Genomic DNA, 110,165 nt, shown 5'->3' with positions numbered 1-110,165 from the left:
TGTTTGATTTGGTAAAACAGGATACTATTTTTTTAATTAAAGAATAGTGCTGTATTTTCAGTCTGGAATCAAGCTGTCTCAGTATATACATAATAGCGTAAACATTTGATAGTTAGCATATGTGCTTACTATCGAGCACTTTCGATAACATGCAAACATGAAGAGCGCTATCCACAAAAGTGTAAAGGGTTTTGAGCAAATCATCGATGCACATACAAACAATGTAGTTATATGTGACACGATCTGGTCCATGGGGGCTAAAGGCGGCAAATTTGAAACTGAGATAAAGGTTAAAATATGGAGTAAAAAACAATAAAATACATAAAAAAATAGACATCTAAAAACTTCATAACTTTAGAACCAAGCATGCTAGACCCTTGGTGTTTTCAGCAAATGATAGCCTATTGTCCCAGGGGGGCCACTTATATGCTTTTATGTGTTGTCATCATCAAGCAGGCCCTCAAATTTCACACCCTAAACACGGATCTCGAGCATGAGAAAATACCTACCCTAATCACTGACCTTCTTGTAAAAAAGGGCGGCTTTTCACTGACCACTAATATTTAGGCACTTTTTTCACCAACCACCATAAAAAGGTACCCTTTTCACTGACCAGAAGCCAAAAAGGTGGTCAATAAACCGGCCCTTCATGTCCTCCAAATCCATACCTTCAACCGCCGACCTCGTGTATGTAAAATCCATACCATAAACGCTGACCTGTGTTGAAATGTATACCCTTTTCCCCAAAATAGCATGAAATAGCTACCCTATTCGCGGTCCGCGCGGACCGCGACTATGCGTGAAAAAAGTACCCTTTCCCGTGGATTTCTGCTCGGTGATGACAACACATATGTATTGAGTGGCCCCCCCCCGGGCCTATTGTATGTGTAATGTAATAATTACAGTAACTCAATTTTCAAAAATGCCTCATTTGGCCCTCATGGACCAGATCGTGTCACATATACGAACAAGTAAACCTGCAAATCGATGATTTGCTCAAAACCCTTTTGTGGATAGCGCTCTTCATGTTTGCATGATTTCAAAAGTGTTCAATAGTAAGCACATATGCTAACTATCGAATGTTTACGGTAGAGAGTCCCCGCCATGTCATGTGGACATATATTCTTGACAGAGAACCACAGTACTTTGAAAGAGGAGACATCTAGGATATCTACAATTGGACCAACCTACCATCTCTGAATCAGGTATACATACGTGTACTGTACAATCAAATTCTGATGTCACAGGTCAAAAAAGTCATATCAACAAACTTGAGTATTCTGCTAACGAAGGGTCAGGTTGTAGCTTCAAGAGCCGGAAATTCAGGTGAGCATTTTTTTTTAATGTGTGAGCAAATTTATCAAGTTGCAACTTTATGTGTTCCTTCATATACCGGTAATAATATATGAATTTATTATAAATTAATTTGTTTTGAGCTGCATAAAATAATGCTGTACACTAACTTGCCAGTCAGGCCAGTAATTCTAAACCCAGTTACAAAATTATCTGCCCGGACATGTTTGGATTACTGATACTTCCAGACCCACCATAGATGGCATCCCAAATATTTGGCTGACAAACTATAGCAAAAAGTTTGCCCCCAAATAATAAAATTGAGTTGAATCCCAACTACATGCATGCATTCCTACCCATTTCAAAATGAAGTACCTCCCGCTATTGTTAGGCTTTGATTAGGCAGAAATTATTTGGCTTTTGTTACTGCGCTTGTCAATAAAGTCCCAACTCACGCTCGCATAAATTCACATAAGCGTGCGCAGGTCACACATTACGCAACACACAACTAGCGTTAGCATTACGACCAACCGCATGCATGCCATTTTTGTCTCGCCTGATAAGGCAGGAGACTATATAATCACTTTTCCGTATGTATGTGTGTGCGTGTGTGGGGGGGTGCGTGTGTGTGTGTGTGTGTGACAAATTTGATTAAAGTTTTGGTTTTCGCCTATTTTCTCGGAGACTAGGAGTCGCACGTTTCTCAAACTTGGTGGGTGGGTGCATCTTGACCCGAGACAAAACCGGTTTGTATTGGTTAGTGGATCAAGGTCACTGAGGACCTCTAGAGGTCATCTGAGGTCAAATTAGTAAAAACTGTCGTATGGGCATGAAACGTGGTAGGTACAGTCAACATTTCAAGCCAAATTTTTTGAAGGTCATTTCAAGGTCACCAGGGGTCATCTGAGGTCAAATTAGTAAAAACTGTCGGATGGGCATGAAACTTGGTGGGTACAGTCAACATTTAAAGCCAAATTTTTGGAAGGTCATTTCGGGGTCACCAGGGGTCATCTGAGGTCAAATTAGTAAAAACTATCGGATGTGCATGAAACTTGGTGGGTACAGTCAACATTTAAAGCCAAATTTTTGGAAGGTCATTTCGAGGTCGCCAGGGGTCATCTGAGGTCAAATTAGTAAAAACTGTCGATGGACATGAAACTTGGTGGGTACAGTCAACATTTAAAGCCAAATTTGTGGAAGATCATTTCGAGGCCACCAGGGGTCATCTGAGGTCAAATTAGTAAAAACTGTCGTGTGGGTATGAAACTTAGTGGATACAGTCAACATTTAGAGCCAAAGTTTTGGAAGGTCATTTCAGGGTCACCAGGGGTCAAATTAGTAAAAACTGTTGCATGGGCATGAAACTTGGTGGGCACAGTCACCATCAGCCACATAATCGTGCCTAGCCGATAACCGCCAAATTCATTTACCTCTACCAAAAGTAATCACAAAAGCAGGCGGTTGCGAAAGCAGGCGAGACTCGTGGTTCGAGAACCGCCTTGTATATCAATTAAAGGGGCATTTCGTGATCCACAGCCTCATCCCCCACTTTTCCCAAAAAAAGTTGAGATTTTACACCACTGGATACCTCTGGCTACATAATGTTTATGTACCAAATATTTCTTGCAGATTAATTCGTTTAGCAAAAATATCGCAAATTTGAATTTCGTTCTGGTGCACCAGAGCGAAATTACAACACATTGTCTGGAGCAGTGTAATGCACATAATCATGCATAACTCGCAAAATCGGAATCAACTGAAATTTCGGAAATAAGCTTTTTCGTGGATATCTACTGAAAAATGTCATAAAAAGAGGATGCTAGGATCACGAAATCCTCCTTTTATACACAGTGTTACGAGTCTTATTTTTTCTGCCTTATATAAACAGAACAAACTTTAGGCTTAAATGTGAATCTCGGTTCCTTACACTGAATATATTGCTCAAATTGGATATTATTATGATATTATATTATGCACAGAAGAAATCTCAAATTTGACTGAAAAAGAACACACCAAAAAACCCAAATAATATATGTTATAAATTAAGTTGAGAAAATGATTGTCTAAATTCATCTGCAAACTTTTTATATCACAGGGATGAGATTCTTCCTTGGATTAGGGGAATTCCTTCTTTCTTTTCTGTACAAAAGTATAGGATATTCATTAATTTTCCTTCTGTTTGGTGCTTTTCCTCTTTTTTGATTGAACCTCCATCTCATTCCTGTGTCAGAAATGTTGTTTATATTTTCATTTATTTTAATTTGATAAATGTGTTTTTTGTTTACGCAGTATAAAAACTGAACTTTGGATATTATTGTTATTATCTGTATAATGTTTTTCATATTTCAAGTAAGATAAATTGTTCAGACGACCTTGAGTAAACAATTAGCAATATATGTGTTGGTTGAACAACAATAATATTGTACATGTACATTGTATAGTAATATATGTGTACATGTAAGTCAGGTGCAACATGTGCAAAGGTCACACATCGGTGAATTTACAACTTAATCGGGATAAAAATATTACAAGGTCAATGGCATGGCATCTAGAATACCATGTATCTGAATTATCTATTTGTAATTGAATGAATGAATATTTGAATAGAACTGAAGATTATTATTAGGGTTTAACTATGCAAGGGATAGAAAATCAAAGTTTACAAAAGCACACAAATATATATGTCTTTTTAATTTAAAACTTGATTTTTAATAATAGAAACACTCATTGCTAAAAATAAACTATAATGCAATAGCTTTGCAGAGATTGGACCAATTCCAGAAATTTATATGGTACCCTCAAATTGTAATAAGGAATATCAGTTTGGTTAACCTGAATGATTTATTTCTTTGTTACAATATATATCTTGGTATTTTTGTATAACCTGTGACTTTTGTACAAAGAAGTTGGTAGATTTTGTCTGTTGCTGGGCAGATTCCCAGGGCAGAATTGGTATTATCAGGAAGTTATTATACATGTATGTTTCCTGAAATCTGCATGGACTACGACATATTATGTTTTTGTATCATAGCTGGCACATATCATACATGTATTATGAATCGGGTGTAAGTAGCTGAAAGAGCTAACCATTTCCTGGTAGCTGACAAGTTGGTTATTTATACAAGTCAGTCTGCTGTCAAGTTCCATCCATGCTTACCAACCTAAGGAGAACACTTGACGAGAGGAGAAAAATTGCTCACCTGACTGTCTACCAAAAGGCCTATGAGGATTACTTATCCATACCAGTTCGAACGCTGCTGCACCCGGTCAAGCACTCCACCAGGAGATCACACACCAAATCCTTCATAGAGCTACACTCATCAAAAGACTTTTTCAAGTACTCTTTTATACCCAAACTCTGACAGATTCAGCATAGTAGATCCCCAAGCATTTAAGCATCAACTACAGAACCACTTCCAGTAAAAAAAGCATCAAAGCACAAGCGCACACACAATTTCCGACTTGCCTTTATCCACCTGGAGTGTTGAGCCGTAATTTAAAGAAGAAGAAGCAGCGAGGACATGACAGCGAAACAATTGGTTGTTTGACAACAATGTAAGACACAAGTTGTTTGTGAGACTGCATGATGGCATCAGCCCCAAGACTTGACAGACAATTATCTCACATTCTACCAGCATCATCCATTGAACTCCACAATGTCATTGGTAAAGGAGGTCAGTCACAAGTGTGGCGTGCAACCTATACAGGCCAGCTTGGGCAGAAGATTCCAGTTGCTGCAAAGAAAGTCCCATCTCGATCAATAGATGATTCGGAAATCAAAATCATGCAAAAGACGGAGCACAAACACATTATCAAATTCTATGGAGTTTGGAAACAAAATGAGCATGATGTGTTTATCATTATGGAGTATGCTGAGAGAGGAGACTTGCGGAACTTCTTGGACGATTGTAGAAAAAACAACCAAAGACTAACCAAAGAATGTGTGTGGAAGTGGATCTATGAAGCGGCTTGCGCTCTCCAGTACTTCAAAACTTTAAAGCTGAGTCACCGCGATGTGAAATCGTTAAATTTTTTGATCATGGATGATTACACCCTAAAGTTAGGAGATTTAGGGTTAGCAACTCATCTGGAAACAACCCAAAAGACACAAGGAAAGGGCACTTGTAACTGGATGGCCCCAGAAGTAGCACAACATCAGCAAAGATCACCCAAATCTGATATTTTTTCATTCGGTATCGTAGCGTGGGAAATAGTTACTATGGGTATACCATATGCGGAACATAAGGGTAATTATCAAGTTATGAAGGCAGTGGGTGAAGGAGAAAGACCAATAGTACCTTTAGATTGTCCAGATGTGTTACGATCTCTTATGACAAGTTGCTGGGATGCGGATAGAAATGAAAGACCTGATATCAGCGAGGTTTGTCTGCGTCTTTTGCCGTGTAAGTTTTTTTTTTTGCTTTATTATATTAGGTGATGAAAAACAACACAACTGTGTTCTAGGAGTAGACGGACCTTTCAAGTAGGGTTGGTTTGTTGTCGTCTTTTTTTTTAAGCAAATGAATCTAAAAATCACCAAAATCTGTAAATAAGTTGCAATTGCTGAATTGACCAGCAATTTCTCTTAAACTTGATCCGGCCACTTATGGCCAAAAAAACCCCGGCTGATTGTACATGCATACCACAAATTTAGTCATTTTTTAATTTGGTCAGGCCTGTAGAACAGGGTTTCTTTTTTTGTCACTTATGTATAATTTACACTAAAGTATAGATTATATTTCTAACAAATATATTGGTCTATGAAAATTTATAGTGCTTCATATGTTATGTTGTGCACTGCTATCTGTTTTCCCACAATCTTTCTCTCACATCTCTTGCTTATGATGACACTGTAATAAGTATATGGACATCGATTCTTGGTTTGTAACTATCAAAATGTTAAAATTATTTTAGCATTTCCAGATTTAAATAATATTCACATTCAAGCCAACTATATAGTATGTATACAATGTATCTACCTTGAGTCAAGTTCAGCATGTTCTGTGTTAGCTCAGCATTACTTGGTGCGTATACATACTTTTACGTGCGCGATCAACATGCTGCATATATATACACGCAAGAAACAACGCTAAGCCAAGGCAGCACATGCTGAACTTCAAAGCTAGTGCCGGTGATCGAGGTAGATATACAGACTATAATATACTATACCTAGTTGATGTTGTCATTATAATTTCTTTTCTAATGTACCAAATGATGTTTTCTCCTTGTAGATCAGTGTAAAGTGAAAGAGGTTGTCGAACCAGACATAGGAGGATCAAGAAGGTATGAAACAGTGTGTGACTCTGAACAGACAGTAGCCCATGGTGCTACATCAGGTAGGAACATTCAACATTGTATATAACAAGAACGTAATTGACAAGTTATCGTGAGTCCACCAGAAGTGGACTAGATAGTATTCACTTTCTAACACATTGGAGTGTCATTTTCTCAAAATATTTTTTTTCTATTCGTTTTGGCCCATTCATGGTGGATGGTCACTAAAAGTTGTAACTTCGATTTGGACAGAATTAAGATTTTGCTGATCAGCAGTCCTATAACAACAACAAGCTAGGATATCACACTAATTTTGCTGCATGGCCCCAGATTATGATTTGGTTTGATTTTAGGCTGAGGTCAATGTCGCACAGGTATTTTCTCGACGCAACAGATGCAGCGGCAAATTTTTCACAGGTGGTAAAATGTTCTGCAATGTTTTCCACAGATAAATACTTTTCCACAGAGACAAATACTTTTCCACAGCATGTTCCTGCTGTTCTGCAGAGACAAATGCCAAGAAAAACAGCCCAAAACAAAACCTATAATTTGAGTGGAAGAGTTTCTCAGGGATGCAAGTTTTCCTGCTTTTGCAGGAATTCCTGCTTTTTGTTACTCCAAATTTATGCACTTTTATTTATTTTCAGCCCGTTTTGTGGCTTTATAGCCTTAATTTATGCGCTTTTCAGGCTTTTCCTGCAAAATCACGTCGGGCCACTTGCATCCCTGGTTTCTGAATTCAACCATATATTTGTGGACATAAATTGCTATCAAAAGCTTCAGTTGAATTGTGTTTATTATTTCCATTATTTATTTTATTTATTGTAATTACTCTTTTAAAAAAAATATGATATCATAAGTTTACAAATAGTACTTTTTAAAATATAGAGGTTGTGCGTGAAATTATTGATTGACTCCAAACAAAGGAATTGAACCGGTGTCCTTCACCGTAATCATGGCGCAGTGCAGTCCATTCAATCAAATGTTGTCATCAACCTATTTGATTGTAGTGCATTTGTTATGTATGTGAGACGAACTGTCACGGTAGATTGCAATCATGCTTTTGTTGAATGCATTTGAGTAGTCCGCCATATTTACGGTATGATACATCATAAACGGTTCCAAAAAAATAAGTCCCCCCTAAGAATTTTTGGTATAATCCAAAAACGGCCGCTTGCTCAATTCTCTTGTTTTAAAGTTTGGAACATAGGCTGATTAGTAATGCATCAAGTGAACGGGGTTTTGTTGTTATCTTTTATCATCTTCACTGAGAAATACAGCCATTTATAAAATTTTCGGCCAAATAAAAGTTGCACTTTTCTACATAGGCTTTTTATGCATGACCTTTGGTTTCATACATCTTTCATTTGAAGAAAATTAATAAAAAAGGAACGTTTCTATATATTTTTTTTTGTTTTTTATTAAAATAACTTAAGTTAAGATGTTCATGAATTAATTTTTATGCCTCCACCGCGAGGCATACTGTTTTTGCAATGTCCGAGCTTCCGAGCTTCCGTCCTTCCGTGCTTCCGTCCGTCCGGATGCTGTATCTCGGGCATGGATGGGAGGATTGACTTCAGATTTTCAGGATAGGTTGGTCATGGTCAGAAACCCTGGATACTTTTTTTTGGGTGGGGTTCAAGGTCATATACTGAGGTCAAAGGTCATTTGAGGTCAACTTGTAAATTTGGTCTCATATGGACAGTTCAAATCCTATGGGCATGAAACTTGGTGGGTATAGTCAACATTTAGAGCCAAATTTTTGGAAGGTCATTTTGGGGTCATCCGGGGTCACCAAGGGGTCATCTGAGGTCAAATTACTAAAAATTGTCATATGGGCTTGAAACTTGGTGGGTACAGTCAACATTTAGAACCAAATTTCTGGAAGGTCATGATGGGGTCATCCGGGGTCACCAAGGGGTCATCTGAGGTCAAATTAATAAAATTGGTCGTATGGGCTTGAAACTTGGTGGGTACAGACAACATTTAGAGCCAAATTTTTGGAAGGTCATTTCGGGGTCACCAAGGGGTCATCTGAGGTCAAATTAATAAAATTTGTCATATGGGCATGAAACTTGATGGGTACACTCAACATTTAGAGCCAAATTTTTGGAAGATCATTTGAGGGTCACCAAGGGGTCATTGCAAGGTCATTTTGGGGTCATCAGGGTGGAGGCATCCCATTCGACGCAAACTGTGACATTTCTAGTTACATTTCAAACATGTTTATGGTTCAGTGAGTAATCATATAGCCCTTCATGAAATTGTATTCATCAATAAAGGTTGCACTTTTCTAAATTGGCTTTTTTTATGCATTAAAATGCGTAAATTTAACAAGCATTTCATTCTAATTAAATTTATTAGGAAGGAACAACTAACTTCAATGATAAATCTTGTGTTCATTGATTAATTTAACCAATGGATCAACAGATTTAGATCTTTTATGCTGGATCCCTATACACTTGTTTCATTGTGGTCATTCTTTGAATGGTCAAAAAAACATTTATATGGGTGGCCGTTATTAAGACTTAACTTGTTACAAGCGGACAAGTGAGGGACAACACCACCTTAAAGAACTTTGCAGCAAATCCTGCAGCATGCGGGAAACCAGCTTGACCAACAGCAGAGAAGAACGATGCTTGAAAGCCATCTCACATGAAGGAAGGCCTATTCATTTTTTGAAAGACATTAATAAGCTGCAGCAGCATTCATTTTAATTTATTCACTGAACCATAAAAACTGTTTTTGAATGTGTGACACCTAAATCAGGAAAAGCTTAAATTTAGTTAAATTAAATTATGCTTCTTTTTGATTAAATTACTCACTTAAAGGGAAATAATTGTCAAACACAAATTGAAGCATAAAAGGCCTATGTAGAAAAATGCAACTTTTTTGGCCTAAAATTTCATAAATGGCTGCAGTTTGCAATGAAGATGCTAAAAAGTAGCAACAAAAACCCACGCACTTGATGCATGACTAATCAGTCTACCTTCCTAACTTTAAAACAAGAGAATTGATCAAGCCGTTTTTGGATTATACTAAAATGTCTGGGGGGCTTACTTTTTTGGAACCGTTTATGCACAACCTCTATAGTATTTGTCTCATCTTTCTGTTGCAGATGTAGAAATGTCATCTGTCAGTCCACTTTCATCCTCAGGAGCAAAACCTTTTCTAGCTTCATCTCATCTTCAACAAGGTAAGAGAGAAATTTGATTCTACAAATTATCCCAAAAATAATCATGATATTACAGTTTGGACAAAACAGTTTTCATTATCAATTGGACCAATCAGCAACATTGTTAGAATAATTTCACCACACAAAAAAGTTGGGGTGAATTATTTGCAAAGCTCCATTCTGATTGGTGATTAAAGTGAAGATATCATGTAATTGACCAATCAGAGGCAATTTTAGATCGGCAGGTAGTGATCAGGGGGTTAATTTGGTTCTTTATATTTTAACAGTTTAAAAACAACAAGGTATGTATACACAAACAATTTAGACCAGGTCTAAAGTTAGGCCTGGTCTAACTATAGAGGTTAGACTTAGGCAGGGATCCCTTTAATCTTTTCTTTTCCTCAAGTTTACTCATAGCAAAGTCCAAAAGTTCAACTTACATAATATATTAAGCTGTTCATGTATTTAATGTAACAGGATCTGCAATAATAGAGAAGGTATTAAATGCAAAAAGGCTGTAATACTATAAACTACATAGGCCAGGTCTAAAGACCTGGTGAACTTGTTTTGTGCATACAGACCAAATGCCAACATAATAAATATGGTAATTATCATTATCATATAAACTAATGTATCAGGTGGCGGTGCATGTCTTTCACTCATGCATGTTGCACAATAAATAAATCAAATTATTACATGTCGATAGTTTTAGAAACTTTGATCAAGTTTGTATTAATTTACTGCAATGTTTTATAGCAAGCAGATCAATGCATAAGACCAGAAGATGAAATCATTTTTTACAACAGAGGGCATCAAGCCTGAACCCCTTTTGAGACTGACCCCTTTAATGTCATTTACGGTCATGCAGTTTACCACTGTATATACTGCGCATTTTGTCTTTCAGCAATATTATAACAGTAAAGTCGTTCAAGTGTCTTACATGAAAGTAATCATTGAAACTTTTATATTTTTTTACTACAGATGCAGGTCATGAGTTATCAGGTAAGCCTAAAACCTCCCTATTATCACCAAGGTTGCCGAGAACTAACTGCGTACAGGGGTAGATGAAAATTGGGGCCTTATTAAAAAAAGGCAAATGGAGAAACCTTTGGCCTTGTGTCACTGGGCCAAGTCATACCCGGTTGTAATATCTTTCCTGCACTGCCCCCCTCCTGTGTCATTGGTGCTACACTTTGATTACGCTGAAGGGACATACAGTGTTCCCTCAACATGTGAACCGCTTTGTCCACAGCCGGCCACACACTTGGTTTTTTTAGAGTGCATGCTTACAATAATTGTAGTAATTAACCATTAAAAATGGATGGTGTAATTCCACAATATAGTCTTCCCCCTATCCTTACTATTACTCCTATGTGGGGAGAAAAGACTAGATTCTGCAATATTATTATGCCCAATTAATGAGTTGAAAATAGCACAGACTGCATATGGAGTTATAACTTTTAAACCCAGTTAGATTGAACTAAGGGATATAATTAAGCTATGTGATGCATGCAGTATATGCTAAAACTGTGAAATTAATTATTTTACCTCTTCAGGTGAAGATGCAGATATGGCGACCATGTCAACAGGATCGGGAGGAGGGCAAGGTAAGTTGGTGGAAATGCCTGTGCCCAGTGTTCGAAATATGCCTCAAAAAGTTACAGGCCAGCCGGGCTTGACCTTAAAAAGTTCCCGGCCAGCCGGGCCGGCAACTAGATGCCAGTCAGAAAAGTTACCGGCCAGACCAAAAAGTTACAGGCCAATGGCCGGATGACCGGCCCTATTTCGAACGCTGGTGCCATGAAATGAGGAAATCTTTGTGGAGTGATTCCAATGCCAGGATTCCTCACAGGTACCAATGAATTTGGGGTCAGAGGTCATCTAGTTGTCATTTTGGGGTTATTTTTAAAATTTTGGTTAAGGTTTCTAAAATTGGTCCCAATTCCAAAGTTTGAGGCCTGGACAGATGTGTTCATGAGTAGTGAGGTTTATTTAACTGATTTGGAATGAAATAATGAAAAGGTTGGGCACGGTGGCGCAGCAGTACAGGCTCTACCTCGCAATCGGAGGGTTGCGAGTTCGAGCCCTGGCGGTGCCATCGTGTTGTGCACTTGGGCAAGGCACTTTACCTCACTTGCCTCTCTCTACCCAGGGGTGAAATGGGGAGCTGTTATGGATATTGTCCATTGAGCACCGCCTAAAGGTATGAGCATGCCTTGGGCATTGTATGGCAGCTGACATATTCTAACGACGGCGGAATAAATGTAAAGCGCTTTGATACATGTGAAAGGCGCTATATAAATGTCAACATTTATTTAAAGGAGGCTTAGAGAACAGGGAAATTAGTATAATAATATTGTGTTTCAGGCAAATTGAATGTAGCGGAATTAAATTAGCTTTGGATTTAAAAAACCTAAGAAAACAAATTCTATTAGGAGGAAATTGATAGAACAGAAATGTGAGTGTGGAAGAACAGAATCATGCATACATGTATGCTGGCACAGGGGCAAGAAAGGCAAAAGAATCATAACATTGGGAGTTTGACGTCATCTGCACATATTAGTGAGTGCATGACCCCAATGTGTAGTAATAATCTTACATTCAACAATGGTGATGCAGAGTGTAGCTGACAGTTTTCTTTTATATTTATTGTAGATGTTCCTATGGAAACTGGTGAAGTAATTTCTGGAGAACTTCATGCCGAGACCCATGAATTGCAAGGTATGTATATAAAAGCCGCATATTTCCAAAATGTTACAATGTATGTGAATTATGCCCTTTAAAGTGCAACACTAGGGGTTCATATCAGAGGAAAAATGGGAAAGATATTAATCGTTCCCACAAAAGTGCTACAATAGGGCCCTATGACAGGAGAAGATATGCTATAGTTTTCGGGTAAAACCAGTGAAACCAACCCACAAAGGGCACTTCCATACATATTGGAGTAATGCATATATTGGGCTGTTAGAACCCTGTTTTCAGCATTGCTGACACCGATAATTGTTCACACGTACAGTCTAAATAGCATATTTGCTTTAGAACTGACACTTTATCAGTGGTAAATTCTTAACATTAAGGTTGGTGTTAGTTAACACTGATCTTGTTCACACACACACTTACACTAACTTAACCTAACGCTGGTTTCATACTTTCTTGCCGCTTTGCTGCTCTGACATTGCTTCACTGCCCAGTCACACCAAAAACACTAGCGGTGGCCAGTGACAAGCCAATATATTGATCACTCCACAGCTTTGCGCAAGCGGCAGGTTCGTTAGGAGTTCAATTCAAGTCAACTCGGATGTATGAGCAGCCCTCGAATTAACCCACGGCACCCATGACATTTTGCCGTGGCTGCCCATCCCCACTGCCGTAATGCCCTCAAAATATGTTCTTTACCCAAGGCAGTCACTTGCCGTGCCCTCTAATGAAGTTGCTGTCTGTGCCCCAGCCCTGCCCCTTCATTATAAAATCATCTATCTAAGTTTGTGTGTGTTTTCTTCACTTTTGAAAAATTGTCTTGTGCCCTTCTCAAATTTTCAACAGTTGCCATGATGCCCTCTTGAAATATTACAAACTGCCATGCTGCCTTGCCTTTTCAGTGAAAATCCAAGGCAATTTTCAACTTGCCCTAAAAAAGTTGCCGTGCCCTTTCAGATCCTTAATTCGAGGGCTGTGTATGAGAATATATAAATAAGTTTTTTGGCAATGCTGAGTGGCAACATTGGCTTTAGTGCTGCTCCGCTTACAGACACTGCAAGTGGCATGATGAAGTGTCACACTGCTCAGCGGCAAGTGGCAGAAAGTATGAAACCAGTATAAGGCACCAAAATAAGGAACCAAATGTGTTTGATCTTATGATCGACCATCAATTAGAGAATAAAAGATAGAATTTTGTCTTTTGCCTATCCAATATTGTGTCATAATGGATGGGCTGGCCAATGCCGGTGCAGCCGGTATCCACTACGATAAAAATATTGGCCAGCCCATCCATTATGACACGATATTGGAAAAGACAAAAGGCAAAAGACAAAATCCTATCTTTTATTCTCATTCTTTTTTTTTATAAGTAAAAGTGCTTTTTTTCCAGAAAAAATCAAGTTACTTTTGGAAGTACATCCCCGTTGTTTTAAATGAACGAAACTGTTGCGAACATCTAAGCCGCCGAATCGCGTTCTTATTTCGCGCACATGTATTAGGCGAACACAGTATCGCGCGATCAGTGAGAATCTACATGCATGCCGCCACGGTTACGTGTCGCAACGTAGGCGCGCTCACTGTCTTATATGACTATCCACTATCGTGACATCTTGTATAGGTGAAAACCAATCAAATTGCATGTATTCTTGACAAGACACACCAACTGAATTAGAATGCTGCTTGAATGCTTATTTAAATCAATTAACAACTAATTAATCAGAATTTTCTAACGTTTTGAAACAACCTAACATTTACACCTTGTACTAACGCTGAGATTCTTACTATACTTTTATGTATGCATTGTTATTGTCATAATATCAATTGTTTGTTATGGGCATGGGCTGATTATAGCCCCTGGAATACACCATATTAAAAATGTAACCCTAAGCTTTTACCCTAACCCTTTATTCATATCAGGAACATCCACAAGATCAGGAACAGTGGGATCCATGCCAAAATCTTCATCTGCAGCCACTCTTGGGGCATCATATCAGGTTCGGCATTATCACATGAGGAACAAACCCCATGGTATATGTGTTATCATCAATAATGTAGATTTCGGGAAAGCAAGGAGACTAAAGGATCCTGAATTCAAGGATAGACATGGATCTGATCGGGATGCAGGTGAGCGTAAATGGATGTGTTCGTACATTCATCACAGTTAACTTCATCAGTGAACATAAACTCTAAGACCAAGTTGTTCCAAATGACAGCCATACACTTGTCAATTTCTAGCTGAGCTTGGATGTAAACCTTCTGGAATGCCTACCATAAGAGACATTTGATATACTGTTGAAGCATCAGATTTGTAAATAGTGCAGATATGATTACCAAATACCAGGTTATGGTATTGCAAAGTAAAATTACAGAATAAACGATAGATGGGTCTAATATTTTGAGAAGTGGATATGCGGTGCAACAGCTGATATCCATTATGATAAAATATTTTATCATACCACTAAGGGAAACATCAAAGAACACCGCTAACCTGATATATTTTCGTATCTAGTCAGTGAGTGCGTATTTTACGCTTTATATCTAGTCAGTGAGAGCGTATTTTGCAAGCCCGATATGCGTGTACGGCGAGGTACGCGTATAAAGGCGATATGCGTAAACCGGGCGCGTAAAATGCACGCAATCTGTAATACGCGGAACAGTTATCTATTTTTCTGTAATATTTTTTTTTCTATTTAGCAGCAATTAAAATGTTTAAAAACGTAATTATTTCAATATTTAGAATGACTTAGTGGTATGATAAATTAGTTATTAGGTTCAGCGGAGGTATGGTACGGGAAATGATCGTGCGCGAAGTGTTCGGCTTCACCCAGTATGACACTTCAGCGCACGATAATTTCCCTGCACTATACCTCCGCTTCACCTAATAACTAATAGTACCTGCCCTATAACATGATAGAGGATAGTAAAAACAAAAATTCTTTAAAATTATCAGTCGGAGATAGAGGGGTCATAATCAAATTTCAGCCTGCTATGGGGAGGGGGAGTCACAAAAAATGACTCTGGTCACCTACATATTCATGACCCCCCTTCCAAAGAAAATGACAGCCCCCTAAGAGTAGACAGGAGGTGGGAGTCATTTAAAGTAATCAACTTAAATGAAATCTACCTTTATAATTTCAGAAAATCTGAAGCAGCTATTTGAAGGTCTCAATTACAAGGTTGAAGTACGCACCAACCTGAAGCAATCTGCTATGTATGACATCCTGGATTCAAAACGGCGAACAGACCACTCCAAGTTTGACTGTTTTGTATGCTGCGTATTAACACATGGAGCTAACAGTAAACTTTACGGCTGCGATGGCACGTCCATTCCCATCTTGAAACTGACGCAACTCTTCACAGCCGACATCTGTAGGACGTTATCAGGGAAGCCAAAGCTGTTCATCTTCGAGTCATGTCTAGGCATCAAGAGACAAGGCTCTTCACTAGAGCATGATGGTCTTACAGAGAAAGAAACAATACCAAATGAATCGGATTTTATCCTTGGTTATGCTACTGTACCAGGTCATGTAGCATACCGTCATACTACAGAAGGATCATGGTACATTGGGTCACTCGTTGAGACCATCCGGAAGGCAGGTACAAAGTATGACATACTGACTTTGCTGACTATGGTTAATAAGAACATGAGTACTTTTGTAGATGAAGAAGGGAACAAGCAAACAGCATCGGTGTTTAACACGCTGAGGAAGAAGATGTATCTGTGTGAGAGCCCTGAAGACACAAGATTACAGACAGTTTAAGGAACTATAGCGTTTTTTGCCTCAAGTTGAGAGTAACGCCATGTTGGACTTCGCAGTGGCAGATTTGAATTGGTGCATTTACGCGGTGCGTCTCCAGTGTACAGACAATGCGCCTTTCTACATGTGTACACACCCTTCAAAATATGGTTGGTTATATGTGTGTAATTCGAGTTTGCCACTGCGAAATCCAAGATGGCGTAACTCTCAACTACAGATGAGACACATTACAATCAGTTGTTGTCCTTGTCTGTTGGTGCTCGGTCACCAGCAAGAGACTGGGAGACTATATTCGCCAGCGAAGTGGTTGCATAACTTTCTGGTAACTGGATCACACACCTTTTGGATTTGGCAGTACAAATCATAGACTTTTGTGTTGCGATCATTTCGATCGTGGTGAAGAACTCAAAAGCGTGATCCAATTGACATGTGATAAACGGATTACACGTAACACTTCGCTGGCGAATAGCCAGTATGTAGCAGGAAATTAATTGTATACATGTGAAGGGTTCAGATGCAAGCCGATAAATGCCATTTTCAAACTTCTTGAGTTAATAAGTCCACCAACATCTACCAAATAATGCTAGCTTTAAATTGACACCCTACTTCAAAAAATCCAAGGTATATTTTTGAAACTATCATTAAAAGTAGCACATACAATCATACATTGTTATTTTTTTTTTTATGTTTGAAATTGCCAATTAAAATAAATAAATAAAAAATATTATAAATATCAGTTTTTGCATCTGAAATTTTCATTATGTCCCCAGTGAGGTTGGGTTAGAGTTGGTGGTATTAGTTTGAATTGATCTTCCTTGATGCCTTTATGGTTACCTCAAGTTGTGACCCATTCAGGAATAGGTTCTCCATTGTCGCACAAAGTGAACCAAAATGACATGTGCCTTAATATTTCAATTCAAAATGTACTCAGTTAGTTTAAAGTGTCTGTGCCGGGGGTGCTCCCCAATTAACCCTAAACAGTGCATTAATAGGGGGTTAAGTCCAATTTATGCACTTTCAGAAAGTACCTCCTTTCAAAATCATCTTTCTGGGTGATGTATGATGTGAAATTGTAAGCACTGGTATATAGGACTAATTGGACTTAAGCCTGATGGCTTAGGAAGCCTGACCACTAGCCATTCTGTGAGAAACTGGCCCGTAGTGTTTTTATATAACCAGCCCATTAATTTCTTATCATTATATAAGTTTGATTGACATTCTCATACAATTGAATAATGATAAGAAATTAATGAGCTGTCAGTATACAAAAAACACTCTATGTGACATTGAAGACATGCTCTATTATCTATATCACCTCATCATGATGAGAATTTGATGAGGAACTGTCAACATTTTCACATTTTTGTCCATTTCTCATACATTCTGCCCAATTCCTCATAAAACCTCATTTACCTACAGTAAAAATTTCATTAGAATGAACACAGCTACAAAATTGTACTATCAGCTGTACAATCAACACATGACTTTGCATACCTAATGAAAATATTAATTGATCTTTCAAGTGAGTTGGATCAGGGACCGTGTATGAACAGTCACTGGTTGGATTCAATTTTGTGTTACTTTTGAAACCTACAACCCTGTGTGGAAAATTATGGGCATGTCTTCTATACGCCGTAGAAGTGACGTGGTTAATCAGATAAACTACCATAGCAATAGATGAATCCAATTTTGACTATACCGCCCTGAACTACAACGTTCACGCGGTACCAATGCATTGAATTATAGATGTCAAAGAAAGGCTGATCACTCGCACCTGTAAGATAAGTATCTTTGAAAAGAGCAGTATTGTATTCAATCTATGTTTGCTGACATACACAGGTGATTAGTGCAATCTGCTTGTTGTGCAGGGCGGTCTATTCAAAAATTGTATTCATCTATTGCTGTGGTAGTTAATTTGATTATGATGTCACTTCTACGGCATATAGGGAGTGAATGGATTTCAATTGGAAATTGGAACAGATCATTATTGTTTGTTATCATGCTAAATATATTGTTATGTTGATTTGTGTCTTTGTTATATTCATGGTACACATGAATATTATTATTATCTTCATGGTACACATGAATTATCTTGAATTAGTGAACAGGGCATCTACCATGCAGCACTACTTACAATAACTTATAATGTCTTGTTGGGTTTTTTGTGTGTATAAGCAATAAAGAAATATATGATATAAATCAAGTATCCCAGTTGTGTCTTTCCAGGACTTTATGAGGGGGTGGGTGTGTGTGTGTGTGGAGGGGGGGGGGAGGAGTGATCTTGGTCCGACTTACAAGCTTATACAAACAGTGTCTTATCTTTTTGTCAATTTAGTTAATTGTGTCTCTTTCCAGGACACACATTTATTTTCTGCAACCATAATAATGGGCCGCACTATGATAACCCTAATCCTAAACTCTAACCGCTAACGGTTAGGGGTATTATAATTGCAGCCCATTATGGTTGCAGCAGCCCATTATGGTTGCAGAAAGAAATTGAACTTCCAGGATGGTGGGGGTGTATGGTTTGGGTATGTATTGTGGTGATATTGGTCCTACTCGCATGCTGTATAATGCTGCTGCTGTATGTTGTCATTGAAGTGAGGTGCCGAGTCATGCAGTATGGTACCAGCCATGTACCACCTAAAATAGTTCCTATTCCAGCTGTCACTGTCACTAAAAGACCCAAATGTTTTTACAACTTGTCACTAAAAGACCCCATGTTTTTAAAACATTTGTCACCTAATGACCCCATCACCTAAATGACCCTACTATGTTTCTGTTATACCTTTACAAGATTAATATTTTGTAGGATTTCTCTGAAATAGGACAAATTTCTCACCAATAAATCCCATTTTTTCACTGAAAGACGTGAATGACCCTTGAAAGCTTCTGTCATCTGAAGTCCTATTTTGGCAACTAAATATGTCACAAAAAGACCCCTAGTTTGGAAGTGCTCAAATCACTCGTACACGGAGTGCACCTCCCACCCAAATCCCCTCAAAAATTGGAAGATTTTGATCCTAAATTTTCATCTACGTCATGCATGTTGATAGCTAATATCATGTTTGAATTCATTGTATCACATTGTAGATAGCTGTCGACTGTTATCTTTCAGCTATAAGTGTATATTCTTCCAGAAAATTAAAAAATATTCCCTCAAACTATTGCCCTGTGGCCGCATACTTCCTCAGTCATCTATCTGCTATCTAGGCCTACTATTTAATTAAAGCAGGTAGATGACATCAGCTATCTTCAGTAGATAGCAGGTAGATGACATCAGCTATCTACAGTAGGTAGCAGGTAGATGAAATCAGCTATCTTCAGTAGATAGCAGGTAGATGACATCAGCTATTTACAGTAGATAACGGGTAAATGACATCAGCTATCTGCAGTAGATAGCAGGTAGATGACATCAGCTGTCTTCAGTAGATAGCAGGTAGATGACATCAGCTGTCTTCAGTAGATAGCAGATAGATGACATCAGCTGTCTTCAGTAGATAGCAGATAGATGACATCAGCTGTCTTCAGTAGATAGCAGGTAGATGACATCAGCTGTCTGCAGTAGATAGCAGGTAGATGACATCAGCTATCTTCAGTAGATAGCAGGTAGATGACATCAGCTATTTACAGTAGATAGCAGGTAGATGACATCAGCTATCTGCAGTAGATAGCAGGTAGATGACATCAGCTGTCTTCAGTAGATAGCAGGTAGATGACATCAGCTGTCTTCAGTAGATAGCAGATAGATGACATCAGCTGTCTTCAGTAGATAGCAGGTAGATGACATCAGCTATCTTCAGTAGATAGCAGGTAGATGATATCATCTATCTTAGCAGGTAGATGACATCAGCTATTTACAGTAGATAACAGGTAGATGACATCAGCTATCTGCAGTAGATAGCAGGTAGATGACATCAGCTGTCTTCAGTAGATAGCAGGTAGATGACATCAGCTGTCTTCAGTAGATAGCAGATAGAGGACATCAGCTGTCTTCAGTAGATAGCAGATAGATGACATCAGCTGTCTTCAGTAGATAGCAGGTAGATGACATCAGCTGTTTGCAGTAGATAGCAGGTAGATGACATCAGCTATCTTCAGTAGATAGCAGGTAGATGACATCAGCTATTTACAGTAGATAACAGGTAGATGACATCAGCTATCTGCAGTAGATAGCAGGTAGATGACATCAGCTGTCTGCAGTAGATAGCAGGTAGATGACATCAGCTGTCTTCAGTAGATAGCAGGTAGATGACATCAGCTGTCTTCAGTAGATAGCAGATAGATGACATCAGCTGTCTTCAGTAGATAGCAGGTAGATGACATCAGCTATCTTCAGTAGATAGCAGGTAGATGATATCATCTATCTTAGCAGGTAGATGACATCAGCTATTTACAGTAGATAACAGGTAGATGACATCAGCTATCTGCAGTAGATAGCAGGTAGATGACATCAGCTATCTTCAGTAGATAGCAGGTAGATGACATCAGCTATTTACAGTAGATAACGGGTAAATGACATCAGCTATCTGCAGTAGATAGCAGGTAGATGACATCAGCTGTCTTCAGTAGATAGCAGGTAGATGACATCAGCTGTCTTCAGTAGATAGCAGGTAGATGATATCATCTATCTTAGCAGGTAGATGACATCGGCTATTTACAGTAGATAACAGGTAGATGACATCAGCTATCTGCAGTAGATAGCAGGTAGATGACATCAGCTATCTTCAGTAGATAGCAGGTAGATGACATCAGCTATTTACAGTAGATAACGGGTAAATGACATCAGCTATCTGCAGTAGATAGCAGGTAGATGACATCAGCTGTCTTCAGTAGATAGCAGGTAGATGACATCAGCTATCTACAGTAGATAGCAGGTAGATGACATCAGCTGTCTTCAGTAGATAGCAGGTAGATGATATCATCTATCTTAGCAGGTAGATGACATCAGCTATTTACAGTAGATAACAGGTAAATGACATCAGCTATCTGCAGTAGATAGCAGGTAGATGACATCAGCTATCTTCTGTAGATAGCAGGTAGATGACATCAGCTATTTACAGTAGATAACGGGTAAATGACATCAGCTATCTGCAGTAGATAGCAGGTAGATGACATCAGCTGTCTTCAGTAGATAGCAGGAAGATGACATCAGCTGTCTTCAGTAGATAGCAGATAGATGATATCAGCTATCTTCAGTAGATAGCAGGTAGATGACATCAGCTATCTTCAGTAGATAGCAGGTAGATGACATCAGCTGTCTTCAGTAGATAGCAGGTAGATGACATCAGCTGTCTCCAGTAGATAGCAGGTAGATGACATCAGCTATCTTCAGTAGATAGCAGGTAGATGACATCAGCTGTCTTCAGTAGATAGCAGGTAGATGACATCAGCTGTCTTCAGTAGATAGCAGGTAGATGACATCAGCTGTCTTCAGTAGATAGCAGGTAGATGATATCATCTATCTTAGCAGGTAGATGACATCAGCTGTCTTCAGTAGATAACAGGTAGATGACATTAGCTCTCTACAGTAGATAGCAGGTAGATGACATCAGCTATCTGCAGTAGATAGCAGGTAGATGACATCAGCTGTCTTCAGTAGATAGCAGGTAGATGACATCAGCTGTCTTCAGTAGATAGCAGGCAGATGACATCAGCTGTCTTCAGTAGATAGTAGGTAGATGACATCAGCTGTCTTCAGTTCAGGTAGATGATCTTAGCAGGTAGATGACATCAGCTGTCTTCAGTAGATAACAGGTAGATGACATTAGCTCTCTACAGTAGATAGCAGGTAGATGACATCAGCTATCTGCAGTAGATAGCAGGTAGATGACATCAGCTGTCTTCAGTAGATATCAGGTAGATGACATCAGCTGTCTTCAGTAGATAGCAGGTAGATGACATCAGCTGTCTTCAGTAGATAGTAGGTAGATGACATCAGCTGTCTTCAGTAGATAGCAGGTAGATGACATCAGCTATTTACAGTAGATAACAGGTAGATGACATCAGCTATCTGCAGTAGATAGCAGGTAGATGACATCAGCTATCTTCAGTAGATAGCAGGTAGATGACATCAGCTGTCTTCAGTAGATAGCAGGTAGATGACATCAGCTATCTTCAGTAGATAGCAGGTAGATGACATCAGCTATTTACAGTAGATAACAGGCAGATGACATCAGCTATCTGCAGTAGATAGTAGGTAGATGACATCAGCTATCTTCAGTAGATAGCAGGTAGATGACATCAGCTATTTACAGTAGATAACAGGTAGATGACATCAGCTATCTGCAGTAGATAGCAGGTAGATGACATCAGCTATCTTCAGTAGATAGCAGGTAGACGACATCAGCTGTCTTCAGTAGATAGCAGGTAGATGACATCAGCTGTCTTCAGTAGATAGCAGGCAGATGACATCAGCTGTCTTCAGTAGATAGTAGGTAGATGACATCAGCTGTCTTCAGTAGATAGCAGGTAGATGACATCAGCTATCTGCAGTAGATAGCAGGTAGATGACATCAGCTATCTTCAGTAGATAGCAGGTAGATGACATCAGCTATTTACAGTAGATAACAGGTAGATGACATCAGCTATCTGCAGTAGATAGCAGGTAGATGACATCAGCTATCTTCAGTAGATAGCAGGTAGATGACATCAGCTATTTACAGTAGATAATGGTTAGATGATTTCAGCTATCTGCAGTAGATAAAGTTGACATCAGCTATCTTCAGTAGATAGCAGGTAGAATACATCAGCTATCTAATGTCTAATGAGTAGATAGTAGAAAGTTGACATCAGCTATCTACTGTATATAGCAGGCAGCTGAAATCAGCTATCTTCAGTAGATAACAGGTAGATGACATCAGCTATCTAGTGTCTACAGTAGATAGCAATAGATAACAGTAGATAGTAGAAAGTTGACATTAGTTATCTACTGTATATAGCAGGCAGATGAAATCAGCTATCTTCAGTAGATAGCAGGTAGATGACATCAGCTATCTAGTGTCTACAGTAGATAGTAAAAAGTTGACATCGGCTATCTACTGTATATAGCAGGTAGATGACTGAAGCTATCTTCAGTAGATAGCAGGTAGATGACATCAGCTGTCTAATGTCTACAGTAGATAGCAATAGATAACAGTAGATAGTAGAAAGTTGACATTAGTTATCTACTGTATATAGCAGGCAGATGACATCAGCTATCTTCAGTAGATAGCAGGTAGATGACATCAGTTATCTACATTAGATAGCAAAAAGATGACAGCTATCTTCAGTAAATAGCAGGTAGATGAAATCAGCTATCTAAAATGGATAGCAGGTAGGCCTAGATGGCATTAACATTTTAATTATTCCCTCAAACTACTGCCCTGTGACTGCATAATTCCTCAGTCATCTGTCTGCTATCTAGGCCTACTATTTATAGCAGGTAGATGACATCAGCTATCTTCAGTAGATAGCAGGTAGATGACATCAGTTATCTCCAGCAGATAGTAGATAGGTGACATCAGCTGTCTTCAGTAGATAGCAGGTAGAAAACATCAGTTATCTTAAGTAGATAGCAGGTAGATGACATCAGCTATCTCCAGTAGATATCAGGTAACTGACATCAGCTATCTACAGTAGGTAGCAGGTAGATAACATCAGCTATCTCAGTAGCAGGTAGATGACATCAGCTATCTGCAGTAGATAGCAGGTAGATGACATCAGCTATTTACAGTAGATAACGGGTAAATGACATCAGCTATCTGCAGTAGATATAGCAGGTAGATGACATCAGCTGTCTTCAGTAGATAGCAGGTAGATGATATACAAATATATACTGCCATGAGAGGTTCTGGTTAAAAATATGGGCCCGAGGTGAGATCAATAGTACTATTTTCCTGAGGGGCGCAGCCCCGAAGGAAAATAGTATTATTTGATCTCAACGAGGGACCATAGTTTTAACCAGAACTTCGAATAAAGGCAGTTTGTTTTATATACTTCATTAATATGTTCTTTGTTCATTGATTGGTTAAAAGAAAATTATTTGACCGTTTGACTCTCCATGCAATCCAGCTTCTATCCTGAGTGAACAGCACAACCAATTTAAGCACAACCTATATTTTGCCCTTCAAAAAAATCGAATAGGCTAAAATCGGGCTAACCAATTACAGCAGCGCGAAATCACGCTATGGCAGTTTCGCGTGCGTGAACTGTTCCGTCGCATCGAATGCGCTGACGCGGAAGGCATGGTCAAAAGTACTATTTACGGCTTGGAGGTACTATTTACGGCTCATCCGGGACATTGAAAATACTATTTACGGCTTACGGATAGGAGTACTGGCGGGTAGAACTATTTTTGGTCATGTGATCCACTTTTAACCAATCAATGAACAAGAATATATTAATGAAGTATATTATATCAGCTATCTACAGTAGATAACAGGTAGATGACATCAGCTATCTACAGTAGATAGCAGGTATATAGATGACATCAGCTATCTTCAGTAGATAGCAGGTAGATGACAGCTATCTTCAGTAAATAGCAGGTAGATGATATCGGCTATCTACAATGGATAGCAGGTAGGCCTAGATGGCATCAGCTATATTCAGTAGATAGCAGGTAGGTGACATCAACTATTTTCAGTAAATAGCAGGTATATAGATGACATCAGCTCTCTTCAGTAGATAGCAGATAGATGACATCAGCTATCTTCAGTAGATAGCTGGTAGATGACATCAGCTGTCTTCAGTAGATAGCAGGTAGATGACATCAGCTATCTTCAGTAGATAGCTGGTAGATGCATCAGTTATCTTCAGTAGATAGCAGGTAGATGACATCAGCTATCTTCAGTGGATAGCAGGTAGATGACATCACTTCAGCTAATCATAAAATTTTTGTTGCCGAAATAGGGGGTCACAATTTTATTGACACCGACTTTTTGTTGCAAATTTGGGATCATTTCCGAAGAAAATGCCAGCCCCCTAAGTAGATAATATATAGATGGCAGTGGCAGCATTTTCAGTAGATATCACCGGGATGACATCAGCTATCTCCAGTAGATAATGGATATATGACACCAGCCATTTTCATGCTTGTTCGAGATATATCGATATTGAGGCCACTCTGAGATTAAATCACACTGAAAGCTACGGTACTGAAAGGGAGGTCTAGGGGACTAACATTTAAAAAAAAAAAAGAGGGGCCCAAAGTGCGGTGGGGGAGAATGTGTGTGTGGGGGCCTAGAAAGAGGGGGGGTCATAAAAATATCAAAGACTTGTGCTTTAATGTTATGCCACACCGTCAATTACAAATCAAGTTACTCACTACGCACCCATTCTTTGCAAATTATTAAACATGGTAAAGCGCGCGTAGACGGTAGGTTAAAATAACTTGATTTGTGAGATACCCGTGCAGAATATATCAGTTCCGCTTTTGACCGGCGCGGATAGGCCTACCTGGCAGCCCTTGCCATAACCCGGGGGGCCTTTTTTAATAGCCTAGGGAGCAATAGGCAACCAACTTTTGAACACATAGCAGTTAATATCATGTAAAAATTCGGGATAGAAAATATGTTTGAAAACTGAGCATTGACAGACCCGGGTGACAGACATGACATTCAGACCGGGCATTCAGAGTCCACCTTATCAGCCTCTCATCATGGGATATTCCTTTTTGAGGACTCTTCTTGTTTAATTTTTATTTTTATGTTCTAGCGCCCCCTAGTGTCGCAAAGATCAGCAGCGCAGTCATTTTGATTGACGTCACGTCTATTTTGGGATTCCCCGTGACAAATCCATCCGCTTTGTTTATTTCTGGAGGCACATTTATATTTACATTATTTTACTGCAAAAACAACACGATATTGTAGTAAACTATATTATACGACACGTGGTTGACATTGGAGCAAATATTTTATCAATTTATTAGGTTTTAGAACAAGAAAATTGTTGATTACTTTCGTCGCGTATTGAGAAAATCAGAGTAAACAGGCTCAGTATCAACATCAACAACTTGATTACGTGAAGTGTAATCGGGCGAAAATCAGGCCGAAATTCGTCATCAGAATTGAACCAGTTTTAGGCGACGATGGTGCAGCAATTATAGTTTATCGTACCTGTTGATATCTGTAGCAGATCACCATGAGTGAAAATTTTGCGCTAGAAGTGGATTATGCGGATAAGCATGAGATATTCACACTGGCCTACGACATAACTTGGACAGATTTGGAAGCACTGGTAATTAAATACTGTCTGAACATGTGAAAATCTGATAGGCCTAAATCATTATGAAAACAATTGTTGTAAAGTATCTTCTGCTATGTCATGTATGTTGTTATTGTTCTTAAATATTCCCCCTTTCAATTGCACGCATTGTCCTACTAGTTATTTTCATCATGACCATATAAAACTTGATTGTTTCCAAATTCACCACATTTTGTTATTTTGCATTTTTGTTGACCCTAAGTTTTGCACAGTCATCTCAAAGTGAGGCGGTTCTACCCACAAAATGCGGGTTGTGTGTGGATACACCTGTCAAACGCATGCTTTAAGTACCGGTACGCTTTGCAATTTAGCTCTGGCGCATTGCTAGTCTAAGTAGAAAAAGGCAAGAAATAAAAATGCACTATTCTATTTGCGCATTGCGTTTGCTGGGCTGGGAGAACCTCGTTTTGGTACAAATGTACATCGCTGTACCATCGAGCTACTAATGGAAGGAGATTCCACAGAAAAATCCTAATCCACTCAATAGGGTTAAGCCGATTACGCTATTCAACGCGAGTCATCACTTGAATGGATTTAATCAGTGCAGTCCCTCAAACACGGCCTTTGATGTTTATGATCGTTAGGCGACAATATCGCTCACCTATTTTAAAATGTAATTTAAACCGACCCCCTAGGTGACCCATCGAAATGGATGGTATTAGTGCCCTTTTGCATCGGGTCACATGATCTTCGATTGCGTCATTGTGTTTCCGAGTTCAAGTTGATTTACTAGCGAAAGCGTGATCGAATTCTCTCATTTCCTTCCAAAGTTACGGTGAATTTATGTATTTTTTCTGATCGTGATTAGTAATACTGGCGGGTGTCTGCGGGACTTTTAAACCAGTGGAAATGATTTGGAAAGGTTTTCCAAGACTGGCAATGTTGTTTTTACGATCCGCCAAGCTTGGCCATAATTGGCGTTATAAAATTACCGGAAGTAAATTGTTTTCCTTTGTTTATGGTCACGGCCACAATGCTTTGTGGGTAAAAATGACGTCATTCTGCTTAGAAGTCGCGATAACGGTGGTTCATAACCGCCAAGCTCAATAGATAAGAAGCTTAGCAAATCGATAGTGCACCATTCATACCTGATTGCTCAGTATCGACTCATAACGATCATAGTACAAAGGGAACTGGGTTCGTGCATTCTCCTTCTATTAATATCTCGATGGCTGTACATTGTAGGTATGACAGGTGAATTCAAATTTGCCATCAAACTGCATCATTTTATATATCAAATTAAAGTCCTTGAGTAAAGAAAGCCAAAACTGAAAAACTTTTTGTCATAGCACGTCTTTCCGTAGCAAAGTTACATCTTGTCAAAGATTGACTTTCATCAAAAAGATTCGGCTAACAAAACAGCATTCCGGTGGTGTTTCTAGATCTTAGTCTCATGATGATAGCAGCTTTTCTATGTGGAACTGCTATCAAAATCCCTCTAAAATTCCACGTGCGAGTGTCCATATCACCATAAAAAATCATATATTTGGGTCAAGTGAAGTATAGACAACATATGGGTTTCCTTGACCAGGCTGTCCAATCTGTTCTTTAATTTTCTATGTAAATATATATATTGTGTTTGGGCCCCGGTCTAGGAAAATTTGGCTGACTATAGAAAAATTATTTAATTCGTGTACATCGTGGAACATTCAACTACGCTTGTTACTTCGCGACTAATCCATGAATCACACTAATACATGAGCGTGCAGCGCTACTCGCTGCGCATCAATATTAGCGAGGTTATCAGCGTACAACAGCTTACTACGCACAGCCGCGCAAAGAGTAGGCCTATGTTCCACGATGTACACGAATTAAATAATTTTTCTATAGCAAATGTGTTAACTAAGGTTTGCCTCTTATATCTATACATTGTATTGTAGCAAGTCAGTAAGATCTGTTCAAAGCGCGAAAATGATATACGGTGATAATGTACTCAACTTTCACAATTACAAAAATACATAAATGACAGTGTCAGTGACTAATATCCTTCACTTTTAGCAATTTACTGTTATGTTGATTTTTTTACACTTTCGCTGGGATCACTGAATGGGCCTTTAAATTCAATTGCCACTTTGCACTATAGGGAGATCAAAAGTACAGGGTGGAAATGAAAATTAACTGGAAATTTACGTAATTCATTGCATATAATGTATGTATAAAAGTGATCTTTCATAATTTCTTCAGTAGATAGGTAAATGCCCTGTTCATTATCACTTGCAGCTGTTACAGCTGTTCATGTGTAGTTAGAACAGATTGTATGTGATCCATTAACAAAATAAACATTTTAAGGGGTACTACACCCCTGCCCAATTTTGTGCCTATTTTTGCATTTTTCTGAAAAATTATAGCGCATTGGGGACAAGTAAGATATGTATATTATAGGGGCAAGGACTGCAACTACTGCACTGGAAATTTTATTTCAGCACAGACAACAATTGTGGAGTTACAGTCAAAAATGAGGGAACACCAATATTTGATCAATAAATCAATAACTACTTGCTTTGAGTTGCTGAATTTTCAGTAGAGTAGTTGTAGTCCTTGCCCCTATAATATACATATCTTACTTGTCACCAATGTGCTATAATTTTTTAGAAAAATGCAAAAATAGGCACAACATTTGTCAGGGGTGTAGTACCCCCTTAAAACATACTGTGCAAATATTTGACACATGTACAATGTATAAATCTATTGTGATCTTTATAAAAGTCCATGGGGGGCTAGGGTTGGGGGGGGTCACACCATGGGGTCTACATGTCTGGACGGAAAATACACTCAAAGTAGGGAAACAGGTAGCGGAAGCAACCAAGAAGGCTAACAGAACACTAGGGGTGGTAAAAAGAACATTCAAGTACAGGAGGTGAAGTTTCCCATGCCAGTTTTTCAATTTTACACTATTTTGGCCCAAAATAAAAATAACATTTTGTATTTACTGGGCCAAATTTCAAGGGGTTGAAATTTTCTTTTTGGGAGGGGGGTTTGACTAATTGCTAGACAATACAGTTTTTTTTGTGCCATAATACAAAAATTGCATGCATGTACTCAGGGCTGGAAAAAATTAAAATTTCCCTGGAAGATGATCAAAATTTCCCTTCAAAAAGATAAATTCCACCAAATTCTTATGTATTTTTTTGTTTAAGGACCTTAATTTCCCTCCAAACTTCCAAATTTCCCGGGAAGGAGCTTCCTACTTTCCACATTTTTTCCAAGCATGCATGTACTGGTACATTTTATGTGATCTACACATTGTTACACCAATTAATGCTCCAAATTCCACTTCCTGTCTTTCTGGTACCGATACAGTACTGGTAATGTATGTAATGTAAGCAGGGGATATCTAGGGGGGGCATGTGCACCATGGGGTCTACATGTCTGGACGGAAAATACACTCAAAGTAGGGAAACAGGTAGAAACACGGTTGCTGCTGCGGAGCCCAAGGTCTAGGGACGTCACTGGAATTTGTATGCAATACGAACATTTAATTTTATGTGTGATTGACATTTCTTGTGCAGTTAGTAAAGGAATGCATGATAGACTGATAGTTCATGAAGTTATCCCCTGGACAGGACACTATTGGTTATCTAACAGCATTTCTGATTGGTTGATAACTTGAAATGCTCATTTCAATTGCCAATTATGTCTAGGCTTTAAAATATTCATGAATCAAACTTGCATTTTCAGATGATATTATTAATACCCTCTTTGATTGGTTCAAAATTGGACACAATATTCATTTTGGCCAATCGCCAGGTAGTTCTCATGGGTTTAATAATTAGCCAATGAGAACTCCACTTCATAGGTGGTACATAAGTATGACATCATTCATTAATGGTGCTGGTAGACACATACTTGACTTAATTAATTACCAGTTAATTAGCTCTCACCCCTTCCTATATATATAATTAGTGTCATTGTGAAATTTGGCAAAGATCTTTGTAAACTGTACCATACAGTACATCATGTTTAGAAGCAGCTTTCAAATTAAGGTTTCAGTTTATTTATTCTTTTGGTGGTTGGTTTTAAGGGGGTTTAATCTTTTCTTTTGGGGATTGAGGGTTAGCCAATACAGTGGGACTGGTCGCTGGCTAAAAATAAGCTTGTGTGTTTGTTATTTATGTTCATGTAAACATGCATTATGGCTATTCATTATTTTAAATCTGAAATTAACTATAGAAATACTTATCTTATTTTACAGCTCAAGTGTTCATTTGATGACGACAGATTAGGAGCGAAATATCTTGATGATGAGGATGAAGAGGTGAGTACTTCATGTATTTCATGTAGAGCTATTGTCGACAAGGCTATTGTCGACAAGGCTGTTGTCAACAATATTGTCGACAAAGCAGTTACCTGATTATCGACAAGCATGGACCAATTGTCAACAAAAACCAATCATTCAAAATATTAGATATTGTTAACATTGCCATTATTTAAAATGAAATAACTGCTTTAGTCTTCTATTACACTAGTAAGTTGTGCAGATTATCTTTCCATTGTAATCCCAATATTCTGATGATGCATATGGGGGTATATAATATGGCAATATTTGGATGTAAATAAACAACGCATAACATGGTCTCTGAAATTAATATTTCGACCTCTGTTGCACATGCAGGTACTTCTTTTGAAAGTCCTAAACAAGGTATACATTGTACATGTAGCAGTCGCTGATAGGATATGCACCTTATAGAGCACGGATAACCTCTATTGTTAAAATTATGGCTATGGGTTATGGGTATTTATGTGTATACAATTTTAAGAGGTATATATTTAAAACCTGACACGGATTTTGAATTTGGCATGAGGCCATGTACATTTATTTTCTGAAGTTTTGAAGATAAGAAGTGATGTACTGATTGTATACATGTGTATAATTCAAGCATTGGGGCTATTATACATGTATATTATACAAATAATTTGAAATCATGGTTTTATCTATGTGGAGGATGGGGCCAGTGATGCCAACGCCACGCCTTAGGCGCACAATTGGGCTACTTCGCGATCACTTGCCGCTACTCAAAAAAGCATGCCGATACTTATCTAAAATTGGGCTACTTTTGCCAGTCTCAGGCAGCGGCAGTAATTTGATGTATTTTCCTTTCAATTTAGCCGATTTATAAAGGTTTGGAGTCTTTGAAGCTCCAAATCGAAATTACAATGGGTTTTGTGACCATTTATTGATCGGTCAGTAACTTCCCAGTAAGTACCGGAACTTTAACAGTCAAGTGCTTTTCCGCCCAATTGGGTGTTTTGTGTTCTAAATTCGGGTAAATTCGCCCATATATCCGGTATTGGGCTCTTTTTTGGAAGCTTAAAAAATTGGGCTATTTGAGAATCCTTTACCGCGGCCTGGCGAGTCAATGCGCCGCGCCTTGAAGCTGACAAGTTTTGGCAACACTGGATGGGGCCCTGGCATAATCTTCTCCATTTTTGCCCCTGAATATTTGTAGAGTAATTAAATGGAGATTTGTAATATAAATATCATATCATATTTTGAATGTAACAATATTTTCTCTGGTTTCATTTCAGATTTGTGTGAATAGTGAAGGTAAGTTCAATGCACTTCTTATCCCCTTCAGCCTTAAATACTGACTATAACCTTATCTCTGATTTGCTCAATACAAGAATAGTTCTGCTGGTAGTGCCCTTGGGTTTTACTCGGAACACAGAAATTAGTGAGAATCGCTTTTGCATGTCAGATTTAGATTACATCACAGTCTGAAATAAACAGTTTTTTTTTATCAAATAGATATAGATATCTTCAATGGTATGGACATGAGTAAGAATTGATGATAAGTGATAATAATTATTACATAAGGCCCAAAAATAATTTGTTTGCTTGCCCTTCACTGACCGACCCAAAATCAGGGCTGACCCTTAAAAAAATTTTTTTTTAGTTTTTAGTTTATAAATTATATAATTTTAATGTTTTTTATTACTTTTTCTGTGTCTAAATTTCATTTTAAAACTAAATTTGGCCAACAACATTTTTCTTAAAAAGAAAACCATGGCTATAAACTCATATAACATTTATAAATTCCTGCATCAATGTTCCAATAAACTTAGCGTCTTATGCCTGTCGTATGCAGTCATTCTAATTGAATCCATTTCTATGATGTATCTTGCGTATTGAAGTACCGTATTGTATCTTTCCACATGGCCAATGTTCATTGCCTACAGGCCTATATACAGTAGTGAGTCATTAAAAAAAATAAAAATAAATTTATTTTTCTGACCAACCCACGGGCCACCCACCCCAAAATCCCACTGGAGGGCAAGCAATTTTTTTGCCTAATAAATAACTGATTATCTGTTACTACTGCGTATCATTTCAAGTGTGATCAAGCTAGTAAATGATACCTTTAATATAGTTTTAAAGTCATGTACAGCAGATATTTCACCTGTCATGAGCTGGGTTTATCCCCTTGTCTTACAAATAACACTTCCTATGGGAAACAGCTGATCCTGTTGACATTGCGGATATTTCCTCCCTGGCACGCACGGACAGCTCCCAATAATTGACTGATCAGTTTTTGAACTTTTTTCTACATTGCAATTTGTGTTGTACACAAAACCTTGACACAGTTTATAGTGATCTAATAAGAGAAAGACACAGAAATAAATAAAAACACAACAAAATGAATTGAAGAAAAGGGAACAATACGCAAAATAGCAGGGCAGGTGTTTATTGTGGATGGTTTTCTTGTCATCACTCCTTCCAACACTTATGTACATGTACATATCCTAAATAAAATTGGAGCAAACACTGTTTACTTCTTGGAAGTAGACAATGTACATAAAATATAATTCTTCTGTCACCTGTAATTGTGTATACATGTATATTGCTCTAGATACAAATGTATATAAATATGGTCTTGAGCACTTAAAAAGCTGATTGTGATAATTGGCTAAATATGTTTGTAGAATATAATTCATGGATGTACTAGGCTACTAATTTTTGTCCAATTTTGTGAAAAGAAAATAATCGGTTCAGGGGCGTATCCAGTTTTTTTGGTCAGGGTGGCAAAATTTCAAGGGCACAGACGAAAAAAATTACAGTTGCATCATACAGTACATCTCTAGAGAGATGTTCAAAAAAGGCTTTATTGGGATGATGTGCGCAAAAATGTACTAGTTTACACTATTTTCGCCCATTATCAGGATGGATGGCTTTATCTAAACAATGTGAACACATAGCGCGCAAATATGTTGTATTTTACTCTATTTTGGTAGAAAAGGGGCTCCTTGCCCATTTCTTGTCAGAGCACTTTTTCTCTCAATTTTTGCCAGGTGGGCATTCTGTCCCCGCTGGCTACGCTACTACTGTATTATTTGTATGCCTGCATAGTTGCCAATCACATGTGATAATATACAGTCACTCACTCCATGTATTATGTGATCGGAATATTCTAGATGCTTAAATTAAAACTAAAGCCACATCATCTCAGATCATGTCTTGCATGATTCAAGTTGCCATCAAATTGTGCAATTTCCAAGATGGATACCCAGCATCAAATCAGCAAGTCACAGTGTTGCCAGTTTAAAAACCCAGTTACTGTATCACATGAAATTCCTTTTTTTCCTTCAAATTTTGAACCTGAAGTAAAATGTTTTATTATTGTGTTGATGAATGAGTAATATCCGATTTCTAGTTTTCAACTCTGCAAATAGAAAATTCTAGTGAGGTGTTCCATAAAATGACAGATTAGCTACTCTTTTACTGTAGCATGTACTGGTTTCAGATAGCATTGAACACTTTTAATACTTGAACAATCACTCATTATATTCACTAGATTTCATCATCATTACTATTTTGGGCTACAAAATGAGTAACTTAGCAACTCGTGACAAATCTAGGCGGTTACGAGCATGATTCACAAATAACAACATTGCACGTTGTACCTTGTTAGCCAAGACCACTTTGATTTGACTGATAGATCATGCCTATTTTAGGTGACTTGCCATGGCCTTCATTTTAGGTATGTGTGGCCACGCATACATGTGTACCTGCATCAATTAACAACAATAACAAAGATCTGTGCGTGTTCAATGAACTTTGTTCTTCTATTTATATCGCTGTACATTATTGTTCACTCACACAAAACAAGATAGTCACAAACAGTTGCACTGTTTGTTTACTTCAAATTAAGTATGTCTTCCTTCCTATCAATGTAGGTGTGAAAGGTAGTACTTGGATTTAATTTTAAAAACATGATTAAGGTTTAATTTAATTGAACATTTAGTGTCAGAATCATTGCGAGGTAATTTTTGCGAGGGTTATTTTTTCGCAAATTTCGTGATTAGCGCTCCAACCATGAAAATAACACCTCACGAATCGATAAGCAAGTGAAGGACTGGACAATCACAAAAATAACATTTGCGAAAAGTGTCTCTCACTCCAAATTGTGAAAATAACTTACACGCAAAAATTACCACTTATACAGTAGTATACTGGTTATGAAATCTTGTCAGCTGTTTTCTCAGAACTGTCTCCTGTGACATTAGCAGCAATTTGTTATTATTGACAATTTTAGAATTTTAAATGAAATACTTTAATTTGCACATATGGTACATTACATGTATATAAACCCACATGTGTAGTGTATGTCATCATCATGTCACACATGTAGGCAAAAGCATGCGCATATTTTTTTTGGGGGGGCTTTGGGGGCGCCAGCCCCCCGGGGTAAAAGCTGGGGCGGCCAAAACGAAGGGGCGGCGGAAGAAGAAGGGGCGGCAAACGAAGGGGTGGCGGAAGAAGAAGGGGCAGCAAAAGAATTAGTAAAGAAAAAAGGGTGGAAAAAATTTGAAAAGTATAAACAATTTTGAAAAAATTGTACTATACATCAAAATGTGTTGCTTTTAGGGCGCTAGCGCTTATTATAATCCTTGTTTTTTACTTGGGAGCAAAATTTGGGCTCCTAAATTTATAAAGTTTGGAGATATTGGCTCCTCAATCAGTTTTTGGACTGTACAGTACAGCACTGACCTAATGGGGAGGAGGTAATAAGGTATCCAAGGTATCCAAGTTTGAAAATTGGTCATGCACTGATTAAGGGGAGGGTTGGCGAGGCTTGGGGTTCAAGTCCCCGCACAGGTAGGAATGTTCGGAGATTTTTCCATGTCTAATATCTGTCAATGCATGTTGTTATCATGGTATTGTATTGTGCGATGTGTGATTCTTATGGTTGTACGGTTGTGCCCATGTAGACGGATCATTCATGATTTACTGATTTCAAGGGGTGTCAGGCGGGGTGTCAGGGTCACACCTTCTGAGATGTACGCTATTAACTAAACTTTTATTTCAAGAAAAAGAATTCATCAATGTAATTTAAGAAGAAGATATATATTTTAACTTAAAGTATGTGTTGTGGAGGCTTGAATGTATTCCTACATGTATACATAGACATGGTCGATTGGCTCTTAAATGTCTATAGGCAGGCATGCATCCTCCATGATCCAGTGTGTTAATTATTAATTGTCTGATAATAGATCGCATCCAGCTGCAGGCTCTCTAAACACACAGTATCATAACAGTATCGCTAACTGTGTAGTTTCTGTGTGTGTTGATATTTAGATTAGAAAGATGGCATTGTTGGACCATTGTCATTGCCAAGTACATACATGTACATGTACATAATATTGTGTTTATAGAATACATGTACTGTACATAAGGCATCGGATGACTCTTACATTATGAGATAACTTTTCGTTATTCATTATTTGTTATTTGAGTATTTCATTATTGCTAAGATATTGTTGATGTATTTTATCAAAGCAGGGATTAATTTACTTTTAAAGGAAGGTGACCTGATATATTTGGAAAATGGAATTCTTTAAAATTGACGTATAACAAAAAATGTTGTCCCTTTCAAAAATGCCCTCAGTAAGAACTCTTCCCCCCCCCCCAGTTTCCTCCAATAAAAAAACATTTTTTGAAAAATTTGTTAATTTTGGCCCTCCCCTAAAATTCACTTTCCCTCCACCCCCCAAAAAAAGATTGCTTGCGCTGCCCTTGCATTTATAACTGCTTGTGTTGATTTTCGGTTTTATTTTGCCATTATCATTTAATTCATGCAGCAAATATTATGAAACATATATCCCACCATGCATGACTGATAATAGTGAGAGTATCTAGTGCCGCATGCTGGTATTATAATTCAATGCAGCAGACATAAATACCAGGAAAAACAATATGGAGCGAGATGAGCAGAAATCTGGCTACCTGAAATGGGCTAGTATGCACAGCTTTCCTGTCGTGAATTTTAAGGTCAAGTTTAGAATTAATTTAGGGTTAGGTATGGGCAGTTGGGGTAACTGAAAGTGATGACTTCAGGCACATCAAAAGGGTGGACTTTGCAGGAAAAATCAAATTTGTGATAAGCAGCTTTATTATTAATAATGCATCAGACATCACTTGTCAAAATTGATCAAGGCATTCAGATTTTTTAAGTACATGTATACAGTGTACATGCAAAATAAGTTATTTTCCTTACTTTCTCATTATTTCGTCCCATAACTCGTAAAGCAGTTTGCTACAAAGTCCACCATTTTAATTTGACCGATGCGATGAGTTATATAGTCGGTATAACTTCCTTTATTTAGAGTCAGTCAAATCAAATCAAATTTAGTGATTTTGTCAATAAATGCTCATTTTCGAAGGAATCATTGTTTGTCCGACACGCTTTCTACACCGTGGGGTTTGGAATTCTGAAAATCAGTAAAAGGGTGGGGGATTAAAATTTTGCTGTATAAATGGTGGGTTTCTAAAAAGCGTGTGAGTAAACTCCATGGGTCATTTTCATTTTGGAAATGTATACTTTTACATACTTATCATCATTACTTTTTGAGATACAATAAAAAACAATATCTAAATTACTGACTCGAGGAAGGTATAGAGTTGTCTGGTCAATTTTTCATCAAGTAACATTATTTGCAATTATTGTAAATCTGAAACATCTCCAACCCATGTCAGAGGGGATGCGTCATGATAAAATGTAGTCTTAGGGTGTTTTTTTAGTATTTTGTAATTTTAATTATTAATATTGTGTGTTTACAGAGGAGCTGACAGAAGCGAAGAATCTTGCCCGTGAGCAGAGAGATGTGGTGCGCATGAAGCTAATCCCTCAAGGAGAGATCGTCGCTACTAGTAACCAAGATCAAGAACCGCAAGACACTTCATCTTACCCACAAGATATTGAGGTATTTATAACGCTTCAAACTTCCTGTGAAATCATTCAATAAGTCGAGAGAATATCAGTCAAAACTGTATAGCTCATCTCCTTCTACCTTAGGGATGAACTTATCAATCACCCCTCGTCGTGGGTTATGGTGTATCATTTTGCCTTAGTAATTATAAGCCTGCTACATACATATACCTGTCGCAAACCAAACAACAGTACTGAACAGCACCATTTTTTGTGGACATCAATATCTTATTAGAAATGTGTGTATTCATGTTGCCACTGACATCTATAGGGTACATTTTCGTTGCAACACGTCATAAACGCAACGTGAGATCCACTTATAATGGGTTATACTAATTGAAATCCATACACAAGTCTAGGAAGACATACATTCGTAACCTTAATCTCCCACTCAGGGAGTGTGAATTTCAAATGGGGTTGCCTGAATGGGTGACTCTATTTGAAATCTACACCCCCTGTATGAAGATGAAGGTCATGTCTTCCATAGGGGGTGCATGGATTTCAAATGGAATATTTATCCCAATGATATGACCTGAACCTTTTTGTAAATGATATAAGTCTGCAAAGTGTGGTCATTTCATCATGCAGTTCCAGGTTTAACTTTCGGAAGAGGTAGGTACAATGTATTTAGAACATCAAAGCCAGAGTAAAAAGCAGTAGTTGCCCTGGGTTAGATCCCTGGCTGTGATGACCTGCTGGAGTATTTGCTTGCAAAAGAAAGTCTGAATTCAATAGTAACATCTGGAGATTAAATTTGGGCTCCCTCTCCCCATGGCAATTAGGTAAATGAACATGTGAATACTCAGTCTTTTGGAGGGGATGCTAAGCCATCAGTCCTATGGACACGGGGTTATCTGATTGACTGACAATATATGTTGCTCACAGTCAGTTTCAAAAAGAGTAGGGTGTTAACTCCTGATTGTCCCAATCCGACATGCTGTGCATCATTATGTTGTCATCCTGGATAAGGGAAGTGATCTGATTCTGTTATCTGACTGTTAATATTGAACCCCAAATGGAAATTAGCTGCCCTTAAAATACTTTTTTGGGTTATCTATGGTTGTACAATCCAAACAAACAAAAAGTTCAAAAAGAGATGGGTACATGTATTGATCATTTTGAAGTGTTGTGCATGTTGCATGAATGTGTGCAATTTATGTTTGTAGGGATAAGAGAAAATATCCTGGGTTGGTGTATAACCTAAAGTGGCAATTTCTTTTTTCTTCTTTTTTTTCGCGGAAAATGGGAAAAAGATCACGGAATCGGAGTAGAAAAAGGAAAACACAGAAAATTGGGATATCAGATATAATTCTAAAATTAAACTTATTTCCAACTAAATTATTGGCAAAAGGCCCAAGCAAGCCCCATCTGTTACTGATATTTTCTTTAATTCCTTATTTACTTGCCTTTAGGGCCAATTAGTGGTATACTTTTGCCTTTTTCATTCCATTTTTGGTACCATGATAAGTTAAATGATGGTCGCCATATTGGATATTTACTTAGTGTTTCTAGAACCTAAATTTTTATTAACTTAATGGCCAGATTTCCATAGAATCTGCACGTTTTAGAGAACAGAAATGAACACAGAATTGACTTTCAGAAAACGGAAAACTTGCCACTTTAGTGTGACCTAACCCAACCCTGTTCTTATTTTTCTTCCCAAAGATGATGCCAGAAGACAGACCACTCCCATCCAGCCCACCCCCACGACCCCCACCCCCTGAGTGTGGGTTCAAGCGGCGCAAAGTCAAGCCAAAACGTCACAGCGATTCAAGCGGAGACTACTACGCAAACTTGGCCGCCATGGCGGGACAGGCCCGAAAAATGCAGCGCTCCCTGAGCGGTAAAGTTGTAGCTACGGGCAGTGATGATGACATGGAGAAGTGCAAGGAGAAGTTGACTCGCAAGATGGATAAGCAAAAGCGTCTCGCTCGCAGGAGCTCTTCGGAAAGAGTGAGGAGCGGTGTGAATAAAGAGGTATTGTTTGTGTTAAGTGTTTGGAGTTAGGTAGCATTGACAACATGGAAACATAATGACATATGACACATTTGGTTCTAAAGTGGAAGTATGTTTATGATTTGCTCAAAAATATTTTGCTCGAAAATCTGGTATTCATTGAATTACTTTTATTTTTTCAGTTGTTTAACTTTTCTCTCATTCCCAAAAGTTTTCACAATTCCAAATGATTCCCTTATCTAACATCCAAATATGGGGATATTTATTCCATTTGAAAACTCACATCCCCTTTGGTGAAGATTTTGGAATTCAAACCAAATTCCACCATTTTCCCATTTCCAGATCCAACAATTTTCATCATGAAACAGTAGAAAAGATGTGGTAGATTTTGGAATTCCATACAAAATTCCTCAAATTGGGGCCAAATTATATAAAATCCAACTTGGGGATTTTTAAACAGGTTTCAGCTGGATTTGAGCAGAAAATGCATAATACATTCCGCCTGGTTAAATCATATAGTTCAACTGGAATTGGGATAGCAAATTTTTTGTCTTCTCCATGCACAGACCCAGAGGGTATGCATTTCAAGGAAAAATAAGAATAATTGAAGTAGAGACTGACCGATCAGATCGGTAGCTTCCGTATCGGGCCGATTATTAGCTTATCGGTAGTGATCTGCATTGTGCAAAACTCACACTGACTTGAACGTAAACACAATATTAAAATGGGGCGATCAAATGATTCGACGGACTCGGACATCAGGGGAAAAGGTCAATTGAACTGATAATAATCATGGTCAAATTAAGTATTTTAAATGAATACGGGAGTGTGTTTTTTGTGCTCAGCATACATAATTATGGTAATACTTTGCTTATCGTACATGTACAAGTACCCTTTCAACATACGGATGAAATTTACTCACGGCGATGGCAGCCATTGTTTACAATTGGGGAATTGGTAATCGGTGATCGGTGATCGAATCGGCAGATCAAAGAGGGAATTGATCGGTCAATCGGCCGATTCAGATAAGGACCTGATCGGTCAGACACTAAATTGAAGTGAAAATACACAATTCACAAAAAGGATATCTATGATTTATTTCACAAGTCATCAAGTTTTTGCATAAAAGTCCATGTTGATATGGTTGTGTAAGACTTATGACTTGCCAAATGTTACACAGATAGTGCGCAAAAACAACTGATTTAAATTACCAGATTTTGATTTTCAGAATTTTAGAAAATATTTGTATCACCATATGATTTGCATGGATGTAGTATACATTATGCAATGCATGGCAGTGCACAGTGGTTAATAGCTTTAAATTACCACCCATTTTCACTGGATGGGGGAGAGTGAGTTTTGCTCTGCCTGTAAGGTGAATGAAATAAGCAGTAGAAATATATATTGAGCAGTATCACAGTAGCTGTAACGTTATGTTGTTGTTAATTGGTCTGTGATGTTGTCTGGTGCAGTATCCCAGGGTAGTACTACTCCTTGTTCCAGAAAAATACAGCACTAATATTTTTGGATTGAAAAAATATTTCTGTTTGAGGACAAGCAAAGTTTAGATTTATTTATGAGCAACCTTTTTGAAAGTGCTTCACTTACATTTGTATATTTCAGTACAAATTTGTTTTCATTTATAGTGGTCTGTTGTCTGGAATTAAATCATCATAGCAAGAGGGAATTTAGTAAATTTTCATACAATGGGGTTATTCTTAAAACACAGGAAGTCTTGAGTTTTGCTTGACAGAAAAGAACAAGTTGTGCTTTTTTCTGTACATGTATGGCTATAATTATCTGCATTTATTGTTCATCCTACAACGTACAACAGGGACTGCCTTTTGAGCAGAATGAGATCACTCTACTGCTCTCCTTAAATCTGATATAGGAGAGTGATTTTTAGCTCAATTAGTTGGCCATTCTCTCCTTACATTCTATTGTTAATGTGTTAAACAGCTCTTCTTGAAGACTCCAGCAGAGCTATTTAATGCTCTCCTGCAAATTCCAAAAGACAGTCCCTGCGTACAATAACCGGGGCTCAGTGAGTTGTTAGTCAGTGGCACAAATGAGCTCATTGTATACAATATGTACAATGTATGATACATGCATGTATGATTCAATGTTTAAAGTAGGGTGTACAGTACACTGCATGATACAACATTGTTCTTTATATAATAGGATGTACATGTACCATGATACATGTATGTTATTTGAATAGAATAGACTAGAATAGTGTAGTAGCTCTACTCATACAGTCTAGTTAAGCAACACCTCTAAGGACATGACCAGGTGGTGAGTCAATTGACTGCTTTGTCAAAGCACACAGCTTGTGGTGCAGACTGCAGAGAGATGAGTTCATAAATATTCAGACTCGCTAAATTTGACATAAAATGCTTCACTATGCTATGAATATTTTACACTTTAATACATGGATGTCTAGCAGTATACAATGGGTTGGCTATGAGTGGTGTATGACACACAGTTGGTAACTTTCAGTGGAAATATTGCCCCCTTTTCACAGATCTTCAATATACTGATTTGCTAAGAAAAGAAAATTGCAGAAGTTTAATTAGCTAATTTTGAGAACTATGAATATATTCAAGCGTAGCACACAGTAAGAGAGAAAGCTTGGTGCAGTTGGGGGTTATAGGGTACGTGTCAGCTCTGGGGTACAAGCCTGTGAGCATGAAATCCTGTTTATTCCCCAGTGGAACAACTTTTAAGGGTATTTGTCAAGGGAAATCTTGAGTTTTAATTGTTAATCCCCACATTACCTTGGGTGTCGTGGAGTATTTCTTCCTAAGTGCCAAGAGTTCAATTTTAGTTTGATTGTTCATTTTCCCACAAATTAATGCTTTTTAAATTAAATAATGAAATTGGTGCAATATTATATTTTCATGTCATAGTTGGTTGATGAGATCATCAGTGGAGTGTTGCAAGGATTGGATCTAGCCGTTGTGGAGACCATTCGTAAACGTAGCCGCGTGCAGTCATCATGCTGTGCTGAGAAAGAAGACCAAGCAACAGAGAAACAGTCTGCAGCTCCAGAAACAGGTACATAATCAGATGTCTGTAACAGAGGGAGTATGTTTTTCAAATGGAATTGGCTAGGGTTACTTATTTTGAAATGCATACTCCCCAATAATAAGTATTTGGCTGTTCTATTTGAAATCTGGCATACCCCTGTGGAAGATTTAAGATAAGTCTTCTACAGAGGGAGTATGTTTTTCAAATAGAATTGGCTCAGCTTATAAATGTAGAAATGTATACTCCCCTGGTATGTGAATTTACTTATATCCTCCGCAACTGGATTGAGTATTTCAAATGGAAGTTATCCAATCGTCTATTCAATTTGAAACCTGTACTCCCTCTGTGGAAGACTCTGGATATGTTTTCCACAAGGGGAGTGTGGTTTCAAATGGATAACCCAATGCAATAAGGTTGTAAGTGAATTAAAGGCCCATTCAGTGATTTGCTCATCTGGATGATCGTAAAAATAATCAAAATTCAGATTTTGGTACCTTGGTCATTATCATAGATGTGAGCCTGCGAGTGGTTCAGCTAAAAACTGTTTAAGACAAAAATAAGGCACAGATTACAGATTTACATGAATCTGACAGTATATAAATTAGCTACATGTATTTGAATGGAGCCTCAACTTTGTCAATACTGCTGTTTTCCTCTTTTTTTTCGCCAAATTTTTTCATATCAAAATACCTAATGACAATTTTAATGACTTGGTCTTCACTTTTAGGCAATTTATAAACAATTTAATTTTTTTTTGCACTTTCACTGAGATCACTGAAAGGGCCTTTAACAAAGCACTTATGACTTTATTGCATTTACACATGGCAATTATTAAGCTCTCATTAGGCAAAAATTAAAATAGATTTGGCGCATGTTCCCCACGTGCATTTGATTTATGCTGCGTGTTTGCTCAAGCAAAATGGCAGAAGTTGAATTTTATTTTATTTTTTTTAAACAATTTAACCAAATTTGGTTGAAAAATCGGCTGTAAAATCAATGTTCAATTTCAATTTTGTTTCTGATCGCCAAAATTGGCATTGTTCAATTTATAAAAAATGAAATAAAAAACTGCATACCACATTAGATTTCAAGCTCCAATGGGACATGAGACAAATCTATTTTTTTTGCCTTAGTGACAATTTGTGACTGATCGTAAAACATACACACGTGACTGTTAACCAGATTGGAATTGAAAAGTTGACACAGGCTAATTCAATGGAGGTGCAACTGTAATTTAGTCTCCCATAAAAACAATGTAATTTTGCCTGCTTTCCGTGTCATTTCTGACTTCCCTGCAGTTCATCAAATAATGAATTTGGATCTTGTCAAATTTCTGGAGATTTCAAATAGTACACCCACTGACTTTTTCGCTATTTTGCGATGCAATAAACATACATGTGGAAAAATTAACAGAACTCGCCACTCAGATTTGAGAACCGAAAATTGTACACGTAAAATTGTTTTCTTGGCACTTGAAGTCTGATGCATGATCACCAATGAAATAAGAGAGAAGAGGAAATTAATTGTATCTTCACTTTCATTTTCCACTCAGCTATTTACTGCCATCTTGGAATCATCTGCGATAACTGTAACAGGGACGGTAGTTGGTGTTAGGTATAAGTGTGGGTAAGTATTTGTTATAACAAATTAACTTGGAAAAAATTGAACCACTGCATCACAATTGTATGAGTTCTATTATATGAATTCCATCTCAGATTTACAAAGCAGTTGCATAGTTATGATCATTGTGCTTTGCAAGAATTTGCTGATCACATTTGACCTCGGACACTAATTTTGTATATTGAAGCATATACCATCATTTGGGGATGTAGTCTTGTAAAGGAACAGCACTCTCCTTTTTATACATGCAGAATTACTTTGTCCAATGCCATACTGAAGAGCTACTTGAAGCTAAAAGAAGTTTGAACTATTTTAAACAGTCATATTATTGGCATACAAAGACAGCACAATAGATAACATTTAGACAACTTCAGTGAGAATTTCATATGAATGAACACACCGTTACAAATGCCCACGTTCCCACCACTCAACCATGACAACACTCCCACAGGGAGGCTACCAGACAGGTACTGAACACACAAAAAAGCACACCTAAAATGGCACACTGTGTTCATGACTTTGAAACTATCGCTGTAGCTACATTTTGTACTTGTTTGTATCAGTTTTGAAAATCAGATAAAGAACTGTACGTTGACGTTGGCAATATCACAACCATCTGGGATTGGGCTATTCCATTTAAAATCCACACTACCCCTGTGGAAGATTGTGAAAATATCTTCCACAGGGGGAGTATGAATTTCAAATGGAATTAATACATTGGCAGCTATATTTGAAACTTACCTTCCATCAGTGGAAGATTCAGGTTGAATCTTTCTCAGAGGGTGTATGAGATTGAGATTCAAATGGAGCTGCTTAATGTGTTCATTCCTTTTGAAATTCATACTCCCTCTGTGGAAGATATTTCCAAAATCTTTCACAGGGGTAGTGTGGATTTTAAATGGAATAGCCCATTGTATCATTGTAAGTAAAGAATATGCAATGAATACACACATTCTTTCATCTCTCATTTCAGCCACTGCCCAGACTATGACTTATGTGAGCAATGTGAGTCCATTGAAGGAGTCCATGACACAGGTCATGTATTCCTCAAGCTCAAACGTCCAGCCACCGCTGTGGGTGCATAAACAGGACTGGCAAGATGGAACCACTTCTTACACATCCATTATATTCTGATGATATGGCCATCCCTCAAAGCTCCAGGTAGGTGGTTGTATTGTGTGTGGAAGAGATTGTTTTGTTACAAATCTATTGATTTGATTTGAATTTGTTGGTTTGTCAACCCTGGATAACCCTAGAAAACTCCTCATCTCCATGGCCCCTCAGAAGGACGGGATTCTCTCATGGTTTATACTTAACTCTACATGTACCACGTTATGAAGCAACAAGTTATGAAAATTACAGGTGTGCTCTCCTGATTCATAATAAGGAGAGCTTGTCAGAAGGAGATTGTGCAATACTCATACAAGCCGAAAATAAGGAGAGCTGTGTATTCCTCTCCTAAGGAGCTTGAGGTGAATTTTAAAAAGAGCACTGGCAACATTTTGTAAGCAGGTGGACCCCCCTCAGAAAGGCCCTTAGCCAAGGTGTGTGTGTTGCGATGTATCCCCCATCCCCCTGAAGGCCCTAATAGACAAAAAGATACTCTTTTCTTGGGGAAAATATGGAAAAAATGAATAATTAATTAAGTGACCACCTTTTCACGTTGAACCGTACAAAATAGTCTGAAAAAGTTCATTTTAAGCAGGGATAATGTTTTTTACATGTTAGCACATTTATTTTGGAAACAGGTCAACATTTGGGGAATTCTGCACCTCAAACAATTCTTGTTACGGGCTTGCTACCAGGAGTGTAGGTTATGTAAATCATGCTTGTTTTGCACTAATTTGCATAATCTGGAGAAGCAGAAAAGGATGTTACATGTGATATGTCTAATTTTTGTTTTATTATGTGTGCAGAACCAAACGCTTGGAGGAGAAAATGGCACGCAAAATGGCCAAATCCGACCTGAAGCGCAAACTGAAAAAACTGGAAGCTCTGGCTGTCATCTCCCCGACCAAACGTGAAAAGATTGAGAAAATGGCTGAGAGGCAAGTGGAGGAAATATTGCAAGCAGCTCATGTTATACCACAACCACCAAAGGATAAAGAAGAAGAGGAGAAAGATCAGGCCCAGATCCTCTCGTAAGTTTGCTGATATGTAATTGTGTTAAAAAATGAAGGTCAGGTTGCTAGGATTCTGCGGGAATGTTCCTGAATTAAGCTACTCTCTCCTGTACTTCAATCAGTATGTACACCGTTGATGAAAATCTCCCACAATTTCTCATCGTGGCTGTATAAATTACAAAAACTTGGGTACTTATTATGTTTACATTGTTCAAACCTGTGAAATCTTGTAAATCATATAAGTTCTACGTACTGGGTTCTGTTTTTACTAATTTTACTATCAAATTAGAGTGCTGGCTTGGGGCACAATCTTTTTAGTGAACATGAGGGATCGGGGAATAGGATAAGGGGTATACCCCAATTTTTTTTTGTTTTTTACTCTTTTTATGATGAATAAATCAAAAAAAAAAAAAAAAATTATTATTATTTTTTTTTAGTGCCGGTCGGCCCCGGCGTGGCTACAACCCTGCCTGCCTGGAAATTTCAACGCAACACATATTTTTGCGCTTTTCACGTTCCTAGCTGCTACTGCGAAAATAACGTGTGAATATTTTCCTTTTGTGTATAAGTCAATGTAAGGAAACTTAGAATCGCAAAGTTTAAAAACAAGGGAAACGGGTCAAAATTGGCAAAGTGCAAAAAATTAGTCTCGTGAAAATGTCCACTTTTACAGTACACAAATCAAGGAATTTGATGTTACATACTTTCTGATATTGAATGATCATTGACCAATCCTGCCCTTCATCAGTTGATTCCTGTTGGAGCTTGATGTTGAAGGGGCTGTTTTGTTGGTACGGTGCTAGTCATACATGCATTGTTCATTAATTTGATTTGAATTTTTTTTTACAGCAAAATGGATGCCATATTCTTGCGGGATGGCAACTTGCCTGATGAGACACACATGCAACCAGGAACTAAGTTTACCAAGACCTGGGTGATGAGTAATAATGGTACACGACAATGGGACACAAACACTAAGGTATGCTGAGGCCTCATGACACAACTTCTCTTGAAGTGTTGTCAGAGTTGTTTAATGACCGTTTGCATGTCATTTCAAATTGATGTTTTACCCCAAAGTGCATGTTGCGTGGATGTACGCCTCTCAAAAACATACTTTAATTACTGCACATGCTTTGCAGAAGCCTGCAAAAGTGTGAAGTAAAAAATGCACCTCTTGCGCATTTGTTTGCAGGGAGGTTTCATTATCATTGAGGTATAGGACTTATTTATTTGGAGAAGAGCAGGTAGGGCAACTACTTGATTATATTTCTACATGTTCATACTACATACTCTGAAAATTTTAGAAAATTTGCACGGGCAGTTTTTTTAAATCACATTTTTGTTCCTAAAATGGAGGTTATAGCGCCCTCAACGGGCACTCTCTCCATAGGTCTACATGTAAAGACCAGTTATAGGCAAATGGCCCTAAAATAAAACGGCCTCGTTCAATTTTCGTCAAATTTTGCATATGATGTAGATTTAACATCTGGAATGTAATGCAGGTGGTGTCGAAGCTGCTCTTCTAAATTCATTTTTAAAATGTCCGCCCCAGACCAAGGTGAGAGCCTTGTTTTGATAGCAACATGGCGGATCCATGCAAAGGGTCAATAGGTCGAGGGCTGAGTGGGTGTGATGAGCTGATGAGCTGCTAATGCTATTGAGCTATTCCATTTAAAATCCACACTACCCCTGTGGAAGATTTAGCTGAAGTCTTCCACAGAGGGAGTATAAGTTTTGAATAGAATGGACAATTGGGTAACTTCCATTTGAAATACTTACTCCAGTTGTGGAAGATATAGGTAAAGCTATAATACAGGGGGAGTATGGGTTTCAAAATGACTAACTCTGACCAATTACATTTGAAAAACATGCTCCCTCTATGGAAGATATTTCCAAAATCTTCCACAGGAGTAGTGTGGATTTTAAATGGAATAGCCTTTCCAACATTTTGGTTATGTCAATGAGGTGTTAAACTTGATTGTGAAACATGTACAACAATATAGAGCAGGCTTCCTCAAATAGATTTGTTGCAGCGCCACATGAAATAAAAGAAAACTGAAAAGCGCCACTCAATACCGGTAGCTATCGATTGTTTGAAATTTGAGGTGCAAATGACGCCATTTGGTGCAACATTTTGTACTATTTTAGCCTGTCTTTACAAGGATAACATGGGAATCGCATTGTTTATTTATTTTTTTAAAGTCTAAACGGCGCCGCGCGCCACTCGGGAAGCCACGGCGCGCCACATGTGGCGCGCGCGCCGCTATTTGCGGACCCCTGATATAGAGGGTTCCTTAGGTGGTTGGTTTATAAAATTATGTAAAGTGAACTATTTTTCATGAAATCAATTATTAGTGGGGTTACTTATGGTTATGGCTTGTTATTTGTGGGAGGTAATGGAACATTTTGAGATTTTGGTCTTAAATGATAGGTAAGGGTTCCAGGAACTCAAATCAAATTGTTACCATTTTTTTCTCCCAGCTCTTTGGCAGCCATCTTGAATTTCAAAATGGCCGCCATTTCCTACATATTTTGGACAATAACTCGGCTTCTGAGCTCCACATCAAGCTGAAAATGGTGGCAATACCCATGTTTATGGTGTCAAGGATTACAATGAAGGCATATACAGGGTTATACGTCATTTCGTTTGGCGGCCATCTTGGATTTCAAAATGGCTGCCATCATGAACATGTTTTTGGCTCTATCTGAAGTTGTGAGCCACACAACAAGCTTAAAATGGTGGCAATATCCATGTTTATGATGCAAACGATTGCAAATAAAGCATATACATGTACAAAGGTGCAGGGCATTTTGTTTGGTAGCTCTCTCAGATTTCAAAATGGCCGCCACTGTCAACATGTTTCGGACTACAATGTTTATCTTAAATTTAGAGTTACTTAAAGCGGTAGCAATAGTAATACACATGTTTATAATGCTAAGGATAACAAAAAGAATTCCAAGAAAGTTACATATTTGATGGCCACCTTAGATTTCAAAATGACCACCATTATTAACATATTTGGGGTTATACTTCTTGACATTTGTAAGGTATTGCATAATTGCAGGCTCTGCATAATTGTTTCTAGACTGAGACATGAATTTTAAGTAAACCATTAAGAGCTGAAACTTACTAGCTTGACTGTAACACACCATTATAGTTACTCTCTCCATCTTAATGCTTGTTTCTGGCTCAGCCAGTGTGCTACAAGAGTCCTTCCTATCATTGTACTTACACAGTTCAGTACATTCTAAGTTATTACTCTTGCAGGTACAGCGTATTGTAGAACACATAGTTCTTACACAGTTACATCTAATAAGTTCTGCGACTGATTCCGGATTCCGGTGTACATACTCCACAGCCTAATTTAGATCCATCTTTCCAGGGCCATCTTTGCACCATCCAAGTGTACATGTAATAACTGGGTGCAAAACATCATCCTGTGCCCATATGCTGGCTTGAAGATGAGCACAGTGAATATGCTGTAAAAATAGTACCAAGCGTTTGGAGGAAGCGTGTCAATACCCTGCGTAGGTTTAAGCTTTTGAACCTTTTCCACATGAGGGAAGTATCATTAGTGGCTGCTACATATTTGGTACTGAGCAGCATGCACATGAATCCCTCGCAGCCACATAACTTCAGGTGATGATACGTTTCCTTTGCCAAGATCTTGGATATTTACAACATTGTCTGGTGCTTTTTGAGAAGGCAGATTTCTTCGCCATTCCACTTATTCGTCCGGTGGTATCACGGCCAGCCAGTGCATGGAAACCAGGTATAGGGCCATAGCTCTTCACGCATCAAGTTCATTATAAAAAGGTTTCAAAGCTATATGGCCCTCTGATGTTCCTGTGATTCTATGAGCGTCAAGCCCTACTTCAGGGAATCTTCTCAATAGAAGAACCTACCAGTCTGTATCTTGGGTGAAGAAACCGACCTTTAATAATCATGATAATACCAGACCTCGCAAGTTCAAGACCATGGAGGATCATCAAGATGTCTGCCTCCTCCTGCGTGCTATGGCCAATACTGTACTTCAGGTCTGGTTTACAGTAACTACAGGTTTTCTGTTGTTGGAAATGACCTTATCAGCCAGGAAGAGAGTCAGGCTATCCTTGGACTTCCTTGGATTGGACATCACCTTCTCTATGTCTTTAACAGGAGTGCTGTCTGATATAAGGAGGTCTTCACCCTCTGTCTCATAATTTATGTCATCTTTGAGGGTCAACTTCATGTTGTAGGTATCAAAGATGACACAACCTGCTGTATAATTCTTGAGGAGTGATTTAATATTGGTAACGAATGCTTTTGCAATATCATCAAAAGCTATCAAAGGACAACTGCCCTTGCATCTATTATCAAATGTTTGTTAAAGAGACTGAGAATGGATTACCACGTTCTTGTAGTTACTGCTGATCTCTGTTCCAGTTGACTTTCTCAAGGACTATTTCAAATGAATTGTCATCATTGTTCTTCATTTGCTGAAGCTGCAGATTCATCAGTTTGCTCCTCCTCTGAAAGAGCTGACTCTTGTTTTTCATTGGAAGAACGTGTCCAGTAGTGTTCATCAAAGTAGAGTTTATGGCAATGAGATCATACTGAGATATCACCTCTTCAAGTTCCGTCTGTCTCTGTGATTTTGCTACAACCTGTACCCTTGACAACATTGTACTTGCTGATTTGAGGTGCAAGACTTCACCACTGGCTTTCAGTTTGACCGTTTTGCCGAGTTTATCCCAATTTGGTACTTAACATGTCATTTGTTTCCAGAGGCTTTTATCTCCATTGATTCGAGCATTAACAAAGTCAAATTTTGCTCTCTCACCTCTGCTTTCAAAACCTAAAATCGACTGTTGTGTATGATCTTCGACAACCTGGTTAGTCATGACGTTATACAGATTTTCCTAAAAATGTGTCTTGGCCCAATGCCTTTTAGTGCATGAATTTCTCTTTCCTGCTGTTGTGTCTTTGCCTGGGAAAGGATGTGGTGCTGATCTGCGGAGCTGGACGAAAGTCTAAAAATAGCCTAACGCTCTTCCTGGCTGATAAGGCCATTTCCAGCTACACAAAGCCTGCAGTAACTGTCACCAGAAGAGATGTATTAACAAACACATCAGACCTGAAGTGCAGTACTGGCCATGGTACACAGGAGGAATTCATGTGAGGGATTCATGTGCATGCTGCTCAGTACCAAAGATGTAGCAGCTACTATTGCTGCTTCCCTGTGGTGGAAAAGGTTCCAAAAACTTAAACCCTCGCGGGGGTATTGACAAGCTTCCTCCAACGCCCGGTGCTATTTTACAGCATATCTACCGTGCGCATCTTCAAGCCAGCATATGGACACAGGATGACGTTTTGCACCCAGTTATTTATGATCCTTGTACACATGGATGGTGCAAAGATGGATCTAAAATTAATGCCGGTGTTAACGTCTGTGGAGTGTGCACCGGAAACAGTTGCAGAACTTAGAACCTATTAGATGTAACTGTGCAAAGACTATGTACTCCACAATGCGCTGTACCTGCAAAAGTAATAACTTAATGTACTGAACTGTGTATTAGTGCAATTCTAGTGAGGACTGTTACAACATACTGACTGAGCCAGAAACAAGCGAGGAGATTGAGAGAGTAATAATATTATAATGGTGTATTACAGTCAAGCTAGTAAGTTTCAGTTCTTAATGGTTTACCTAAAATTCATGCAATCAAAATTGGAAACAATTATGTAGAACCTGCAATTATGCAGTACCTTACAAAATGTTAAGAAGTGCAAGTCAAAATATGATAATAATGGCGGCCATTTTGAAATCTAAGGTGGCCATCAGATAATGTAACTTTCTTGGAACTTTTTTTGTAATCCTTGGCAGTATAAACATGTGTATTACTATTACTATTGCTACCGGTTTAAGTAACTCTGAATTTAAGATAAATATTGTGGTCGAAATATGTTGTTTGTATGCCATTTTGAAATCTAAGAGAGCTGTCAAATGAAATGCCCTGTACCTTTGTGTATATATGCTTTGTTTGCAAATCTTTTGCATCATAAACATGGATATTGCCACCATGGATATTGGCGCACAACTTCAGATATAGCCAAAAATGTGTTCATGATGGCAGCCATTTTGAAATCCAAGATGGCCGCCAAACGAAATGACGTATAACCCTGTATATGCCTTCATTGTAATCCTTGACATCATAAACATGGGTATTGCCACCATTTTCAGCTTGATGTGGAGCTCAGAAGCAAAGTTATAATCCAAAATATGTAAAAAGTGGCGGCCATTTTGAAATTCAAGATGGCCACCAAGGGCTGGGAGGAAAAAAATGGTAACAATTTGATTTGAGTTCCTGGAACCCTTATCTATCATTTAAGGCCAAAATCTCAAAATGTTCCATTACCTCCCACAAAAAACATAGGGTACTACACTATATTAGGTATCACTGAAAAAGTTTCTTCCGTGGACTCTGCAGGAAAAGTTCAATGTCAATGGGATGTTCAGCATATTGGAATTTTTTTTTTTTCTTTACAGCTGAAGTTCTTGTGGGGCAATATACCCACCATGTGCCAAGACCCTATCAATGTACCCGCATTGAACCCAGGGGAAGAAGGATCTGTGTGTGTAGAGTATACTGCCCCGACCAATCCTGGCCAGTATCAGAGCCATTGGCGTCTGGCGCAGAGTGGGCAACAGTTTGGTCATCGTGTGTGGTGTAATATTATCGTAGATCCAGCCGAGATTCTGGAACCTAAAATAGAGTCAACAGAGATGAGGCAACCACAGATTATAATACCAGCTATGGTAAGTAGACGGGTGGGGGGGGGGTGTGTGTGGAGTGTTTGTGCATGAGAAGGGGTGCGTACGCATTTGCCATGTTCGAGGACGTTCGTATGAAAACGCACCTCCAAACGCAGATGCACATGGAACCAGGGATGGTCCGTATTGCCAATTGATATAATAGATGAGAAACAACATTGCATTTGATGATAAGTCCACTATATTGGTTAGCTCTGAAGTTTGTTCGGTTTATTATAAGGTGAAAAAAACAAGACTCGTAACACCGTGTATTGATATAGAATGGCATGCACACGGTTCGGCGCAATGCTTGCGCTATGCTTGCGCTAGTTGTGCGTTGCATAATGCGTGACCTGCGCTTGCGCTTATGTGAATTCTGTGAGCGTGAGTTGGGACTTTATTGGCGCACAGTAACAAAAAGCCAAATAATTTCCACCTAAAAAACTAAAAGCTGAACAAACTTTAGACACATCCACAGTTATCCTGGACTATTATTTATAATTTTGCATTCATGTACAAAATCAGAGAAAAAATAATGTAAACAAAAAAATTGCTGAAAAATTATTATGTCAATAGTGTGTATTTGTTATGTTTTCAAAGAACAACATGAAAATTGATCTGGGACAGTATATGCCTATCTTTGTGTAGTGTATTTTTCAGTATCTTTTCATTATATATTGTGTTCAAAACTAATTTTGAATTTTGGAGAAGAACATAATGAAGTATGTGGCTCTTTACAGAAGTTTCAAGATCTCAATATACTGTGACATCTATTATAAGAAGATCTGAACATTCAAAATACCATGATTCAATATATTTTTATTCTTATCAATTTTCTACAGGAGCTAGTTGATTCCACCCCCTTTGAGCCATCAGTGAGCACTGCCTCTGATGCTGTCTACCAATTACAGACCAGTAATGTGGACTCTTCCACTACGGTTAAGGTAGTCTCTTCATCAGATGTACTCACAGCTCAAGATGTGCTGTCATTTGAGATGTTAAAGATCAGCGATACCAGTGAAGCTGAGGTAGAGGCTGAGGTTGCCGCGGTGAACTCCCCACAAGCCACAGCTACGCCAAATAATACCCCTATAGGTAGGTGTCAAACCCAGGATTGCCAAACCTGCGATTTGGTAGCCCAATTGGGCGACTTTTGAACATTTTTCCTGCAACTTTTACAACCTGTCCCATAGAAACCAGTGGTTAAGATAAAAATTGACAGACTTTTTTCAACATTGGCTCCCGCGACTGATGATAGTTTCCTGCCTTGTAGAAACCAGTGGTTACCACTACTTAAAACTACAAATTTGTCAAAAAAAGAAACAGAAATAATGGAGTCACCTATTGCGCCAGACAGCAGCGCCCACACAGAAAAAAAATAAGAGTGCACCACAGAATGGCAGGAACCAATTTATGATTTGATAACAAATTTGGCCCAAAATACAGTTTCTCATAAAATTATATTGTACTCAATTTGGAGAGGGCCACTACTGCCATTTCTTGTGTTGTCCGCTAGATTTCTTTATTTAGTTAAGTGGACTCTGAAACAATTGTAAAATACTAATTCCACTGTTTAAGTTCACATATGTTTCAAAACACAGTTTTGGTACACAATTGTATCTCTGTAGTTGGTTTGACACCATGCATGTCACCAGTACTCCAACTTGATGGCAACTTGTTGAGTAGCCGCATATCCGAGCACAGTCTGGACCTGATGGTGGAGTTGGAGAATGAAGACCAATATGAGAAAGCAGATGATGAAGAGAAAGAGAAACCACATGAAGAATATGATGATGGTAAGACGCATGCATGGCTGGTATCTAAAGATGTATGCAGCGTTACCAGTATGCAATTGTGTGCAGTGATGTATACACTTGGCTGACAGATGTTTTAAATATGAATTGCAGTGGTTAGGTTATTTCAAAATACATTTGATTTTATGGGCTACTTTAAACTTTGTGGGACTAAATACCCATATTCCTAATTAATTTTGAGCCACAAGCCTCAAAATACGTTTTCATTCAGGGTGCTACTTTGTATTAAAAATACTCACTCCCTTAATTTAATTTCTGAGGGCCATATTGGGATTTGGGAGAGGGGGGTCACCCTAAGGACCTGACTCTTTTGAACCATACTTTGGTGTATGATGTCTCAGGTTCAATACCCAACAATCTGGTGGGGTATTGGCTTGGAAAGAGCGTCTGAATTGAATTGACAACAACTGAAGATTAAATTCAGACTTTAAAAAAAACCCAGCAGTGACTTATAGTGCGCTACGCACAGGCACAACGCCTAGACGTTGATCCACAAGCCTCAGCACACTTTACAGGTTGTCGCTGACCACTACGGCCCCACATCAATCCATAAAACATTTACAACAAATCAGGGACTTTGCTGCTACAGAGCGCACACCCTAGACTTTCCACAAATAACCATCGCAACCAGGATCAGCTTCCCGAGTTTCGTACGGGTTATAACGAGACAATTAGCAGTAAGTTCCTTGTCCAGGGGAATTTCAAGCTAAATCAATTTTCCACAAGAGCATACTAGGCACCGGCAGGGTTCGAACTCGCAACCTCTCGCACCATAGTCGAACGCCTTAACGATTGAGCTAACTTGACTATTGCTGTTCCCAAGGGGAGAATTGAGTAAATGTACCATGGGAGTACTCCTTCACATTTGCTATTAGATTTTTGTTATGATTAAATAACAAAATTTGATCTGGCCAAAATTTTTACCACTCAAAACTAAGAGTGGAAATGGTAAGAGGGCATTCATACAGGATTCAAACTATGGTGGCACTAGCAGTTCATATGCTCTTTTCGCAGAAGAGTGACTGGATGTGTATCAAAAATGCAAAAAAAAAATCAAATTTCATTTTACTTTACGGAAATTCAAGCAAACATTTTCGAGTGAAAAATTTTCAAAAATCAACCTAAAGAGTCCACTTTTGGGGGAACCCACATTTTGGAAGTCCTTGCACCTCCCCCTTGGACCTGAAGAGATATAATCTGTAGAATTACAAATTGTATTTTGTCCACTTCTCAGGATAAATAATATGTATTAATGATGGCAAATTAATTATGAAATGTTTATTGAAGTTGACCTTAATTGACCTTGCAAACTTTTTTCTTTTTCTAATTTCAGATATCTTTGTTTTTTCAGATGACATTGAGACGTTGAGTTATGAGAGTGGCAATTCAGATAATCTGTTAGATGATTTCTATGTCGTACCATTACCTGACTGTTTTGATCCTAAGAAACCTATAGATGCATCCATGACAAGGTCAACACAGGTAGGTTGTTGAATACCAACAGGTCCCTGCGTCATTTGGGAATGGAGATTTTGATAACTTTTGACGGATCAGATGGTTACACTCAAAGAAATTAAACTGAGAGAACATGTTAATCGTAAATGTCAGATTTGTGACCTGCTACCATGAAATGAGCGTAAAGTCGCAAGTTTGTAGTTTCCAAAAACACACAATTATATTTAAGAAAACTCATGATCACAGTTAAACAAGCAATGAAGTTAAAAATAGGCAAAGCGCAGAAATTTACACGAGCGGAAATTACCACTTTTACATCACCATTTTCATATTCTTCTGATAATTTCCATGTTTTTTGTGGGTTGTAATACTTGGATAAATGATATGCTACAGAGTTTCTCATGTCTTGTATTGCAGACTCCAATCCTGGATGCTCTCAAAGATGTCACACCACCTATGTGTCAAGATGCTTCAGTAGAAGCCTTCCCATCCTCATCATCAGTAGCTACAGAAGCTGCTCCAACCTCCCTTTCCAAAAGCATTGGGGCTTCACCAGACTTGGCATCAGTCGCCTCGGAGGCTTCACCAGAATACGCATCGGTTGCAACGGAAGCTGTAACCAACACGACATCTGTAGGTACTGATGTAGATGCACTGTTGAATACTTCACATACTGAAGTCCAGACCAAACCGCTGGTTCCCTTGATGGCTGCAGCTCCAGTGACGACGACAACAGCAATGGTCACCACAGTACCATTGGTGGTGGATCTGGTGGCCGTGACACCGGCGTTGGATTCAAACGCAGGAATAGTGATCAGTCCAGATGGACCTGCTGTGGATACCGTGAGGGACGATGCTGATTGCGTGGAAGTTGTGCAGGAGGGCGCTTCTGGAGGGCTTGATTCGGGGACAGATATTGACCATGTGATGTCATCTCAGCCCCAGGTTCCTGCTACCGTTGTGACCATTAGTCAGGTCAGTGATGGCACTGCAATTAATTTTATGTAGCGCATTTTTTTTATCAGTTTCTTGATACAAAATGATCCTAAACCAAGTACAGTCCAACCTCTTTTATCTGGCCATGATGGGACCAAGCTTAGGCTATTCCAGTTGAAATCCATACACCCCCTATGGAAGGCATGACCTTAATCTCCCACACAGGGGGTGTAGATTTCAAATGGAGTCACCCATTCAGGTAACCCCATTTGAAATCTACACTCCCTGTGTGGTAGATTAAGGTCATGTGTTCCACAGGGGTGTATGGATTTCAACTAGAATAGTCCATTGGCCGGATTAGTGAAAACCTGGATAAGTGAATTATGTGTAATTCTGCATTGAATAGCAAAATCGTTGATATTAATATTAGGACAGTAATAAATGCATTGAAAAACAGGTTTTTTTTCAAAGGTTACAAATTGCGCTATAACAGAGACCCATATATACAAAGGTAATTTTCGATCAACTTACACCTTTTCATGTACTGTTAAATTTTTTCCAAACAGGCGCCATCAGATACAATACATCACCTGACAGCCACAGAGCGCGATGAGGAGTTCCATGATGCACCGGAACCAGACCAAGGTAACGGTGCAGAAGCATCTGGACAGGATCCCAACCTAGAGGCGAGTCAGTACAGACCATCAGAGGATTCAGAAGATCCAATGGAAGTACTGGGGTAAGTTGAACTATATACTGGGTATCATCTTTAACAGCTTCGAGTTGGTGTATACATTACTGTTAATGTCCCCAGGCATTTGGAATGCTCTACGAGTAGCAGCACATGTAGCTTCAAAGCAGGCCTTGCAGAGCTTCAAGCGGAGGTGATTGCCAGAGCTAAACTGGCAATGTTGCACCTCAGGGCAGAGGAGCGCCGTGATCGGTTGCTGATCTGCACAGTATAGTTTTGTCTGATTGACAAAGATATCAGACGGAACATTCCGACTATAGTTTAATATCTATGCACCAACCCGTCAGCGTTACATAAATAGATAACTGCTGTTTATGTTAATGCTTAGATTAGCCTTTGCATTAAAAAGTCCCATAGTATGGAAATGAGTCTAAGCGGACACATGCCACAAATAAGCCAAACTAAAATTGAAAACATCAAAACAGAGGAAGCAGATAGAATAATTAATAGAAGCAAAAAAGACCACATGTAATAAAAAGATTCTTGCAATTGATTTTCTGGTCTTTCTGCATAGTGTAGCAGTTAGTGATGCTCTAATATTTGAAAATATGGAATACTTCTAACAACATTAAATTTGACTCTTTCAGATACACTACAGCCAAAGCTGTTGAATATGCTGGTGGCATTGTAAAGAAGGCATGGGATGCAGCTACACATGTTAGTTCTTTACTTCAACCACAGGTAAGAATTGGATGGAGATTTAACCCCTGGACACTACTGGTCATCTAACAGAATTTCTGATTGGTTGATAACTTGAAATACTCATTTCAATTGCCAATTATGATTAGGCTTTAAACTATTTATGGTCAAACTTGCATTTGCGGATGATCTTATTAATACCTTCCTTGATTGGTTCAAAATTGGACACAATATTCATTTTGGCCAATCAGCAGGTAGTTCTCATAGATGCAGGATCTCCTGGGGATGAATATACCATAGAGGTATATACAAAGCTCCCTGCTCAGTGTGTGTTTATGTATGTCCATGTCATAGTCACTGCTCAAACTAAGTTTTACAAAGCAAGCTAGCAATGGTGTATACCTACTAAGGTGAGTATAGTCCCACCAATTTTTGACCGAAATTTTTTTTTAGGAATTAGGGGGTGGGACTTAACACGAAGGAACAGCTGAAATGGGAAAGAAGAATACAATTTTTCATGTTCTATTGTCTATTTTAAGGTTCTTGCTTGATACACTAGATGTATGCTCCATAAGTCTATTTAAAATGTTCATTTTCATTATCATGATGCATGAAAATATTAACCATGATAATATCCAATCCAATTTGCCCAGATTTGCGTTGCTTAGAGTTCAAAGCACTACCAGGATATCATATAATGGAGTCTTAGGTCAGGACAATCATAGGTACTCAGTGCCCAGTGCAAAAATAGCCCATATGCTTTTAACAATTTACCTGCTGCAAGTGAAAAGGAATATTTTAGTATAAATCATAAATACACTATCATTAGAGACAATTTAGATAGGTAGGGGAAGAAAATTCCTGTCATAAAGGCTTGGACAAATTAATGTTCAGTCCTTTCCAGACAGTTGAATAAATTTATGTTTAAAAATCTTGACTTTTTCAGCAAAAACAAAAGTCAATATTTTAGCATGGAACTATACTTGGGGGAATTAAAATTTTCTGAACTTTGCCTTGAACTTAGGGGTGGGACATAACTCAAAAGTGGGACTATACTCGTGTCATTACGGTAGGTGTATATTTATTGCTCGATATGTTTGAGTCTTAACAAATTTATTGTTTATAATTTGATGCAAAAGTTTAGAAATTAAAATGCTAGGTGACATTCCAAAATTTTGCAGAAGGTTGCATAATTTGGTAACATGTACAGAAACCTTTGTCCTCAACTATAGTAAGAATTTCAATTGAATGAACACAGCTTTCAACAGCTGTACTCAATCCAACCGCGATAGTGTATTCCGCACTGCGTCTACGCATACAACGCGATACATACCTCTATGGGCGTGTTAAGCGTTATCAACACTCATGATGATGTGGGGTTGTCTACAGCCTGATAGATGACACCCAAAATCATGCGATTGTCCAATCAGATTATGTGTCTACTAATAGACCACTCCCACTGACTAAGAATGTCACATCATGCTATGTCAGGCTGTGTTCATTCAATTGAAATTTCCACTATAGTCCCACAAATGGATGACAGCACTCAACCAGTGAGTTTTTCATTTTCTTTTGACATATTCCCTGTGCAATGTCGGCATAGAATTTGTGATTTTAAATTAAGTTTGCATGAAATATAGTAGTCTTTATCTTGTTAAAATGAAGCCGCTGCACAGTTGACCTTCAAAATAGTGTATGCCTATTCTGTGGGCTGGTGGCACGTCACTTCCGGTTGATGGGTGACTCACGGTTGTGTGAAAATAAGTCATTGATTCTAAATTATGTTTGAGGTTACAACATCGCTATGTAGCCTCCTTCACAGCCTGTTTCTGTCATTCATAACAAACCTTGAGCCACGTGCGGTTTGGGTCTGAGACTAGAAATAGCCCGGATGTCGGACTGACAGAATGGTATAAATTTGTCCCAGGTATCTCTAAGTTCACTCTTTAACATTTTACTTCCAGGAAAAAACAAAGTATCTACTCATAATTATCAAAGTAAATACTATATTTAGGGTGGCACAAAGTAAACACTTCAAAAATTCAAAATACTATTTCATCTTCTCTATACAGCCATTGCCAGAGAGATCCCAGTACCAACCACCAGCTTCATCTCAAGCATCCCCTATGGATCAGCTCATCGAGATGGGATTCGGTAACCGACAACAGAACCAATCACTACTTGAGAAACATAACGATGACGTCTCAAGGTGCGTGCAGGAACTCCTACACGAAGGCGATAACGACTGGCATTCGGTCGGCACTGAAAGGGATTGTGCATTGAACTTAAGTAACCAATATGTTTCGAGATATCTATAAATGTTTAAAAAAATAGATAATGTATAAAATTTCATATATTAAAAAAAATGTAAAATATGTAACCATATACCAAAATGTGAGATTGTTTTAGTGTTCTTATTTTAGTTATATGATACAAAACAGTTGGGGATTAAGAATATATAATCGTTATTAATAAGAGAAAAATATGCACACCATAAAATTGAAAAGCCAATCTGTGAGTGTGTAAAAGTGCATGTAATCTATGTATTGCTTCTCTCCCTCTGAAAAACCCTGCCTGAAAAAATAAAGTGACTAAAATGACTGACAATCAAAACTTTATATAGCTGTAAATATCAAGTTTCTATACTAAATAAAGAAAGAAAACATATTTATCCCCTTTTTCAAACTTGTACTTTTAACTATCCTATTATTATGTAACATAATTCAAATTAAGATGTATGATGTATTTCGATTACCATATAATCAAAACAAAATTGTTTTGGACCTTATAAAAGATACCCTAATTTGGTTATGATTATTGTATCATATAATATGTAGATTAAAGAATGGAGCAAAGAAAATAGGGCTGAAGTGGGATTCGAACCTGTGTAATAAATCATAATAACTATATATTGTGTCAATTTGTGTTTGGTAGTGATATTACTATCCAGGTAAAATCCACACAACCCTGTGGAAGGCATAGCCTTAATCTACCACACAGGGAGTGTGAATTTTAAATGAAGGTTGCCTGAATGGGTGACTCCATTTGAAATGTACACCCCGTGTGGGAGATTATAAGGTCATGTCTTCGATAGGGGTGTATGGATTTCAACTGGAATAGCCCAAGAAGTTTGTCTATGTGAGAGTATTCCGAATATACTGCCTTTACACATGATTGTATTATTCAAAGATGTGCATCCTAAAAAACGTAGTAACATCACTACCAAACTTGAAATGCCACAATCAAGAGGAGTTAGTTTAATGTTGACACTTTTCAATTTTTATTCTAATTTGTTGTTTTAATCTATGATGTACCTCGAATTTTCAGTTGCAACATTCTTTGGGAGACTTTCAACCCTTTCAAATCAAAACTTTCAAATCAGTGATCTTTCTGATGAAGGTCAAAATTGTGACTGAAACAATTGACCTTTTCGGTAAATCCCATAAGCCTTTGCGAGTAGACCTAAGATGTCGTCATTTGACATCACGCCGATGCGAACATCGTATAGCGAACATCATTACTGCGCATTGCATGAAGTTGGCATGACGTCAAATGACGATATCTCGGGTCTAACCGCAAAGAATTATGGGAGTTATCAAAAAAGGTCAATTGAGTTGCATTTTAATTTTATGTTGAGATCATAGGTTAAAATAACAAATTATGAACTTTGATGCTACAGGTTGTCATACAGATTTACAAAATGACAATAGAAGTGATTCATTAAGGTGATCAATTCCAGAAGGTTTCGGCCAAATATTATCTTCTCGGCTCTATTTTTTAATGTTTAATAAATATGTAACAGAACTGAAATTATTCCAATATAGTATATCATTCATTTCCATGATTATAAACAAATGCACATTCGTAAGTTAACAAGCTTTAAATTTTAAATTTTAAAAGAAATGGTTCGCCTTTCAATTGGATTAAGCCGAAAGATGAACAGACATGATAATGTTTATTATCTTGTACTTAATATATTTTGCTGTTGATTACTTATTTTCTGCTTATTTATTTTATGTTTTTTCAGTTCCATTTTTGACACAGTAAAGGGAGGTGTATGCATTCTATTATAGTCTAGGCTTTTTTTATTAGAAAAATTGGATAAATCGTTTTTACTTTGTTTCTCTCATTTGCATATCATTTATATTGAGAAGTTCTAAAACAGCTAGAGTGTGAAGGTGGTTTCATAACTAGAAATGAAGAAATAACAAAATAAGGTACTCCTTTGTGAAAGTTAAAAGAGAGAGAAAAAAGGTTGTTTTTTTGTATCTTGGTTCCCAGCTGGAATGGGCTCCAACGAGTCAAACTATTCATATTGTTTGTCAGTTACCAGTGGGTGCTTTTGTTGTTAATGATTGTGGTTGTAGCGCAGACTACTACAGACTATCCATTAACAGTCAAAGTCCCCATGCTTTGTATGCTGTGAATTCTGGCATATTCATGAGGGTCGATTGTTTCATAGTGCATGTCTAACAATCATGCCAACGTTGCGTGCCTGTAAAAATATATGCAGTATGTGCATAGCAGTTTTGTCAATCGCACTTCATGGAACTATCGGCCCTCATCAGGTAATGTTGAAGACTTTGACTGTTTGTGGTTCATCTGTGGTAGTTTCTGGGTTGTAGTATTGTATCTGGTAAAGAGATTGGGCTTGACGAGTACGGACTCCGCCATGGAATGGCCCAATGTGTGAGGCATTTTCAGACTTATGTGGAAGATGTATGGTGGATGTAATCAGCATTAAGTGTTCAGTAATAATAGCAATTTTACAAACCCTTGGACCAACTCAATACTTTGCAGTAGAGTAGATGTCTTCAATAGCAGAAACAACAAATAATTATAAATCACCCTTGCTCTCTCTTGAGATTGGTGTATGTAAGGGACAGAATTTGAGGCACACAGCGTTGTAGAAAGAAAAGTAACTTGCTGGTTTTGCAGACTAGATCACCAACAAAGTAACGATGATACCATTGTGGGATTTTGACCCCTATAATTGCAAACAGTCCGTTTGAAAATAGGGGCTTCTGCAGAAAACTCCTCCCCACCCAGTGGCTACATGATTTGTGGTTATGCCACTGTTTGGATTCTTATTATATTACATTGATTTGGAGTAAAAACGGTATCTGCTTTGTCGGTTCATCACAACATCTGATTTGTGCCGATAAAGCTATCTGTGTACCTCTGCGGATGATCATGTATTGACTGGGTACACAGCAAACCAAAAGGTTCCAAAAAGTTCAAGTTACAAACCTTGAACAAGATGTAAACCATATCGTGTGCACAGTTGAATCTTATTTAGAGTCCTCCTTTTGCCTTGCATGTTCACCAATGGTCAAACATAATCACCACCGGTGCACCAATAGCTTTACCGGTACTAATTAGATGTCTTGCCTCGCTTGCTGGGCCTGCTTTTTTACTTTTAGGGGGGTGAGTTTAATATGAATAAGATGGCTTATGATACTATTCTCTTAATGTAAAAGATGCAAATGTTAGGGTTGTAAATTAGTGTGTTCAAGTTTCCTCCAATCTTGCATGTATACATTGTGTGTAAGAGAACAAGTTATTATTATTATGTAATCTTTTACCCAAGCTCAGTAACTTTGGTGGGTACATTTAGAAGTGCGATGATAATAAAATGCGATATTTTGCTGCCTAAGATTGCTTATTATAAAAGCCAAAAGTGAAGAAACTAGTTCTCATCTGACGATTCTGTCAATCAAATTTCCCCACGTTTGCGATTGGTTAGTATCGTATAATTAACAAAGGCACCACCTTGGTTACACAATATTAACCAATCACAGGCTGTGGTGGAGTTTGATTGACAGAATCGACAGACTAGTCTTTAATTATAGATATATGAGCGAAAACTAGTTACAACTAGTTGATGTTATACTTGCGAACTTTGCATAAGTTTCAAGTCATCTTAATTGTGGTCATATATGGTGTATGATTTTATTATTTATATTTTTTCCAACAGAAGTGGTTGGTCGATTTTATGGGTAAAAATTGTAACCTGCATATTATAAATATTTTTGTATAAGGAAATGTTCTAAATGGCAAATGTGTGAAAGAAATGACGAGTTGATAAATATGATGAGATCAAGATAATTATGTTTGGACAAAAATGGAATGGCATGTGTAAAATACTACAAACTGACGTATAGGCTTTATTTATTTTCAATTTCAACATATGCTAATTTTTGCTTGAAACTCAAATCTTAGCTGTTCTACATACGCCAAAATAATATAAAAGACAGTTGATTCTTTATAATGAGAGTATATACTCAAGTTTGTAGTGAGTATGAAAAAATGTTTTGTAGATATTAAAACCATTATAACAAGTTCATATTGATATGATAACTGTGTGTGTGTTTGGGTGACAGGAGGTGCGAGTAAAATATGTGTGTAAAATGTGTATAAAAATATACATAAAAAAGCAAGTAAGCAAATCAAAGTAAATAATATTCAGCATTCTGATCAACATAACTGATCAAGACACTATACTGATTGATAACAGGGTGATATGTTAAATAAACATAGCTTAAAACAAGCGGTCTTGCTTAAAACTAAGTTTGATAGTTACCAAGTAGGCAAACCTCATAACACAGAGGGCATTGATGTCAGAAATTCTAAATACATTTAAATGCATAATTTCCAAAACTGTTTTTAGTCGGCAATGTTTCAAGTAGCGTGAAATAAGGGATGACCTCAAAGCCACTCTGTAGGCACCCTGGCAAAACTAGTGACTTGAACCATATTCTATCGTTCTACAGAATAGAAACCGGTTGAAATCGCTGGTTCCGCCAGGATGTTCATCTGGTGAATAGGCTTGTTTTCAAATATCATGTGACTGTAAGTAGGTCGAGTGCCATTGGTTGTATAGAATCCCACTATTAAACATTGCTGTACATTTTAAGTGGAAAAAGATGTGTTTAACAGTTATTTCACTTGTTATTCTGATTATAGCTTCAAGAAACAATCATGTATAAAGATGCAACTATTTAAAAACCAACTATCAGTTGAAAACATTGCTTGCCTAGAAAAACAATTTGTTATTTTTGAATAAATCAAAATGTTGATATTTTGATTAGTGTTTTTGAGTAGTTGAGTACTTCATTAAAACAGTGATTGATTATTTTCGATTAATCAAAATATCGCCAAAGCCTGTAGGCGGTTGGGTTTAAAAGTCATATGACCCTAAGCTACTTCTGTTTCACAATATTTGGTCAAATTTTGCAAGCTTAATTTGGTTAAGTAACTTGTACTTTATTTATTGTGTGGACTCCTATTTTATAACAAAAAGTTATACCGAAAAAAAAGAACAGCTTTCATTAGACCGGTAGTGAAAGTTGGTAAATCTCAACTTGTACATATTTGCAACTTATTATGGCTTTAAAGCGAGTTGTATTAAATATTAACGGTGATTTAGATGTAAGAAAGTAAACATTTAAACAAAGATTGTCAAAATTGATGTACATTGTTGTAGAAAATTCAAATTGGATTTGGACAAAATTTTTTTTGCTTGTTTGGTTGACCAAAACGTTTTTTGATGTTTCGTCTTATTGGGTTATTCCAGTTGAAATCCATACACCCCCCTATGGAAGACATGACCTTAATATCCCACACAGGGGGTGTAGTTTTCAAATGGAGTCTCCTATTCAGGTAATCCCATTTGAAATTCATACTCCCTGTTTAGGAGATTAAGGTCATGTCTTCCATATGGGGTGTATGGATTTCAACTGGAATAGCCCATGTCTCTTCGTCTTATTGGGCTATTGCAGTTGAAATCCACATACCCCCTGTGGAAGACATGACTTATAAAGCATCCACACAGGGGGTGTAGTTTTCAAATGGAGTCCCCTATTCAGGTAACCACATTTGAAATTCACACTCCCCATTTAGGAGATTAAGGACATGTCTTCCATTGCAGGGCGTATGGATTTCAACTGGAATAGCCCATATCTTCATCTTATTGGGCTATTCCAGTTGAAATCCACACACCCCCTGTGGAAGACATGATTTGTAATCGTCCACACAGGGGGTGTAGTTTTCAAATGGAGTCCCCTATTCAGGAAACCACATTTGACTTTCACACTCCCCATTTAGGAGATTAATGACATGTCTTCCATTGCGGGGCGTATGGATTTCAACTGGAATAGCCCATATCTCTTCGTCTTATTAGGCTATTCCAGTTGAAATCCACACACCCTGTGAAAGACATGACTTATAATCATCCACACATGGGGTGTAGTTTTCAAGTCCCATATTCGGGTAACCATGTTTGACATTCACACTCCCCATTTAGGAGATTAAGGACATGTCTTCCATACAGGGTGTAAGGATTTCAACTGGAATAGCCCATGTCTTTGTCTTATTGGGCTATTCCAGTTCAAATCCACACACCCCCTGTGGAAGACATGACTTAAAATCATCCACACAGGGGGTGTAGTTTTCAAATGGAGTCCCCTAGCCAGGTAACCACATATGAAATTCACACTCCCTGTTTAGGAGATTAAGGATATGTCTTTCACAGGGGGTGTATGGATTTCAACTGGAATAGCCCACATCTCTTTTTTGCTTTGGGATTTCTGTAACATTAAGAGTGCATGCATGTTATAAGCTTTGAGTGTATAAGTCGTATTTAGAATGCATGGTATGTGTATGTGATTTATTGATAGCTTGAATGATTGTGCTGGTGAGGTTAAATATAACTAATAAAAAATATTATAAAAGCAATGCAGTTTTTCTTGTAAATTTGCATTTTATTTGTGTGAGTCCGTTTTTGCCATCTGTGATGTATACATTATGTGACCAGGGTCCATTTCACGTTAGTAAGTAGTATGGATTTACCATTTTCCACCATGACGTGGCAGTGATCAGTGTGCAATTTGTTTGGCGCAGCTGCAAATCGCTTGTTTGCTCAAAGCACTAGCGTATACACGCAAGTGCGTAAAGGCGCCGCATATGCGTCCGCGAAATGGTTACCTCAATGCATTGACATCACTGCCACATCAGGGTGAAAAATGGTATACAGGGACCCTAGCTTCATAATATTACGAGTTACAAAGGGTTAAAAGTTGAATGAAATGTACCCATGGGACAGTGGCGTAGTGTCATAGGGGCACAGTGGGGATGTGCCCCCCACTCAATTTGAAATTTTAGCAAAGCCCATAGGAAAAATGGCTTGTACTCCCCTAATCATGGTATGTGACCCTCAATAGGATGACCCCTGACTTGGGAATTCCTTTAGAATACCTTACCACTAGGTTTTCAATACAGGTCTTTAAATGAATGATGCATGCATTTTGCACAGTAAACAGAATAAATGGTAGAGTATAATATACTGTTGTGTTTGGCAGACTGCCAAATAGCAATTTCACCGATTTGATTTTCATGTTATACATAATTCTCTTGAATTAGTAAAGGGCAGGATATCAATTATTTAACAGCGATGTCTGTGTGATAAGTGATCAGAAGAGGGCACCATACAGGGTTAGTTATCCTGATCACCTAATCCTTTTTGCTAATCCAAGAGAATTCATGCGTATTGTGAAATGATCTAATATACAAATCGATATTAGGCACTGCACTCTTACAGCAGGGCAAAGTTTTTCAGTGGTTGTGGGTAGACTTCTCCGTAGTCCACTTGCCCATTTTGCATACTCTGGCTATTACATTTTTAAATGTATAAAGCATAAAACTCTGATTTATATTGATTTGTGTGCAACTGATAGATTTTCACATCTGTATCTGATCTTTTCAGTCACCGCACTCCCTCTGTTTGTAGCTTCCCAAGTGGACTACTGACTTTGCCTTGCGGTTAAGATTTTTAACACAGACTCTATGGAGAGTTAGGCCAATTTCTGGCCTAACTGAAATTGGCCATGATGTAATGCATCTTTAAATGGATCTGCCTTGTGATTGGTCGCCCAGATGGTTTAAATCTTCCGGGCCCGCGCCATTACCATTAACTACACCGTACAAAACTATCTGTGGTATTTGCGGCGCTTTTGTGTTGACGCGAAAGTTAATCTATCAAACATCGAGCGCGTCTTGTACTATACCATGCTTAGTACTTGTGGTTAATGGACTGATAAACAAGTATGCTTGACAGTGTGTTTTTAGAGAGCAAAGTCCCGGTGCAAAGTTCTGCTTAAAATTCAAAGTCCATAGTCGGATTTTCGTGGTTCGCTATCAATGAACTGGTAGATTCCAAAATCAGAACTGTTCAGTATTAAAGTGAGCCATTATAATTATGCAAGATAATGTTGCATTCAATTACTTTTATTGTCACTAATCATCTGATATTCTTAATTCTTTATGACCATTTTACTATTGAATACTTTAATTTTGATAAACATCAGTATAATTTTGAGTTCAACGAAATGGGCTCATCATGACTAATCTATATAAATAAAAGGAAGTTGCTAAATCTTGTGCGCGAATAGACTCAGAGATGATTTCACTTTCAGCTCTGATTTATTGGTACATTGATCGGGTACATATTGCCATTAAACCATCTGAGGTTCATTTGTGCAAAAATTGGTGGTAACTAAGAGAATAACATAAAAAACTGTAGTGTTGCTATACAAAATCGATCGCAGTGGCATTGTGGGTAATAAGGACAGTGTGAACCGCGGAATAATATTTCCATTAAAAACCCATACGAAGAGCAACATTGCCCCGTTTTCTGCCAACTGCGAGGTGGACAAGAAATGATTCAGGCTATCTAGATGCACAACAGCGCATAATTTAATAATGATCTTACGAGCTTTTCGTCCCATCGCAGATCTCGCGCCCCATTTACCGCCACTGCATCAAGGTTGGCAGCCAAGAAATTAAGGCTACGATGCGTGAATCAGGTCTTTGCGTCATCACTAAGGTAACGTAGGAAACAGTGGTCTGGTATAGTCTAGAGTGGTGATAGTGCCTGCGTAGAGACCCGGGGTGCAGACAGTCAGTGTACAATTTCATTATTTATTCTAGGCCTATGAATCGTCCGGAGATTGAGGAATATATACGGGAAATGCATTGCACTTTATTTGGTTGAAAACGGTCAACAAATATGGTTAAAACCGGAATTTTTTTCCAGGGACTTTTAATTGTCAAAACACAGTAGTAGCGCATACCGTAACTAACTGCAGCAGCGTTGGTGTTAGTGCGTTGGCGTACAAGGGATGTGACTCGCACGCACGGGTCGCATATGCATAGGCCAACTTTCCGTGCCAGAGAAATAGAAAAGAAAAGAAAGTAGGACAAAACTGAAAAGGTAGGCCTACTATGGATGGGTTATGGGTACAGGGTTGTGGATTAGAGTAAATAAATATATAAATCTATATAAATAAAAGGAAGACGCATATGCATAGGCCAACTTTCCGTGCCAGAAAAGAAAAGAAAGTAGGACAAAAGGGGTAATGGGTTTGGTTAAGAGATTACCAAAATGATAAAAATCGTAAGGATACGGGAGGCAGGAAGGAAAAAAAATGAAAGAATAAATAAATAAATAAATAATTCATGAAAAAAGGAAGCTAAAATAATGAGAACAGAATTAAATACACACGGGAAATCACAAGCTATAACTTATAAGCAGGAAATATGAAAAATGGGAACAAAATAATAGAAAAAAAAACTTAAACCAAAAAGGACAAATCTAAGTAAGGGTAGATTTATAAAATAATGCATATGAACGGGGTTCAATAAATAAATAACATGGAAACGGAAAATCACAAGCTAAGCAGCATATATATCTATTGGAACAAAATAGATTTATGTAGAAGAAACTGAAAAGAAAGAAAGAATAAAATGAATAAAAAGGAAAAGAAAGGGAAGACAAAAAAGATACGGGTATTATACAGGTTACTAAATGAAACGGGAGCAAAATAAAGAAGGAAAGAAAGAAACTAATCAGGAAACGTAAGAAAAAAAAGCTAAAATTAAAAACTAATCAGAAAATATAAGAAAAACGAAGCAGCCAAAATAATGAAAACGGAATTAAATATATTAACATAAATAACGGAAATCACAAGCTAAGCAGCATAAAAAAAGAAGCTAAAAGGGACACGAAGAAAGGACAGATTTAGAAAATAATGGGAATGCGGTTAGGCCTAAATAAATAAATAACATGGAAACGGAAAATCCCAAGCTAAATAGCAATTTTTAATGGGAACAAACTAGACCCATGTAGAAGAAACTGAAAAGAAAGAAAGAAAGAAGCTAAATGGAAATGCAAGAAGGAACAGGTTTAGAAAAATAAAATTTACCTTTTCAATGATTCTACCTTTTCAGTAATTCCTCCTGTTTTAGTGATCGCTCCCATTTACTCATCTAGCGGGGACCCGCGCGAAGCGCGGGTATCCCGCTAGTAATAACATATTTTTAATAAAATTCGACTATGGCATAGTCTATGGTTGTGGGTGGTTCTTGGCTTATGTCACATTCAAGTATGATGGGTGCAGGGTTGAAAGTTGAAATGTTCATCTTCCTTTGGCCTGGTTTTAGGCGTCAATAGTACCCTATTTTAGCATTAAAATGGCACATTTTCACATGCGTTTGAAAGTCATTTGAGGATGGCAAGGAACTTGAAGGAAGAAATCTGTAAAATACTTGCACTGGGTTTCAAAGAAGAACGGCAGTCCCTTGCTCAGATTGACGCGAGTGCCCTGTTAATGAGCAACATCATATGCGGAGCTTTGTATTCACTTCAAGGGTGTCGATCTGCGCCGACCAACGATTTGATGCAAAATCGGCCAATCAGATTATCGGTCTGTTGCTATGGTTGTCAGACGATTGATTCAGCCAATCAGAACCCCACTTCCGTGTATATGCTCTGCACGCTCTCAAAATGTAAACAAGTGCCGTTCTTCTCTGACAAAAACTTTAGGTTAAGTTGTTTTGGTTAGGGGTGGGGAGTGACAAGAGCCGCAAAAGGTAAATCTGTCCCTGGGTGGATGAAAGAAAAATAAATTCTTGCCACACTACAAATTCAGGAATGGGACAGGGGCTATGGAACTGATGTCTTCAAGAAACAACACAACTGAAAGAGTATATTAATTTGTTAACATTTATTGTTTTATTATTTGGTTTGGTTGTGCAAAAATGGCAAAGTCAGGAATAATTATGTACTATAACATACTACATGGAGGCCCCGGGCATGGAGGTGGTATAAAAAGTGTTATGTTGGCCTCATAGACCCTAGGAACTTGACATTAAGCAAAAGTATTGTTCAACCACAGACAAGAAAATAGACCATTAACCAACATCATCAGTTAATGAGGGCCAAAATTACTATGCCCATTTTGCACCTGTTCTGCATAAATTTTCACTGCACAGGCTTGACATCTTTCTTGTAAATGTACAAAGACACCACAGAGGTGATAATCTTACCATAATTCACCAGAATCTGTCCATATGATAGTCACAAACAGTGTGGGGGTGTGTGTGTGATTTGTCCAAACACACGATGGAACGATCAGCCCTCGTGAATATGCAAGAATTTCAGTGCATAAAAAGCACCTTTGCCTGTTGGTTAAAATAGTTTGTTTTTGTCTGTGAGTACAACTTTTCTAAAACACTGAAAAAGGAATACTTTTTACTAGTTGTGGCAAAGGACTACGGTATAATTATTCAATGCAATAAGTTTGGCTACACTTAGTCTAGTTTCCAGCTATTGTTCCCATGTGCCCAGATGTAATATTTTCGACACAATTTGATCAAGTTTGAAATTTGACCCATATAAAGTAAGTGACCTTCCCCACCCATGGGACAATATTTTGTTTTGGGAACAACAAAATGTGTGCACTAGGGACTTTAATTAGGATTACGAAGAAATAGGTTAGAAAAATCATCTGGGTGCATGGGAACAAAAGCTGGGAACTAGACTAACTACTTGACAAAAATTCTAACTAAAATCAATAACAAAGACCCATCACCATAAAATTACGGCTAAAATAGCAAGTCTGTAAATAACAAAGTCATCTGAATCAGTAGCAGTGACGAAACCAGAGCAATTTGGCAAATATTGGGCTATTCCAGTCAAAATCCACACTACCCCTGTGGAAGATTGCGCTAAAGTCTTCAACAGAGGGTGTATGAGTATGATAGAAAAGACAATTGGGTAAATTCCATTTGAAATACTCACTCCAGTTGTGGAAGATATAGGTAAACCCGTAATACAGGGGGAGTATGGGTTTCAAAATTATTAACCCTAACCAATTACATTTGTAAAACATACTCCCCCCGTGGAAGATATTTCCAAAATCTTCCACAGGGGTAGTGTGGATTTCAACTGGAAAAACCCAATTTGCAAATGTACGGACACTCCAAAAAATTCCTAATGAGGACATTTTAGTAGCCTCCTGAATACTTTTGAGACAACAATTTTTTTTTTGCCTTATTATGATTATTTATAAATGAAAATGCAATGTATAGTGAGTTGGTCTGTAATTTGACTTAATTTTTGCTTTTGGCAGCCTCTTGTCACACTTTCACAATATCCGACGGGTACCTAAGGCCCCGTATCCATAGGCTGTTCCCTTGTGGCGTGTGCCCTTGTTCCGTGTTTACTTGTTCCCATGTGACCTGCCACACAGACAACGAACCTTTGTTTTGCTTAGTGGCCGTATCCATAGGTTGTCTGTGTGGCAGGTCACATGGGAACAAGTGAACACGGAACAAGGGCACACGCCACAAGGGAACAGCCTATGGATACGGGGCCTTACAAGCGCTATGAAGCATGCCTCTTCACACCTTACGAAATGCTTACTAGTGTTGCGTTGCGTTCCGTTGGGAATTACTTAGGCTACTATTATTTCCTCTTACTTAATAAAAAGAAACGAAACAAGTTAGATTTAAAATTCTACCAAGGTTCGAACCAGCAACCTATTGATCCATAGTCGAGGCACTACACATTATGCTAAGTACAAGTGGTTGTGCTAGAAAGCCGTCTATTAATATTATACGTATTGTTTACAGAATAAAGCCCGCGCACACGGTATACTATTACTAGTATATTACCAATGAATAACCCTAACCCTAATCCTAACCCTAATCCTAGTTCTAATGCTCTGCGCCGGGCAAAACAGGTACGCCGGACAAAACAGGTACCTGATCGACGCTACTAAGTGAATCCCAAAAACACCTTTTGATCGCTACGAAGCGAGCTAAAATGTGACAATGGGGTGCTTTTGGCCCATCAATGCCTCCGATTTCAATAGCTTTCAATAAGGGTGGGTAGCAATAATAGGCTACACTCATGTCTGTCAATAAAGGTTGGATAAATCAATTATATGGAACACTGGTGCTTCAAGTGGTCAAGCGCCCCTCAATACTCATCGTAATAATTAGATTTTACTATTTTTTTACAGGTAGGATAGCCTACAACAGGTCTGAACAGTGACCAAATCAAATTGATGTCGAACTGGTCCATATTTATGTGACACTTAAAAATGGACTTAAAACACCATCTCCCCACTCCCCCTCCCACTCAGTTCAGCCAATTTATCTTAATTCTATTCGCTGTTGTATTTTCAGCCACTCTTCTTCTCCCCATCACTCTTTTGTTTGTTTGGTTTCTTGTATGTCATCTTTTCATTTTCTTAATTTATCTGTTTATTGGTTGTGATATTTTACCCTGCTATGCAATTTGCCAACTTTAGCAGCAGAATACAATTCTCACTTAAACTCAACCACTGGACCCTTAATCTGCGATTTTTGAGTTCCTTGAACAATTCTAATCATATGTGGCCTCATAAAAAAGTAAGTCTCAAAGCAGGGCTGTTAACTTTTTGGAACTGCGTGGCATGAGATATTGTTGAAGAAGGGTGTACGGGACAGATTTCTTGTTTGCCGACTAAAATTGTTCATTTTTGACCCATGAATTTTTCCCCATTGAGAATCTAAAAAGTGGGAGGGGTTAGTGACAACAATTTTTTTAACTACCGGTATGTGTGAGATTTTACTACCTTGGTGTGAGATACATGAACTACTAACTACCTTGTTATGAGATTTTACTTCCCTGGCAGTTGACAGCCCTGCTAAAGGCTTGTGAAGATTTAAAATCCCATCAAATGTCCCCAAAAAAACTCAAAATAAGCTTCATAATTAATATGTGACCAGATCGGATCCAATCAGGCTAAAGTCGGCAATAATGAAACTGAGATGTAGGCAAAAAAGGGGGGAGAAAAACAAAACAAAACAAGACAAAACAAGAAAATGGACATAAGGTTCATAACTTTGTAACCAAGTATTCAAAAGACCATGGGGATTCAACATCAGAAAGTGTAGGTATACTGAGCAAGTTAGAAATGATAGTAACTCAATTTCCAAAATTTCCGACTTTGGCCTGAGTGGATCAGATTGGGTCACATGGTTGCAACTTTCAAAACTTACATTCTTATACACATTATAATGAAATATTTTCACTAATTTCAGTATTAATCACACAATTCTACCAACAAATCCTTTTGAAACATATTTTCACTAACATTTTAGAGTATTTTTGTAACAAAAAATGTGAAGAAATAACAAATTGAATTGCTCTATTTCTTCAAGATGAATGCACACTGCAAAAAACATGTGCAGCAGCTTTGAAACGTACACATTTTTTGCCTTTTTACAAACTTTTGAGAAAATGCGCACTCTGAAATGTAACATATAAAGTAAAACATATCTAACTAAACACCTCATATAAAGAAAGTCTGCAGGGTCAGTCCATCTCAAATCACCTAATGGGTTGGCTGGTCACCCTCTCAGATTTTGTTTAAAATCACTTATATCATAGCCCTATGTGCCAAATGAACACATTTCAAGCGGTAGGTCTCTACTCCTTGTCATTCCGAGAACCGGCCCATTGAAAATTGGGTCAGACTCCCCTTTTTGGTCACTCGTGTTGCGACATTAATTTTTTTCCGAGTTTAGACATTCATATCTTCCCCTAGGGGTAAGCTACAGGGCTACAAATTGGAATCTAGGGTGTCTTTGACCCAAATAACCAGATTCTGGACTCATAAACAATGTATCTCCCCCTCATTTGCTGATATAGACATATAAAAATGCATGTTCATGTTGACGCACATGACATATTCCTGTTTTTGACCCCCTCCTCTTCATCCTAGATGTCAGACATCATCTATTTTGCCTTTAGTAGGCAATATAGGTTCAGGTGTGACCCCCTATAGCAGGGTAGACCACTCGTTGGCTTAATAAAAATTTCACAGGGGCTCAAAGATGACTCCTCGGCCAAAAGACCCCCGTTCAGTGACCCCATTTGACCTTGTGGAAATAATCCACCATAACCAAACTCACACAAATTCAAAATACTTGCATGATGTTCCTCTGTACCAAAAATCTTAGTGGTGTCAAGCCATCTTCATGGTTAAATTAGTGTTTGAATCTCTCATTGAAATACACAGTAAATTGATGAACTTTGCATTTTGGGAATTAGAACATTACTGTGTATTTCAATGCGATCTCCAAACAGTCTTTTAACCATGAAGATGGCTTGACACCACTTTGATTTCTGGTACAGAGGAACATCATAGAAGTATTTTGAATATGTGAGAGTTTGATTATGGTGGGTCATTTCCCACAAAATAAAATTTGGGTTGGTATTTAGGACAATTTTGTGTGTATTTCAATGGGAAGTGGACAAATTGCGTCAAAAAACATCAAATATTCAACAAGCCATAACTCAGAAACGACAAGGAGTTGAGACCTACCGTTTGAAATGTGTTCATTTGACCCATACATTGTAGGTCTATGATATAAGTGATTTTAAAGAAAATCTGAGAGGGTGACCAGCCAACCTTTTCTGAAAATTAGGTGAGTATATGGAATGACTCTGCAGTTACATGTATGTTAGCTCTAATTTGATACCAATTTCAACCAAACACTCTAAATTGACAAAGATTGATACCAGTATATGAATGTTGGTGCATTTTCAAAAGTTGCAAATCAAAATGATCGATGCACAAAGTCGAAGTTGCTAAGTGACAGGCCTCTGCCAATTATCCCAAGATTCGGCATATCACCTTATCAAATTGTCATAACAAGAAAAGGTTTTAGTGTAGGACTGGTTACAAAACTGTGGACTTTCTTTATTTGAGGTGTATTTTCAGTATCAGTGTCGGCTAATTTTCTACAGATTATAATATGGTTGAATGAAAATGCAGTAAACCAACAACTAAAAAATTTGTATTACCACGTCACAAGACTGGAATTGTAAATGAAACAAGATAAAAAATTATTTAAAAAAAAAAATTGATGCAAAATAAGCTAAAAAGAAAACCAAGTGGCATATAGCTAGGGATTTGTGGCACCACGGCCAAAATTTGCACTAATTAATTTTGGTTATAAATGAGGTTGAATTTTGGTGATAAATTTTTGGCTATTTCTCCATTTACGATCCTGCCTAAATGTGAGATCCTTTTGACAAGACACGTCACAATTTTGTGAAAAAAAGCAAATAGAATTTGAAGACCGCTAATTGCCACCCCTGACCCCTCCACCAAATTGCATCACTATCCCAGTTCTGAGAAATTGCACTCACAATCTATTGGATGGACGGATGGACGGAATGATGTACGGACAACCAGGAAACATTATAATACAGCTCTGGTGGAGGTATATATTTTACAAAGTTCTGTTGATTATGGTATCTATAAAGTCTACACAAAACTCATATCAATTTCACATCGCAATTATCAAATAGGTCCCACACCCATGATAGTCTTCTTCCCAGACTGAGTTGCATCATTCTGAATAATGCATGACTAAGCATGACTGACTGCACTTTATTCCATTCCACAGAGTGGGTGTGCGACAAACGTCCACCAAGATGCAAGTTAATTAATTCCTTCTCTTTAATAGCAAGACCACCATAACTGCATTGAATGTGGCATGCAACTTTTTTTGCAGCATGCACACAAAAACAATGATGATTATGATGGATACTCCCACAATGCTCTATCAACCATGAAGGATGTGAATTGAAACTTTCCATAAGCCCCGAAAGCAGACATGGTTTCCCACACGCCGTGCGTCCTATCCTGGTAAGTAAACATATTTTTCCACATGTCTAAATTGACTGGTTCCACTTGATCTCTTGTTATCTTGATCCCTGTTTTGTGATAATGTGTGCCCACTATCACAAACACATCCTGGTTGATACAGAAGGCCTTCTTCTTGAACTCTGCAGGAATCAAGCGTTGATCTTGCTCCTCACCTATCCATGCCGATCTCGGGTATTGATCGATAATCAATTCATGAACTACTATATGATCATGATGCCATTTGCATTCTTTTTCTTTACAAGTACAGTTGCCGCCAACTACACGATAGCATTTCCCACCATGTACCACTAAACCGGTGGTACTGGAGAAAGGATGAGTTGTCCTCAAAACAACTGCCCAATTCTTCTCTCTACGTGGCAAATAAGCATAAGCATCGTTGTACATTTGCAAGATATGTTCAACTTGATTGCCTTCCTGTGCTGCCTTATCAGTATAATATACCAGAATCATGTTGATCCTCTCATGCGCAACACATGATAATGAACCCAAGTTCATATCAGTACTTAAGATGGGCTTCATCAACTGCCACCTGTTTTCACTAATGGTGTACTCCTCACAAGATGCTGGGTCATCTCCCCCACCAATGGCAAAGATCTTGCCATTCATGTACACAAGAGGATGACTCTCTCTTCTCTCTATCATTGGTGCTAAAGAGTACCATTGGTTGTTGGCCATATCCAACTTTAGAAACTGTGGGCACTTCAACTTACGTGGGAGTCGCCCTGTACCTTGTGCATAATACAGATGTCCCTGAGCATTACAGCAGCTATTGAGTGTGTCTGGACAGTCTTCTTTGGGCAGATCAGGAAAAAAATCCATATGATACCATTCTGTGCTATCCGTAGAATCACAGTCGGGATCATAGTACAATTTGCGATGCCCATTACCTGCAATAAATACTGGCGCCTGGAAAAACAATCAAATTAGATCAGATTAATTTTAGTATTTATCTGTCAGTCTGCTTTCGACTTGGCAATTTGTATACCGTAAAAACTCGATAGTTAGCATAATGTGCTTACTATCGATCGCTTTTGAAAACATGAAATTGTACAAAAGTCCAGTGCTTTACCAACTCGAGCTAATGGGGTTGTGACACACATTTGCAGATTTACTTGTTCGTATATAACTATGTGTATCGATGATTTGCTGGGCTATCTTTTAGAATACCCTACCATTTTTTACATTCACAGTGTATGTGTATGGGTCGTTCATAAAAGACCCCCATTGATAATCTACAGTGGTAGGGTATTCTAAAAGAAATCCCTGAGCCCGGATGTCGCCAGTGCCACTATTGAGATATGCTCCATCGAACTTAACAATAAACAATAGGAAACAAAGGATTTATTGACTGTTTTATTGATTTTTCACTACTTAAATGTCAAGTACTATAGACATGATATACATCATTTTAAAGCTAATTTCAAGCAGAATATTTTGGTTGAATATCTCAAAAATGATGATTGGCGACTTCAGGGCTCAGTTGTGCCGAGGGGTCACATATGCTTGACGATATTGTGATAAACACAAATCTGAACCTGCTTATGCTGTGAAGATATGCTTGACACGGTCGTGGAGTATTTTTTTAAAAAGGAGCATGCAGAGTTGTAGAGGTGAATTGCAAAGTGTGACCATGCATGACATAGCCCAAAGCGACCTCTATAGGTCATATTTTATTTATTTATTTATTTATTTATTTATTTATTTAATACAGTATAAAAATCCAGAAATACAGTCAGAAAACTGAGACATCCGGTTAACAATGCATACATCAAAAAACATAGAAATAGCAAAAACACATTTTGACAAACAACAAAATAAGAATTTAAAAGGTTCACAACTGCAGGAATTGTTGTTTTTTGGTAGCGAGTTTTCTTGCATCTAGGCGGGTCAAGTTGTTGAGCATTCCTGAGGTTTTTACTATGTCTTTTACTTTTTGGAGCAGGGAGCAAATATCGATTGCATCATGCCCTAAGATCCGATATATGCTAATTGTTGCACTGGCGACTTGCGCATATTACATAGTGATGGATAACTTTCAATTAATATTTAATTTCAATAGGTTTTTCTGTAGCTACAAGAGTATTATTTAAAATATATCCTTTAAAAGCCTTAACATTCATCTCAATATACACTTTTGTTGCATTAAGGTTAGCCGAGAGTTTTTTCATGCGCTTGATTTCAGAGGGGCGTAAGCCTTAACATTCATCTCAATATACACTTTTGTTGCATTAAGGTTAGCCGAGAGTTTTTCATGCGCTTGATTTCAGAGGGGCGTAAGTTCATAACAGAAACAGCCATGCAGAAAATGAACTAGCGTATCGGGACGTAGGCCTACTTATATACAATAGAATATCGATCCACGGTCAAGACATGAAAAGGCTATGAAACTTGGCTTAGCTCGTGCCCGGAGCTCGGATGCCGGGGGCACAAGCCGCGGCAATTTTCTCAAGGATTTTATAAATTTTAAAATTGATTGGGGCACTTCGTCAAGCTACGCCCTGGAAAATGTGTTGATTTTGAATTTATAGCCTTGATATCTTTGATGAAATCAATGCTGCTATTCCCTGATTTATACAATGAAAGGGTAGGCAACCGGGTAAGCAACAACAACAATATCAAAAAGCAATTATTTGTAAATCGAATTTGGGATGAAAATCAACAAGACAGACTTAGCAGGCCTACAAATTTCTGAATTATATAAAGTGAAAAACAATCAATCACGATTCACTGCACTCAGCGAATCAATCAAATAAAACTAAAAAGAAAGGAGCAATAAAGAATAAAGAAAAAGTGAAAAAGAAAAAGAAAGAGAGAGAAAGAAAAAAAACAAAAAAGAAAAAAAAAGAAAGAAAAAAAAAAGAAATGAAAAAAGAAAGGGAGAAAGAAAAGAGGAAAGAAAGGAAGTAAAAATGAGAAAAGAAAAAAAAAAAAAAAAAATTCAGCCACACGGAGACTCGAACCCACAAAAATAGTTCATATTAGATTCCCAGTCCAACGCTCTATCCACTCGGCCATAGATCAGCTTACGCAATTGACTGTTCTCAAAGCGGATGATATAACTATAATTGGATGCAATTACATGATGATTACAATCGCGTCCGCATTATGGCTCTTAGAATAAACACGCATGTCGGCGCTGAAATTTTGAACGAACTGATGGAGGAAAACCTCGTTTTTTGCAAAACTAGCTTCAATTTGGAGTGAAAATCAAATGGAATAGCAATTGGCAGAATGTTGAGAAATAATGTAGGTATTCAGATGTCTAAATTAACGTCTCGTAATCAAGATATCGATAATTTCACAAACCAGCTTTTTTCTCAAGCAAATTCTCCAAAATTTTCCCCCAAAACGGGCTTTTAAAATTTAATCGGTACTGTATTTGGTTCTTCCCCATGGCAACATTATTTCTTTGATCGATTTGTAATACAATACAAAAAGAAGAAAACAATCGCTCGGGTGTGGATTTATACGGAGCGCACATTTGAAAAAAACCTCATGGAACGTGTTTTTGATCTTGTGAACATGGTGGGTAAAAATGCTTTAAACAAAGGATTTTCAAATTTATTCTAATAATTTGTATATAACACACACAAAAATGTTAAGCTACATCCAATGCACCAACATTTCACTCGCTGCGATATTTGATTACTGAGAAAACTCTGTTTTAGAGAACAACTTTATACGCCTTTTATACGTTTTTTATCGTCTCTTTGTGTAACCTTAAAGGTACGGGTGCTGTCTTTATGACATGATTCATTCTATATTGATGTGTATAGGCCTACTTGATTCTTACATTGACTGTTGTTCTGGTAGCAAATAAGCTAGGATCTATGTGGTTTAAAGGTGGATCATTCGGTTTCCTTTTTCTGGGATCAACCATCTCCATAACCTTGTCAATCAGCTCCTTACATTCTGGTACACTGTACAAATTAGGATATGTGAACAATGCCGTCTTTGACAGGTGACTGATGGGTACAACACCAAGACGGATCTTCTGAAAGAAGGATGCTGCGTACTGTTTCCGATCTTCCCAGTGATGCTGTAACCATGCAACTGCTGTGTCAAATATCTGTGAAAGGAAAATTAAAATTAAAGAATTAAAATCAGAAACAGCCCATGTTATGGACATCCTTAAAACTTTTGAATGCAGATCATGAAAGTTGACAGCTAGAACTTCACAGGTTTATTCATACCATACAGTGTATGTCATTTTTGACCAGTTAACAAAAGCTGGACTTGGGTCTGGGTGAACATACAATGCCATATGGTAAAATCCTATGGTCTGGCTCTTGTCTAGGACACTGTTTTCCAAATAATTTTCATCCTCTGTAATGTGACTGTGGCATCAATTATTTTATCAACCCAGGGTTGCCAAAAGATTTCAGCCCGAATCCCGGGTCAAATAATCGAAAAGTCGCCCAATTTTTCTCTTTACCATTGGTTTCTATGGGGCAGGAAACTATCGGAAGTCGCGGGAGAGAATTTTGAAAAGTCGCCCAAATTTTTTCTTAACCATTGGTTTCGATGGGACAGGAAATTGTCAAAAGTCGCGGGGAAAATCTTCAAAAGTCGCCCAATTGGGCTACCAAATCGCGGGTTTGGCAACCCTGGCCCCGCCCCATTGTCAATTCAAATATGGTAGGCACATAACATGCATGACCCAGTTCCAGGCTTACAAGACGTATGTTCGACCAACGCTTGAGTTTACCTCCTCCGTATGGGATCCTCACACCAAGGACATGGTTTCTCAATTAGACATGGTGCAAAGACGAGCTGCTAGATTCATTGAGTCCGACTACCATCCTTGACACAGTGTGACCCAGATGCTTGAAAATCACCAATGGCCGTCGTTAAATGAACGCCGAGCACATAACAAAGTCACCATGTTATACCGGATTGTTCACGGCCTAATCGCCATTCCAAGCGGTCCACCCTACTTCATTCCAGCTACTTAAACAACCATGAGGCCACCACCTGCAATTTAGACTACAACACTGCAGGATCCAGTCCTAGTTCTCATTCTTCCCGAGCGTCATTTGCCTGTGGAACACACTACCAGCTTCATGTATCTGCCCCGTCTTTGGAGACCTTCCGAAGCCGGCTGAGTCCACTGTCGCTTCGTTAGACTGGAAGAGGACCTTTTTACTCGCACATCAGCACCACTTCATCTGCACTCAGCGAATCTGTGTTTCCGCTCGCACCCTTTGCACCGCACACAGTACGACTATGTATACTCGGGAGTGAAAACTTCTAAGAGGACTGTACTTATTGGAAGATAAGATAGATAGATAGATATTCTCATTTTGCGTGCGCACACATGTTAATGGCCATATGATCAATAGACTATCAATGAAATTAAAAAACCACTAAACCAGTAAACCTTAACCATTTCAAATATTGCCTTGTTTGCTGAGATTTGCATTTTTTGGTCAGGCTACAATGTAAGTAGCCACTTTTACAAACGGCAAGACAGTTAGACCACGGATGTGATATAAAGAAAACTTGCCTGACCCAGGATCGGTAAAAGAGAACTTCCCATTAACTCTGGGGAAGCATGGAAGGCAAAATTGCTAGGACTCAAAGGGTCTGTGTTTTGGGTTGATTACCTATGGTATAGTCTACATTACTAGTCGTTTATCCACTGACCTGACGGAAAGAAGTACACACTACCTACCCTTTCTTCATCTGTCAAATTCACAGGGGTCAATTCAAAATTCTCAAGAATCTCTTCCATTATTGCAGCAGTCACATGTTCTAGAAACTCTTCCGATGGCTTTAATTTCTTAAAAATATCCACCAGGTTTTGTTTACAGCTGTTGACAAGTTTTGTTAAACTCAACGTATCAGCAGTGGAGTAAATCCTCACAACATCTTTGGTATCAACTCTTCGAGTAATTATTTCTTCATTCAAGAAAGACTTACAGCTCTCCACCACATCATCAAACTGGATATAGTGGGCCATCTCCAAGACATCAATGGCTGTTTCCATGGTGAGCTCCAACTTGCCAGAGTAAGCAAAGTTCAGTAAAACTTGGAATGCATCTGGTGTGCCAGTGACAGTGACTTCTGCTTTGTGACTTTCTTGAAAACCTGACATGAACATCGCAGTGAAAAAGTCACTGCATGCTGCTAGAACTGCCTTGTGTGCTGGAAATGATGTGTCTTCTACTTTGATAGTGATGTCACAGAAGGTTTTGTTCTTTTGTAGTTTATGGAGTCCATTTGTGACTTTGAATACTTGCGTGATATGAGTCTTATGTTCGGTGTGATCTTTGATGGCATCAGGAATCCACTCTGGTAGCTCTTCAGTATTTTCCATCTTCACCTTGGGATGAAAAATGAAATGAAATTATGCTAGTGAAAAAATAGAAAAATCCACAACAAAATAAATATTGGGTAATGAGCTAGAACCCTCAAATGGGCGTTTGATAGTATGTGGGGTGGGAGGGGGCTTTAATGAGATAAAAAGACTAATTAGCGCCTTACGTCAGGGCAAAGGCGCAGTTCAGCAGTTTCCGTCTAGTTGTCAGAATTTCAGACGGGAACTACATAGTCTTTTTATCTCTGTCTTCATACACATACTGCTGCAGAGAAAAGGTGCAGTGCAATTATCTGTTCAGTCCTGGTCCCAGGGAGGGGGAGCAATTAGCCATTTTTATCAGGGCAAATAGGTGGACTTGGAGGGCAAACAAGTTTGTGCAGATCGAGAGGGGAGGGGCAAGAGATTTTTGGTAAGTTCAAGGCAGGGGGGGGGGGAGATTTTGGCAGGGATATTTATGGGCATTTTTCTAAATAAATGTGCTCTCAATAGCTTATGAAACAGTGCAGAAACATTAAAATATAATTTATATGCAAATTAGGTTCTCACAAATTTAGGCAATATTAAGGTGCAAAGGGTGGCAAGCAATATTTGGTGGGGGAGCATGTTTTTGCTGGAAGCAACCATTTGAAAACCATTTCAAATGGCAACCATTTGAAAACCATTTCAAATGGCAACCATTTGAAAATTCAAACTGGTGAAAACAAGATGGGCAATTATCAAAGTCACTGGTAGCATGGAAATAAGCAGGGTTGCCAAAAGATTTCAGCCCAAATCGCGGGTCAAATAATCGAAAAGTCGCCCAATTTATCTCTTTACCATTAGTCCTGGCCCTAGCTAGAACCCGGCCTACACCGGATAGGGCAGAGATTTTGACACTTGATTTGGGTTATTGGACCTTTGAGGTTAACGAATCACAGAGGTGCTTTTATGTAAAGCGGCTGCTAATTCGATAAATCCAAGATGGCCATGGCCATTTTGAAAATTTTAAATTTTAGTTTTCACTCAATATTCATGTGTAATACATCATTCTATAGGTTTTTGCATACAAGGAATCAATTTCTGACATTATTTTTATGATTGAAGGTCAGTATAACATGTTTACATTCAAAATGGCCGCCAAATGGTTGCCAAAAGATGGGGTTTTCATTAAAATGTATTTAGAATTCAATATTTTAACTTATTTGATGTTAAAAATAACCATGGGTTGCTGATATTATGGTCAGTTGTCTATGTCATTTCTATCATCTCCTGGATATGTTTAAAATCAAAATGGCTGCCAAAATGGCCGCCAAAATCGCCTTTTTTTCATTAAAATGTGTTACAGGAGTATTATGAAGTACCAGATTTACAATGAAATGGTGCCAAACATTGTGTTCTTTTGTATTCAAAGTATCTCTCTGGTAAAGGGGTAACAATATGACATCAGCATCAATTAATATGATCTCATGGGCATGTAAACATTCAAAATGGCCGCCAAAATGGCTGCAAAAACATGATTTTTTCATTAAAATGATATTTAAAACAGCATTTTAATAGATGTTGTGTTAAATATTTTCATTGAACGCTGATATAATGTTAAAGGAGTATTTCTATCCAAATTTCTTCCTGCTCATGTGTTTTTACATTCATGAAAGAAACCTAAACCCAAATTTTCATGCAAATCGGACATTCAGTTGGCGAATTATGGGCTATAACATATATTTCAATGGTCCATAGGATTGTGTGTGATACTTTCGTTGTCGACAGAATGAAATTCAAAATCGAACATTTCGCCCGTTTCTCTAGATATAAATTATAAATTTATAAGATAAATTTGAAAGATTCCTTTTGCAAATGATCATTATGCACCTAGTAAGGGAGACCGGGGCAGGTTGGCCCCCTTTTTCCCCACTTATCTGGAGAGCTCAGTTTGTGGGTTAGGAGGCTCTCAATTTGATACTTGAGAGCTGTTTACTCTAGGTAAATGCTAACAAATGTATATGGCTCTGTGACTTATACAAAAGTTATAGTAGTTGGAGGGGAGAGCAAAAAGAAAATTAACCAGGCCGGGCAGGTTGGCCCACCAAACGGGCAGGTTGGCCCTCTATGCACAAACTGTGTGTTATTGCCATATTTCTTTCCAATAAAACATTCTAAAGTTACAACTGCGGTAAGATATCACCTATCATAGTTCCAAGATAATCAAAAAATAAAATTCATTTTGGCGCCATCATGGGTCATTCTTGAGGAAATAGCTAAAATCAAGGAAATAACGTTAACCAATCATCTTATAAAACCCATAACGAAAAACTGAAAGGCTGTGGATAACAATTGTAATTGACTTTTTTGTTCATTATTAACTATTCTGAGTGATGAATTACTTTTTATGTACAAATTCCCAATTATAAAGAAATATGATATTGAAATATTGCTATTTCCAGTCAAAAAGTGCTCAAATAGGACAACAATATAGATTTTTTTGTACTATACTCCGCCTTTGAACAATTTTATCCATGGAACTGACTAGTGTTGGTGTGTAAATTGTATTTTGCTTCATTTGACACAAAATGGGTGAAAATGGAGAAAGTATGCATAACTCTTGCCCATAAACACAATGGGGGCAACCTGCCCAGCACAAGTGGGCCAACCTGCCCCATAGTCTATTTTTTGTTTTCCATCAAATTCCATAAAACAGAAACAGGATGGAAAGCTTTCAACTATATGGCATTTTAAGCAAGACCCATACCTTCCAGCAACTTACAATTTACATAATGTATTATGTGCAACAATAGTGCTTTCTTTCCTTTCTTTCTTTCCTCCAAAATGACCATGCAAGTAGTTTTTAAATTGATAATATTATGTCTCAACAACATGTAATTTATCTGATTTTTTAAGGAAATGGTGCCACATGAGTGCTTTCTTCGAGATCCAAAAATATCTTTGTGGCAGAAGGGTAATGTAAAATATGTCATTCAAAATTATCCCATGGGTAAGTTCAAAGAAATAAAATTGACTCCCAAAATGGCCACCAAAATATTATTTTTTCATCAAAATCTGTTACAGCGACACTAGGTATCTGGTTTTCAAGGGATGGTGCCATAAAAGGAGAGTATTTTCACATAACATAATCATTATAGCATAGCAGTAATAGGAAAACAGCATGGACTTATGGGTAATTGGGCATGTTTAAAATTCAACTTGGCCACCAAAATAATATTTTGATGTTGGTGTAACAGTCATTTAAAAGAGTATATTATATTCTTTTAAATGACTGTTACACCAACTTTCAAGATACCAGTTTTTACAGGAGATGTCATTTTTCAGCTTCATGGCATATGGTTAACATTCTGTCGTAAAATGATTCTGCCGGCATGCTCATACCAACGGGACCCCTTATATACTAGGTGCATAATGATCAAGTGCAAGAGGAATCTTGCAAATATATTCCTTTCCAGAGAAACCGCCAACATGTTCGATTTTGAATTTTATTCTGTCGCCAACGAAAGTATAACACACAATCCTATGGACCATTGAAATATACGGTATGTTATAGTCCATAATTCGCCAACGGAATGTCCGATTTGCATGAAATTTAGGATTTAAGATTCTTTTATGAATGTAAAAACACATGAGCAGGAAGAAATTGGGATAGAAATATCCCTTTAACATTATATCAGCGTTCCATGGAAATATTTAACACAACATCTATTAAAATGCTGTTTTAAATACCATTTTAATGAAAAAATCATGTTTTGCAGCCATTTTGGCGGCCATTTTGAATGTTTACATGCCCATATGAGATAATATTAATTGATGCCGATGTCATATTGTTACCCCTTTACCAGAGGGATACTTTGAATACAAAAGAACACAATGTTTGGCACCATTTCATTGTAAATCTGGTACTTTATAATACTCCTGTAACACATTTTAATGAAAAAGACTATTTTGGCGGCCATTTTGGCAGCCATTTTGATTTTAAACATATCCAGGAGATGATAGAAATGACATAGACGACTTATGCTTTGTTGTCACCATAATATCAGCATCCCATGGTTATTTTTAACATCAAATAAGTTAAAATATTGAATTCTAAATGCATTTTAATGAAAACCCCATCTTTTGGCAACCATTCAGTGGCCATTTTGAATGTAAACATGTTATACTGACCTTCAATCATAAAAATAATGTCAGAAATTGATTCCTTGTATGCAAAAACCTATAGAATGATGTATTACACATGAATATTGAGTGAAAACTAAAATTTAAAATTTTCAAAATGGCTGGCGGCCATCTTGGATTTCTCGAATTCGCAGCCGCTTTCGCAAAAGCACCTCTGTGATTCGTTAACCTCAAAGGTCCAATAACCCAAATCAAGTGTCAAAATCTCTGCCCTATCCGGTGTAGGCCGGGTTCTAGCTAGGGCCTGGACTACATTGGTTTCTATGGGCCAGGAAACTACCGCGGGAGCCAATGTTGAAAAGTGTTTTTTTTTAACCATTGGTTTCTATGGGACAGGAAATTGTCAAAAGTCGCATGGGAAAAATCTTCAAAAGTCGCCTAATTGGGCTAACAAATCGCTGGTTTGGCAACCCTGGAAATAAGAGAATTCTCTTATTTCCATGCTGGTAGTATATCCATTGTATGTGCATGAGGAGTGATCAATAATCAATTAGAAGTACATGAAGCAAAGTCAAGTGGATTCCAATAAATTCAGTCAAGTGGCTTGGGCAATATGCAACTTTCAGGAGTCTATTGTTGTAATCAATAATGTATCATGACATTTTAACAGAGCCCTGATTGATCCACCGTGAGCTGTAGGAATGATGATCAGAGTCCAATGCAGAATTTCAAAAAATAATTTCACAAATTTTGAATGAACAAATCCATTAAAAACAGGTAAAAATTCCATAAATTTGAAGAAAAAATTGTCACATTAGAAACAAATTTTACCATGCCTGCATAAAAAATGGCCATTTTGGATTTATGCAAATTAGGCACTGTTCCACTGACCCAGGGGGCCTCAGACTGCTCTAGATCCACCACTGTAGTGTTCAGCTACTTCGGGGCTGTGCAATAATTATGTGTACCCGGGTGGTGAATTCTCAAAGGGTCTGCCAAAATTGCTTGTCCCCCCCCCCTTTGGCAGTGTCACCCCCCCCCCTTTCGACCTGCCAAAAATTGCTTGACCCCCCTTTGACCTGCCAAAAATGCTTGCCCCCCCACTTCTGGCCTGCCAAAAATGTTGCCCCCTATCAGGGTCAGAGAAGCGGGCGTGCCAGGGATGCCATGGCCGCCCACTTCTTGAGAAATTTGTTATGTTTTTCTTTGTATCTTTATTTCAATTTGGGCATATATTTGTAATTTGGCCGCCCCACATTTGTGATGGCCGCCCCACATTATTCAACCTTGCTACGGCCCTGCCCCCTATGTAATTCACCCCGGGGTACACATAATTATTGCACCATCCCTTAGGCCAATGAAAGTCAATTCCTTGTTTCCCGTTACACAATTTTTCATGACTGTGTAGACAGTGACCATTTCATTTTTCATTATTCATTATTTCATACCATTTCATTATTGCAATACAGGTGTAAAGCAATGACTACCCATGTATACATGTGATAAATCACAGTTCGTAGTTTACATTTCATACCATTTCATTATTGCATCTGTTACAGGTGTAAACCAATGACTACCCATGTATACATGTGATAAATCACAGTTTGTAGTTTACAGATGTAGTTTACAACCACTATTATCAAAAGTTTCACAATATTTTTTACGGGATGAGATCAGAGCAGATCAAAAAGTGCGGGACAGAGAAGTGAGTAGGTATTCATTATTAGCCATATACCATGCTCCTACTGCAAAGAAAATATCCCTGAAAATCAACAGAAAGAGATTTATGTTATATTAAACACCACAATTATTTATTGGTAGGCCTACTGCATGTTAAAGTTTGTTAGAAATCAACATTTTATTCAAAATAATGAAATATTTGGCCAGCAATTGGTTTTGAGCGGAGTAGGGTAACGGGAAACAAGGAATCGACTTAGCCTTACAGTAGTCCGAATAATCAGTCCCAGAACAATATTTTTATTTCTGACATGATATACCATATCATGCATATAGGCCTATGGGCATAGGCTACAAATATGTTAACATTTTTAGGAACTGCCTTGAGGAGAGCGAGAGCAATTGCTCTATAAGGCAAAATAAAAAAATAAACACGTTTCACGTCCCCTCCCGCTTCCTTTTTTGAGGTTTCCTCAAATATATTTTTATTTTTTGAAATTCAGTTAGAACTTTTCAAAAAATATGTCTGGGCAGTTGGAATGCTTTCTATAACCTTGTTAAGATACAAGAAACATTTTAGGAAGGTTTTGTGATCATTGGAGGGGGTGTAACTCTCAGAACAACAAATAAAAAAGGGCCTCCTCCTTTTTCCAGGCATTATTGTATACGATAAGACAGCTCTAAGTATGGGTATTTACACCAATTTTGCGATAAAAAATAAAAAATAAAAAGCCCCCTCCTCCTCCTTTTTTTCGAAAACCCGGACGTGAAACATGTTTTATTTTTTACTTGGCCTAATGCTGCACTTTTTTTTGGCTCTACTTACATTCTAGACTATTGTAAATCATGTTATGCTTTTTACAGCTCTCCTTGAACATGTGTTGAAGGCTCCAAAAGAGCTATTTAATCAATGCTCTCCTGCCCCGGTCTCCTGCTAATTCCAAAAGACCGTAGTCCCTGGTTTTTGGCGCCCTCTACAGAGGCGCCAAAATATAGGCATGACTTTGTGATTCTTTGTGAAAAGCTTCTAATTTCACTCTTGCTAGATTGACTTCGCAATTGTTTTGCTAAAATTATGCCCAGCTCAGAAATAAAACCACAATTTGCTTGGATTTTATTTTATTATTGTTTTCTGATATGCACAGGATAAAATGGTGAGCGTATATTCTTTGTTTAAAATACAAAATTAGGATTTATAAAAACACCAAATAAATCCTGACCTTTGTATGGGTTCAACCAGTTTACCATGTGCCTTAGAAACCCGATAGACGGTGACATTTGACCATACACTAGGATCCACAACATGCTCATCATGGGAACAGTTCTTAAGCCTAATATACATTTGTAGGCCTACTTTCATCCTTTGAAAATTTGGGTACACAAACTCATACTCTGCAACTTGAGGTCAAATTTTGCACTATGATTATGTAATTGAGGTTATTGGACTATGCCATTGGGATGAGACTATTGTGGTCCATAGTGATAAAATCAATTAACGAGGACTCTACTGATGGCTTTTGTTTGCTAATTACCATAGAATCTATATAGCGGTTATTGCCAAAGTTGCAATATGGTGGCACAATTGGGCGGAAAACTGTAGGCCTATGCAAACAGCACGGCATATTAATTATACATGTTCTACATTGTTGTATTTTAAAACACTGAAGACCAAAATTGACGTTATTGCCATGATTGGATCATGGAGGTAGTAAGCCTACTACAACTCTGGCGGAAATTCGTTGCCACACCAGGGCCACACCCGCACATTCTGGTGTTAAAAGCACGCAATCGAAGCTAAATATGGGATAGTTCCGCACGCACTATTTTGTATAATAGTTGCAAATGCACATTCAGATTACACTTGCCCTTCCCCACCCCCCACCCCCATTTTCCAATGTTGGGAGACTGTAATGTAGAAATGATGACGATTTTGTCCAAATCAACATTGCAATAGGGGAGCGGGGAAGGATGTTGGCCAATTAACGCTCAGGTGTGGCAACATTTTTCGCCAAGGTTGTAGCTATACTACCTCCATGATTGGATTAAGTAAATAACTAAATCCTGTTATCTACCCAGCAATGTTTGCTGATCATAATAATTGTAACGAACTGTAGACAGAAAAGGCAAACAGACAGAAATTTAGAGTTTTAAATTAGAGAGTTGACAGTAAGTTGTAAGAGTTAAATTGTTATGGATATGATTGGTGTAAGAACGAAAAAGTTGAATGTCAGATCAAAGTCATCCGAGGTGAATTAAGTAATGTCAATCACAAATTGTTACAGGTCATTTGAGGTGGACTAAGTTTATATTTGGATTGTCAGAACACCTTCCCCAATCAGACACATTTCTCTTGTTTGGCTTGACTTTGCAAAGAGCGCCTAATTTCGGTCTTGCTAGATTTACTTCATAACTGTTTTGCTTAAAAGTATGCCCAGCTTAGAAATAAAACCACAATTTGCTTGGATTTGATTTTATTATTGTTTTCTGATATGTTCGGGATAAAATGTTGTGCGTATGGTCGCATGTCATAAGTTGGGTACAATTTCCATTACATGGTCAAAAATGACAAAAAATGAATTTTTTGATATGTTGTATATATTGACAACCTCTAACAATTAACACCACTTTTAACCTTAGCACATGCTTAATTTTTGAGATAATGCTTAATTACTAATTAATTAATACACAGGCGTCTATGTAAATCTCAATTTTCAAATGCATTTTTCTCAAATCGGACCTCAATTACAAAAATGACTGTAAAATTTTTATTTTATGCAAGAATGTCATCAGATTTGGAGGATATGTTCTCAATACATTAATGCTTGAAATGAACTATTTAAAATAATTGTACGTATGTTAATTACATTGTGGAGGTCAATGACCTTTTACGAGTAATTAGCTTAGATGGTTATTCTATTGTTGAGGAAATGAATATCAAGAAGAGAAATGTACATTAGCATATTGCTAAAAATACTGAAATTCAACTAGGGTTTCATTAAAAATGAAAAAAGGAACATATAACCCTTTAGGTGGTATTACACCCCTTGATAAATTTGTGACTATTTTTGCATTTTTCTCAAAAAATAATATCACACTGGTAACAAAAGTTTATGTATATTATAGGGGTAAGGAATCCAGTTACTACACTGGAATGTCAGTGACTCAAGACAAGCGGTACGTTATTTATGATAAGAAAAGAGGTACCGCTAGAATGTACCTCATTTCTTTTAACATAATAATGAACCCCTTGTCTTGAATCACTGAAATTTCAGTGAAGTAATTGGATTCCGTGTCCCTATAATATACATATAACTTTTGTTACCAGTGTGTAGTTACTATTTGAGAAAAATGCAAAATTAGTCACAAAATTTATCACAGGGTGTAGTACCACCTTAAATAGTTAGTAATTGTTTTAGGTGTACAAATTCAACATTCAAAGCTTTCAATACATCATACCCTCACTAGATTTGAAAAAGTAACCAGTAGTTTTGACATGCTGACATGTGAATTTTCACATAGGCCCTATTGCACACTCCCGCATCCGCCTGCTCCACATCCGCCTGCTCCTCCACCCCTGGCATTTTTCATTTCAACTGATGTGATTTTTTTACTGAATAATATATAATTATATGCTTCAGTAGACTGAAAGAGTATAAAATTAGGCTTAAAATGAGGTATCAACCACTGCTGTAGGATATGGGGTTACGGAAAGCCAATCAAATTTGTATCGCAATTTTCAGAAAAGTGTAATCCCTCCACCCTTTTGCATACCCAATTTATGACATGCGACCGTATATTCTTTGTTTAAAATACAAAATTAATGGACTTCTTTCTATGCTAATATTACATTATTGTTTTAAAGAGAAAAAAAAAGTATCCAAACAGTTGGGCGCCCATTCCTTTTTTAAAGGAATTTTTATTATGATGATATCAAAACATAAACTTACCAAATTGTTGAAAATCCCAGGTACACGTTGGCTTGTATAGGCTTTCATGCATTGATTGAGCAGCATGGCAGTACTGTATTCAGAAGTTTCGGAACAGTCCCGGCATTTATTTATGCCGGGCATTTATGACCCAGCCAGAAGACCAGGATCGATAGGAAGAGAGAAGAGAAGAGAGCATGAGATGAGAGTCTGCTCCCGGAGTCTCCTGAACTGAACCAAGAATCTGTCTACTGCCTGATTGCACAACAGCCGAGCTGAAGCATGGACATAGGAACGGCGTCCATGAGCCTCAGCGAGTCTAAGCTGAAGTGATGTTGTGATTGTGAAAGTGGTCCTACTAGCTCCTCTCTGATATGAATGACCTGAAGTTGCCAAATCCGCGATTTGGGCGCCCAATTGGGCAATTTTCGACTTCCGTGACGCGATTTCGCGACTTCCGCGATTTCCCCGGAAAATCCGGGGGAAAATCTCACTTGTATAATTTGTTTATTGGATAGCCTATCCTTTACAATAAACAAATTAACAAAACACCCGGGTAAAACACTAAAAGCTTAGGCCTATTTCAGTTGAGACAATTTGCCCTAATTATTAAAGAGATTAATTCTACTGCACTTATTCCCGGGCACTTATTGGGATAACAATAAAAGGAAACACCTGCAAAAAAGATAAGTGTTAACTCAAAACTTCTATAAGGAAGACAATAAACAATGAAGATAACATTTGAAGTATAGGCCCACGCCCAACTCGCAATCAATATCTGTGGTAGAATGCTGTCAAAAATGAAAGTTGCAGTTTTTTTGGTATTATTATCCTAGCATTTCCCCCAATGTAACAAATAAAAGGGTGCGTGGAATCCCGGAGCTGACTCTTTATTTTTCTTGCAGTTTAAACTTTTTATTTTGTTTTTATATTAGCATTAAAAATTTTAAAATCACAAATAAAAGGGGATGTAGAACCCTCCCTCCGAGCAGACTTTTTATTTTTGAAGTTTTAATATTAAAAATCCGTTTTTGTTTAGTTTTTTTAGGCCTACAATTCACTTCCTATTAGGCCTATTCTTATTTATTTTTATTGCTTGTTTGTTAGTAAAAAAAATTAAAAAATTTTTTTTTCATTTTTTGTTAGTTTTTATAATTTATTTCAGCCTTTCTCAAAAATTTCAAAATAAAAAGCGAGTGTAGAATCTCCTAAATCGACTTTTTAAATTTTGGGCGATTTTTGGCTATTTGGGCGACATTTCGCGGCTATTCCACGCGACTTGGCCTTATTTTGCTTGGCAACCCATTTTAATTGATCCCTTGGTCCGGTCCGGGGTCCCTGGGTCAGTGGGTCACATCAATTGATCATCCCGGGTCATGGTCATTCGAGCTTGATGAAAGTGCACATGTAGGCCTACAACATCAAATGATAGGTAAACAAACACATGAACAGAGCCTAAAGTAATTTGGAGCACTTTGTCCTGGGATTTCCATCCTCCTTCAACCATTTTGGTAAGTTTGAATCAATCATGTTATAGGCCTATAAACATGATAAATAATAGGCCTAGGCTAGAGTCCGAAGTTTACCGTTTTCTAAAATCCATTTTCCGTGTTGTAATCCGTGTTCTAAAATTTGTAAATCCGTGTTCATGGTGTTTCATGAACAGAGCTTAAAAATACACAAGGTACAGAGCTTAAAAATACACAAGGTACAATGTACGAATAGTATTGGTACATTTTTGTAGGCCTACAAGATGATGAGATCAGGTACCGGTATACTTAAAATGTATAAACAAAACAATGATATAATGTCAAAATAAGGTGTTCAATATCGCGATAAATATACTCTGATTGGAATTTGCTCACGATAATAGGCCGACTGATACGTTAGCTGTAAAAGACAGAAAACAGAAATGACAGAAAAGACAGAAAAGTTTGGAGTTATGAATTGATAGTAATGAATGCAAATGAGTGAGAATGAGTCGAAATGAATCCATACACTTTATGTGGTCCTCTGTATTATGTAACACTGTCACAAAAGTCTAGTACAAGGAACTTATACGATGTCCTCATTCACAAACTGATACTATCTGTCCATCGTATAAGACTGTTACCGCACGGCAACTGGTTGAAGGAATATTACACAGTCAAGAATAGGCTCCAACATTTTTTTGTTTTTTATTCTCCCATTCTCCCAAAACATCAAAACATCAAAAGCGTTGCACTTATACTTACTTAAGACTGTCCTTTTTCATATAACGCAGACAAAGTAGGGCCAACTTGCCTAGAAATGGTCAAATTTTGGCAAGAAATATCTCTGTGTAATCCTATGTAAGTCCCATATCGCATCGTTATCGGCGATCGAGGTTTTTTTTTTCTGAAGTTTGGTTGGTACCCACCAGCGTCATGCATGTGACGTGACACGGCTAAAATAAGCGACCGAATCGGGATCGTTAAAACGTCAACAAATTTCAAAACATAGAAAGCAGTAAACTTATTGGCGAGCGGTCCGAATTTTGAGCCATAAGTTTACGTGGTGAACTAACAAAAGTCTGGACTGTGCCTCAAAGCCAGAAAGCCTTGACCCTCTGCAGGACCTGCTGATACACAGCAGGTTCGTTTTGCATACCTGCATATTTTTAGAGTTTCTTAGTGGCGAGTATAAGCTACTTAATTTGAAGTGCATGTGATTTTGGCGAGAACTTTGTGGTGGTGGAGTACATGGAGAGGGGTGGATGCTGATCCCCACAAATCATCACAATTAAATTTTATTAGCTTTTACTATTTATATGGCACAGCAAATTGTGATAAAGCAGGAGACACACTTGAAGACTTTGTATCCATTCCAAAAATAAGCAAGTTCACAAGTTACCCACAATTAGATGAAAACAATTTAATAAAAAAGCCCAGGCCGGTTGAAAAGCTGCCCTTTTCCCCTGACGCCCCCTCCCCCGTTCGCTATGCCACTGTTGATCTGAGTACATGAAATGATGAAAGTAATCCTTGCACGGACATGGCAGGTAAGGAGGCAATCATGAAGCTGAAAATAAGGGTGGCACTGTTAAGGTGCCTGTAGCTCAAAAATTTGTTTAATTAAAGAAACTAAATTTTATCACATTCACCAAGTTTGATGGCAATCCAACAATCTATACTCGGATGACCTTGACCATTATTGGCACCCGATGGTGGTCGCATCAAGTTTGATGGCAATCCAACAATCTAAAGTCTGGGATTACCTTGACATGACCTTGAGAATTTTCGGCACCCGATGGTAGTCTTATCCACCAAGTTTGATGGCAATCCAGCAAACATTCAATTAATGGGAACATTGCACCTTATACATTAACTCCCAACATTTTAACTCGCACAGCTTCTTGACAACTCTCTAATTCATAACTCCAAACTTTTCTGTCTTTTCTGTCATTTCTGTCATTTCTGTTTTCTGTCTTTTACAGCTACCGCCGACTGATACGATGTTTGGAGGGATTATAATAGGGGGTTCATGCCTTGGTTATAATAATATAAAAAAATACCTTTATTTCGGTATTATTAAACAGTAGGCCTATATTTATCACAGAAATTGACACACACAACTCATGATTGTTTTTAACATTTATTTCTCTAAGGCAAAATAAAAAAATAAACATGTTTCACGTCCCCTCCCGCTTCCTTTTTTGAGGTTTCCTCCGGGGTCACTCCCATTGTGGCCTGTACACCATCCATGAAATTCAACTTTTGAAAAGCACCCTAAACAAGGATTTAACCCTTGGCTAAAACGACACCCTAAACAGGGATTTCATTCCTAACATCAAATTTCATACCCTAAATTTCATTTCAGCGATTTAGAAATTGCAATTTTGCTACCCTTTTTCCAATTTTTCATGTTTTTGACACCCTAAACGAGTGACGCGCGTATCGTGGTTACGCGCGGAAAACTGCCCTTTTTACGTGTTTTCATTATCGCGGATGGTGTACAGGCCACAATGGGAGTGACCCCCGGGTTTCCTCAAATATATTTTTATTTTTGAAATTCAGTTATAACTTTTCAAAAATATGTCTAGGAAGTTGGAATGCTTTCTATAGCCTTGTTAAGATACAAGAAACATTTTAGGAAGGTTTTGTGATCATAGGAGGGGGTGTAACTCTCAGAACAACAAATAAAAAAGGGCCTCCTTCTTTTTCCAGACATTGTTGTATGCGCTAAAACAGCTCTAAGTATGGGTATTTACACCAATTTTGCGATAAAAATAGAAAATAAAAAGCCCCTCCTCCCCTTTTTTTGAAAACCGGACGTGAAACATGTTTTATTTTTACTTGGCCTAATATCTTTTAACAATTTTTGTCACACCATACAAAAATGTCACTTTCCCTGTTGTACCTCCAATTCCGTGATTTTTTTCCATAAAATGGAAAACTTCGGACTCTAGCCTATAGGCCTATTAAATATTAAATCCATTGAACCTTTAGGCCTATAGTATATCATATGGGGTGGTGCAATAATTATATGTACCTCCGGGTGGTGGATTATAGGGGGGGGGCAAAGGTTTTTTGGCACATCGAAAGGGGGGGGGGACAAAGATTTTTTGGCACATCGAAGGAGGGGGGCAAGCAATTTTTGGCAGACCTCTTTGAGAATTCTTATAGGCCTAGATAGTCTGATAGTCAGTCAGCAAGATAATGTAAGATAGTAAATGTAAACCTGTATTTTAGCTAGACGTATCTCGAGCTAGTCATGCCGAGGTACTCCACCTCCGTCACTACGATTTCCACTGGCCATCTCCTCAGGCTTTCTCCCTACTGTGAGGAAGGAGCAATGTAGGGCCATGATGTGTCGGGCTATAGGGGCTGTGCAATAATTATGAGCCGGGGGAAATTTCGAAGCGGCTCGATCGCCAAAATGAAAATGGCTTCCCCCCTTCCCCTCTTGGCCTGCCAAAAATGCCCTCCACCTTGCACATGTCAAAATTTTTGGATCTCAATTAATATACGATTAACATATTTCCGTCAAATTTAATTGTTGTTATTCTTTATTCAAAATCTTGAAATCATATATTACCGGTACTTATATAACTAGGGCTGCTGTCCATTTTAAGTTTTTAAAATGTAACAAGGTAAAGTGAAAGAAACCCCACTGGATATTTTGCCCATTTAACATGCAGTTCTATGGGAGGACATATTATCATAATTTTTGCAATTATGATAATTTGTTGAACTTTGCTCTGTTGACCTACAAAGACAAAAAATGTGACCGATTCCATTTAGGTGCAAGTTGGGACATGTGTAAACAATTAGGCCTAAACATTACAAATAGGCCTATGCAAAAAAAAAAAAATTCAAAACAAGTAATCAATTTCATATTTATGAGATTGTACATTATGGCTTTAATTTACAAACTCGAGGACATTTTTCCAAAATAAATACCCCTATTTTTACCATTTCAAGGACGCTTTTGAATTGTCCCCTATTTCACGGGGAAATGAGGACCAATAACGAAAACTGTAGCGGTAAAACGCGGACGAAAGTCCTAGAAATACACCCTATTTTTCATTTCAAGGACAATTTTGCTCCAAAACACCCCTAATTTTGTCTTCGAAAATTCCGCGGACATATCTTGAAAAGTACCCCTAATTGGAACCATCATGCGTACACATTGTCAGTGAAGACTGAACCCACCGGGGAAAAGGCGCCCCATAAATGTGTGCCAAAAATCACTTGCCCCTCCCCCCTCTTGGCTTGCCAAATATTGCTTGCCCCCCATTTTGGCTTGCCAAAAATTTCTTGCCCCCAATTTTACCCTCCCCCCAGGGCACACAGACATCGCCCGATTAATAATTACATTATACAGCCAGAGACACTGAAATGAATACCCGGGATTGATACATGTGAATGTGCTATGCACGATTGATATTCAGACGATAAATCTTTGGATACCAGGGTATAGAAAATGATGAATATCTCCCGTAAATGATTTCGTATAAAGAAAACAGATTTTTTCCTTGCACTTGAATATATGTTCAACGGTTATGATAGTCGTTAGCTTGCGTCTTGAGAAAGAAGCGTGCGTCTTGAACTCAAAAACTGACAAAAATATTCTGATGTGAGCACTCACTCACATGGCGTATACATGTTCACCCCCACACAGAGGTCACACACAGCATAGTGTGAGCACCCCTACTCACTCACACGGCGTATACAAGCAATCTTACACACAGAAGTCAATTACCAGGCTATTGTCAGTAGCCTTAGTCGGGATGTCCCTCGGCTCATTATGCGTGTCAAAGGTCGGAACAAAATGGCCATACGTGGCTGTAGATTCAACCTACCATGGCGATTTCTGCCATGAAGATATCGGGGTGATACACTGGGCAGGGCTCTTAATTATTGCACAGTCCCTGAACACATTCAAATATATATATGCACAATTTCCTGCTCTCATATGTTTTTAAATTCGGGTTCCCCCAAATCTTGCATGTAAGGGGCACACGGAACATGTAAAAATTTTGCATTACCTGGTATAAAGCTATAGATTGTACGCACATTTTGATCGTGAAGTTAAAGAATGCGTGCACAGTGCACAAAAATTTTGAGTCACTACAGCCCTTAATAATTCACTAACCCCCCTATTTTGGGTGTTACAAAATTGTATTCCTTTTTTTGGTCTTAAAAATTCTATGACCTGCCCACTGTATATTTGGGACCCCCCCTCCGTAGAAAATACCAGCCCCTAACAAGAATATAATACCGTATGGAGAATACAGAGCAGTGTTTACTCAGAGGCTGTATGTCTCAAATTTGGCCCAGTGAAAATTATATTTGGCCCACAACAATTTGCAATGCTGTATTACAATTAGTCAATTTGAGGAATTACTGAGACAAAATTGAGTCAATTTTGGGGAGAAATGCTTCATTTGGCGCACTCAATTTCCAGAGAGAGTTAACACTGATACAGAGTACAATCAGGTACATAAAATGCGGGTTTGTTCATGACTCCAATATTGTGTGAGATATGGACCAGATATAATGTATGGTATTTCCACTGCAAACATTCATCAATAAATTAATTTAGGAATTTTGTATTATTTAAAACCCATTCCAGAACTGTCTCATCCAAAAGTATCTCAAGATTAAATATAGTGAGACCCTGGGATATAGAGCAAGACCTACATGTATTATAAAAATTGGGTGTGAAACATCCAATTGTATCATAGGCCTATATGATGTTTTGGTTTGGTGGTGAACTGGTGATGTACAAACTGCCAATAGGTCAAATGAGGTCAAATATTAAACTTTGCCGAAGTTTGCTGGACAGGACTTAAACTTGGTGCAAAGCATCCTTAATATGAGGGGAACTTAAAAAAAGTCAACCTGATGTACCCGAGATCAAAGATCAAAAGAGGTCACATGTTAAAATGGGCCTGATGCCCAATTAGGCTTAAACTTGGTGCAAAGTATCCTTGATATGAGGGGAACATGCAAAAGTCAACCTCAGGTCACCCACGGTCAAAGGTCAAATGTTAAAATGGGCCTGATTTGGCTGAAAATCTGTGCAAAGTATCCTTAAAGCAATATTATAACATTTTCATTCCAAATAGATAAGTATTTCTTTGCCATAAAATGTTAGCTTTTATTATCAGATATGTCCCCTTTTAATTTTGAGCCAAACAACCGAGGTAAAGCAAAGAAAATTGGAATTTACTACCAGCACCGATGTCGCCAATGTGTATTACTCCGTCGGTTGTGTTACGTTACTATCCTTTGATGTGTATATCCATCCATACGCATAATGCATGCACGCGTACTGTGTTGTCAATATCGTGTATGCAGCGTTCGACTAATATTTCCATCGTAATAATAAACCGCGTTTTATTCAAAATCTCGGATTATGACAAAACTACAGCACCTATAGTCTTGATTTTTTCAGGGTATGTAAGTTTAATAAAGTACAATATATGGCATGTAAAAAACAGAATTTGGAAAACTATTGAGGGCGTTCTCCTCAGCAAATGTTATAATATGGCTTTAATATGAGGGAAAGATGGAAATCGACCTCAGGTCACCCGAGGTCAAAAGTCAAATGTGGAAACTTTGTGCAAAGAAGTCTTGATATGAGGGGAACTTGAAAAAGTAAACCAGGTCACCCAAGGTCAAATGTTAAAATGGGATTGGGCTTACATAAACCTGGCAAAATGAATCCTGATATGAGGGGAACGTGAAAAAGTCAATCTCAGGTCTCACCTCTCACCTCTCACTCACCTCTCACCTAGGCTGTTTCATCCTCTGTAGTATGAAGCCCTCTTCAAGAATCTTCCATTTCTGTCTGTCTTGCGCATCCCTTGCCCAAGTGGTGCCTCTATATGCTGTTAAGTCGTCTCGCCATCTTCGTCTTTGCCTTCCTCTTCTACGCTTTCCTGTTCTTGGTTGCCACTCGGTGACTCTTTTTTTTTTTTTGTTGTCGTTTTTTCTTGCCACATGTCCCGCCCATCTCCATTTTGCTTCCCCAATCCTTTGCATGATGTCTTTGACTCCGTTTTACTTCTTATGTCACTGTTTCTGATTTTGTCACGTAAAGTTATGTTTAACATACGTCTCTCCATGGCTCGCTGTGGACGTGGTGAGTTTTTGTTCCAGATCTTTGGTAGTCGACCAGGTTTCAGCGCCGTAAGTCATGGTTGGTAACACACATTGATCGTACATACGCCTCCTCAATGTCATTGGTAGCTTTTTGTCACAAAGGATGTCTTTGTACCTGCCAAAACAACACCAGCCAGCCTTGATTCTCAATAAAACTTCCTCTCTTGTGTTGTCCTCCATTTTGACTGTCTTGCCCAGATACTTGTAACTATCTACTTTCTCAATCGGTTCGTTGTCAATTTCAATGGACTCTCTAGTGTCAAAGTTGGTCATGTATTTCGTTTTCCTTTGTGCATTTTTTAATCCAATTTTCCTGCTCTCAGTATTCAAACTATTTAGCTGAACTTCTAATTCTTTGACTGATGGTGATGTAAGGGCTACGTCATCTGCAAACCTCAGGTCAGTTAACCATTCTCCATCAATGTTGATGCCTCTTTCTTCTAAATCTAGTTGTTTGAAAATTTGCTCCATTGCAGTTGTGAATATTTTTGGAGAGATTGTGTCCACTTGCTGTACTCCCCTCTGTATGTGGATAGGCTTGGAGACATCCTTATCTATGTGGATTGTAGCTGTGGCGTTTGTGTAGATGTCTTCTAGAATCTTAACATACCCTTCGTTAACTCAATCCTTCTTAAGGCTGCAAATAGGTCACTATGTTCCACGAATCAAAAGCTTTCTCATAATCTATATAGCCTATACAAAGCTTCAGCTGATACTCATTTGCTTTCTCAATCAGTTGGTTCAAAGCATGCAGATGATCAGTTGTTGAAAAGCCCTCTCTGAAACCTGCCTGCTCTCTAGGTTGATTCTCATCCAATATTATCTTGATTCTATTCTGAATGAGTCGTGTGAAGATTTTATATGCATGTGAAAGCAGACTAATAGGTCGGTAGTTTTTGATATCCTCTTTATCTCCTTTCTTACATGTATGTAGAAGAATAATCTTAGCTTCCTTCCAGGCTGCTGGTATCTTCTTTTCTGTCAATATTTGGTTGTAAAGTCTTGTCAATTGAGTGATGATTTCCGCACCTCCTATCTTATACACGTCACTGGATATATCATCAGTGCCAGGTGCTTTGTTGTCTTTCATTTGTTTTACTGCTGTCTCTACTTCTCTAACAGTTACATTTGGTATGTCTGTTTGATCTGGAGACAGGAAGTTTGGTTTACTTTGGTTAGAATGAGAGCTATATAGGTCTTGGTAAAACTCTGCACAGATGTTGAGTATTTCTTCTCAATCTCAGGTCACCCAAGGTTAAATGTCAAATGTTAAAATGGGCACAGGTCACACCCAAGGTATGTGCTGAAACTTGGTACAAAGTATCGTTGATATGAGGGCAGGGGGGGCCGGCCAAGATTGGCTGAATTTTGACGTTGTCATTGGTTTTACACGTAAACACAAAAATGTCTCCATTATTCCAAAACTGTCCGTATGTTATTAAGCACTATTTTATCAGTCTAAATCCGTTGAGGTTCGCCAGTGAACCTCATTGTAAGTACTGTTTTTTGAATGTTTTGTATGAATAACGCACGGTATGTTTATGATATATACCTAAAAGGTGGTAGAATAGACTATATGATGCGCCAACTTCAACCTCCTGCTTTGCTCCTATTCCTTCTCCCTTTTTCCTACTGCACGCTCTTAACCTCCTTCTGCATGCTTCCTTCCCTCTTTGCTTGCTTTGCTATTTCTTACTATAGGATAAAGGTTGTAGGTACAGGTGGCATTACCATCAGCCCACCTGTCCCTAATCGCCTCTCTGTAGTTACCCAACCCCACGTTCTCGAAGATTGCATGTCAATCGCGTATCACCTGTTACGGCTCAGAACTTTTTCTGAGTTAACAGACGGGCTCTGGGGGCAGTGGACTGTAGCCGGATAGGTTATTGGAGTAGCCTAGATGACTGCAGTACACTGCTTTGTCTGCATCCATCGTGAGACTAAGGGTGAGGTAACCCGGACTTCAACCTCTACTGACAACTCGCCCAGCCAGCTGGCGTCAGTATATGGCTAAAACCCTTTAAGAATCAATATGGAAGTGAAAGTAAAAAGAGGCCGTAATGCCCGAGGCTGCCAATACGGGCGCATAACCACCAGAGAAAAGATGGTTGCAGATTGCCCAGTCATGACTCGAAGCCAACACTTCAGATGACGTTTTGCAGCCAAAGCCGAAAGGACGCTGCAAGATTGATGAGAGCCATATGAGTGGACAAAGAAGTATTAATATATGTACATATAATACCAGAACTTTAAGGACCGAAGAATCTCTGGAATCACTTACAGATGAACTGAGAGATCTCAAGTGGGACATTATAGGACTGTCAGAGACAAAGCGTGCTGGAGAGGGCATTGAAGAATTGAAAGGAGGAGCATGGCTTTATAATCATGGGAAAACTGAGGACAACAGGAATGCGAAAGGAATTGGATTCATGATCCATCCAAAATTCAAAGACTATATCAGAGAAATAAAATACTACTCAAATAGAGTTGTTTCACTTAATGTACAACTGACAGCAAACAATCACCTATGTGTAGTGCAAGTGTATGCACCTACCAGCGAATATGAGGATGAAGCAGTAGAAGAAATGTATGAGGATGTGAGTAAGGCGATGGAAGAAAGTAGAGCAACCTACACCATAGGAACGGGATATTTCAGCGCCAAGATAGGTAGGCGTCAATCCGGAGAGGAATCAATCATGGGAAGGTATGGAATTGGCGAAAGAAACAGAAGAGGAGAGATGCTACTTGAATATGCTACACAACAAAACCTGGTTATTGCCAACACTTTCTTCAAAAAAGAAAGAAAACAGATACTGGACATGGGAAAGCCCAGGAGGAAAGATCAGGAATCAGATTGATTTTGTACTAAGTAGCCAGAGAGGCATACTACAGAATTGTGAAGTGATCACGAATGTGGACATTGGCAGCGATCACAGGATGATTAGAGCTAAGATACTACTGAACAAGAAACTGGCAAGACTCAAATTCATCAAGAATTCTAAAAAGAGCAAACTAAATATAATGCGGCTGAAAGAAAGGAGGGAAGAATTTCAACTAACAATAGGTGGTCCTATTTTGTGGGAGCGCACAGCGGAATGCGGTGGCACGCCCGACTACTCCAGGAGCAAGATCACACAGGGGCCCTAAATAAGGAGTTCGTTCACCCCCACTACATACAAGGTTTGACACCATAGGTAGTTAGTATGGACCCTCTAGATCACTGCTAGGTAAGTAGTGGTCCCAAATTGTGGTAACACTTTTTTACAGGTCATTTTATATATGGCCGTATAATCACATAAAATCACAAAAAATAGGACAAAATTAAGGGGTAGGGAGATATAAATTCCCATAGCTCAACTTTTACTTATAATAATGAATTTATTTTGGTATGAATATGTAGCTAATTGATTGTCCTAGTATTATTTGAAAGCAAACCTAGGTTTCATTAGATCATGATTGGAAGTGGCCAGTCCATACACTAGTGGAAAATTAGATTTTTCACAACAATGCGTAGGGTGGGTGTTTTTGTGGCACTGGCTTCAAATTTTACTATTGTGCCAATTTCTATTTTCAAAATTAATTAAGCTCCATTTTTTAATTTTGTTTTTAATATCAAGCATATCTAGGCAAACATTGATGTTCTAGTTCAAATATTTATATAACTGCATGTTTTGCGTGCATGTTGGTTTTGTTGTGTGGGTTTGGGGTAGGTGGGGGGTGTGTATGTGGGTGTGGGTGTGGGGTGTATAGGGTTCGGGTTGGGGTGTTTTACGTGTCTTAATATGTCACTCAGCTGAACTATAAAAGTTTCATTAACAACATTTGTTTGGTAAGTTACCATTCATGTAATATTTTGAATATTTCTATTTGCGGGGTGAGATCAACCACTGCTTGTCAGGAAATTAGACTGAAAAATTAATGTAAAAAATAGTTACTTTTCCACATGTAGCAGAGTGTGTAACAATATTAAGGGGTAGGGGAAATATAAACCATCATAACTCAACTTCAACTCATGATAATGAATTCATTTTGGAATTAATATGTAGGTAATTGATTGTTCAAATGTTTTAGTATTATTTTAAAGCAAAGGAAACATTATTTGTCAGGTAGATAGACATAAAATGTGAGAAAAGGTTAATTTTTCATGTATAACCATGTCAAATATGGCATTATTAAGGGCTAGGGAAATAAAACCATCATAACTCAACCTTTACTCATTATAATGAATTCATTTTGGTATCAACATGTAGCTAATTGATTGTTTTAACTTTCCAGTATTATTTGTAACAGAAAAACCATCAGATAGACATAAAGTGTGAAATTTTTTAATTTTCCAATGTGTAACAGTGTAAAATATGACAATATTAAGGGGTAGGGGACGTACAATTCAACATAGCGCTGAGTATAGGAGAACTCAAAAATAGCATAATTGCGCTAAATATTAACATTTAAAGCCATTTTTTTAATGTCCCTAATGGGTTTTTTCTAAGTCCTCAAAAAAATAACACCGTCAATTGCACAAATAGCACACCCATGAAAATAAGGGCTAAAATAGCGGTGCTATTTGTGCTAACATGTATATGAAGTAATGACAAAATTACGCTAATAGCACGTGTAGGCACGAGGAGATAGTGTATGTTATCTGCGCAACTCAGTTATAGCGCCTTTCTTGGTCCAGAGCAGGAACCATTTTTGCCGACAGAAATGTGACATTGTTGACCCAATTTTTCCGACCGAAAAAGCTCGAAATTACGACAGGGTAGGGGGTGGGGAAGGGGTAGAGGAGGGAGGGCGGGCGGTCACAAATAATTTCTCCTCGCTCATTTGTATTCGACAAATGGCTATAGGCCTAATTTAAGCCTGCAGAGCAAAATGCAACACTTATCATGTGCTCATGCATGATCATTTGTAGGACACATGGCAACAACGATGTCAACATAGCTCATACTAGGAACACTGACCGAGAATAGGAATGCCAACGGAATTCGTATGCCTATTTTCGGACACTCCTGTTTCTATGGGAATTTACATAAAAACAACACCAATCATTTGCTATGGTGTTATTTACGATGCGGATGGATCAACTTGTTAAATTTACAGCTTTAAAACATGGTAAAATGCATGTACAATTTCGCATCACTGATTATATTACAATCACCATTTTAATTACCTCTTAAATGATGCCTTTATTTCTTTTAAATGCCTATATTTCAGGTCACCATACAATCTAAAAATCTATTATTTGAGATGAACTGTGCTGCCGTGACCTTGAAAAGTCACCAAATGCTGCGGCTCCGGTACAGCTAAATGATTTATACTCACAAAGTTCGGAAGACACGGCTAAAATTAAAGCAACGATCGTCAGCGGTAAAACTGACCGAGAATAGGCGTGTGACCGAGAATAGGCGTATTGACCCTATAGTGTAAACCAATTTAGAGCTAATTTGAAGGAGATGAGCTGTAAATTTCCATTTTTGGGGTGATTTGAGATGGAATTATACCCATAAAACAAAATCACAAACACCCCCTACACACACCTGCCAAGCAAACTTCAATATTAATTCAATCACAGAGGTTGGGACACAGAGATTCTAATACATTGTTTCAGAGTATGCAAAACTTGAGTATTATTTTACATTGTATGTCCATTGGTGAGACAAATTATAACTGTGCATTGTATGTGCACTCGCAGTTGGTTGGCCATGTGGTGGCTGATGGGGATGACATGAGGGGCAGGGGTAGCACCACAGGGGGCAAGGGAGGCAGCCACCCCATATGAGTTGCAAAAAAAAGGTAAAAGGAAGGAAAAGAGAAAGAGAGAGGGAGGAGAGAGAGAGAGAAGAGGGAGAGAAAAAAGGAGTGGGAGAGAAAGAGAGAAGAGATAAGTCATTCCCCTCCATTAGATAAAGGGGAAAGCTCCCCTATACCCCTTTGGGCATCTCCCCCCGGAATGCTTCCCGACCCGGTTTTAAAGGTGTTGGTTTTTGTATTTTCGGCCCATTTCCCCCCATGAAAGTCACCTGGCATCTACTGCCTTTTCTCCAAACTACTTCAGAAAAATCCTTGCTATGCCACTGTTATGGCACAGCAACACACAAGTCTGTGTCATGCCAGTAATTTAATCATTATAAATATGTTTACATTCAGGGGCATAGCCAGGATTTATGGGGGGGCTGATTTTAAAAAAGTAGACCTGTTTTGGACCTTTTCCTAAAATTTTGGAGGTTTTTGACCAAGAAAACATATATTTTTTCGCTCGCTCTAATGGGCAAATTTGAACTTGAGCAAATAGGACAAGTCCCATTGAGGCCGATTGACCTTGACCTATTTTGCTGTGCTACCTAGGTACAAAGCATCCAAGATGGTGCAATCCTCCGGGGCAATCCTATCCTTATTTGAATTGATTTATCAAAATGAACATTTTGACACCTCTTTTTGGCAAAATCGGAGCACTTTGATGTTTTTGACCCCCATGGAGCCAAATACGTGCCCTTTGACCTTTTCAGTTATGACTCAAGAACGGTACATCCCAGATAGGTCAAACTATACATTTTCCGAATCCTTGTGACTAGTGGATATTTAAACACAATTTGAGCAACTTTGAAATTTGACCATGTGTAAAGTTCGATAACCATTTCCCGTCAAAAGCTACATGTAGTTTGCTATTGGCATTTTTGTGTAGCCCATGATGTCAACAACCTATACTTTGATCAGCTCGTAATCGACGGGCCTTTAAATATTGCGCAGTAATTACAAAATATTTTATTTTGAGAATTCTCTTGTGACAGACATCTCACCAAAATCATCACAATTGAATTACAAGTCCTATACTTTGTCTACTTTCTCTAACACCCAAAATATAGACCAGATGGCGTGCGCAGCACATTGAAAGTGGGGGGGGGGGGGGCAGGTTGTTCAGTTCCCCCGAATGGAGTCTGATTAGGAGCAAATTTTGATGTTTTTAACGTTTTTCCCCCGAATGACCAACAAAAGTGGCCCCCCTTTGTGCACGCCACTGGATGGGTCAACTAATAGCACTCTTAACGTGGGTCTACTTTTCAGCATAGTGGTAAAAGCCTAACATTTCCCACCTATTATGAGCTGATCAAACTATATGGTAAAAGTGTAGTCTCCACAGCAGCCAGTTTGGTTCCGCCCCCTCCACACAAACAGTCTGCCAATGACAACGAACAATTTCTTTTTAATTGGCTAGCCGTTTCCCATGACGTCATCCAGCATGTGCTACTTGCGTTTCTGATTATTCAGCCAGGAGTTCAACCCGCAGGTTATCAAGTTCCCGGATGCAGCGCTGCTGATTAGGTTCTCATAGACTTTGCATTGTCGCCCTCATAGCTAATCAGAAACGTCATATACATGGTCATTGGCAGACTGTTTGTGTGGAGGGAGTATAACCAAACTGGCTGCGTAGGAGACTAGTAAAAGTGCAGCTTTGCCAACCAAGTGGTACCATCCAACCCCCGGGCTCCCACACTATTTGACTTTATTGATGTATTGCTTTGTTGACAACTTGAGATTTGATGATTGACAATCATCAAATCTCAAGTTGAGTTCTACTCAATAACAGCCCTAATTTCAAATAGCCTGTATTCTGGCGGCCATTATGCACATTACCTTGAATTGGGAAAAGATATGCAAATGAAACAACATGGACACATAACATGTA

At 38.1% G+C, this 110,165-nt stretch overlaps 3 protein-coding genes across 4 annotated transcripts; 2 read left to right on the top strand and 1 right to left on the bottom strand.

Moving 5' to 3' along the window:
- Positions 1–4,503: 4,503 nt before the first annotated feature.
- LOC140168387 (uncharacterized) lies at positions 4,504–17,483 on the top strand. 2 transcript variants are annotated; one of them, XM_072191764.1, is made up of 8 exons: positions 4,504–5,696; positions 6,525–6,629; positions 9,686–9,763; positions 10,724–10,744; positions 11,299–11,349; positions 12,398–12,463; positions 14,357–14,563; positions 15,578–17,483. In XM_072191764.1, the coding sequence occupies exons 1-8, from the start codon at positions 4,877–4,879 to the stop codon at positions 16,198–16,200; spliced, it is 1,971 nt and encodes a 656-aa protein (XP_072047865.1). In that variant the 5' UTR covers positions 4,504–4,876; the 3' UTR covers positions 16,201–17,483. The 2 variants fall into 2 exon arrangements, with proteins under 2 accessions (XP_072047865.1, XP_072047866.1); XM_072191765.1 differs by lacking the exon at positions 10,724–10,744.
- Positions 17,484–26,147: 8,664 nt separating this feature from the next.
- Positions 26,148–62,065, top strand: LOC140167679 (next to BRCA1 gene 1 protein-like). Its single transcript, XM_072190978.1, is given in 20 exon segments — positions 26,148–26,412; positions 30,632–30,694; positions 31,966–31,984; positions 37,496–37,638; positions 39,309–39,620; positions 42,509–42,656; positions 44,182–44,222; positions 44,224–44,255; positions 45,223–45,328; positions 45,331–45,410; positions 46,166–46,390; positions 47,222–47,351; positions 52,900–53,169; positions 54,006–54,258; positions 54,792–54,959; positions 56,311–56,459; positions 56,850–57,407; positions 57,935–58,107; positions 58,707–58,800; positions 60,831–62,065. Coding segments are annotated over 20 exon segments (3,306 nt in total). The 5' UTR covers positions 26,148–26,316; the 3' UTR covers positions 61,077–62,065.
- A 15,073-nt stretch (positions 62,066–77,138) lies between these two features.
- Positions 77,139–94,104, bottom strand: LOC140168386 (kelch repeat and BTB domain-containing protein 2-like). The gene is made up of 4 exons (XM_072191763.1): positions 93,873–94,104; positions 83,500–84,150; positions 81,619–81,894; positions 77,139–78,731 (listed from the first exon to the last, which is right to left on the bottom strand). The coding sequence occupies exons 1-4, from the start codon at positions 93,993–93,995 to the stop codon at positions 77,694–77,696; spliced, it is 2,088 nt and encodes a 695-aa protein (XP_072047864.1). The 5' UTR covers positions 93,996–94,104; the 3' UTR covers positions 77,139–77,693.
- Between the last annotated feature and the right edge of the window lie 16,061 nt (positions 94,105–110,165).

Source organism: Amphiura filiformis, chromosome 13, assembly GCF_039555335.1.
Source record: "Amphiura filiformis chromosome 13, Afil_fr2py, whole genome shotgun sequence".
NCBI classification, from domain to species: Eukaryota; Metazoa; Echinodermata; class Ophiuroidea; order Amphilepidida; family Amphiuridae; genus Amphiura; species Amphiura filiformis.
This window is presented reverse-complemented; position numbering and strand designations above follow the sequence as displayed.

Bases quoted from the DNA above. Each gene is read 5' to 3' on its own strand.
- LOC140168387 (XM_072191764.1), top strand. From the start codon at position 4,877: ATGATGGCATCAGCCCCAAGACTTGACAGACAATTATCTCACATTCTA. The intron at 5,697-6,524 runs GTAAGTTTTTTT...TTCTCCTTGTAG, and splicing joins TTGTCTGCGTCTTTTGCCGT to ATCAGTGTAAAGTGAAAGAG. The intron at 11,350-12,397 runs GTAAGTTGGTGG...TATTTATTGTAG, and splicing joins AGGATCGGGAGGAGGGCAAG to ATGTTCCTATGGAAACTGGT.
- LOC140168386 (XM_072191763.1), bottom strand. From the start codon at position 93,995: ATGCCCGGCATAAATAAATGCCGGGACTGTTCCGAAACTTCTGAATAC. The intron at 81,895-83,499 runs GTAGGTAGTGTG...TTCCTTTCACAG, and splicing joins ATTTGACAGATGAAGAAAGG to ATATTTGACACAGCAGTTGC. The intron at 78,732-81,618 runs GTAAGAATCAAG...TTGTTTTTCCAG, and splicing joins CTACCAGAACAACAGTCAAT to GCGCCAGTATTTATTGCAGG.